Raw genomic sequence first — 141,155 nt, 5'->3', positions numbered from 1 at the left:
TTTAATTTTTTCTTTCCGTTTTTAACAAATAACAAACTCTATCACACACACACACACACCCACAAATAGAATATGAAATTCACTAATTCATTATAATCCAGTATTCTTGGATACTTATACTGATGTGTTATTTCATGAAAACAAAATCTTAAAGGTAAAGGATTTGCATTTTCTATATTTAGGACAATTCATGTATACAAACTTACCAATAGTTCTCTCCCATTTGTGTTTGAGTCCATGTTCACTAAAAATAGATCTGTTCATCTTTATCCTACCCGGCAATCCAACTCATTTCATGTGCCATTAACTACGACTATGTTTGCTAAATCTATATTGTCTTTTACTGTCCCCAAATTTTGGAATGCTCTCGATAATAGTATGAAACAAGTTCTAAGTTTAAATATATTCACATTCAAACTGAAGAAGTTGTTCATAAATCCCTATAGCAGAATGAGTTACATTTTAGTTAGCCTTAATTTTGAGCTTTCTTTTTTATTCGTCATACTCATTCTATTCTTTTATCTATTCCTTTCCAACATTTACCTCGGTGATCCATCGCACCATGTGCCTCGCGTGTGCTGGTATAGACCCTTCATCTCTTCTCCCTTCTCGCCTTTTTTCCTGTCCTCATGTCTCTTTCTATTTCTCCCGTCAAAATAATTTCCTGTTTTTCCTTCGCTGTTTTCTTTTTTTCTCTCTCTATCTTTCTCTTTACAAGAGAGGTTACTTGTGTTTGTTTGTCCGTCTGTTTGTTTGTTTGTTTGTTTGTATAGGTCTGTATGTGTTGTGCACCTTTTATATTATATCTAGCAACTTGCTTCTTTGATGTTATTTAGTCTTTTTGTCCACGAGGAGACTGCAAAATACAAGCTTTATTAGCTATTTAGCATGTCTCCTCCATTTCCTGAAACTTTAGTTTTAATTCACTTTTCATTTGCTTTTGTGATGCGTAGTATTGTTAACTACACGTATTTTTCTTTGTTACTGCATTGTATTGATATTGTGTTATTTTGTGTATTAAAATGTTTGCATTGTTGGAAATGAAATAAACGAAATGAAAGGAATGAATTAAATTATCAAAATGGCCAAATGATGGTATAGTTGTGATAAAGTTGTGATATATCGTTGTGACAAAGTTTGTTTCGTTTTTGTTATATTAGAATATAGGTCTTACTTTCTTATTTGTATGAATGGCATTAATGGTATTCTTTCTTTTTCACTAGAAATAATTTGATGTTATCATTGCTAAAAAAAAAGATTACATTTCGGGATGATGTGCAACACAACAAACCTATTTGTACTTTCTATACAAATACCATTGTCTTTTTCAAACACGCAAAACTATCCAGCGGATGATCTTTATGAATCCATTTCATTGTTATCTTATCTGTTTGCCCCATGTATTTTTTTCTTTAATAATCTTGCTTTTTTTCTTTGGTGTTTTCCCTCGAAATTCGGATGTCGGGTTGAACTTACTTTAGAACCAAGTAAATTTCTGTATGCGTTGATAAGAAACTTGTAAATCTAGCGTTTTAGTGTATTTTCTGTTTACTTTTCATTTTCACGTAGCTGTTAAGTGAGATTTGTGGGATGTTTCCTGTTCCCAGATTTGGCGGTTCAAACTGAAACACTTACAAAGAATGAAAGTACAAACGGATATGCAAATTTAGTCAATATTGTCATGTGTTGGTTCTTGCTGCTCCGTCTAATCATTAAAAAAAAAAGGAATCAAAGTCAAATGTACACAAAAAGAAGAGAAAATGTATGTATTCCACACTTTCAAAAATGAATGATTGATGAGGTCTTCCAGCTTTGCTTCATTCACATGTATTCTTTATTCTCAAAAGTGCAAACACAAATACTAATTAATGCTTTTTGTTATTGTGTTTAACATAAGATTATGCAAAATATTACATTTATATGCCACAAGATCTGTCGTGGTACCGACTAGCACTAAGGTTGCCTTTTAATGGATTGGATTATCTTATCAAGGTGGTATGGATCACCACTCGGTTGGCTTCGTAATGATAATTTTGTAATGCCCCATGAATTGAACATGAGGTTTGATAAACAGAAAGCATTTCTTGTTCTCTCTCTCTCTCTCTCTCTCTCTCTCTCTCTCTCAATGTCTGGGTTAGTCTCGTTCTTGAATTTTTTTTATCGATTTCTTTTTCTTTCGCCGACTGTACCCGTGTTAAGCCGAGTGATGATGACGCGACCTCGAGAACTGCTGCCCCCCCCCTCCATGTCGATGAAACGAGACTAGAAACTACACTATGCCTTCGTAGAATACATGAATGTATGTGTACACACAAACACACACACACACACACACACATATATATATATATATATATATATATTATACACACAGAGAGACAGAGAGAAAGAAAGAAAGAAAGAAAGAAAGAAAGAAAGAGAGGTAATACACAAAGACAAGAAACATAATAGTAAACTCACTTTTACTCAAAATCATTTTCACAAAGACAACTTGGCAAAATATTTCCCTTTTCCCCTGTTTTTATTTCTACAGAAAGACAGAAAACCATCAAACATACGAGAGACAGATAGTAAACAGATCATTGTTGATCATTACAGAGCAGTAGATTGCAGAGAAAGAAAGATGCAAGTTTGCACAATATAAATTGGTAATCGTACAAAAGAAAAACGATTTTAAAGTCTCGCACATAGAGTAGTTTATAGGTAAATGATAGTATTTATTGTGGAGAAGAAACAAGGTAAGAAGCAAGATATTACTTGATTGATGGTTGTTGTCTTTTGGTTCATTTTCCATCTAGAAGATGGCTGGATAGCTCATATTATTAAGCTATGCTTTGCTGGTCTTTCATGGGGTCCAGTTGGATATGAGTCGGGACCACTTCACCGGGTTAAACACCCTGCTCTTTGCGATGAATGAATAAAGCGGGATCTTTTACGTGCATAAGATGTGACTCTCTCACACACGGGATCTCCATTTTATGTCCTATCCGAAGGACAGAGTGTTTTGCCTTTTGCTAGAGGGGACGGCATGATTACACACAACATTGCTCAGTCCAAATTCGGGTTCGAACCCGGACCGTTTGAGTCTGAGGCAGACGCGCTACCAACTGAGCCAACTCACCGCCCTGACAAAAAGTTCTTTTTTGTTTTACATTTAATTTCAATGCTGTTTATGTAATATTTGTGTATTTTTGAAAACCAAACAAATATCCAGAATCGAATTGATTATGCTATGAATAGAGGTTATATCAGAAGAAACTAAAAATAGATAAAAGATAGGAAGTCTAATTCAAGTTATAAGACTTGAGTGACTGTATTCAATAAGCACAGCTCAATCGAACAGCTTGCACAACACAGCGACAACAATAGCATTGAAGCTCTTTAATAAATAGGGCTCACACGTGTAAATAATTCCCCATAGAGACGTGTGTTAAAATTCAAATGTCAAAAAATTCTGTAAAATAGCTGGGAGAAATGAGGTGTTTCATCTTCAGTAACCTGGATAAGTGAGATATACCCTTTCATCCATCAAATTTCCAGGGTGGGTTCTTCTGCTCTAATTCTGTCCAAGGGTCCGCAAAGCCAGACTAAGAGTTCTTGTCACTCAAAAAATCGCCTATTTTCCGTACACGTACCCAATGAAATATAGTCCCCTCAAATTCCATCAGAGAAGCTTTCATCTTCCAACCAAAATGCAGTTTGTAGAGGAATTTATACTCAATGTCTACAGCTATTCAGTTTTTTGCCACACTACATCACTGATTTTTAATTAATTCTTTTCTTCATTTATTTTGGTTATTTGGTACGAATTTGTGAAGGGGTCTGGGACAGTCCATTTTATTTACAGGTGCGAACCCTATAGACTGAATCATTTAACCATTTCGTGTTGATGATGTATGCCCTCAATCGGCGGGATAATGACTAGTTTTTGCTCAATTTTGTCCTCTTTATAATAAAAAGAGGGAAGGAAAAGTGATAACTATGAGGAGAGACAAAGAGTGGCCTTGTTTTTGATAATTAATTGCTTTAGTTTCCGGGATGAGCCTTTTTCAATAATTATATTAATAGTAACAGATATGATTGTGATAATATCAAAAACTAGAACAATAATAATAATAATAATTATAATAATGATAATAATGATGATGATAATAATAATAATAATGATAATAATAATAAAAATAATAATGGTAATCATAATAATAAACGATTGTAGTACATCGGTATCCATTACGAATATGCTCATGGCACAGAGAGAGGCATATAGAAAATCATAATGACGAGACAAAAAAAAATGAAGACGGAAAATCATGCAGAAATGCTTTTCTATATAACGTGGTTTTGAATTAATCTAACCGTTTACTAACAGAGGACAGATTATTATTTGTGTACACTTCTTTTCTATAGCATGCATTATCACTGCCACGAATCAATTTTTCATTTGAGCTAAAAGGTTCAAATCGGGATAAAACTATTGTATAGGACCATACGGGACTCGAATCAGGGATGTTCTGTTTAGAAGTACAACAAACACCTCATGCGCAATGTCACTTCTTCTAAAAGTTTTTTGTTGCATCAAGAACAATGCCACTCAACAGTTATGTACTTATGTGTCTAAATGCCACTAGAACCTGTAATTGTTTTCTTTTTTTGCTATATATCTGCAACAATACGATCCTCTTGATTTGTGGTAGTATTGTTGTCACTGTGTTATTCCCAAGTCCTAATTTCCATTAATCAGCATCATAGTCGGTTCATTCATCAGTTCCGGTTTGTTGAAAGTGAGCCCTCTTGTGTTGGTCATTGTCCATTCGTCAGAGAGCTGTCTTCTCCAGTTCGTCGTTCGACTGTGGCCACGGGTTTTCATAGCTGTTCGACTCTGCCACTCCTCCACTGGGAATACGACAAGAAAATGTGAGATAATAACAATATAAGATTTCATCCCGGGGCTCAACTGTTTCTAGGGAAAAATACCTATACCACGTGTTCATATACATTAAACATGTACACAGAAAGAAGAAGATGGAAAGGTACATCCAGAGTGATGTATGTTTTCTGATCTTATATGATGTGCAGAATTGGATATCTGCAAAATTATCGGATTATACAGTTAGGTTTGCTCGCTTCCGAATGCAACTATAACTGCTTGAATGCACCGTTTTCCTTCAACATTACTGTTAGCAGCAGACAGAGAGACATAGACTCTATCCTCACAAATACACACACACACACACACACACACACACACACACACACACCCACACACACACACACACACACGCGCGCGCACACACACACACACACATATGTATATATTTTCCTACATGTACAATAGCAGGGCATCTCATATAACAAAAAAAAATGTACATTCGGAGGACAGTTACAATTAAAGGGCATATAGCTGTCCCGTTATTGTTCTCCCTTTACTAGTATTTTACATAGGACTCAAAGCATGTACAAGGCTAAAAATAATTAATGTTGTCTACATGTTAATAGTGAAGAGCGCCATCTGTTGAAAATATATAGTTAGTTCTTCTGTACCCCAGTTGTATACGTTAAATTAGTGTCTTTTACACTAAGTATATCAGCCATTGTTGAAAATGGTACTTCTGCAGCACAGTACAATGCGTGGACAACCGTATATCTCAAATATATCATCTCTGATTACAATGTTTACAAAATTATACTATGCATATTTCAGCTAGGGATGAGTGGGATTATCTGACGTCCATGGATTCAATTTCTTCAGCTGTTTGTTATTGCAAATATGGTCATATTATGTAAGGTGTCCTTCTAAGTTACCATTTTATACGGTAACTTAGAATCCCAGTAAAAGTTAATAGAGTTCAGATAGATAAAACGGGAAATTTGTGGTATTAGATTTTAAATTGTTATATGAATATAACCTGACATTTATATCTTTATAATTATGGTCCGAATACTGATACACCTGATTTTTTGGTTGATCTTTTAAAGATTATATCAGAATTTGAAAACCCTCATACTATCCTTTGTGGTGATTGGAACTTAGTTCAGGATACAACCCTCGATACATATAACTATGTACATGTCAATAACCCCAGGGCCAAAAAACAATTAGACACAATGAAAAAAAAGTTTATGTGATCCATGGAGAATATGTAATCCAGATGAAAGGTGTTATACGTGGCGGCAACCAAATCCCTTTAAGCAAAGTAGATTAGACTTTTTCTATATCCATACTCCGAATTGCTCTCTTTAGTTTATAATACTGATATTTCTTCAGTTTACTTTACTGATCATGCTAAAGTTTCTCTAAGTTTAATCTTAATGAGTTTAAACGGGGACCACGAAATTGGAAATTGAATAATACTTTATTGAAAGATGAAACATATGTTCAAAAAATGAAACAAATTATAAAAGATACAATTTCATTTTACGCAAAGGGAACTGTCCAGTTTGATCACAATGGGAACGTAGTTGGTGAATGTCAGTTTACTGTTAATGATCAGTTATTTTTTGAAACTTTGATGATGGCAATACGTGGGGAAGCTATTTCTAACGCTTCTTATATCAAAAAGCAAAAAAAAAAAAATCAACAGAGAAAAGGAATTGGAGAAAAATATAGAAGATTTAGAAGAAAAATTATTATTGTGTAATGATAAAAGTGAAATATTAGATGAAATAAATATACAGAAAGAAGAATGTGAAATATTACGCCCAAAAGAAAATGAAAGAATCGTAATGAGAAGCAAGATTAGGTGGATGGAATTAGGAGAGAAGTCCTCGAAGTATTTCTTAAACTTGGAAAAAACAGAATAATGTTAATAGACAAATTCGTCAGCTCTCCTTTGAAAACAATATTATCAGGAATCAGTGTGATATACAGTAAGAAGTGTTTCAGTTTTATTCCTGTTTGTATGAAGCAAAAGAAACCATAGATGTAGATTTAGACTTATTATTGTCATCTTCTGGCATCCCAAAATTATCACAGCAAATGTCGTAATCATTGGAAGGTCCCTTAAATGCAGAAGAGGTATACTCTGTGTTAAAAATATGAAATGTAATAAATCTCCCGGATTAGACGGTTTTACCGTGGAGTTTTATCGTGTTTTTTTGGAAGGATTTTTATTTTGGTTAAATTCCTTAAAATTATGCTTATTTTTCAGGACAAATGTCGGCTGCACAAAAATTGGGAGTAATCACATTGATTCCAAAAGCAAAATCAACTCCGACAGTTTTTAAAGAATTGGCGTCTAATTTCTTTATTGAATGTAATATATAAACTGGCATCTGGTTGTATAGCAAACAGATTTAAGAAATTTGTATCATATTTGATACATGGAAATCAAACCGGATTTTTGGAAGGTCGATGCGTTGGTGAAAATATTCGTTTACTGTATGATATACTTTTATTTTTAAAGTTTTACATTTGTACTTGGAAATTGTTAAATGTCGGTTCCAAAATAATCAAAATTAGAACAGATTGGTTTATGATACACGCGATGTTGGGTTTCTTCCGCGTGATATTTCTTTGCTCTCTCTCTCTCTTTTTCTTCTCTTTCTCTCTCTCTCTCTCTCTCTCTCTTTCTTTGAAATGTTTCTTTTCGTTTGTTCTCATCGTATGTGTGGTGCAAGACAGTCTTGACAGTATTCATGGCATTATTTTTACTTGTCACTTGAAAATGATTTCCCAAGAGCCTGTTTCGCTCAGGGCATATAAGGTTTAAGTTTTTCAAAAGACAAGAGATGTAAACATAGATACACCGGTAAAATATCAAAATGTACGGTACGTTCTACTTTTGGTGGGAATTAAAGGAGTGAACCATATTATTTTATTGTTCAATAATATCATGGAACAATGAAAGTCTTCCTATGTACTGTCATGGCCTGTGCTAATCTAGTCGTTATAGTCTTCCGATGTTTCCCCTATGTGATGTGATCATGTAATTGGTAAAGTTATAAAGAACTCTGCATGTTGTTTTGAGCATTTGTCGTTTTTTCTGATGACGATGAAAATGAGAGAAAGACCAGGAGAAAGTTTGTTTGTTTGTATGTGTCTGTGATGTTTGTTTATTCTAAGAAATAATGAAATACTATTAAAGTCATAAATGGTTAGCACTTGGTGCTGACGTGGGTGTGTACACTTCAGGTATAAAAATGCCAATATGTCCGCTTTGTCGCAATGCCGATTCAAGTCGGCCTGAGCATTAATTAGAATGCAAGATCAGGCTTGGCATAAGGCCATCCAGATAAAAACAACCTTGTGTTTATTCACGCTAGGAGCCGATTCACTAGGCATGCACCTTTAGGGGAGAAAATGCAGTTTGCCTTTAAGAAAATCTAAGCGGAGTTTCAACACACATCCACCCTATTAAGACTATAATAATGATCAAATGAAACAAACTATTCCGATATCTACACATGAAACACATTCTTTAATCTTTTTCTGCACTCTGTTGAGGTACACCTCTGAAAGAAAGCAAAAAAAAAAAAATCCTCTAGATCATCTTTATTGATGTTCCACCTGTGACATCATCCTCCTATAAGACTTGAGCTGAACAATAGACACAGTCGTGTCCCTTTAATACCATCATTGTTATTATACCTGCACTTACGATACCTTCACAGGCTCTTTTTCTTTCTTTTTTTTTTTTTTTGCAAATGAGCAAGCTGTGTCAATGTTCCGTAAAATGTGCTCAATTTGTTTGTCCTATACACGCGCAAACACATACCCACACATTATAATGCGATATAATGATAATTGCATTTAAGATTTTGTTACTTATTTATAGAGTTATATTATGAATGGCCAAGTACCTGGTTATTCATCAGAATTAATATTAATGAAATCATATCCATATTCACATAATTTAAGAAGTACACAGGATAAGTTGCTTCTAAAGCAACCTAACTCAAAAATAAAAGTAACTTTGGGGGATTGTGCCTTCAGTTGTGCTTCTCCAAAAGTTTGGAATATAGATTACTTGAGAAAATGAGGAAGGCCCCATCACTTGCTGTCTTCAAATCTTTGTTAAAGACTAACTTTTTTTTTCAGAAGCCTTTGATTAATTTGTTACTTATTTTGTGTGTGTCTAATCAGTAACAATGTTAGGAACTAAAATTTATGTTATATCACAGCGCAGTTGAGTATATTTATATAGTAGCTGCGCCATACAAATTTCTCTAATTATTATCATTATTATTATAAATAGAAGATTTCCACGTAGGCATTATAAAACCATTCTCGAAGCAATTATTCATCAGAGAGAATATACTCGTTTATGGCTATGTTGATAAAGACAATAAAATTATCACTTGTATATTATATTATACTGTTCGGTATTTGTTTCATTTATTTGGACATCAGTTTAGACAGTAACCAACAAACTTTGTCACAATTCTTTTTGTTGGTCTTTGCTTCCACAGTGTATTTGATTTCTAAACACAATAATGTGCGTTGCTCTATCTATAAGCCCCCCTGTCGGCATTTTGAATGGTAAGAAGATAAGGAAATTGTCAAAGTACACCAAATATTACAGGGAGATCAGGGGGGCGTTTCATGAAGGAACTTGTCGGATAAAATGTCCGACAAGTCAACCATATCCGAGAAGTTCAGAGAAATCAGCCAATCAGAATTAAGAATTTCTCAAAACTTGTCCGATATAATTGACTTGTCAGATATTTTATCCGACAAGTTCCTTCATGAAATGCCCCCCCCCCCCCCCGCCCAGGAGGTTTTTACAAGTCACAGGGACTGATCGCCCTTTGTTAATGACTTGTTGATTTGATTATTTACAGCAGTATGTCCTGACAGCTGTTATCCGAGAAGCAAATGTAACAAAAGCAAAGAAATAAAAGCAACGAAAGACCGTTTGTCGAAATCTAACCTTCCAGCTGCCCCACTCCCTGGAATGTTCAAGGGGAGATCGGTAACATTCTTTGGCTTTGTAACACCATCCAGCCGCTGTGAAGCTTCGCACATTAACGACGCGTTCCGAAACTTTTGTCTTTCCCTAGTTTCAGATGATAATTCTACAGATAATACAATATCCATTACAAGGGACTGGTAGATGCTCTCTACGACACATGATAAGATGATTTCTCGATTGACCAAATTATTTACATCAATTTCTACGTGACCTTTCTCACCGGGTTCACCGGGTTGAGTGAAGAGGGTATCATTAAGCAGCAGGCTAAAGGAGAACCACGTGATGTTAGGCTTTGGTTGTGATGTCACCGGACACGTAACAGACACAATCAAACTGTTATTGATATAGGCACACACCTGCGATACCTGAATAAGTGGTGGACAAGGGAAAGATTCTTGGATAAGATCTGTCACAAGACGCCCTTCGTTAATCTCGGGAGCAGCGCAGACGCCATTTTGAAAAATCAAATGATCATCAATCCCGAGAAGCCAACGTTGGTTACAATCACAGACGAGTGGGTTATCGTCTGCGTTCAATGTAAGATAAAACAACGGCATATTCCCAACACTTGTTGGGACGATGTGCTGACTCAGATATCGTAGATTGTTACTTCTTAAGTCCAAATATTCAAGGCGCGAAAATATGCTAAAATGTGTATCATAATGTTTGACCCTTAATGAACCTATTTCGTTACCCGTCAGGATGAGTGTTTCAAGGGGATGGCTGTTGACTATTCTTGAACATCTGGAAACAAAAGAAATGCGATTGTAGGATAAGTCAAGTTTGCGAAGGTGTCGGTAAAAATACAAGATTCGATCGCAGGCAAAGTTCGTCAGCAAATTCCGGTTGAGGTTCAGATTGAAAACATTTGGAGCAAAGACCGGTGGAATATTCTTTAGTCTACTCAATGAGTACTCTAGATTTTCGAGGTTTGTTGCATGTAAAATTTTGTCCTCCTCTGGAAATGAAAAGTCTGAAGTTAATGTTATTTTTTTCAAGGTGACATATGTGAAAAGTCCGCCGCCTAATATTTGTTTAAGTATGCTGACCTCGACGATCACTTCTGTCAACGAAAGTTCGAACAAGTGAGGTATCTTACAGTGAGTCTCATTGAATTCTGTGACAGACCCTCCAGTAATTCTTAGAGACGATTTTGGCACCAATGCAGCGAAATCACTGCAGGTGAGCTCCATAGACGGCGGCAGTGAGAGTTCTACGATCTCTGCTCGTTTCAGAAAATGCAATTTTTTGGGTGAAAGATGTGCTGCTCTATTATAGATGAGGCAGACTTTGCTTAATGGCAACGTTTCTAGTACGTCTGGGTCAATATTATCGATATGCATGTCGCAAAGATTGAAATAAAGAAGATCTGGACAAAGTTGGGAAAGATTTCGGGGGATCTGCTGGAGCCTGCTGCCACTCAGATCAAGCGTTGTCAAAAGAGGAAGTCTAAACTCAAATTCTGAAATAAGGGTGTTCTGGAGGTTTAGTTCAGCAACCTGTACAGTAAATAAAAAGGCCGAGGAATCGATATAAATAAGGGGATTGTTGCTGAGATCTATAAGTCCTAGTCGAGGTGAGAAGGGGAATGCGTAAACTGCTGAAATGCGGTTGTAAGCTAGAACCAATACTTCAAGGCTATACACTATACCAAAGGTGTCCCAATCAACAAATGCCAATTTATTCCGACTAACATACAGTCTCAGGAGGAACCGTGTATCCGTAAACGGGAACCAATGCTGTAAATTATTATCGGAAAAATGAAGGGCCTCTACCCAAGGAGGAAAACTTACTTCTGCGTCGGTGGACATTATTTTGTTCTGCTGCAAGTCAATAGTACGCAGATTCGGAGTCTGAAAGTGCCCAGTTAGAATTGATATTCTATTTTCTGCTAGGTATATGTATTCTAGTTTGGGGAGATTTTCAAACATCGAAGCATGTACTGATGTAATTTCGTTTCCTACCAGATCGATGTTCGTGAGCATTTTCAGTCCAGCGACAAGAGGAACAACGCGGAGTTTGCTGTCCGCTACCCGAAGAACTGACAATGCCGACAACTTTGTGACATGCTGGAGGCTTTCCACCTGCGATGAGAACATGCAAAAAGCACTAAGAAAGGAGTGGTTGGCAAACGAAATAATTTTTTCTGCACTTTCTGTGACATCAATTATTCTAAGCGCGTTGATGTTTTCCAGAGTTGACACAATTTTAAAATCTTCGTTTTTGCCATTAACAGAAAGATGACCGAGCCTTCTAAGGCCAGACGGGATAGAAGAAATGCTTGGTAGATACAAAGATTGCAAGTTGGGAAATCCATCGGCAGAGTAGAGTTCAGTCAATCTATTTCCTACGAGAGATAAATATGTCATGTTACTTGAGAAGGCATCAGGGGAAACCCAGGAAATTTGATTATCTTGTAAACGCACTATACTCAGGGACGGAAGTGAAAACGTTCCAGACACTATGCGTTTAAGTCGGTTATCACCAAGATCGATCCTTTGCAATTGAAGAAGACCACCAAAGGACGATTTGTCCATCTTTTCAATCAAATTCGCAGTTAAAATGATGGAACGAAGACTTATTGGAGACTGATCTGCCGTAAAACGCTTGATCCGGTTAAATGAAAGGTCAAGTTGCTCAAGTCTGGGGACATCTTGTCGTAAGTGTTGTCCAACATCCGAAATAGCGTTTCCTGACAATTCGAGGAATCTTAGTGAGGTATTGTTGCTGAACAAAGGAATCGCTGTCAACAAGTTCCAGGAAAGCGTTGCAATTTGGAGCTCTCTCATATCAATGAACATGTTTGTTGGAACATTCCTCAGATGATTTCGGTTCAGCGCGAGCAACTTCGTTGTCGTGAGTCCTTCAAACAGCTCAGGAGAAAGTCTCTCCTGTATTTGATCAATATTGACAACTGTTCTTGAAGTCTTATCTTCAAGACAAGATGAACACTTCGGGACGTTGAATACACTCTCGCACGTAACACTTTGCCCACCGGAATAGCAAGTACATTTGTCACAGATGCTCCGCTGCGCAAGTACCACTGACTTAAGACCAGATAGCGCAAACAGAGTCAGAAGGAATGTGGCAGAATACGGCCAGCTCTGCATTTTCATTCCTGAAAAAGAAAATAGAAATAATTGTACGAAATGTTATTAATCGGTGAATGCAAAATAGTAGAATGATATTTAACATAGGTCAACAAAATTTCGAATATGCAGAGTTTCACTTTTTTCACTTTTGCTTGTAGTAGATTGCTAGGTTCTTATAAGATCAAGGGGATTCCATGGAGTCACAACTGGGTCATTCCCTATGAACCAATGCTTGATGCCTCAACTCTCAAAGGAAAGTTATATCTTCATGATGGTAATTACTTTTCGGTGTCCCTACTTACAAAAAAAAAAACAAAACAAAAAAAAAACAACCCAAAACAGTGTTATGATAATGGTAAAGGCGTTGGGGATGCGTGAATTCAAATTGTGCAAAGATTACTTGAATGAAAATCAGAATTACTCACTGATGTATTAATCTATAAGGATTGGGGAACATATCATTTTCATTTGTCGGAAGTCATCGAAAAAGTGATAAAGTCGACTTTCCAAACACTTTCTCACTACACAGGTCAAATTTACACTTTTGCGCATATTCTGGACTTGTTTGACTTTTGTTTTATACACTTTATCAATAGGTGAAATTTCATTTCATTCAATAAATGAATGATAACAGTGAAAATAAACCCGAAACTAGATTAGCGTAAAAAAGGAGTCTTCAGATTTCGCAGAAACACGGCAATGTCGTTCCCCGATCATGGAAGGCAAAATGCACCCGTGGAATTCTTTCGTGCGTCCATTGAATACCAACAGCTGTTTACAGGAAGTTAGAACTCCTAAAATTGCTTTACTAATTCTAGGAGGTTCGACAAGGAGTTTCATTTCATTTCATTTCATTTATTTCCACTTTCATAATTGGTTTACAAACTTTGCATTAAAACAAACAGACAGACAAACAAACAAACAAAAATACATGGTGTCAAATATGATAGTGGCGGAATCATGAGAAGCACAAAGTAGGCTTATTGAAAATGATCCCTTAAGAAATATTGTGATGTGAATATATGTAATCATTTATAATCTTTGGTTTGCAACCGAAGTTAAACAAACATGAATGCAAAATACGATAAGATTTACAACATTGAATCAATAAAAAACGGATACGTGTAGATATGAAAGTAGAGAAGAAAAGAAGAAAACTCCACATTTAACTATTCGTCAACTTGTAACTTAATTGCATCAAAAAGATGTTGTTTATACAGTCGTTTAAATTGTCTTATGGTCTTACTGATCCTGAAAACTATATTCAAATTATTCCATAAAATGGTAACTTTGTAAGACATTGATGACTGCGTACAAGATGTGCGATTTAATGGGGGATGAATACTCTGAGCATTTCTGGTATTATACTAGTAATCATGAATTGAACTATTGAGGGTAAAATAATCAGAGAATACATCAGGGAGAAAACTATTATTAAGTTTAAACATGAATATTGCAGACTCTAATGAAATTAAATCTTGAATGGGTAATATTTGAGTTTCTAAAAACAGAGGTAAACTGGGGGAATATGTTGAATTGGTTATTAAACGCACTCCCCATTTTTGTAATTTATATATTCGATCAATATTCTTATCAAAAGTGAATCCCCATACAATATTGCAGTAATTAATATGTGGTGAAATCAAAGCATGGTGTAACATTTTAAGGACATTTCTAGGAAGATACTGTAATTTATACAAAATCCCTATGTTTCTTGATATAATACTGGCTATGTAGTCAATATGATAATTCCAAGATAATCTTTCATCTATAATTACTCCTAAGAATTTTGTGCTTACAACTCTATCTATTTTCATATTCTTAAAATACAATTGCAAATTGTGGTCTGTTATAATACGCGTACCAAATGAAACATAATGAGTTCTCTCTATATTCAAAATCAACTTATTGGCTTCCATCCAATCACTAATATTACGCAATTGTCTATTAACAATATCACACAGTTTACAACAGTTCTAACTGCCTGTAACTTCGTTTCATGTCATTTCATATTTACGTTGCACCTAGTCTCTTTTTGACAGTCCGAAGTTGAAAAAGTGTATAGAGCTGTCTCAACAATTAATAATAATGTCCAACTACCACGGAAGCAGATTTCGAGAACCATGATCCTTTTAACCCCCACCCACACCCCTTCTCATTCCCCCAAATAATCGAAATTGTCCTTCGTGTGGCGTCATAATGATTTTCGGTATCCAATAAGAGACTTTCGCAAGGATGTAAAAAAGATTGTTTGTGTATCGCCTATTGCAACCTTTCATCACAGCTGAGTGAATTCCTCTCAAGACATGAATAAAAAATATCTAAAGCATAGTCAATTCATCAATTTTTTATTTCGAACCAAAAAATAAAAACGTCATGAAGGGAAATTGCATAAATGCACATACCTTGACAATGAAATCATGGATTGATTTCTGAAATTACGTGAAGACGTTGTTTCTTCAGGTTGCCTAAAAATAGAAAGACAAATTAAAGGTGAATTTGTTTTCAGCAGTTCTCCGTTTCCCAGTTCAAGACGCAGGAAAACCCACATTTGACATGTTTGGCAGCAAATAATAGTGCAAAATGATGCCGGATAAGAAGAAGAGTTTGTATAATATTCAGGTGTACTTGATACTTGATACTGTAATCCCTCTCGCAGCTCCAAGAAGCTATGCTGGGATGAACTACACATGTGTGTCATTGAGAGGTGCCACATTGAAGATCTCTATTTACGATAAAAGTGTGCGCTGTGCAAGTAAAATCTGAACGCATCCTTCTTCAAAGGATGAATGATCCAGAAGAAGGCTGCAAGGTTGTAATACAGGGGAGAGCAGCTTCTCTGAATGTTGTCGGGGTGCTGGCATGCACAACTTGACTAAGTAGGCGGTTCCAGATCCATGTATACATCTCGCCATCAAGGGTTTTGTTATGTCGTCCTAAGGACTAACCATGTTTTGCTAGTGAATGCAAATGAACCCCATCATATGATTAATGGAATGCAGATTTGACACATGCAAGCAAAAGGTCATAAGCATAACATCCTCCTGATCCTCATCAATGATGCATCTTGTCGCTTTACTCGAGGTCATTACGGATTCGTGCCATATCTTCAAAAACACTCCGTAAAACACTTCAGATTAATATTTCCATCTCGTCTATGATCTCTATGACAACATCTGTTTCCTCGTCGCTTCAAACAAAACAAACAAACACGCTGATGTTTTCCTTCAGCTTCAAAATAGGAATCTTCCGAGGTACTTATGGATGTAAGGGCTTCACGAAAATCCCAGCTAATGTTCCCTTTTAGGTAGAAGAATCACTTAGCCATGTGTGTCAGTTTATTATGATAAGTTTGGGACTGAGATCGAAGAGTTCCCTCCATTTCCATCAACTTTGACTCGGTATTTGTCACAAAGTTTAAACATTTATTGTATTTCAGTTCACAGTATTTTCATTGATTACATTGTTGTACTGATTTAGGATCATCAGGCGTTATGGTATTCATATTATAAAAATCATGTTTCATTGCCATAACATTTTTGTTTGAGATGAAATAAAAGAAATAAAATGATTGAGGAAGTAGAATCATTTGTCAATTGCAACCAGGGGCAATTGGAAAGTAAAACATACACAAAAGGCACAATAACTTTTAAGGATACGATTACTGAGGAAAAATTTAAAATGTTTCAACAAATGAAGTCTTACACCCTCACATTCACACGCACACACACACACACACACACACATATATATATATAAATATATATATATATACATATATATATATATATATATATATATATATATAGAGTTTCGTATGCGTCTGTCTGTTTGTGTACAAGATAACTCTAGAACGGATGAGGGGTAATTTGCAGGGTGTCCCCATTATGAGCTTTGAAAGAGACGATTAAATTGGGGGGGTTATAAGGTTAAAGGTTAAAGGACATAGGGTCAATGGTCATGAAATAAGCTTAATCTCCCAATAACTCAAGAACATATAGTCGTGTTCATAAAGAAGTATTGAACAAAGAAACAATAAGGCAGCTTTCATTGCTCTGAGGTCAACGATCAAAGCACAGGGGCATAAAGGATATAAGATAAGCTTATTTCCCAATAATTCAACAATTGCTGATAAGATTTTCACCGAATATATTGCATAGATGTCCCTACACCTCTATGTTTGTGCTGGAGATACTGTCTACGAAATGGCGATAGTTTACTGATTGCGATTTGGCGGAGGTCTGCTCTTTCGGAGTGGTCCTCTCGTTTTATTTAATTTTTTCTTTCCGTTTTTAACAAATAACAAACTCTATCACACACACACACCCACACACACACACACACACACATACAAACACACAAATAGAATATGAAATTCACTAATTCATTACAATCCAGGATACTTGGATACTTATACTGATGTGTTATTTCATGAAAACAAAATCTTAAAGGTAAAGGATTTGCATTTTCTACATTTAGGACAATTCATGTACAAACTTACCAATAGTTCTCTCCCATTTGTGTTTGAGTCCATGTTCACTAAAAATAGATCTGTTCATCTTTATCCTACCCGGCAATCCAACTCATTTCATTTGGCATTAACTAAGACTATGTTTGCTAAATCTATATTTTCTTTTACTGTCCCCAAATTTTGGAATGCTCTCGATAATAGTATGAAACCAGTTCTAAATTTAAACACATTCACATTCAAACTGAAGAAGTTGTTCATAAATCCCTATAGCAGAATGAGTTATATTTTAGTTAGCCTTAATTTTGAGCTTTCTTTTTTATTCGTCATACTCATTCTTTTCTTTTATCTATTCCTTTCCAACATTTACCTCGGTGATCCATCGCACCATGTGCCTCGCGTGTGCTGGTATAGATCCTTCATCTCTTCTCCCTTCTCGCCTTTTTTCCTGTCCTCATGTCTCTTTCTATTTCTCCCGTCAAAATAATTTCCTGTTTTTCCTTCGCTGTTTTCTTTTTTTTCTCTCTCTATCTTTCTCTTTACAAGAGAGGTTACTTGTGTTTGTTTGTCCGTCTGTTTGTTTGTTTGTTTGTTTGTATAGGTCTGTATGTGTTGTGCACCTTTTATATTATATCTAGCAACTTGCTTCTTTGATGTTATTTAGTCTTTTTGTCCACGAGGAGACTGCAAAATACAAGCTTTATTAGCTATTTAGCATGTCTCCTCCATTTTCTGAAACTTTAGTTTTAATTCACTTTTCATTTGCTTTTGTGATGCGTAGTATTGTTAACTACACGTATTTTTCTTTGTTACTGCATTGTATTGATATTGTGTTATTTTGTGTATTAAAATGTTTGCATTGTTGGAAATGAAATAAACGAAATGAAAGGAATGAATTAAATTATCAAAATGGCCAAATGATGGTATAGTTGTGATAAAGTTGTGATATATCGTTGTGACAAAGTTTGTTTCGTTTTTGTTATATTAGAATATAGGTCTTACTTTCTTATTTGTATGAATGGCATTAATGGTATTCTTTCTTTTTCACTAGAAATAATTTGATGTTTTCATTGCTAAAAAAAAAGATTACATTTCGGGATGATGTGCAACACAACAAACCTATTTGTACTTTCTATACAAATACCATTGTCTTTTTCAAACACACAAAACTATCCAGCGGATGATCTTTATGAATCCATTTCATTGTTATCTTATCTGTTTGCCCCATGTATTTTTTTCTTTAAAATTCTTGCTTTTTTTCTTTGGTGTTTTCCCTCGAAATTCGGATGTCGGGTTGAACTTACTTTAGAACCAAGTAAATTTCTGTATGCGTTGATAAGAAACTTGTAAATCTAGCGTTTTAGTGTATTTTCTGTTTACTTTTCATTTTCACGTAGCTGTTAAGTGAGATTTGTGGGATGTTTCCTGTTCCCAGATTTGGCGGTTCAAACTGAAACACTTACAAAGAATGAAAGTACAAACGGATATGCAAATTTAGTCAATATTGTCATGTGTTGGTTCTTGCTGCTCCGTCTAATCATTAAAAAAAAAAAAAAAAAGGAATCAAAGTCAAATGTACACAAAAAAGAAGAGAAAATGTATGTATTCCACACTTTCAAAAATGAATGATTGATGAGGTCTTCCAGCTTTGCTTCATTCACATGTATTCTTTATTCTCAAAAGTGCAAACACAAATACTAATTAATGCTTTTTGTTATTGTGTTTAACATAAGATTATGCAAAATATTACATTTATATGCCACAAGATCTGTCGTGGTACCGACTAGCACTAAGGTTGCCTTTTAATGGATTGGATTATCTTATCAAGGTGGTATGGATCACCACTCGGTTGGCTTCGTAATGATAATTTTGTAATGCCCCATGAATTGAACATGAGGTTTGACAAACAGAAAGCATTTCTTGTTCTCTCTCTCTCTCTCTCTCTCTCTCTCTCAATGTCTGGGTTAGTCTCGTTCTTGAATTTTTTTTATCGATTTCTTTTTCTTTCGCCGACTGTACCCGTGTTAAGCCGAGTGATGATGACGCGACCTCGAGAACTGCTGCCCCCCCTCCATGTCGATGAAACGAGACTAGAAACTACACTATGCCTTCGTAGAATACATGAATGTATGTGTACACACAAACACACACACACACACACACACACACACACACACATATATATATATATATATATATATATATATATATATATAATATTCACACAGAGAGACAGAGAGAAAGAAAGAAAGAAAGAAAGAAAGAGAGGTAATACACAAAGACAAGAAACATAATAGTAAACTCACTTTTACTCAAAATCATTTTCACAAAGACAACTTGGCAAAATATTTCCCTTTTCCCCGGTTTTTATTTCTACAGAAAGACAGAAAACCATCAAACATACGAGAGACAGATAGTAAATAGATCATTGTTGATCATTACAGAGCAGTAGATTGCAGAGAAAGAAAGATGCAAGTTTGCACAATATAAATTGGTAATCGTACAAAAGAAAAACGATTTTAAAGTCTCGCACATAGAGTAGTTTATAGGTAAATGATAGTATTTATTGTGGAGAAGAAACAAGATAAGAAGCAAGATATTACTTGATTGATGGTTGTTGTCTTTTGGTTCATTTTCCATCTAGAAGATGGCTGGATAGCTCATATTATTAAGCTATGCTTTGCTGGTCTTTCATGGGGTCCAGTTGGATGTGAGGCAGGACCACTTCACCGGGTTAAACACCCTGCTCTTTGCGATGAATGAATAAAGCGGGATCTTTTACGTGCATAAGATGTGACTCTCTCACACACGGGATCTCCATTTTATGTCCTATCCGAAGGACAGAGTGTTTTGCCTTTTGCTAGAGGGGACGGCATGATTACACACAACATTGCTCAGTCCAAACTCGGGTTCGAACCCGGACCGTTTGGGTCTGAGGCAGACGCGCTACCAACTGAGCCAACTCACCGCCCTGACAAAAAGTTCTTTTTTGTTTTACATTTAATTTCAATGCTGTTTATGTAATATTTTGTGTATTTTTGAAAACCAAACAAATATCCAGAATCGAATTGATTATGCTATGAATAGAGGTTATATCAGAAGAAACTAAAAATAGATAAAAGATAGGAAGTCTAATTCAAGTTATAAGACTTGAGTGACTGTATTCAATAAGCACAGCTCAATCGAACAGCTTGCACAACACAGCGACAACAATAGCATTGAAGCTCTTTAATAAATAGGGCTCACACGTGTAAATAATTCCCCATAGAGACGTGTGTTAAAATTCAAATGTCAAAAAATTCTGTAAAATAGCTGGGAGAAATGAGGTGTTTCATCTTCAGTAACCTGGATAAGTGAGATATACCCTTTCATCCATCAAATTTCCAGGGTGGGTTCTTCTGCTCTAATTCTGTCCAAGGGTCCGCAAAGCCAGACTAAGAGTTCTCGTCACTCAAAAAATCGCCTATTTTCCGTACACGTACCCAATGAAATATAGTCCCCTCAAATTCCATCAGAGAAGCTTTCATCTTCCAACCAAAATGCAGTTTGTAGAGGAATTTATACTCGATGTCTACAGCTATTCAGTTTTTTGCCACACTACATCACTGAATTTTAATTAATTCTTTTCTTCATTTATTTTGGTTATTTGGTACGAATTTGTGAAGGGGTCTGGGACAGTCCATTTTATTTACAGGTGCGAGCCCTATAGACTGAATCATTTAACCATTTCGTGTTGATGATGTATGCCCTCAATCGGCGGGATAATGACTAGTTTTTGCTCAATTTTGTCCTCTTTATAATAAAAAGAGGGAAGGAAAAGTGATAACTATGAGGAGAGACAAAGAGTGGCTTTGTTTTTGATAATTAATTGCTTTAGTTTCCGGGATGAGCCTTTTTCAATAATTATATTAATAGTAACAGATATGATTGTGATAATATCAAAAACTAGAACAATAATAATAATAATAATTATAATAATGATAATAATGATGATGATAATAATAATAATAATAATGATAATAATAATAAAAATAATAATGGTAATCATAATAATAAACGTTTGTAGTACATCGGTATCCATTACGAATATGCACATGGCACAGAGAGAGGCATATAGAAAATCATAATGACGAGACAAAAAAAAAAAATGAAGACGGAAAGTCATGCAGAAATGCTTTTCTATATAACGTGGTTTTGAATTAATCTAACCGTTTACTAACAGAGGACAGATTATTATTTGTGTACACTTCTTTTCTATAGCATGCATTATCACTGCCACGAATCAATTTTTCATTTGAGCTAAAAGGTTCAAATCGGGATAAAACTATTGTATAGGACCATACGGGACTCGAATCAGGGATGTTCTGTTTAGAAGTACAACAAACACCTCATGCGCAATGTCACTTCTTCTAAAAGTTTTTTGTTGCATCAAGAACAATGCCACTCAACAGTTATGTACTTATGTGTCTAAATGCCACTAGAACCTGTAATTGTTTTCTTTTTTTTTTTTGCTATGTATCTGCAACAATACGATCCTCTTGATTTGTGGTAGTATTGTTGTCACTGTGTTATTCCCAAGTCCTAATTTCCATTAATCAGCATCATAGTCGGTTCATTCATCAGTTCCGGTTTGTTGAAAGTGAGCCCTCTTGTGTTGGTCATTGTCCATTCGTCAGAGAGCTGTCTTTTCCAGTTCGTCGTTCGACTGTGGCCACGGGTTTTCATAGCTGTTCGACTCTGCCACTCCTCCACTGGGAATAAGGAAAGAAAATGTGAGATTATAACATTATAAGATTTCATCCCGGGACTCAACTGTTTCTAGGGAAAAATACCTACACCACGTGTTCATAATATATAATATATAATATATACATTAAACATGTACACAGAAAGAAGAAGATGGAAAGGTACATCCAGAGTGATGTCTGTTTTCTGATCTTATATGATGTGCAGAATTGGATATCTGCAAAATTATCGGATTATACAGTTAGGTTTGCTCGCTTCCGAAGGCAACTATAACTGCTTGAATGCACCGTTTTCCTTCAACATTACTGTTAGCAGCAGACAGAGAGACATAGACTCTATCCTCACAAATACACACAAACACACACACACACACACACCCACACACCCACCCACACACACACACACCCACACACACACACACCCACACACACACACGCACACACACACACACACACATATGTATATATTTTCCTACATGTACAATAGCAGGGCATCTCATATAACAAAACAAATGTACATTCGGAGGACAGTTACAATTAAAGGGCATATAGCTGTCTCGTTATTGTTCTCCCTTTACTAGTATTTTACATAGGACTTAAAGCATGTACAAGGCTAAGATGTTGTCTACATGTTAATAGTGAAGAGCGCCATCTGTTGAAAATATATAGTTAGTTCTTCTGTACCCCAGTTGTATACGTTAAATTAGTGTCTTTTACACTAAGTATATCAGCCATTGTTGAAAATGGTACTTCTGCAGCACAGTACAATGCGTGGACAACCGTATATCTCAAATATATCATCTCTGATTACAATGTTTACAAAATTATATAATGCATATTTTAGCTAGGGACGAGTATTAACTGACGTCCATGGATACAATTTCTTCAGTTGTTTATTATTGCAAATATGGTCATATGTAAGGTGTCCTTCTAAGTTACCATTTTATACGGTGTCCTCCAAGGGTTACCCAAAAAAGTTATATATATATATATATATATATATATATATATATATACATAATTATTATTATTATATATATATATATATATATATATATATATATATATATATACATACATACATATATATGATATAAACGCACATAATCATTCTCCTTGCTTTCCAAACAAACGTTGATGTGAACCTTACGTGCTAGGTATAGGGGCAACGATGTTGCCGTAGTCGTTCTCCCGTGTCGCAGGCGGCTGTGCGGCGGCCAGGATGGACATGTCCGGACGATGCGAGGACGGATAATCGCCGCTGCGAGCTTTTTCCGTGTCATACGCATCCCTAGAGAAAGAAGTACAAGGTGCACATTCAAAGTGAACACATGGGAGAATGTGGAGGGATAACAAGTTGTCGTTCAAGAACTTTTAAGAGATGGTACAGTATTGGTGGAGGTGAGAATTGGGCTTTAGACTTTTTGCGAGATATCAAGAAACCGTTTGTAAAACAGTACAGAGCGTACCTTTCAAAGATTAATTAAAAGTTTATTTGATGAAAATTGGTTTTGGAATGGCTGAGACATCAAAAAATAAGGTAAAACAAAGCGATCGTATTAAAGGCGGGTCCCACATCTTATTGGAATTGCTCTGTTTTGGGTATCTCAGCCATTTCAAAACCAATTTTCATCAAATAAACGTTCAATTCCTCTTGGAATTACATGTTCTTTCATATTTCGTAAGAGGTTTCTCGTAATCTCACCCCAAAATGTTAGAAACTCGAGATTAGGTCTCGACCAAAACTGTATGATCACTTTAAGTCATGTCTGTGCTTGAAGAAGAGCCACTCAGTAGAAGTACCTCCATGGAAGTACCATTGCTGATTGAAACTGTTCACGCCCAATATTTTTTTTCTCAGATTATGCAACTATATTCGACCTTTGACAAAGTATTGTCCACTCCATCTGAATCTACACGTCTAAAACTATTTGTTGGTTTTTATTGTTCGAATGCAGATCTTTCAATATACATTGTATATATATTTTTTTTGCGTTCAACATGAATAGAATGTGATGGTATAAGGCTGTAACTCTTTTCCTCCCTGATTTGCTAATTTACAGTACCTGCCTTCTGATGGGGCTACCCTGTTGAAATAAGACTCAATAAATAAATAAAAGAATTAAGAAAAAAGACTCCTATATCGTAGTTTCACGTCCAGTATTGGTTTCAATGATGATGTTAATTGTGTTAATTGAATATTGTAAATAATTGTTTATCATGACTGTATATCAGGCCGTCTGATTTTATCAAATATTTCAAAATGCACCAAACTGTTATTTTGCATTACCTCTTAGAATGTCCACATCAGCGACCAATTTTTGAAAAAGACTGATTTATCACAAATGTCTGTCACGCCGTTAGATATCATTCCATAGGCAAAAGAAAACAAACAAACAATAACCAAACTTTATGTAGAGCCTCTGTGAACTTCCACAACAGAGGGCATTTTTAAATTGTTGATCTGTCACAACTATACTTGATGCTGTCTGATTTTATGAAATAATTATACAAAGCATGCGCCAAAATTTTATTCTGAATTACTTCTTCGAGCCTCCACAACAGAAGACAATTATGAAGAGGAAGAGGAAGAAGATAGCAAACAACGCCAGAGCCACGATGAGGAGGATGAAGTACGGGTTGATGTCGATCTCTCTCCCCATGAACGTGCTAGTTTGTGGTAGTGGACCAAGGACAGCTGTTTTTGAAAAAAAAGTGGTAAATATCACAATTTCACAAAGCATGCAGGAAGAATGATGACAACATCACAAAAACATTGCAAGTTTCTCGTTTTACCATCACTAGATCTACGTTTGTTTGTTTTTTTCTTTTCCCAGTCCAACAAGGTTATAATTCTTGCAGTGATTTCCTTTCTTTTTCTGAGAATACTTATCATTTATGGGGCAGATGATTATGGCTGAAGAAGTGCAGAAAAGACATGCAAATAATGAACCACTTGACTGGCGTGTTAGATAGCCGTACTTCATTCGTCTTGAGATCCACAAGCAGATATAAGCACAGCAAATTTCCCATATGACTACGACTTCGTGGTTCTTTTTTGCATTCTGCAATCGTTTTGATCAAATACTTTACAAATCGAGCCTTGCAAGAAATTTGCGTCGATCGCGGAATGCTAAAACAAAGTTATTAGGAAAAAAAATGAATAAATGTGTAAGCTATACTATGATATCGCACCGTATATTAAAAAGGTGACTGGATTCTTCAGTATATAGAGGAAAAAGGTACATCTCGGCATCGGAAGAGATAATTTCGGGAACTATTGTGACATCTGCATCATGTGCATCGGTATATATGTCTTCCATATCCCCTTACACGACAGTAAAAATGGTAACATTATTGAGAATATTCGAAAATAATATTCATCCCTCCTTACTCGAATCTGAAGAACACACTGGTCCAGAGAAGCCCGAGAAGCAAGTACACAGGAATCTGTTGGCCAGGTTGGAACATATCCCACCGTTCAAACACGGGTTACTGGCGCACTCATCAATATCTGCAGAAATTAAGAATAATAATCAATGAACATTCATGATAACACATATGCATTAAACATGTGCATACTTTTACCTATGAGAGCAGATAAGAGCTCATTTCTGTAATCATTCTCTGCCATGTTTCTCAAAAGTTGCCTTCTACCACATTCAAAAATTGTTGCCATGTCAAATTATTAGAAATAAGAAGTGATCTTAAATTGTTTTTCATTACTGTATCAAGTGAACCGATACTTGAATGTAATTATACAATCCATCTAAAAAGTGCTCGCCCTAATTGCAAAAGAACAAAATTATGTTGCGTTTTATCGATGTCATCTCCCGAAATATTTTTCTTACACATATGCTGGTACACGAATAACATGTACAATCAAATTGCAAATCAAGTCTTCTTCCGTCATGGAAACAAATTGTAGAATTCATCAAACTTCCGGACTTATGACCGAGTTTTCACAATACATTGCTTTATTAATTCAGAGGTGGGAAAAGCATGATGGGATACCTACCAATCTGACAAAGCTCTCCCATGTAGCCGCTCGGGCAAACGCATTCGAAACTGTCTATTCCGTCCACGCACACACCGATCCCACTGCAGGTCTGACCGGCGCAATCATCGATATCTGGATCGATCAAACACGATCACGATCAAATATTACAATTAAGAGTCATGGATCAACAGAACTAAGCGACACTGTACTAAAGTGAATACGAATCAAAATTTAATTCTACCACAGTTTTATCAAACTATTGAAACAACCAATTTATACGATCTAAGAAAATTTGAAATATGAAGAAAATACGATTTTAACAGAGAAATGCTACAAACAAAATTTAGATTGGATTTCTTAAGAACAATCTAGCAATCACCAATTTAAGTTTTCATTGAAATGAATTACGCGATAAACGGATATGGTGACTCTTAAAGATTTACAAAATTGCAAAATACAAAGAAATCACAAAAAAGCAAACACAAACAAACAAAAAACAGAAAATGTCATTCGTTCTGTTATTTACGCCACATGGAAGTGTATTTGTACCTTGTTCACAGAAATCTCCTTCGTACCCGGATGGACAGGTACAGGTGTATGTCCCATTCCCGCTCAGGTCAAACGAGCACTCTGCTCCATTGTGGCACGGATTGGCTATAGTACACTTGTCTGTTACTGCAGATAAAAAAAATAAATAAAATAACATATAGGTGACATGTTTTTATAAGTAAGAATTAGATCTGTTCGTTCCGGAATTAAAGCAGCATTCATTAATGTGAGGTGCGACCTGCCATTCCGTTTGCTGGCACTGCAATGCAAGTACGTTGCTCAGTGCAAGTACAAACTGTATTTTGCGACTGATTGACAAATTGTCCTACATCAACGTACATAAGCACGGAATTGATCAATGTTTCAGCAGTAGTCGTGACAAAAAAAAAAAAATCACGGGCATACATACTCGAGCAGGATTCGAACCTACGACCTCCTGATAACTTGACATGCACCTGATCTCTCAACCATCGAGTTTCCGTCCGCAGCCAGTGCTGCTTCTATTTCTTATAGCATGCAGTGTGTACTGCATAATATTCACAATGCATTTTGCTTCCAACAATCTTAATACTAGTCAGGTTTGATTGACTAGCTTTAGGTTAGTAAAGCATGCTGTGAATAAATCCAGAAAAACATTACAAAGTATAAAGTAGCACTTTACTATCATCGTGATCGTCAAACAATTTTTGCAAACTTGGCGGACTAGTTTCATAAATAGTAATTGGAGAATTTGACCCGTGTGGGTTTTTCAAATGATTAAAAAAGGAAAGAAATCTGATGGTGTCCTCGAAATTTCAGTTTCAAACAAACAGACAAACAAACAAACAAACAAACAAACAAACAGACTTTGGGCTTGATTCATGGATTCAACTCCTTATCCTAACGTACAAACATTCAAACACAATCATGTTGACCACAGTATGTGAGTAAAATCTTGCAGTTTCAGTTAGGGCGATGGGACTGAACCCTCTAAAACAATGAGATACATTATGCCCTTGCTCCTTATAAATGTTATCATTACTGTCGTATTACGACTTATGTTATCAATGTCATTTTTATACTTTCTCCTCTTCTCTTCTTTATTGTCATCATTTGCTTTATTCTTTTCATAATCATCATAACCATCAATGCCACTGCGATATCATCATTATCACCATTATCATTATCATTTCTATTCAGATATTCAAATCACTGCATTTTTCTTGTTCCTTTTTATAATCATAATCATTTGGAGTTTGTATTGTAACATGTGGCAGAGAGAAGCAAAGTTGATTAGTAAGGGCAAATGGCCCTACAGGAAAGAACACAGTGTCCCACAGTGTTTTCACAGTGTTGTCACATAGTCGTCTATGTGAAAACGCTTGAACTTAACAATGTGGAGATGATTTCGCACTGTGGTTTGGTTTTCACAGTGTTCACATAGCGATGTTCTGTGTCACACTGTGAATTCATGATTCACCATGTGTTCACACCGCTTGAATTTAACAGTGTGAAGAGATTTCACAGCGTGTTCACACTGTGATTCTCACACTGTGGGGCAATGTGTTCTTTCCAGCAGGGAGTATCTGCATGAAATGCGTAATAATCAGATATTTTTTTGTGTGTTTTGATTTTGAATATTTGTGACTGAAAGCCGAATAAATAATGATAATAATGATAATAATTATAATAATAATAAAGAATTCGATCGAAATGGTGATTAATGTCGGAGTCACTCACACTCGATGTCGCATCTCGTTCCGATGTAGTTTTCGTCACATTCACAAGAGAAGGAGCCATCTACCGTAGTGCATGTCCCGGACAGACAGGGGTTCACCCTACACTGGTTGGCATCTATTGTTGAAATCAGAACAAGCAATGTATGCTGTCATGAATATGCATTTTGTTCGAAGTGGATGTGGCCTATTCGGCCCACGTTGGGGAAAAAACATGGATCGAGACCGAGTGATGCCGTTTGAGGAGAGGAAAGAATTAAGTTTTCGTTACTTTAAGTTTGATATCATTGGCGGTGGTGATTTGTTTTGTTGTCAGAATGTGTGACGTGTTGTGCCACCAGTATTTCTGTCCCTTCTGTAATAATACGAATGTAATCACATATTATATAGGATGTATATATATTGTAATATAACCGGATTTCTCCAGTTATTGTGTGGGTCCTTTTTTGGGTAAGTTCGCGGACACCTCACTCGGACTCACAACGATCACATCATATCGCATCATCACGTAGAGAAAGCATCAATAATTATTCACCGAGAAGACAATCGAAGTGCGTGCGAAGAAGAACTTTATTACCGTACTCGCCAATCCGGCTACCCGTCAGGACCAGTCGCCTGACACGATGCACCACTGTATCGCCGCACGAATGGCCGATACACACAGCGTTACAAGACTTTAGTGTACAATACACTACAAAACCACGGGGGGACTCCGCGGACACGTCCGCCCCCGACGAGCGTCAGCTCACCACTCCTCGCTCCTTCTACCCGAGCGAGAGTATAACCACGTGCGACCCGTGACCCCCATCGAAACTCATACGGTCATGGGGTCACCGCACGCCCCCTACGTCCTAACCAGACGTACCAGAGACAGCAACTTCAGTGCTCTAACCTCATTTCATTACACAGCCCCTCCCTAAGACTAGTCAGTCCCTTGACTAGGGCAACTCGGGCTTTACATAAATAATGAAATGACCGAAACCGGATACTACAATCCCGTATCCCACACAAACAGAAACATAAACAATAAACGCTAGAACAACATTTTTACATAAACTTCACAGATTAGCGTAAGCACATTTACCTATTCTTACACGCTAAAACAACCAAGTGTATGACGTACATACGCGAAACACTGTCTCGCAACTTTGCATTTACATGTATTTACATAACTTAATAAACACACACAAAAAAGATGTGAAAACCGCATCATTACTGAACAAGCGAGGTATTTATCACTAGGTCTATGCATCATTGTCTCCCGCCTAGCTTAAACAACGAACGCAGAAGTTACCTTCCAAAAGTATAGCTTTTCCGATAGTGTACATTGTATTTACACGTATTTAGACACACACACACACACAAATAAACAAAGCTCTCTTAATAGCAGTCCACATTTTAAAGACAAATAAAACACTGTAGCGTCATAAGTCGTTGCGCCTTCCGCTAGGGGTTCCCGTCCTGCACTCCAACCATAGCGTCTCCAGAGAATTCCTTGCGCCGTCCCACTTGGTGTAGCAGATACCCTTATCGTAAGTCTTCTCGCAGACCACATGACAGATATGACAATACGTCACTGCTGGTTCAACCTGTCGAAGTAGCACATGGCGTTGCAGGTATGGTGCACCTATTGCAGGGATCCCGCAGTTTCCTACATTATATACATTAAGTTGCGGCTGTACACGAGTCACTACAATCACCTGGCGCTCTACCCAGCATCCCTGATACGAATCGTCGCATCGCTGAGGAGAGTTTCGCTTCCTTGGTTGATTGCGCCGGAGATCAGTATGGAAAACGTCGGAGAAATGGATTCATCTTTGCCGGTGTGCAAATCGATAGGGTCAGACTCTGGTCGAACGTCTGCAGCTTCGTTGAGGAACTTCCGAGGTGAATGGTGCCACGAGGACATGACGATCCGGCTCCTGTAAAGGAGCATCAATACCTCCACCAACCTCGATCAAAGACTGTAACAACGGCTCACCAAAGCACTGTTTCATTCGAGCCAGGTGCATTCTTTTCTTTCCGATGTTTTCTCTTGTGTTCGGCAGGTCACGTCCGACAACCTTCCTACAACCAGGAACGGTCGTTGTCATGATGTGTAGCAACGCAGAATTGCGTTAAAATGCACCAGGAACAGAGTTTCGGTCTGATCGTGAAAACATGCATGTGCACGCATAGCAGGCATTCGATTTGAAGGCACTACTAACAACACTGCAGGCATAGCAGGCATTCAATGTGATGGCACTACTGGCACTGCAGGCGCTCTTTCTTCTCCACAAGTGGGGTCCTATTGTTTTTTTCTTCCGGCGCAGACTTCTGCCTCTCAAACAACAACTTCGACATCGTGACGTCGGAATTGACAGATGAACGTGCAGGCATAGCGGGCATTCAACCATAAGGCACCGCTGGCACTGCATGCGCTATAGGGTCCTCTTGACAGGCGCTATTCTCTCTTTATCTTCTCCAGGCTGCGTAAAGTCTAAAACAATACAGGCGCCTTCGCCGGCAAGCGCCTTTCCCCTGCAGGCGCCTTCGCTCGCAGGCGTCTTTCCCCTGCAGGCGCCTCCGCCTGCAGGCGTCCTTCACTGCAGGCGCCTTCCCCTGCAGGCGCCTTTCACCTGCAGGAGCCTTTCAACTTCAACTGCAGGCGCCTTTCACCTGCAAGCGTCTTTCACCTGCAGGACGAAATATACGCAAGATGAATTTACTGATCCAGACTCACCCTGCAGGTAACGAAAAATGTAGTAGGCATTCGTAACGAGGGCACTACTATAGCACTGCAGGATTAATCATCTCTCCTCTAATGCAAAATATGTCACAATAACATGAAAATGATCGTTATAGCAGTCTCCTGGTCCACGCAACCCATCCCACCGCTGCCACCAATGTAATATAACCGGATTTCTCCAGTTATTGTGTGGGTCCTTTTTTGGGTAAGTTCGCGGACACCTCACTCGGACTCACAACGATCACATCATATCGCATCATCACGTAGAGAAAGCATCAATAATTATTCACCGAGAAGACAATCGAAGTGCGTGCGAAGAAGAACTTTATTACCGTACTCGCCAATCCGGCTACCCGTCAGGACCAGTCGCCTGACACGATGCACCACTGTATCGCCGCACGAATGGCCGATACACACAGCGTTACAAGACTTTAGTGTACAATACACTACAAAACCACGGGGGGACTCCGCGGACACGTCCGCCCCCGACGAGCGTCAGCTCACCACTCCTCGCTCCTTCTACCCGAGCGAGAATATAACCACGTGCGACCCGTGACCCCCATCGAAACTCATACGGTCATGGGGTCACCGCACGCCCCCTACGTCCTAACCAGACGTACCAGAGACAGCAACTTCAGTGCTCTAACCTCATTTCATTACAATATATATGTATATATATGTATATATATATATATATATATATAAAGAATCAATGGCTAAAAAAGAATGAAATTTTATGTTCACATATACATTTTATATATCATATCATGATCATTTGCGAATTTTGACTTTGTGGTCACTAAAAATACGTATCACTTTCAATAAGCATGATTGGAATCAGTTTCTTTAGTCTGAGAAATATCAGATTGTTGCATGCTTGCGTTCAAGAAAGGTCCACAATCATCATGGTTATCGACATCAATCGAAGTCAAGCAAGTTTTGTGTGTGTGTGTGTGTGTGTGTGTGTGTGTGTGTGTAGGCATATGTTTGTTAAGCTTCACGTTACAAATCTTAAATGACATTACTTTCTTCTCTCTTTTTTTTTTTGAGGTTTGTTAAATTCCGACTTTTGGGAGGGTACTTCAGCAGCCAGGCAACAAATTATTCTGATTCATCTATCCATACATCAACGATCGCACTTGGTGAGCAAACCGTCAAACACGAATATTCGTGTAGAAATTATGTAATAATGTTCACTCTGTGCAAGTCAAAAATTTAACTGGTGATTCTAAACTTGTGTAAACAATGACAGAGTATGCTGTAGTCCTTTGAATATCACTTACCGACTTGGCAGTATGTTCCTTCATAACCAGCCCTGCAAGCACACTGGTAGGTGCCACTGTTGTAGGAGCAAGTTCCGTCATTCTCGCATAAATCTCTAACGCAGGACTCCGTTGGTGGTGCTATATGGTTCAAACAATATAAATGCGATATTGTAAAAATCATGCTTCATTGAATTCTTGCACCTTTTTGAGAAAGACTGTACCATACGGGAGTTAGTATTGTCCCTAACCTCTATGTTTTGTACAACACGGGTCGTAGTATTGTTCATGTGTACCTAACCTCTATGATATTAGCACTTTAATAGATGTAATACAAAATGTAATGGTTTCTGCGCCAAAGGAATTAAATGAGAGGAACTGAGCAGAAGTCCTGCACAATATTAAAGGCAGAAATGGGCTGCAATTCTTATTTTTATTTCTGGAATTTATATGTTGCCAATTTGGAACTCTCCGGTGTTCTGGTAAGCATAGCCAAAGGTTAAATGCCAATATACAACCTCTAATTGCATACCCATTAGTACGTGTGTCATTTATGACAGGTACTTATGATATTATAATGCAGCACTTCGTTATTACAGCTCCTGGGTACCAATGTATCTTTAGCGCATCTATTTTACTCAGTATGAAATATATTGGTATTTGGCAGCAAAATATACCATGTAATTCAGAAATTCCTACAGATACTAAAACCACTTTTATTCCATGTTATGTTTGATATCTATTATAGTAAGTGAAAGTCAATATGAATAATGATAATTAGGAGTACTATATTTTCAAGTGAAACCCTTTCGTTTACAGAAGGAATTCAGTTAATATTCAAAGCACGAATAAACAAATTTCTGGAAGTTGAAGAGACATAGAACTGGTTGAAACAATTCATATCTCGTTCATGTTTAGAGTTGAAGCTGTTTCCGTTCATCAGCATGGGTTGAAACTTACCAATGTCGCAGTTGATACCACTGTAGCATCTCCGACAGACGCAGACATACCCGTTGATCAGGTTAATGCAAGTGCCGTTATTCGCACACGGACTCGAGGCACATTCGTCGATATCTGTATAAAAACGGTACATGATTATTACGACTTGATATCTCATTCATTCGAAACGAAAAATTTTCTCTCGAAAGGTATCTGACGATTGTCATAATATTAAGAGATTCCTTCATTCCGCTCCATCCACATTAACTATTAGAATAGAAAAGATGCGATAAACATCTCACATGACAGATATATATTTGAGGGACTTATAAGACACTGCCTTACCCATTATAAAAGACCAAGGACGTTTCACTGCACAAAGACACAAAAATCATCCATTAACCTCTTTACTTACGAGATTTCGAATTCCTCATAAACATTGCACTGGATCCTGACTGACTGAATACATCATGTTCCAGGAGTCAAAACTTTCTTATGTTTACCTTTCATTTCATTCATTACGTCACCATTCACATCATGCCTTTATTGTGCGTAAGCAACGTGTAATGTATCCTTTTAAGATACTTGGTATGTGTAGAAGTTTACGGAGCTTACTTGCTTACTTACTTAATAATTTACTTTAATTTTATTTTTCGGCAACGATGATGTTATCCATCTGGATCTTATCCTCAGCTGCTCTTGATCCTTCAAGTAATTATAGCCTGGGCTAATCTCATTCAAATATATATCTTAAATTATGAAAAATCTATGGGGCGTATACGTGTACACACGGCAAGAAGAAATGAAAACTGGTCGAGACCGAGTAGTTACAATGCACACTTCTTCCAATGCTCTTCCAGCTTATTTTTAAATGCATTCACAAAGATACTTCCTCATATCCAGTCAATGATAATGATAGTGAGTTTACACATGGGACTGCATGTCTAATGAAGTAAGTTGAAAAAAGTACGCTACTAACTGAGACAGGAGCATGTATCAATGTAACGGCTTACCTTCTGTGCAGTTCTTTCCAGTGAAACCATCAGGACAGCTACAGGTATAATCTCGACCGTTGTTCATGCACTCGGCTCCATTTCCACATGGGTTCAAGCCGCACTTGTTGAATTCTGGGTATAAAAAAGTATTACGAGACAACAAGATCGTCCCATTAACATCCGTAGATGTTTATAGCCACAGAACAAATCATCTTGTCGTTATGGAACAACTATAAAAATGAACTTATGAACACTTACATTCATTTGATACAGGGAGCAATTTCGCTCTTACATTATAGGTATGCAGAGGCATCAGCCATCATGACAAATATGTTGTCACTTTGCTTTCTTTTTTAAAATCCCATCTTCAATACGTTTGATTAAGGAAATACATTGATGAACAAGATATAGAAAAAAGATCATGAAAATTGCACCAATATTCAAGGAATTATACTGTGCATAAGAGGATCTTAAACTAGAAAATTTGTAATTGCACGGAAAAGGCAAACGAACAAAATACAGGTGAAGAGGAAGAGGAACAATACCCATTTTATAAAGGAGTAAAAGTGAGAAGGAGGAGATAATCTGATAAAGAATTCGTTGAAAAAAATGAAATGAAGAAAAAAAAAAAAGAGGATGACGAGAAACAAGAGAAACAAGAAATTAGGCAGAAAAACACAATGGACAAACAACATACAGACGAAATGATGAATATTCGGGAGAAAGTCTAGATAAGCAAATTCTGGATCGGAAATTATCTACAAAAAGCAATTCGACCATATTTGATGGAATTTGTCCTGCGCAAACAACCATCACTGCTATCATTATCATTATTATCATGAAAGACTTTAAAGGTAACGAGAACGACCCCAAGCGAACCTGACGGGATTTCACAATGTGTTCCTTCCCAGCTCAATGGGCATGTGCACTCAAATCTGGTCACACCAACGTTCATACAGCTTCCTCCATTGATGCACGGGCGAGCGTCACACGGAGTCAAGACTGTGAAATAAGTGTACAGCACAACACAAATAAGAACATTACGTTACCCTAACGAAGACAAGGTGATTTGGTACATCGGGACGAGTTACGAACCAGGCACGTTGTCGACTCTAACTCGATTTTAAAACAGTTCAATATCATTTACTTTGTTATCACTGTTGATGCTATTAACATTATCATATTCATTATAATTATTATCATTACTATCATTATTGTTGTTGTTATTGTTATTATCATTATTATTATTACTGTCTTTACCATTGATACACCAAACAAATCATCACACAGTTACATATCGCAAAGAAACAGCACAGCTTTTGTCAAGGTAGCAATATCTAAATTCAGTAGGCCTATACGGTGAAGAAAATTACCTTGGTAATCCTGGTCGCGAATCTCGATGGAGAACCCACGCTCAGACTTTTCGTTGTCCGTCTGGAAAGAAAGCCAGATGGTGTTGGCCTGCAGCGTGGTGTCGGCCGGGAGTATCGGCCCAGATGCGGCGATTCTCTGGCTGCCAATATTTGGAGAAGATCCTACTCCAATCTGAACAGGAAGAGTAACGATAATAATGATAATGATACTACTACTACTACTACTACTGCTACTACTACTACTAATAATAATGATAATAACAATGATGATAATGATAATAATGATAATAATGATAATAATGATAATAATAACAATAAATTCTTATTTACCCAGGGTATAGCTTTTTTCAGTGATGCCACTGTTCTACCTTAGGACCCTGCTATTTGGGTGGTAGAAGGCTTCACGGTGCACCACGTATTCTTTCTGGAGTATGTGAGTGGCCCTGAAAAGGGCCTACCCAGTCCCGACGTTTCGGCAAGCATGTTCTCGCCGTTCTCAAGGGAATGGCCCTGCTATTATCAATACCCTGGCATTGCCAGGTACCTATCTATACACGTGGGTCGAGAGGAACATAGCATGTTCTCGCCGTTCTCAAGGGCACGGCCCTGCTATTATTATTACCCTAGCATTGCCAGGTACCCATTTATACACCTGGGTCGAGAGGCACATAGTGGGTAAGAACATCTTGTCCAAGGATGTGAGCACAAGGCGAGATTCGAACTCGGGTCCTCCGATCAGGAGTCGGGAGTCTTATCCACTATGCCACAGCGCCCCCACAGTTCATTACACTTTAATCCTATGACTACAAACGCTGCTTACACGTCATGTCACTGACATTGCGATCAGCGTAGTTGTCATTAATGTTGATAGTCATTGAGTAATATGTGCTCTCATAGTAATCCCTATTCATTCAAATAAACAACGGTTAACGTTCTTAAATATTAAAATTATAGGCGCATCAATTGCTTTCGGTCTATACAACTGATGTGCTAGAAATGCCTACTTTATGAGATTGGGTATCGTGTCATATACCGTGGGTGGCCTGGACATCACACAGTATCATTTTTGATTTGGGACATACTTCAACTGTTGCTACATGATTATATCACCAGGTCTGATGTTTTGGAAGCACGCGAGGTTCTAAAATAAGGTGATTTACCAATAACACAATCAAAAACAAGTTGAGTACACATTCAAGTTGAAAACGGCCTTTGGATGAACTTTGTTGCCGTAATTGATTCAATGAATGAAACGAAGCAAATCATATAAGATAGCTTAAACTTAACTTTGTCATTATCGTCAATTTTTTTTCTGTATTCATTAGATCAGCTACATGAAATGTCCTTTACTTGATCTGCCATTTACGGTGGTTAAAATCAATTAACAGTCCAGAAAAGTAAAATACCTACCCTCAAGGTGTCATATCTGTTTTCAGTGATGAAGTCCTTAAAGTCGATGGACACCTCCCGTCCGTTGATACCCGTGATAAACCACAGACAGTTGGCAGCGTCGATGTAATTAGATGGGTAATTGGGCGAGTTTATGATGATTTGCTCGCCAACTCCAAGAGTGTAATTCACACGGCAACCAATGGCTGGGAAGACAATGAGTAAAAAGTGTTAGATACTAAATTAGGTACCGCTATAGTACATGAAGGAAATGACACAACGCGAGTGAAAACAAAAAGAGAGAAAAAAAGAGAGAAAGGGAGCTGGGATAGAAAGTATGAGTCCTAATATGTGTTGAGTCATTACGCCAGTTGCATAATTCCAAGACACATGAGATCGTTTTGTCGCCTATATGCGTGTACAAATACAAATCTCCCGACAAATAAAAATCATATTCACCTTGTTTTCAGTTAATCTTTCGTAGAAACCTACGTGCAGTCGTTTATATTGCCCAAATTACCCTTATGGCGGACAATATCTCTCCCTGCTAATTTGAACACTGAATTATCAAAAATGAAAAACTACAAAAGAACATACCGTCAATTTAGAATAGAAGCGGAAAACATGTGTCGATGCATAGCATGTTGTAGAGTTGTGCAGAAATGTTGCAATGCGTGAGGTATACTCACCAATTTCACAGTTGACCCCGCTCCAGCCCTGTGGGCACGTACACGTGTAGGAGTTGACACCATCAACACAGAAGCCGTCGTTTAGGCACGGAGCACTTGCGCATTCGTTGATGTCTGTGAAATGATGGCAAATTACAACAGAAAACATTGACAAAGACGGCAGAAAGACCCAAACTAACAAAATCCCACAGTGGCTATATCATGATAGCACAATATTCTATTACCAGTATACTGCTTGGGTGTAACCTCTACTAAATTTCCCTCTTACATTGACGAAGAGGTTACTATTTCTTGGAACAATTCCTATGTACCTATTTAGCAGTTACGACTTTATAAAATGGAGGAGTGTTTTAGATGTTAAATCGCTGAAAGAACAAATGATTTTTCTTTATTGTTTCGATGCAGAAATTAATACGTTCCATGTTCCATGTTCCATGTACAGTAATTACTATATGCAACACACGCTTGGTGAAGGGAACTCACTCGTTTGGCAGTGCACCCCAGTAAAACCGTCTGGACATTCGCAATCGTAGCCATGTATACCTACACGATTCACACAGTTTCCACCGTTGAGGCATGGACTACTGGCACATTCGTCAATGTCTGTGGTGAAATTCAGAGGCAAGTGGTGAGATTTTCACTTATGAGCAAATAATTTCTACTCTTTATAAAAGAAACATAAATGAGACAATCATATTATGCAGTGGTTGTGACATCTGGTAACTTAACTTCTACTCCTACATAAACGGAAACTATCTGTGCAAATACGATTGTAACAGGGTTCAATACAAGCAGTGCCCCGACGCTACTTAAAAAAAAATTGACGTTAGGCAACCAAATTTCCAAAAAGTTTATGTTTTTGACGGCCCGTTTGAAAACTAAGATTGAAAAATAGATCTTATTTCCTTTTATCCATTCAATTCATTTCTTCTTTTTTCATATTTTTTTTTTCGGGTCACCAAAATTTACAATCAAAAGGTATCAGTGGCCCGAAGAGTTAACAGCAAAAGAGTTAGTGTCGAGTCCTGATTAGAATCACACTTTCATGAAACCTAAAATCAATAGTTTAAAAAGCCCATGGTTTTGCGAAAATCTGATGTAAATGCCTACATGCCCATCTCACGAAAGTTATTACTTTTTTGGACAAGTTTTAAGGCTTAGTTAACTGGTCAGTAATATGACGGGGCATATAACTACAGAACAACTGGCCCAATAACTACCGCTGAACTTACATTTTTCATTTTCCTTTTTTCAGTTTTGTAATTCATTAACCGCTAACAGAAAGGGTGTCGAACTTACTGATTTCACAGTTCGGTCCCGCGTACCCCTGGTTGCACACACACGTGTAGCTGCCGATTCTGTCGAGGCATATTCCACCGTTCTGACAGGGCCCCGTACTGCAGTCATTGATGTTGATGGCGCACGTACTCCCAGCAAAACCCGAGGGGCACGTACAGGTGTATCCGTTGATCATCTCGTTACACGTGCCACCATTAACACAGGGGTTGGATAGGCATTCCAAGATCTCTGTGTTTTCGTAGTGTAAGCATAAGTGATGAATAGTAAGTCCGATAAAGGGAGTACAGTGTATTGTTTTTGTACAAAACTTTGCTCGATCGTAACGCTTTGTAACCTTCGCACAGGTTGCATTATTTTATGACCTTTTACTGTCCTCTAAAATGCTACACCTAAATTCGCTTCAAAATAGTTGACTTTTACCAAAATACAGTAATGTCATGCTGTCAAAACTGTTCCTCTTGAAGTATGTTTTCAAGGCTGGTAGATAACTGATTTCATATGAAGCGTTTTTTAGTCTGGAAGTAAAAACGACAGTATTTACCCGTTTCACAGTTGGTGCCAGTGTAGCCGCCCCTGCAGGCACATCGGTAGGATATACCATTAGGTTCGTTGAAGCACAGACCACCATTGCGGCATGGTTGACTGTTGCATTCGTCGATATCTGAGTATTGTATTTTTTTCCAAGATAAGAGGTACAGGTTGAGTGACTGATTTAGCAGTGTTAGTGAATGTTAATGTATTAGTAAGAATCGCCTCAAATGTACTTATGACCCTCATAGCAGAACTAACGAGTAGCGCCTATTTATTCGCACTACGTGACAAGCGGGCAATTAGACCTAGTTTATTCAATTTCTGTTTAAAGCAAATATAATCACTGTCTCACTCTCATTGGTGTAAGATTATAATTTTTAGCAGCATTATCTGGATGATAATGATAAATACACTAAGAACTATCTTATCTAATCTGTTTATAAAAGCAAGATGTATAGCTGTATACCTATTATTGCTGTTATCACGTTAACTTCTTCATTGACATTATTCTTGTACAGTATACTAATTTTCATTGTCCCTGCTATTGTTATCATAACAATAATGCCAAGTGCCACATTAAGTTATAATCCACTCAGTCATCGTCTCCTTCATATGGCGTTTGTTGCCACAATCAGTGTTATAATGCCGTCATCGTCATGTAATCGTTGAATTTGAACTAACCCACACATCAATCAAAAGCTTATCAAGTTACATGATTCTTGCTAAGTGTTATTCAGTGTTCATTGTTTAGAGAAACATCCATGACAACAAAAAGAAAATCATGAACATACTTACTCGGGTGAAATTCAAACCCATGACTGCCCAATTGCTAGACAGACGTCATATCACTGTCATATCACTGTACCGAGCTCCTGCCCGATAGCAAGTGATGGTTCTTATTTTATAGCGGTGGATACTGGGTATCAATCTACATTAATGATTCATGCGGTGAGTTGTTTTTATAGCATCTGATTGACAAACTGCCCTACATCGAGATGAATAAACACAGAGCCCTAGTGTTTAAAGAAATAAACATAATAACAGAAGCATCAGCATACAGGTGTTACATACAGGTGTTACATGCATTCTTAGAGTCAGGGAAACATACGCAGGTAATGTCAACAGAATGTGCTCAAGTATTTTATTTTTCCCGCGGCAAACACACGTTCAATTGTTGTATGACACTTACCGATCTCGCAAAATATACCGGTGTAGCCGGTCGGGCAAGCGCATGTAAAGGCATTGATAAGATCAGTGCAGAGCCCACCGTTCTGACACGGGTCACTGGCGCACTCGTCGATGTCTGAAATAGAGAAGGCACGGGAACGACATTCAAACCTCATACAATGCTGAAGGGCAAACGCAAAATCTTCATCTCTCTGGACAAAGTTTAATCTGTTGATTGCATTTGTTAGTTGCAAGCACCAGCACTACTTAACATTAAGCGATCAAAAATCAAAACATTATGTGCGTGATTTCCCCAAAGTCCAATTCATCCTCATTATGTCACAAATAGGCTTTACCTCAACAACCATTAAATCGGTGACGATGGAACAACACACCTGCAAAAACTACAAGCTCCGCTTACATATTAAAAAGGATGTTAAGATAATATGGTTGTGTTGAATATCATGTTATCATGCAAAGCAAATAACAAACGGAATATTTAAAGATATAAAAGCATTTAAAAAACATCTAAAAAACACAAGAATGGGATCTTTTTGATTTTTCCACTAAAGAAATTACTCTCTACAAACAAAGTCTGATATCTTTTTTTCCCCCGCAGGACATTGTATCTTTGCTTTTTGATTCGTTTGTCTCTTTTTTGTTATTAAATTACAAGGCTTGGAAATACCATTCTTCACTCATCCACTATGAGCTAGTTTGGAATGAAATTATAAGCAGCGTGCGTCTAAGATAAGTAAATGTTATCTCTTACACAAAGCAGGCTGATTACAGTAAAACACACTTAACTCTCAGCTAGAATGCTGTGAAAGAGACATTTGTGTTACCTTAACAGTCAAACCTATAACGACATACATGAAACAATACGAATCGATGACATCGGAAGTGATACGTACCGGTATCGCAAATGGCGCCTGTCCAGCCGGGCTGGCAGTTACACAGGAAGCTGGCAACACCATCAAGACAGGTACCACCATTGAGGCACGAGTCCGGAGCGCAGTCGTCGATATCTGGAGAGGACACGGAAACTTCGTCAGCAAATGACGTCAAAATCAGCTTTATCTCGTTCTCTCCCTCTCTGTCTATCCGTCTGTCTGTCTGTCTGTCTCTCCCTCTCTCTACCTATCTATCTCTTTTCTCTCCATCTCTTTTCCTCTCTCTCTTCATCTTTACAAATATCAGTATGTTATATAGGATGTATTGTTATGTAAATATTTGATATACTTATCTACACACAATATGCATAAGCTCTAAGAGATGCTTATGTTATATAAGAAGAGGAACTGCGTACTATACAATTGAACTTCTATCTATTCTTTCTCTTTCTTTCTCGTTTGTTCCATCATTTCTTCTCTATATATGCACATACTTTTTTTTTGGGGGGGGGGGTAGGCAATGAATATAGAAACCTAGACAAAGTCAAACAAAATTATGCATGCACATACACAGACACACACACACACAACATGTACATGCATGTAATAGGTTGAAGTGATGCACGCCATGAGGTCAGGTGAGGAAAAATCAAACCATTGGTAGTCGTAGATCTGGACACAGATAAACTGTAAAACTAATTCACTGCGGCTATGTTATGTAGAATGCATGGAATTATGCATTAAAGTAGAAATTTGGCAGTATACAGGAGAGTGGGGTCTGAATTGGCCTTGCACACAACATGTGTCGAACACATACTTACTGATGTTACAGAACTCGCCGGTCCATCCGGCGTTGCAAACACATCTGAAGGCGTTCACCTCGTCCAGACACAGACCATTCACGCATGGGTTGCTACCACACTCGTTGACAGCTAATTTGCGAAAGGAATATGAGGAAAATGAAAGGCGAAAAGCACATTTCTTAACTTCAACGAACTTTATAGCGATAGTTATAGAAGCTTGAATTATCTATCATCAATACAATCCCCTCATAGTGGAAAATCATATTGAAAAGACATCAGTCAATGAAAACGAAGTAAAAACGCCACAAGAAGATACAGTATCTTATTTGTTGAAAAGACCGAAAACAAATCGATATATACAACGAAAATTTTGCGAAAGAATATTTCAGTCCCCTACATCTGAAAGGAATTGGGAAGAAATATTTAACCAAAATTTAGACTGGATCAATTGTATATACAATGATCCTTACAGATCTAGGAGATCGGTGTCAGTAAATTGCTTTTTTTTTTGCAACGGGACTCTCTAACACAGACCTCTCTACGTTTTGTTCAATCAATCAATCAATCAATCAATCAATCAATCAATCAATCAATCAATCAATCAATCAATCAATCAATCAAAACAGCAACGATGAGAACGAAACACATGTGATAGGGCGTAATCAATTCAGGTAAACGCGTTTGGTTCTTGGGATATAAATCTTATGAAGTTTAAGTTGCCAATATGCGAGTAAGGTATCATCTTGTGAAATGGGCAACTTTGAAGAGATATAAAATATACTCACGTGCGTCGCAGTGTAGACCGGTCCACCCGCTTGCACAGGTACACGTGTAACGGTTAATCATGTCAGTACACGTTCCTCCATTCAAGCACGGGTTGCTAAGACATTCGTCAACGGCTACGAAAGATTAGTGTCAAAGAAGAATGATTTGCATTTTTTTCGAGCTTCCGTGTTATATGAAACAAACAAAAAGAGACATTGTGAAAGAATAAATCTTATTTTTGTATCATCATCTCGAATGAATAAGAGTTGAAGTGGGTTTACACTCAGACTGAAGTTATAAAATATCAGTGTGAAGATATAAAAATCGGTTGCTTCCATATTATTCTGTCAATGGCTGTCTCTTTTATTCTTCACGAACACCGTCAATCCATATCTGCATTTCTCTTCTCATGTGGGAATGACCACTGAAAATGCCTCACCAAGAGATGAAACAGGCTGTTTTTAAAGTGCCTTCTTTTACACTGTGACCCCTTTGATAATGTGCATCATTCTAAAGTCTCTTAGAAACGTTGCATTGAGTTTAGATAATGCCAAACTATCATTTCTGGGATATCACAATGACGTCATCAAGGTAGACGATGAAGACATAGGCCCTACAAATAATTTTTCATTAGTTATCATAGCTATGCCAATTGTCATACATTTTCTCCCCTTTGAATCATACGATGTGGCAAAAAATCATAGTGCTTCATGAAGAGTTCGTTAAAAGATTCTTATTCGACAGCATAATTACGTACTTGCTCCTGGAAGAGATGGTCCTCTTGTAAAAAATATATACAAAAAAAAATTGCTGAAATACACACCAATTCAAATGTGTAAAATCTAATACTCACGTATTTCACAGTTAGTTCCCATCCAGGCTGAAGTACACTGACACACGTACGCATTTTGCAGATTGATACAATTCCCGGAGTTTAGACAGGGCAAATTCTCGCATTCATTAATATCTTTGTACAATATGGCGACAGAAGGGGAAAACACGAGAGACAAAGATGAGTTAGGAAAAATACAAAGTAGTATTCCATCATATACACATAGTTTTAATCGCTTCATTAAAGAAATAATTCAATACCCTCCTATCATATGCCTATAGAAGTCTGGCATGAAGCCTGACTTCAAATCGTAAGTTTCTGCATTAGGCAACCGTATTATGTTGATATGTATTTTAATGTGGCATTCATAAATCCATAGTTCCCAGTCCTGACACCTGTCTGAAACATGTTAATGCAACCCTGCGGTCACTGTACAATCTATATTTAGTTTTTTGTTGTTGTTGCTACAGAATATGGTTCCCTTACTAAGCAGCTAAAGTAAAATTTAACAAATTTGCTTTGGCAACTGTACGTTTCACTGGCAAACAAGGGAATTTGAGAGTAAAACACATCTCAATTATGAGTCAGCTTCAGTTGCTCTTTCAATCAACGATCGTCTAACGTAATACAGGCCTACTCTCGTTGTTTGTCATTACCAGGTCCATTCTAATATGTATGTATTTTCTGTTAGTCATGAAAAAGTCATGATAAAATACGAAAAAATAGTGACGAATGATGATGCCATTCCTCTCTATGTGAAAAATAATGGAGAGGGAGTAGACAACTTATTAACACACAAAGACCATTATTTAGGGAAGATAATAACCCAATTGAATATTAACAAATTGATTTGATCACAGTACATATCTCCCCCTCCCCCGAAAAAAAAGTTACATTTGGTATTCAGAAAGGCAAACGAATCAGAGACGATTTATGAAACGCAAGCATAGGTATGATGATTCAAATTTACAAATGATTGGGTTTCCCCTTTACCTATGTCACAGTTGGTGCCAGTCCATCCGGGAGCACACGTGCAGGAGTATGCATTCGCAAGGTTATTACAAAAAGCACCATTGCGACAAGGGTTGGATCCACATTCGTTGAAATCTGTCCAATTAACAATAATCACACAACTATATTATATATATTATATATTTCTTTTCTAACTCATTATATATGACGTGAAAGTATTCTTAACGCATATAAATGCATTCATTCACAAAATTTCTGAAATTTCTGGAATTGAAAGAAAAGCATAATATCGCTGCCGTACCTAATGGTCCATGAACAGCCAGTGGGACTATTAATGATTTCAAACGCAAAGCCATTTAAAAAGTATTAAAAAAACGTTCAAATCCCTAAATTTGAGAACTAAGCTTCATTATAAGTACAATTATTGCCACTTCATTGATTTGTAGATAGGTTGAGATCTAAGGATAGAGAAAGAAATCTGAATAAATCTTCTTTCACTGTCTATACCAACAGCCTGTTCCGGTAATCAGAAGACGCTTACCTTGGTCGCAGTTGTAGCCAGTCCAGCCCGAGGTACAAGCGCACGTGTATCTGTTAATTTCATTGGAACAACTTCCACCATTCTGACATGGGTCACTGGAACATTCATCGATATCTGCAAAGGAGATTACGCCGAAAGACAGACATAAATGGTATCAGCATACACTGTTCATGTCTTGTTAGGATGGTAGGATTGATATTAAAGGTATACGGTGCCTGTCGCTTCAGAATCGCAATACAGCTATTAATAAAGCAGACTGTACAGTCTACATCAATTTTGTAATATATCATGCAAACATAGCTAAACATAGCTAAACTTTTCATTTCATGTCATTCCTGTTTTTTTTTTTGCTCCTTAAACATATCACATTTCTTGTATCTGAATTCCGTAATCACATCGTAATCACGAACGACGCAGAACCCATAAATGTAAATGCAGACAATGATATCGGCAAGATATGCTTCACATTTCGTAGAAAATACAACTAAATATTTATTTATTCATTCTTTCATTTCTTCCCTTTCCAGCAGAAACATATAAATATTTTACAGATATGAATACAGAAATGATGTATGCAATGTAATGTGCAACAGATCAGAATAACATTTATGATCCTTCCTATTCTCAACCACAATATCACACTAATTACCATAGTCGGAGTGTGTTGATGCCGGAGATAACACAGAATTTAACAAAATATCATCGGCACCGCGATGGCACGTTTTGAAATACAGTGAGATGTCTGTGGTGTGGTGCTTGTAACAGTGTACTTAAACTTGGCAACATTTAAAGAGTTTTGTTTGCAAAAACCGATAAGTCCATTTTTGAAGATTTTGAAGTACGGTCTATTTCATAAAAGTACAAAATAACACCTTTTAAATGATATATTGGTCACTACATATAAAGGTACATTTTTTGAAATTATGGTCTATTGAAGCAGAAATTTTCTTATTATTCTCTTTATTTTTCTTGACCTTTAATCGCAAAATATCTCCATTTGGCAGAAACGGATTTATCAGTTTTTTGCGAACAAACTCTTCATTTGTTTCACTGATCCCATCTGTCCAGAAGTGTTGTTCTAAAGCACTGTATTATTATCATCATCATTTTTACGAATTTTATCAATCATCATCATTATTATTCATGGTTCATTGAAATCGCGACTTGCGTCAATGAAATTGCCGAATTGCTTGCAATGGCACATGAAAGACATGATGCATACATATAAATGTAACAAAAACTGTCTAATACTCGTACTGCAATTACAATCAGGAAGATTGAATATAGTTCCTTGTACATATGGACTGAAATGCTTATATATATATATATATATATATACACATATATACATGATTATATATATACAAATTCTAAAACTTCACTTTATATATAATATATATATATATATATATATATATATATATATATATATAATTCCAATACTTCACCATTCAGCTATTGGCATTGGAAGAAGGGATTTCATCTTACCGGTATCACACAGCTCTCCCGTCCATCCAGGCTCGCAGACACAAGTAATGTCGTTCACTCCATCGAGACAAAAGCCATTCACACACCTATCCCCGAAGCATTCATCAATGTCTGTAGGCACACGTCCAATGGAAAACGAAAACAATGAATGTCTCTTGCACAGAAAAAAAAAATAGACAGAACTAAAACTAGAACTGAATATAAGAATTGCTCCTTGCCATATGCTGCATCAAATCATTTAATGAGTTACCAATTTTTATTTAAACAGCCTCCTCATTGCAAACATTTAAGAATCGTGTACGCCAACATCAATCTCTTATTTGATATGAAGCCTTTGCACTAGCTATGAATTATTCAGATATCTATTTTCACCGCTCGTTTTATGTTTTTCTTATGTGTTTTATGCTCTTCCGAACCGATTGTTCTTTAGCTGTACTATATCTATGTTCGTTTTGTTCTTGTCTTTTTATTGTGTACATACGTATGTAATGTATATCAACGCAGGGCTCCCTTGTTAAGCAGGCCTTTGTGACACTGAATGGGACTACCCTGGTTTTAAAGAAGACTTCGTAAATAAATAATGAATAAAATAGAGAATTTCAACATAGATGGATGCTTTTCGTTTTGTTTAACAGTGATAGATTTATCTCGCTATTTGATTTTTATGGGAGAAAGGATGGAAAAGCGTGATCCGGTATTTATTTCAATTTCAAGGTAAAGTATGCCAGGATTCTTAATGAACAAGTCAAGGAAAATTAAATCAATTCAAGTGTTTACGGTTATACAAGAAAGGCTCGTGTTTACCTTTTTTTCATAATTTGAATGTATTTGAACGTACGGATTTGAATCGACACCTCAAGAAATTTCATGCAATATGATATAATGATTCACCCCGGCTCGTACTCCTTGTACAAGTTGTATTCAATACATCGACCATTCAATATCATAATCTTATAGCTGTAATGGAACACGAGAACACGCCACGTTCAGAAAAGGCTCTTTCAAAACCCATCTCATTGAACAACTCACAAAACTACTCCGAAATAAACTAAATAACTACCTTTCGATGCAAATCTAGATGTAAAGTATTCTACTGTATTTATTCATTGCATCTGAAGTATCTCATGCCCATTTTTACATCATCATTTTAACGTTTTAGAATGACGTTGAATAAAGGGTCTTCCGAAGAAAAAAAAAAGGAACTCACTTATTTCACAAATGTCACCGGTCCATCCAGGTTGACATCGGCAAGAGAAGCTATTGACGTTGTCCTCGCACGTGCCTCCGTTCCGACAAGGATTACTGGCACATTCATCTATGTCTGTGATGACGAGGTAAAATATGTGAAATCGGGCATAAGAAAATGATAGACAGCAATAATTTTATCCATCAAAAATGTCGACAATTGACTTGAATAAACACAGTTTTCTACATGATAGACATATCTGAAAACGATTTACTCAATATGACAAATCTTTCCTGACATGCAGTTTAATTCAATTTATCATTATCCCAACCATCCCTTTTGGAATAAGTTCAATTTTTCACTCAAACTGTATCTCACGTGGGTCAATTTCACAATTAAAATGTTGATTACAGCTAAGAAGAATACTTACTGATATCACAACGAACACCGTCCCAGCCTGGCAGACAAGTGCAGCTGAAGAAGTCAATCCCGTGATCGCAAGTGATACTGTTCACGCACGGGTTGCTAGCACACTCATTGATATCGATGTCGCAACGGTTTCCTCCGTAGCCCTGTACGCAGCGGCAGCTGAAGGCATTGTCGAGGTTGGTGCAAGAACCACCATTATTACAGGGGCTGCTGGCACATTCGTCAGTATCTAGTGAGTCAAAGAAAACAAAATAAGCCTCCTAACTAGTCACGATGCCACATTTTGTCAGAGAATCGTTCATCCAACGATAGGTGTAAATATACTATCGACGTCGGCCTGCTACTTCCTGCAATCATTATAGGGCCTACATGTAGATGTGCAAAGCTATAAGTCAAGATGATTCAATATTTCATTGAAGTAAGCAAAATAACTTAAAATGTTTGAGATAAACATTTCTACTAACGGAAAAACACGTGCAAGTAGACGTACTTTGTCTTAGTCCTAAGACACACAAGTCATGCGATATCTTCATTTTCATCATTGCGTCATCTTTCACACTTTGCTTCCAATATTTGACGTCCCGTGCTTTAACCACGCTCTATTGAAATGAAGTCAATTATTTATTTGCAAAATTTGTACCTATGTGCACTTGTGGTTTTTCAATGAATTTGATTAAATCCTTCTGACAGGCACACACACACACACACACACACATGATATGGTGCTCACATTGTTACGTACACGTAGTGCGTAATTTTCAGAAATGAAATAGCAGTTTATTGTAAGAATTGGAAGAAGAATGACATCACGTAGTCCTTACCAAGTTCACACCTTACGCCCTCTCGTCCAGACGGGCACGTGCATTCGTATCCATTCACCAAATCCGTGCAAGTTCCGCCACTGAAACAAGGGTTGCTTGCGCATTCATTGATATCTATAAAAATGAAAATGAAATGCAATGAAATGAAATGAAGTGAAATGAAAGGAAATGATGTGAAGTGAAGTGAAATGAAATGAAATTTATTCGCCAAACAAACATCGTTAACATAGTCAAAACAGTCGATAGTTAAAGTACATATTTGGCAGGAAAAAAAAAAGAACCGGCAATAGCTTGCAGGCTAGTTAAGGCCAGTCATTTCAATAATGTAGATTACATAACGTATTTGCAATATTCACAGAAACAATGTTTTGTGTACATATTTTCAGGTTTTCATAGAGGATTATTCATACATTGTTTCATATGAGATGCTTTCTTAATGATTTCCAAAAGCGTTCTTTACATCCTGTCTAAGCCCTCTCCAAAACCGCCCGCATATGACGAATGAAGAAAACTTCAAGCATGAAATCATTATCTAAAAAAAAAAGGATTCCAGTAGAATACGCCTGATGATGATTTCAAACATTCTCAACAAACCTTATAATGGTTAAAGAACACTTTGACCTTCCAAAATTTTCAACGTTAGGCTTTGGCCCATCGTTTATTTTCTACTCTTAAAGAGAATATGGGGCATTAATGGTTCGTCAGAAGAAATAAACGACAATACACACAGGACCTACTGTATATTTTGGTTGTAATCATAACTTTTGCAATTGGGCAAGCATTCCATTCTTCCGGTGATTACGAATCGCGTTCAGTATTTACAGAAATCATTAAGGAAGGACAGTAGATAACGTTTCCTTCAATCTTATTCTTTTCATGAGATGGAGGCTTGTTTTTCTTGTCACAAAGATGAAGAGACAATTGAAAGATATCATGACAAAGCAGATTGTTTCTTCAAAGGTATACATGAAGTTCAAGTCAAAATGCATCCTATTCTCAACAACTGTGCATCAAAGCAAGCTTATGTTTATTCACTCCCATGACTTCTTATTTTGAAATCGTTTTGCAGAACTAAGTTTTCCTGTGTTGACGTAGCTTCATTCAACTTACTAGTCAAGCAGTTGGTGCCGGCGTACCCGTCCGCGCATAAACAGGTGTAGAAGTTCACATTATCAACGCAGGTACCTCCATTACTACACGGTCCACTCTCACACTCATCAATTTCTGTGAAAAGCGAATAACAGTTTGATTCACAATTAAACATGAGATATACAAGCAAAACATATATTATTCATTTAATAAAGTGTAAGTGCACGAGATAGGGAAGGGCACTATTTTGAAACAGTTCCGTTTTGCAGTTAAATTGTTGGTATGTAGGTCTTTGACGTAGAGATTAATTGGCATTCAGGGTAGTAGGAAGCCAATCACTGCACAATGGGTTTCTGGCGATTTCGGTGGCAAAATCCAGGCACAGCTTTGCTCGCCTGTTTCTGAGGGTGTAAAAGGAGAATATTTCGAGTGCTTCGTCAAACGTGGTATATGTCGCCTATCCTACAAGACCGTTTTTAGTGTTAGGAGCTTCTACTAGGCATGGCGCTCCTACTAGGTAACCAACATTGTCTAGGGAATATTTTCCTGAAAAGAAAATTCAAGCAATCTGTTCCAGTTAAAATAAAGCGAAATACTGATAACAATCACTTGATTCTTATAAGTGAAAACGGATAGGCCGTATGATATCAATAGAGGAACCAATTTTATTCGAAAAAGAGACTGAAGAAATAAGGAGTCAAAAAGAGATTGAAAATAAGAATATTGTCTACGTGTTAATCTCAATTCATTGACATTCAATCACATTCGTCATACGTTTCAGAGAACCGCCCCTGCCATCCAGTTTTTCACCAGTTTTCTTGTTGATTGCTGTGATACCTGTCTACCCATTTGCATTGCTGCCTGTGTCAGCTACGTGTTTTTGTCCCCTCTTTCATTCCATACAGTACGTGCGAATGCATTTTATAAAGAAAAAAAATCTTCATGGACGTGATTTCCTGTTGATTTCCATGGGCATTCGGTAACAAAGGGAATAAAAACAAAGCAAACTCACCAGTTTCACAATTTACCCCAGTGAAACCATCGCGACAAGAACAGATGTAGAGATCTATGAAATCATCGCACGTCGCACCATTTAGACAAGGCGAACTGGAACATTCATCGATATCTGTGTAATAAGGAAGAATAAAGTGACTTTTTGATGTACAGTTGAACCTCTCTTATCCGGCCTCCCTTTATCCGGATCTCTCTATTATACGGACGCAATCTCGCCGTATTTTTTTTAAATAATTACGGGAGGAAAGGGGGATTCCCAACTCCTTGAGAACTCCTACACAAACACACATGAATTACATATACTTGATACATTTCTTAATTATTATTTAGGTAAATCATCCCAAGAATTTATAAAAGAAAATGATTTCATTCTTGCAAACACGAACCCCTATTTTGGGGTCTGTTACTGAGTGTAACAATGAAAAGGTTGCAGTATACACATTACTACATGTGGTACATTTGATTACTACAATGGGCTACATCAGTACATGTGTATGTATATGTACATGTACAAATAAAGCATTGAGTCTCCCGTATCCGGCCAAATCCCTTATCCGGATGAGCCCCGGTCCCGACTTGTCCGGATACGAGAGGTTCAACTGTATTCACGTGTCAAATACGAATGGCGTAGAAGATAAAGCTGCTCTACAGGTGTGTTGCAATACAGAAAAGAAAGTGCTTGTCAATTTATACTGAACGATCATGGTGTTCATTAAAACGAAGTAGAGTTACCACACAGCTTGCAACTTGGAACTAACTGTGCCAAGTATTCATATAACATAAAACAGATTTATTATCAAACATCAAAAAAAAAATTGTACACTAGTAGTGAAAATATGACAGCTGTTGATTGAGAGGACATACCAAATTCGCAATTGACTCCGGTATATCCATCACGGCAAGCACAGGTATAGGAGTTGATGTCTTGGGAGCAGGTACCGCCATTTCTGCAAGGCGCACTATCACACTCATCAATATCTGTCGCCAAGAAATAAATACAGCAAAACTCGTCTTAAACAATAAGACCAGCTTGAAAAAGAATGAACATAATGAGCTTTGGAAAGGGAAAAAAGAAAGGTCTTATTAATATCATGAAGTACAATCACCAATATTTCTGGTTTATTAGTAGTCTATTACTACTCACCCTGTACATACAGAAATATGCTTATATAGTTTGCAAATAAAGTACATTGTAAAATATAAGAAATATTTGGTAAGAAATGTACGTACAAGAGAAACAAAATGTGTCGAAGGATCGACCCCTGGACACTACACATCTTATGTTTGTTTTGGTTTTTTTATGTGCCGAAACATTCTCATCAATGGATACAAACTGCTTAAGATTACTCAAAGCAATTTTAAAAAGTTTTAAAATAACTCCACTAATACTGGACATAGTGTAGCTTAAATAATCTTATGATCAAGCATGTCAAATGCTTTACTCAGGTCTGAAAATAAGCCCCCCCCCCCGAAAAAAAAAAAAAAAAAAAAATCTCGCTGTCTATTGCACAGATCACCTCATGAGTAAAATTAATCAGTGCAGAAGATGTGGACCGCCTCGCTCTAAATCCAAACTGATTTTTGTTGGTAATATTGCACTTCGTCACAAATTCAACAAGCCTTGTATAGTGGAAATGCATTTTGCAAAGACTTTGGAGAAAAGAGATAAAAACCGATATTGGGCGATAATTTGTCCTTACATCGGGGGAACCACTTTTGAAAATTGGTACAACTTTAGCCATTTTCAGTTTATCTGGAAAAATACCAGATTCCATACACTGATTAGATATTATACGTAAGGGTTTAAATATCAAATGATTAGCTTATTTAACAATTTGCATATCAATACTGTCATATCATGCACTGAAATCACCCTTGGAACTGATTACAATATCAGTTATTTCTTTACAAGTAATTGGTTTAAAAATGCGGTTGACTCAACTTTTGTAACATACTGAAAATAATCATACTCACACGAATCATCAAAAGAAAATTCAATATCAAAGCCAATATAAGCAAAGATTTAGACAACAAAATACAAATTTCTTTCTCATTCATAACTGTTCAATCATTACACTCGATAGATTTAACGGTTAATTTCCTATTGCACTGTTTCCCTAGGGCATTATTTATCACATCCAATGATTTTTTTACTATGCCCACTTCTGGCAGCTAACTTTTTTCATGACAATCATTTCTTTTTGGCTAATTTTATCATGTGAATGTCCTAGCTTGTTGAAGACATTTCGCTTGGTCGAGAATGGCTTTGAATAGAAAACGGCACGTACCATCCGTGAAAGGGCTTTTGGATATGACGCCTGCTTGAATAGTATTGCACTGGATAAATTAATGATTATACCAGTATACATCACACAATGGTATTACCGATATTGCATGTCGTTCCAGTCCATCCAGGGGCACACGTACACACAAACTGGTTGATCTTATCATCACATGTCCCTCCATTCAGACAAGGCATTGAGAGACACTCATTTATCTCTGTGAAGAAAGCGGTAAAGCAGAATGTATACTAACGTGTCCATAATTATACTTCACTCATTACGTGGCAAAGTGAAACGCACAGGATGTCGAATGTAAACACCCAATGGCCAAACTAACGACATGTACAAAGTTATATATATATATATATATATATATATATATATATAAGTTATATATATATATTTGGGGTTTTTTCTTAACGGGAAGATCACAGTTATAAATTCAACCTGTAGTCTGTAAAATTTCTAACTCGTCCAGGAATAGTCATGAACCGTGTATTGGCGTACAACGCACAATACAAGGAGAAGCTAACTTCGTGAGTGTGGTTTATGATTAGTGTAACATATCTGATTCCAAACATTTTGATTTTAATGAATAATAATACTCTCATGAATGTATATTACATGCAGAACAAGTGTGTGCATGGCTCAATTACACCTAATGACGCTTCTCTTGTTACGTACTTTGACATCGTGATCTTGAACTATGACTAGGAGTAAGATTATCATGACTCTAGTATGAGAATGCAATAGATGATTGTTTCTGTTCACTGTATGACACTGTTCACTGATTGTTCACTGTAATCTGATATGGAGACAACAACAAAAACAACTATCGTCTCTAAAAATTACGATAACAACATCGCCACTAATGATTACATAGATGGCGTCAAACACAGCAATATCTTCTGAAACTTTACCGAATTGACAGTTGCTTCCGTTGTAGCCAGGGGCACAGTCACAACTGTAGCTGTTCACTTCGTTATTACATGTTGCTCCGTTCTGACAGGGACTGCTGGCGCACTCGTTGATGTCTGGCATTCATAAAGCAAATTTACATTCAGCAGACATGAAATCACATCTTGGACAAAATGTTCATACACACATAAGGCACTCCATAAATATCATGCATCTTTAAAGATTATTATCCAAAATGTATCAACTATACAGTTTGCAAATGTACACATATCATTAAAGTGATTTCTTATTTCTATATGCACGTAAAGTGAAAATTAATGTTCATTTCTTAAGACTCTAGAACCCTGCCTCATAAAGATTTCCTCCTTCCATGTCCAAATTGTGAATAGTGTAGCCATATAGGCTTTCACTTGACACACATAATGGTTTGTGACGCAGTTCGCATAATACTATTTTTTTTTTTCCCCGGCGTGATATTTCGCCGACGTGAAACATTCATATCCATCACTCTACAGACAAAAGTTCAGAGTTCAGTCAGTTTTAAAAGTCGAGAAAATAAGAGAGAAGAAAGTCCAACCTATTTCACAATGAGTTCCTGTGTATCCTGGAAGACAGTTGCACCTGTAACCATTGACTTGGTCGACACATGTGGCGCCGTTCATACACGGATCACTGACGCACTCTTGGATGTCTGTAGCAGAGGGCAAGGCGAGAGACATTAATTACTTCACTTATGAACTTGCACGATGGCAAGCTTCGCGCTGTTTTACGTACTTTATTCAACGATCATTATTTGTGTATTGCATTTTTCTTTCGATAGATTGCCCGATTTCCAAAAGTTTGCATGTACTACTCTATGATTTCGTTTTATCTGTTCTTGGTTTTGATTGATCACATCAAACATCTCAAGGCCAAAAGGATCTCAGGAGTGTGACATTCATTATTCATTTGCAAATATTCATAAGTACATAAACTACAATGCAACAATCCTAAAGATTGGACGAGAGTATTTCGTGTATTGCGACAGCGAACATGGTGATGTATAATTCCGAATAAGACCATTGATTAGAACTACTAAAGTAGATCTGACAGCAGTACTCAAATAAACAAACCTGTTTCACACTGGTCACCAAACCATCCAACTGCGCAGGTGCAGATGAAAAGATTTATTCCATGATCGCATGTACCTCCATTTATGCATGGATCACTCTCACATTCATTGATATCTGTTAAAGAAAGCAAATAAAGAAATACAGATGTATATGTGACCGTGCACCTCAAAACGAACATAAAGTCGCACACACTGATTTTGCGCGAGGACTGAAAATAAGTGAAATGGGTCAACCTAGCCGAACTTGACTTTTTCATATTTTCTGAAAGAGTGGGTCTTCTTTTACATTATGCTAAAATTTGGTATCATAAAACGGGCAGGAAAGTGTGTTTTTTTGAGTAGTTTATCTCGAACATTTTTGGTAGAATAGTGTGATTAGGTGTGTCTTTAGAATCCCTTTTTCATTTCTGAAAAACCTTGTCCACACTCTTCACTTTCAACTCTAATAACTTTTGAAAGGATAGTGCTACTGCTTTGAAAATTGGCATTAATTATGGACAGAATGTGTTAATGAGGCATATTTAATTTCACCTAAATCTGATAATCCCTTCATTGTTGTTACTCTGGTGGTTTACTTCCTGTTTTTTGTCCCATTCATCGCACAGCCAGCACAGTTTGGTAAAGATTAAGCGCTTGAATAGACACTGTACTTCAGAGCCTCTTTTCTCAGTTAACGCTTTTCCTGAGTTTGTGCTTTCTTTCCAATATTTAGATAGGTTAGGAGAGTCCATTTGATTTGAGTTATACATCACTTTAAAGCTTAAAGTCTGCTCTTTCAAAATATGGTCTTAACTAAAAATTCATGTCTGGCGACTTTTTGTTTATTTTGAGGTGCAGAGTCACATATGCACGCGCATCTGAATATGAGTTATTTATATTATATACAGGGAATGGAAGGAGAGAGAGAGATAGATAGAGAGAGAGGACAGTTTGGCATTTTCTGGTATAATTGAATAAATGTTCATAAAGCGAGTTCAGTGTGTACAGGATCTTCACACTCGACAGTACTGAATAAGAATGACTACTTCACAAAATGATTTTTCTTAAATCCACTCACGATTGTTGTGTATTGGGATTGGATTCTTGTGGAAGGTACGCTGCATGAAGAACAACGTCTTACACACAGTGGATATATTTCGAAGTATATTTTATTTGTGAGGTCTCTATGGTATATCCTCTCACTCAGAGTATCAAATCTATTTTTCTTTTTTTTTTTAAGTCTTACAATTCACATGATACAGCAGATATATACGACTGGTCAACATTGATTACAAGTGTATTATGAAGTGGTGAAGGAAACGAAGTCTGGACATCAAAGAAAGGTTTTCAATTCCGGAAACAAAAGGCAGGACTAGTTTTAGCAGGGAGGTAGCATATCCTTGTCTGTCTGTTTGACTGTTTGTTTGTTGGTTTTTTTTTTTGGGGGGGGGGGGCGGGTAGGCTAACATCAATTCAAAGTAATTAATCGGGGTAGGACAGGATGTTTTGGGTTGACTCAATCTGGTCATATATTGTGGTTTGATTGTACTTGGACCTACATTAAGATTGAGAGATGGGGCTGGATGATCACTAATACAGTGAGGGGTTAATAGGACCATTCTAGCATCTTGGTGGTATACTCGAAGGGACTCAGTAGAGACGGAGAGTATGGGGAGAGGTTAATGCTTGCCGGAGGTAAGGATACAGATCCGGTCATCAATAGTTGAATGGAAGGCGGTAGTAATAGATTTGAGTATCACTACAAAACAATATCCTCACCTCTCCCTCATTAAACAACAACAACAACAACAACAAAAACAAACACTGACAACCAACACTTTGAAGCCCAATTCCGATAAAAACACAGCACGCTGGAATGTTTAGGCGGAGTGGAACTGATCTATAATCACATGCAGTTACTTTTATGTCCTATCCAGGTGAATCTTGAATTTCGTGAAAGTGAAGTTCCTCTACTTGAAAAACAAAATACAGAAGGTTGTGTTTGCTTCTCTCGTTACTCTATTGAAGCATTGCGCATGCGCTCTGTGACAGGTCTTTATGCATTAACAAGTTAGTACTACGCTAACGCGTGTTGTTATTTTTCATTTTACTGTTTATTGGAATAACTGGCTATCAGTGTGCTGGCAACGTAAGTTTCCTCATGAAAATGACCATGGTGGTTCACAGTACGAAATCTGTAAAGCGTAATCACGTTATAAGTGAATGCCTTTTCAATTGTGTAAGCCCATAGTACGCTAATCAAGACTTCTAGTGTGTGTTCGGTGTGAGATAGATACACACGCAGATTGTTTTCATAGATGATTACATACCTTCTGATTCATAAACATTTTTTTTTTCATAATCAAGATTACACGCTTTAGAGTTCCAGTCCACCCCGGTGCGCAGCTGCAGGTAAATGCGTTGGTGGCATCCAGGCAGGTTCCTCCATTTTGACACGGCGAGCTGCTGCATTCATTGATGGCTGGAATACAGTTATGATCAGGAAAAAGAGACCAACAAATGAAAATCAACTAGAAACAAACACAAAGCCACATACTTAGTAATAGTTATGAAAAACACACACACACCTTAACTAGCATTTTTGTTAGCTGCAAAAAGTACATAATGACATAAAGTTCGCAGTAGTGCATAAATATGAGGAAAAGAAAATAGTGGTATGTTTGCTTTTGCCGTTGTGGTGTATTTTCGGCAATGCTTCCAATTTAGTCATCCCTGCTGTTCAATTCCATTTTTTTTTTTGCTGTGTTAACCCACTTACCTATTTCACAATCGTCCCCAGTCCATCCGTCGGCGCATGTGCACTCGTATGAGTTGACGTTATCAGTGCAAGTGCCACCATTCATACACGGTGCCGACTCGCATTCGTCGATTTCTGCGAAGGAAAAGTACAAGACCCCGAAACTGTCATTATTTGCCTCCATTCTACTCCTAATTGTACTTAAGATAGAGAGATACAATGTTGTTCTCATATAACTATATATTGTAACATGATTTACAATTATCATCAATTTTCTTTATTGAGATTGCTAGAGATTAATATAATAGGCTAAATGTACAGACCTTCCAGGTGAACACAACGCATTTGCGTCGAAACATTAAAGATTTTAATTGCTTTAAGTGAAAGAAACATCTAAAATTTCCAATTATCACACAGCAATGTGTGCTTCCTATTATCTAGATCTATATTGAGAGAGTCAACATTTTTATCCAAAGATGATTCGTATGAGATGATAAATACCTAGCTTTCTTACTCCAGCCTTAGATGCATAGCCGGCGCATGTGTACGTAGATCTTAGAATACCCCTCCCCTTAAAAGAATGACACTTTTATTCTTTGCCTCTTTAGTGAATAAAGAAAACTTTCTCGGAGGTCGAAAAGTATCACAAATTCGCTAAACGGGCAACAGACAATGAATAAGATAATGTCTCTCTTGGCCATCTTTAAACAATTTGAAATCACTGCACTGATGTGAATTTCACCATTGCTTTCGCCAATTTTGAACAAACCCTTTGTGTTGGATATAGGATCTGAAAATGAAAATTCGAAATAGATTAGAAGATATTCAGTGGAAGATGATTTAGAGCTCATCTTTTTTAACTAGCGGCCACGACGAATATTTGCCGCATACGGAGAAAAGCACGGTTCTTAATCTTATCTCTTAATCTTAGCGCTTATTCTTAACCTTAAAGGAGAGCTCCGGATGATTTTCAGATATTTATATTTGAACAACTAAAAATTTGTTTTACTGAGGACAGAGTTTCAGAATTTACGATAATTGCATTGAAGAATAATAATATTTTCGAAATGTATAACAAATTGCAATGAAAAACGATGATAACATGACAGGGTCACCATAAGAATGCATGAGACGGGGCTCAAGGAAGCAGAACAAAAGAAGAAGGCATGCATAGATTATGTACAGGTGAACTCGCAAGAAAGCAGTATTGTAATGTAATACACTGAGTAAATTTTTGAAATATGCGACCGTCCTATGTCATCATCCTTGTTCAATGTAATTTGTCTAAGATTTTTCAAAGTATTGTTTCTCTGCTCAAGAACCACAACAAATTCCACAAATATATTCATGGAGCTGTTGATTTATTTATTTTATGATGTGAAATTATGAAAATCGTCTGGAATGCCCCTTTAAATCTTAACCAAGACTTGAGAGAGTAATTATTATCCTGCGTGTTATACCGACCTATCTCGCATCGTTCTCCAGTGTACCCCGCCAGGCAATCGCACGTGTATCGATTCTGCTCGTTGTTGCAATCGGCCCCATTCTCACAAGGTGAAGAGCTGCATTCATCGATGTCTATCATGATATTATACAAGAAATGACAAAATGGTGTTAAAACATAAAACTTTAAAGGAATCGTATAGTTTTGTTTGAGACCTAACTTCAGGTTTCTATAACATTTTTGGTGAGGGGATAAGAAACCTTTAATGAAATATGAAAAAAAAAATGTAATTGCAAGAGGAATTCAAATTCTACTTGATGAAAATTAGTTTTGAAATCACTGAGATATCCAAAACAGAGTGATCCTATAGTAAAAGGTCGGACCAACCTTTTAGTACAATCGCTTTGTTTTACTTTGTTTTTGATGTCTCAGACATTCCAAAGCTGATTTTCATCAAATGTACTTTGAATTCGTCTTAGAATGGTATGGCCTGTACTAAAATGTATTTCATAAGTGGTTTATTGGTATCTCCCCCCAAAAAACCTATAAAGCCCAATTTTTATCTCCACCAGTACTATACCATCTGTTTCAAGTTGTTACGTATGGCTATTGCTAGAAGATGCAACACATTTCCCCTAGATACGAGTATGCCTTGTTCGAAATAGTGGTATTCACGCAGTTAACAGAAATCACTGCTCCAAACCAACTTGACACTTCAGAAGATTGTGTCGTTTACCGGGAAGTTGAAACATGTTCGTATATTCTACAAAGTATAGTTGATTTTGCTTACCGTGTGTCTTATCCGTCTACTGAAGTGTTTATGTCTATGGATATGAATTCGAACTAAATTACGACCTATTTATTTTTCACTGATGTTCTTTTAGGAGACAGACATTTTCTAGTAGCAAATTGTAATGCAAAATCTATCATAAGCAATGATAACAATATGTAACCCGCTACAACAAAAGAATCCTAAAGTCGCTGACGGGTGAGCCGAGAAAATCGGCTTTGAAGTCAGATCGCCAAAATCTGTCAAAACGTTCGGATTTCTGTTTGAACACAATTTTGTAGTCTAATGTATCTTCTATCATCTGCCGAAATTTCAAAGCTAAATGATTAAAGGAAAGGCCTGAAAATAGCATTTTTCTGGGCCATGCTAGGCTTACCCGTCAGCGACTTTAGGATTCTTTTGTTGTAGCGGGTCACATTATTATCCATTATCTGTCTTACAAATACATAGATCAAGCGGACATACCGGTTTGACAGTTCACTCCCGTCCATCCCGGTGCACATATACATTGGTAGCCATTGATGGCGTCCATACAAGTGCCTCCATTGAAGCAGGGATCGCTTGCACATTCGTCAATGTCTGCCAAACAAACAAAAAAAAAAACACAACAACAACAACAAGTTAATGGAAATATCAAAATTCAACTTAGCCAAGCACGGAACCGTCTTTGTCTGATGTCTACATCATATTTGTTGAAGGACCAATTTGACCCTGAACATGAGGCAGGGCTGGGACACACACACACACTCACACACACACAACAATGAAAGAAATCTCCGTTGTAATACTAATGATCTGTCATTGACAAAAAGAGGACTGTGCTAATTCCTAATAAAATCTTGAACGGATGCAGTCAGGGTTGCACGGTAGTCCAGTCGGTAGTGTATCAGCCTTTCAATCGAATGGCTCGGATTCGAATACCTGTGAGTCTGGACTGAGCAATACTGTGTGTTATCATACCGTTCCCTCGAGTAAGAGGCAAAACACCCTGTCCCTCAGATAGGACACAAAATATAGGTCCTGTGTGTTAGTGGCACATCCCACGAACGTGAGCATAAAGTCGACTTCTACTAAATAAAACCATTGCCCCATTATGAAATTTTCTATTATGTAATCTTTATCAAATTGGGTTAACAATATATGATTCATTCGTATTCGCCACTCTCACAATGTGCAAATATAAACACCCACATCTCTATTCGATGCTCTTCTTTCCCTCTATTTCCATTATAACGCTCCCCAAAAGAATTTCACCCTCAGTCATAAAGCTACCTACCCATACTGCAGTTGTACCCAGTAAATCCAGGCTGGCACGTGCAGAAGTACAGGTTAATTCCATCAACACAAGTTCCGTTGTTCATGCAAGGAGCGATTGAGCACTCATCGATATTCGTGCCGCAGTGAACACCAGTCCATCCCGCTAAACAACTGCAAGTGTATCCGTCGACCATATCATTGCAGACACCGTTGTTCAGACAAGGGAAACTTGCACATTCGTCGACATCTACCAAAAGTGTACGGTGTAAAATGATCAACTGTGTCATTCACATCGATGTAAAAGTCAGAATGACTTAGCATATAGTCTGGATAAAGGGTACCTTACGAAGAAGATATTCATGCCTTACGTGCTGTGAAACTGTGCGCCTTGATAAAATTTCACCGAAAAGAGAGTTGGCCGTTTCTTCAGTGAATTATTCACATTGAATGAGCCATATTTATATATATTGGATAATTCAGAATCTACAGATGATATTGTTTATGATATACGTGTAGCTAAAATATTAACTGGTGTTATCAAAGTATCACCTGATTGGTTTTGAATATTCAGCCAATGTATTGTAAGTGTTGACATATCTATCTGTGCTTTGAGTGCAAAAGGTACAATAAGTGACCATGCAGTTTCCCTCCGCCATTACCACAGGTTGTTATTCATTGACACGCATATAACGTTCGGATATAATGGTTACTCAGGACCTTAAATTTTCATATCTTATGACCGAGCTGCGATAGTATACCAGTAGCCTATATGTGAGAGGCTACCTTACGTATAGTGTTTATTATTTCATGGAGAGATTCGGCATACCTATTTGACATTGGTCTCCACTCCAACCAGAAGCGCACTCACACCGATATCTGTTGACATCATCTTCACACGTTCCTCCATTCAGGCAGGGATCGCTTTCACACTCGTTGATATCTGAAGAAGAAACAAGATTAAAACATTATGACGTGGAGGAACTAAACAGCGCTTTCAAAGAAGTGGCTTAAGTATTGATGGAGGTAGGACCTAAGTGTGCGCTGAAAAGGTTTCAAGAAGAATGAAACCCAAATATTAGTATAGTACACATGCATGTAATCCTCCATGACGTCACGAATAACATTGTTGTAGTCTTCTCATCCAGGGATAGCGGTATCGAGAACTTAAAAATACATAACTTTTGAACGGATTGATTGACTCAGCTGCCTTTGCTGATGTATTCTATACAACAGACATTGCCAGATTTACTCAAGTCAGATCGAGGTTCACTCCCCTATAAAACACATAATGGCGGTGTATGGGGATCGAGTTTATGCGTATAATATTTATGTAGGCCTAATATGTGTGCAAGCCCATAGTCGGAGTTATATACAATATAAATATATACAAAAAATGAAATGTAATAAGGCCTGTAAAGAGGAGATGAAAAAAAATTACATCAATGAATGTATTTATGTGATGATGATAATGATGATGATGGCATGCATGTTTATGAGAAATAGAAACAGATAAGGGAAGGAAATCATGTTTGGTTATAAATTTGTTTTGTTTTGTTTTTTTTTTTTTGGTGTTTTTTTTTCGAACATAGATGCAGTGCATGTACTTACTTGTTTCGCAATTGACGCCCGTGTAGCCGGGTTGACAAACACAATTGTATGCTGCCAGTAGGTTTTCACAGTCGCCTCCATTTTGACATGGGTTGGGATTGCACTCATCAATATCTGGGAGGAAAATGACGAAACATTATTTATTGGTTAAAGATCAATATAAATGTGAATCTTTGAATCTTGACGGAAATTCAATACGCTGTTAAAACATAAACGTTTAATACGTGTTTCATATTCAAATGATTCAATTTTTTTTCTATAGCAGAAGAGATTTATGAGACGCATTGACTTTTGAATGTTGATATTTGATGATGTTCGATGACTGAAAGGACAAAAGCTGTATAAATGCGTTTTAACCCGTTCCACACTGAATTCTGAAATCCCCATAGTTAATACACAGACCACCAGGTTCCCGTACGGAACAGGTTAATATTTGATAATGTTTGATAACTGAAAGGACCAAAGCTGTATAAATGCGTTTTAACCCGTTCCATACTGAATTCTGAAATCCCCATAGACTTAGTACAGAGGCAACCACGTTCCCGTATGGCACGGGTTAAAGAGATCCAGGAATGCTCAGAAATCAAGACAATTTTGCTCCTATATCAGTCTTAAAGAGCACTAAGCACTATTAGGAACACTGTTAACGGTCGACATTATTTTCCTATCAGAAAAGAGGACTGATTTTCAAATCTATAAGTTTCATCGCCGTCCTATCACGTTATATGTCATGGGGCGTATTTCTTTGTAGAGGCTGTACCACAATTTACAGCAACGACTTGAAAACAGGATCACGGATACCTTCGTTACATAAGACGCCGGTGTATCCGGGGGCACAGGTGCAAGTGAATCCGTTTACCATCTCATTACAGGTTCCACCATTCTGACAAGGCGAACTTCCACACTCGTCAATTTCTGCAGTAAATCATAAACAAAAATAATTATTATCTCACCAGTTTCATTTTTAAGTCTTCTGAAACTTAGGAAACTTGACGTCATCACTTTTTTTTGCAGAATAATCTTCAAATTATTCTTGAAAATATCACATAATATGACATATAGCATTCAGTCATACACTCATCGGCATGCATTCAATCAAAAGAAACATTTAAATTCAAGGATTAAAAGCTTAAGAAATCTTCTGATGTTTACTCATCATCATATTGTTCTTGTTGTAATTCGAGAGGTAACGAACACACAACCAAACTGCTGAAAACACTCCTAATAAGTCATTATAATGATAAGTAATATATTTCCTCTTCATATTGAGAACGAGTTTTACGATCACGCTAAAAACTAATTTAATTTTTTTCAAACATCAACTCAATCAACTCGTAATGTTTAGATTTCTTCCATCGCTGTGAACCGAAATATACAATTCTCCCTCTGCAGGCCCCTGTAGGAGTATCAGCCAATCACGCACGCCATTTTATTGGTTTTCTTTACGTTTCCCCAATAAGATGATAAAACATTTGTGCAAACCTGTTTCGCAGTCAGTTCCTGTATAACCGGGTTCACAATTGCAGGTATAGCCATTAACCAGGTCTACACAGTCGCCATTTTGGCACGGGTTAGGATCGCATTCGTCTGTGTCTGTAACATAGAAATATCAATAGTTAGCATAGGCATTAATCATTTGAGACGTATCTTTCCATGAAAAAAAAATCGATAGCATGTAGTTATATTTTGCTTATATCTTTCTCAAATAATATATTGATTGAATTGATTCACTGAAATGGTTTATTGATATCGACATCGTCGCTGCCAAAGGCTTGTGATATTTTAAATCAAACGCATAGGAACAGGATACATCAAAATAGCTCCAAAACAATTAAAACACACACACACACAAACAGATAGGTAAGTACATATTCGAGCTGAACCTACGTAGAATATATTGTGACTTGCTCTGTGAAATATACGTATATATTTATTTCAAAAAAAAATCATACTGGGAGAGGGAATCCGAGAAAAATATAGCACATGATATATATTTTACACATAAAAGCGGAAAAAAAAAGAGAGAAAACATTGGTCATGTTGTTTAAGAATTTCGTCGAGCGGGTGATGTAAATATGTTTCATCGCAAGGAGAGTGTTTATTGTATAAAATATGTCTCCTTTTGTTGCACGCCAATTTCTGGAACCAGCGATTTGTGGTGAGAAGTGTGTCTTATCATAGCGTTTTTATACAATACTTTTAGACATGGGCAATATTAATGGCGAAGAGATTAGGATTATGCAAACACATGCAAGGATACATCCTTTTCAAGTTTGGAGGCAAAATATGATTCAAATATTCCACACTCTTGGTATCTGTTTTATGACGGATTAAAATACTTAGTGGGATGACAAAACGGGATATACATTTTGTTGTTTCTTTTTGAAATGGCAATGGTTTGATGTTTCGGTCGAATGTCTGCTCACAGCGCATTATCACGGAATGGAATAATCTCTCGGATTATGTGGCAAACAGCACATCACTCAACTCTTTTAAATCTAACTTGGAGAAAGCATGGAAGACAAAAAAGGACAAATATGATAATGAGCATGAATTTTCATGCTCATGTTCTCATTAAACCGAACAGTGCAGAAAACATAAGTCTGTTATTTATCGCATCCAGACGATGGAGTAGCATAGGGGCAAATAAGTTCAGTATAACTTTAACTTAAAGGGATGGTACAGTATTGGTGGAGATGAGAATTGGGCTTTTAACTTTTTGCGAGATACCAAGAAAACACTTATGATGTAGTACAGAACATACCATTTTAAGAGGAATTCAAAGTTTGTTTGATGAAAATCGGGTATGGAATTACTGAAACATCCTAAAAAACGAAGTAAAACAAAGCGATCGTCATAAAGTGTGGGTCCCACACTCTATTAGAATCGGTCGTTTTGGATATCTCAGCCATTTCAAAACCAATTTTCATCAAATAAACGTTGAATTCCTCATAGAATTACATGCTGTTTCATATTTCATAAGAGGTTTCTCATTATCTCACTTAGGAATGTTATAAGCCTGAATCCTCACCTCAACCAGTACTGTACAGTCCCTTTAATGCCCACAATCAGGGCCCAATTTCATAAAGCTGTTCGTAAAGTTACGAGCAATTTACGACCGACTGGTGATCAATTCCGGTGTGCTATACTTATCAGAATTTCTATAATTCAGCACAAGAACTGTTCACCAGTTGCTCGTAAGTCGTTCGTAACTTTACGAACAGCTTTATGAAACACCCCAGGTATGTTAACCAGGTATGCATGTTCAGATTATTGTGAAGTTTTGCTTTCACTTTTAATCAGTATCGACATTCAATACGAATTCGTAGTTTTTTTTTTCTCATTTTTTTTTGCCCTCCATGGACTACATGTATCGTATTATCTCCATGTCAATAATCTCTTATCCCTTTTTTTTACTTAACATTTCTCTCGTAAATATTTACACAAACAAATGTTGGAGTGACTGCCACTTTAAACCGAACTTGTTGAGAGTACCCGATACAGAATAAATCATATCTTCCATCTGCATAATATTCAATATTTTTTCTTCATAGAGTTAAACCTATGTACTTTGTTCTTTAACTTTTCTTCAAATAGTTGTTGCTTAATGAAAATCACAACACCATTTAGAGCATCGTTTCTCTTTTCTTCACAACCAAAAATAATATTTTCCAGACTAGATACTATCTGTGGTCTAGAACCTTCATTTATCTTTTTTTTCAGTTTCAGTTTCAAATTGACTTACTAGTTTCACATTCATAAACGAAATGTACAACATCTTCCAACTCTTCTTTACAAAACGAGCATTCATTTATCACTACTGACTAGGTAGTGTTGGTAGATCTTAACACCATTAATTGAAGCACTTGGACATCAATACATTCTTCACTCTATGAATGGAAGTGAATGTACATCAAGACAATGTGCTAGCGAATGTGTTATGTGTGGTGAGCACAATGGTACCTTCACACGGAAGCTGTTGACATGAAATCAGGGCAGAGGGAGAGGTCGGTGACAGAGTGAAGTCGGGCGTAGCCCCGGGACCTTTGCTCAGTCGGAGACAGATGTATGGCAAAGTGTCGCACTGCCGGAAATTCAGGTTGAGGATGGTGTTGATACCTTCAACCAACCGAGGCTGGCCCGCTGTCAACGGCTGGCTATTCGACGCCGACGGGATTGATGTGACCTGGTCGCCGGTTGTCATCCCTTGACCGTCCATTTGGTCATTGAGAAAGAGATTGACCTGGTCGGCGAAGCGTGTGATATAACAACATCAATGGTTAGAGGAGCGTGTGATATAATGAGACCAGCGGTCGCCCGGAAAGTAAGGGGGTGTAATGTTTTTACAGGATGCACTACGTACGACTCCTTATAGAGGATCAGGATGCCCGGAAGGGTATTTCTACCCATCCCATCAGACAGTACGTCCCCGGAGAACCTAAGGGACACTGTAAACACCGAGACAATTTTTACACGCTGGGAGAAATATTAGCCATATTTACTAAGTTCTAACTTTTACTGTAATACATGTAGTAGTATTTGACAGAGTGTCTAGCTATTCATTGTAAGGCTCGTTGCTGTAAGCTTACTTGTATCTCTAACCATGTCATGAATCACCAACGAAAGCATGCGTATATTCATGTGCAATTTAACGACTATAAAAGCAACGAAAGAAAAACAAGTACAAGTGCAATAACAATATTAAACACCCGAAACAAAACATGGTCACAACTAAGGCCCACTACATCCCTGTCACTCTCCCCTAAGTAAACCCTCCCACGACCTCTGCATGAAGAGGGGAACTACGCACATAAGTCCTTGACAACCGAAAATAATCATAAAACTGCCACACTGTCAGTGAGCTCACCTGCCACAGATTTGAACCAGATGCACTAGCGCCACCAGCGTTGGAGTTGATCGTCAGGGCAAATGTCAAGTTATTATTAGGGGAGCCGGCTTGAACGGGCCCTCCATTTGTGACGCTGAACGAAATTCCATTCACTTCGACACCTATACAGCGTTTTGAATCAGATAAATCAATGTGTCAACAAATTGCCGTTGTTATTCTCAGAAATGACATGACGAACAAGGAGCTTGAAACACAGGGTGAAAACGTTAACTATCTATTGATTTCCTCTTTACTAGTGTTGATAGACGAGGAAAAGTGGAACCTTAAAACATTAAAAGAATTCAAAATACAGCGATTAGCGTTGCTTTGGGAGGCCTGTAGTTGCTAATCGAATATTGACTGTTTTTTGTCAATCAACGTTTATGCAATGAATAATATGATGCGTGTTCTAGAATGACCAAAATATGTCTAAAAGTGCCAAAAGCAGGGAATATAAATAAGATAATATAGTAACAATAATTGTTTCCTTAACGAATCTGCTGGTGTTTTTAAGTGACAACAAGAACTTTCACATCATATTCATGTTAATCCTTTACCAACCCATTAGTATAAGCATTTTAAGGAGGCTTGGAACCACACCATATTAGATTATACATACCAGTGCATGAAGCAGGAGTGCAGGCGGTCAAAACGTCACTGTTGGGTTGTGGGTCGAAAGTGAAGTCGGGATTCGATGACAGGTTCTTGGAGAGTTCAACGCAGATTCCAGCGAGATCAGAACAAAGAAGGCTTTCCAGATTAAGGTCGACTTCCACAAATGGGATATTAGAAGTTTCACCGGCAGTAATACCAGTCGAAGCTTGGGTAGGGGTTAGCGACGCTGTCACTCGATTAAAAACTGAGCCGCCTGTAACGTTGCTGTCGCTGGTGTATGCCACTAATGTCCAGAGGTTGGATCCAGCTAAGTTTCCGCCGCCAGCACTCGAATCCATTTCAAAGTTGAATGTCACTGTGTGCGAAGGCGATCTTTCAACCAGAGGAGTGCCGTCAAAAACATCTAGCCTTGTTGCTGTCACCTCAACACCTGCAATGAGAGATAAAGCATAGTGAAAGCTCTCAACAAATTGTTTGAAATGTAGTGCTGTTCATTTACAATCATATCTTAATAGATTGACAGTGACGGCATAATGGACTTTCCTAACAACGACTTACCTCTGCACCTCAATGGCTGACAGTCCCTTCGAGCAGCAACGCTACCAGTTAGAAGATAGTCTGGGATAGCTGCTGGATTTTTCGTGACTTCCACACACACGTATTGGATCTGGCTGCAGGTGACAGTCGAATCGAGATCCCACCGGACTCCCAGGTTGTTAAACATGGAGTCAACACCCGCTAAGAGAGGTGTGTTAATGTGAGAAGCCGTAAGAGCCACAACTCTCTCGAGGGCCCGGGCACCATTGCCATTGGCATTGTCACTGCCGTAGACAGTAAATGTCCACAAGTCTGACCCGCTGACGCTCCCCCCAAGAGAATCTGATGACAGGGTGACATCCAAAGTGACCGGCTGGTTGTTGACCCCTTCCCGGATATCACCAGACGCGACGGTGGCGGCAGTGTTCGTTATTTCGACACCTGCAAATGCGATTTCGAAAGACCAACATCAGATTTCGGTGGATGCTGAAAGGACTGGACATTCTTCCACCCATTCTCTGTCATAATGGTAGAAGATGCTGGCCATTCATTATATTACTTCGATGATTTTATCCCTTTAGATTTAGACACTATTTGTCAAGAGGGTATAAAGAATGTGTATACATGTAATACCATGTTTTCTAACCTGAGAGCAAGAGCAAATACCTATGATTAGCTAAATGAAAAAAAAAAAGAGAAGGACACTTTCATTGACTTGTAATAGTGTGTTCTATTATGACTTTTTAACGACTTTCAAAATATCTAATCAGTCGAACCTAAGAGCTTAGTACATCATTGTCTGGTAGTGCACATAGTATGATTTTCTATTGAGCGCAAGTATACTGAGAGAGCACCAACTGGTGTGATGCATTCAGTTAGCATCTCACCTCTACATGTTACTTCAAAACAGTCAACTAGATTTTCCGGAGCGCTGTCCAACAGGAACGAAGGCATCGGATCCCTTCCTTGAGAAACGCGTACACAGATGTAGCGAAACTCAGAGCAGGTTGGTCCAGAAGTCAGATTCAAGGTGTAGACGATTTGTGTTATCTGAGTGGGATTCCCAGACACGATATCAACTCCAGCCTGATCAGAGGTGAGTGAGAGAACTGTTTCAGCCAGAGGTTGGCTGCCATTCGCGTAGTTACTTGTGAATGCGGTGACCTGCCACAGATCGTCACCGCTGACACTTCCTCCATTTGCATCTGATTCGAGAGTGATTTCGAGATTGACATCTTGCTCCCTGCCTTCCAACACCTCTCCGGGAGTGGTCTGGAGAGTCGTGCTGGTAATTTCGACACCTGGTTTGTGATAAAAGCAAATATTACATAATGAATCATTCTTTATATATATATGTAACTATATATATATATATATATATATATATATATATGTATATATATATATATATATATATATGACCATGCATCACAAAACGAACAAAAAGTCGCACCCCTTGATTTTACGTAAGGGCTTAAAAAAGGTGAAATTGGTCAACCGAGTCAATCTTGAGTTGTTCATATTTTCTGAAAGAGCTATTCTTCTTCTATATTATTCTGTAATTTGGGTTCATGACATGAATGGAAAAGTGTGTTTCCAGCAGAATTTCTACAACCCTTTTTTGGAGGAGAGTAGAATGATCAGGTATGTTTTAAAGGCCCGTTTTCATTTATTTAAATCCTTTTCACACTTTTCACTTTCAAGTCTAATAGCTTTTGAAAGGATAATGCTACTGCTTTGAAAGTTGGCATTAATCAAGGACAGAATGTGTTCAAAGAACATGATTGATTTCAGTTTAATCTGATAATCTCTTCATTGTTGTTGCTCCGATAGTTTCCATCCTGTGTTTTGTCCCTTTCATCGCACAGCTAGCACAGTCTGGCAAAGATTAACCGCTTGAATAGACGCTGTACTTGAGAGCCTCTTTTCTCAGTTCACACTTTTCCAGAATGTGTACCTTCTTTCCAGTATTTAGATAGGTGAGGGGAGTCCATTTGAATTAAGTTTATACATCATTTTAAAGCTTAGAGTCTGCTCTTTTAGAATCTGCTCTTAACTAAAAATCCATGTCTGGCGACTTTTTGTTTGTTTTGTGGTGTAGGGTCACACATGTGATATATATTATATATATATATATATATATATATATATATTGTAACATTGTCAGATTCGGGTACGTCACAGGTTGCTAACACAATCAACACTCCTTCTGTTGGTTAATGGTATTTTTCCTCGATTGACTTAAATGATGTACGTAAACTCACCTCTGCACACTATTGGCTGACAAGCGGTCAGGGCGTCAGCATCGCCTTCCAATAGAAAGTCTACACTGGAGCTCGGGTGCTTGGTCACTTGGACACAGAAGTAATCGAACTCGGCGCACCGTGGACCATCTGATAAGTCCCATTCGAAGTCGATTTGGGCAAGGACCGCATCTGCGCCAGCATCGATAGCCGTGCTGCCCTGGATCGCATCTAACGTGACATTTACGGGATCCACGCGAGCACCTGCCCCGTTAGGATCCAGACTGCCGAAGGCTGTCACAAGCCACAGGTTATCTCCGCTCACACTTCCTCCAGGAAGACTAGACAGCGTTATATCAAATACGACGGTCTGGCTTTCTCCTTCTTGGATATCTCCTGAATTAACTGCCACCACGGTGTCACCGATTATCACGCCTATGAAACAAGTAGAAATGGAGATGAAATAAATGTTCAGTGAAGAGTCCGTATCTTACATGGCAAACCAATTTATCAACTTTGGGGGTCAATGGCATTCGTAACGACAATCGTTACCACGAAGAATAATTTCATCCTGTCTACCCATTGAAGTACTTGTTTTAAATCCATATTCCCCACAACGATTCTCATGGACGTCATTTATGTAATTTGCCATGAGTTTGTTGATTATTATTGTGCGTGTGTGTGTGTGTGTGTGTGCGTGTGTAGTTTGAGGGACGCAAATATTTTAGACAGTACAATAACTTTGACTGTTGTTACATGTTAGATGTCGATTGTACGCATTAACGGCAAGTGAAAATGACGTAATGAGATAACGTGACAGAACGAGGAAATAAGGGAAATATTTCTTTCTTAAGAAAGAAAATCTCAGCATCGATTCCTGCTACATCGTCAACAAAAGTATGTGATACTACGCATACTTATTTTCCTCATTTTTAGCAAATTTCTTGGTATGCTGGTCTTGGGCACGCATTTATTCAAAGAACACGTTTTAGCTCTAAACTTATACTAGCACTCGATAGTTTGATGTTAATATTCATATTTTGTCGAGGATTTTGTTTTTCATTCACTTGCCTAGTTTTATTGCTTGATCATACCAAATCTCTTCTAGTCCCATTAGTCTTGATATTCAATGAGCGCCATTATTTATAAACAGCAGGGGTTCAATAGTACAAGTACAATACTACTCAGCGAAGTAATATAAAATACTTATCTTGTCTGGAAATATCGAGGCAATGACCGAGGCAAAGACGATGGATTTACAAAACTTATCTTTAATAGGGAATCTCTGAGATGAACAGGATCATGCCCTGGCTTAGATCTCACGAGGGTAGCCAGAAGGTTTCATTTGCAGATCATAGAAAGGTGCTCATGGCAAAATATATTTTGATCATATTACGGACTTGGAAGCAAAATAAGAGGAGAGGAGTTCCGTATGAAGGCCTTTAAAGGAAAATACCCTAAATATGCAATGATACCAATCTGCAAAAGTCAGCACTGTGATAACTTACCTGTGCATGACACAGCTTCACATGTCAAAAGGACGGAATCATCAGGAATGGCGGTAAGATCAAAGTTGGGATTAGCACCATCACCCTTCAGAAGCTCAACGCAGAAGTAGCTGAAGGCAGAACATGGAGGTCCATTTTGCAGATCGAGCACAGGCATAAGACCTGATATAACCGTTTGTTGACCAGCAGTGAGTGCTGCATTGGCCTGGACTGAGCTCAGCATAATTGGTCGCAAACCAATGCGGTTGGTGCCGCTCGAATCGTCACTGAGGAAAAACGTGACATTCCAAAGGTCGGTTCCGCTTACACTTCCACCATCACCGTCACTGTCGATTTCCAGATCGAATTCGATAGTTTGAGATGTCCCTTCCAAAACTGTAACGGGCACGGAGATGTCCAACGAGGTGCCCGTTACCTCTGGACCTGTAACATATCAAGGGGGGGGGGGGGCGGAAAAGTATACATAAGCACTACAAAATACAATGTCCTGGAACATGACCGTTTTATTAGCCCTCTCAAAATCACCATGATTACAAGCATTGTGTACTACCTTTACACTACTACTGCTACTACTGCTACTACTACTACTAATAATATGTGATGGACGCATCAGAGATCTAATGTAGAGATTCATTTTGAAATGGATTTATTTTCCCTTCGTTAAGTGATCTCCGACACGTTTTATCTCTTCCTTGGCCATCTACCATGGCACACCTCTTTCACAGTATGGTAAACCCCACTTTCCTTCGATTTCTCCTAATTAGTTTTCCCCGGTAACGGTTTTTTTTTTTTTTTTGCATCCATCCTCGTGAGGAATTTACATGTAAGTCATGGATAGTTATTCACCCTCTGTTGAGATCTTTTGTTGAGCCTCTTGAATATTCAGACCCTCTCTTGATTTATTTGCATATCATGATTAATACTTACTGAATGTCAATTGCTTGGACAAGAACTGCACAATCAAATTGCTGGAAGAACAATTTGCCAGCAGATTTCATCCAAGCAAGACCTGTGTCAGCTGTGTCACAAATACTGAGTTGGAAACTGCCTCTAGTGATAAATGTGGGCGACCACGGAGCCCTATAGGCCGACTAGTATAATTATAATGCCGTACCTAATATCTCTGTCTATTTAGCTGTGGATTTCTTCAGTTTTCTTCCATCTCTGTCTATTATTAGTGTTTGCATGTTTCTATCTTTAGTATTTTCATTTGGCTATTTCGTGCCCAATATCTCAAACAATACAATCAGTTTAGTTCAGCACAATGTAAGTGTGACTTTAAACGACAAAAGGTAGCAACCACTGAATAAGATGCTCTCTATATAGACTCAACTTGACGGTGTATATTATCAGGCGTCATGATTAAACTCTGCTGAGATGAAGTTGTCTGTACTGACGTCATCTTTCTATAACATACATGACTTAACAAGACAGCGAGAATTCTGAGCAACCATATGTTTTGATAATATTTTGGTGGATTTTTTTTATTTTTCCCTTCATGTGTGTGTATGTGTGTGTATGTGTGTGTGTGTGTGTGTGTTTATAACCTCAATATCTTTGAAATGCGCACCCTCGATGTGCGTTCTTCTTTCCTGACATGATGTGTTTGTGACAATTAATACCAAAACCTCTTCAAGTTCAGATACTGACTGTTGAGGACGTGAGAGATTGAAAGCTAATAGGATTTTATTCCTACCTCGGCAAGTGACTGGTGCGCATGTTCTGAGCACGCTCGAGTCTGGAAAGCTTGTTAACAGGAAATCGGGGTTAGCCATGCTGCCCTTTGCCACCTCGACGCACATGAAGCTGACTTGTGAACACAACGGACCGTTTGTCAAGTCCCAGTCCAGCACGATACCGGCGATCGTTGCAGTGTCAACGCCTGCCACAATGGGAACAGAAGCTTGCTCCTGTGTGATAAGGATTGGCTGCTGCAGATAGCGTACACCGCTGTCATCTGAAGCGTCCGAGAGCCATGCGGTGATTTCCCACAGGTTTTCGCCTGCAACGCTTCCTCCCGATGGGTTGGAAATCAAAGACACGTCAAAACTCATCGGAATCGGTGAGACTCCCTCACGAAGATACCCATCTTGGATGACGAGATTGGTATCTGTAATTTCCACACCTGGACAGAAAGACGAAGAGAAAGGAGACGAACCATAAGGAACACTTGTGATAGCAAAATGAATAATAGATTGGTAAATGAAGAAATAAAGAGATGAATAACATATTATATATTATATATAATATGTAATATATTATATACTATTTATATGTGTGTGTGTGTGTGTGCGCGCACGCACGCACAATTATAATTACGTTTTTGCCTTCACTGATGTTGCACATCTGAAAATCTTTTTTAATGCATGGCACGTTGATGTGCTGTATGAGCATGGTGCCTCACTGGATTCCTCGAATATACTTGATAATGATTACAAAATAATCTGATGTGAGTCTTCTTATTCATCCAGTCGATGTACAAGATTGTGGGCCCTTTCATCAACGGGAGCGTCATTCGCCCGAAGAATTTACTTGATAACTGGCGAAGCGTCGCAACAAGTGAGTTTATTTCCAGTTTCTTTATTCAAATATTAATCGATATTATAGAATTAGGAGAATGGAAATAAAAAGTACGTTTACTTTTACCAAATTATAACTCGACTTTTAAAAAAATAGATGTCACTTATTACGTCAATATTTTACATGAGTTGGTAAAAGACTAAACGAACTTTCTTTTAATTAGAGTAAACATGATGATAAGATTGTTGATCGAGAGGATTATCACCGAGTGGGTATTTGACGAATTGAAGTAGACAGTAGAGAACATTTCTACGACTGTTTCTAGATTTTAAAGAAGAGTGGCATCAACCGAAAAGTGTTTTACATGGATAGTGAAAAATATACAATTGTGGTTGTTGTTTTGTTGTTATTGTTGCTGCTGGGTGGTTTTTTTTTTTCATACCTCCACAGGGTGCAGGTGTGCAACCTGTCAGAACGTCGTCGTTGGGGACGCCCGCCAAAGTGAAGGCGGGGTTGGAATTGATATTTCTCTCAACCTCGATACACATGTATCGGAATTGAGCACAGGTCACATCTCCGCTTAAAGTGAAATTGATAAGGATATTTTGAAGAGTAGTCACTGTCCCGGCTATCACACCAGCATCAGACGCAACTTGTGGGAGATCCACGGGAGTTTCCAGGTACCTTAGCCCTGTTCCATTACTGGTATCGCTGCCAAATGCTGTCACATACCAGAGGTCTGTCCCGGACAAATCACCACCTAAGCTGTTCGTTGACAGGGCCACAGTGACGCTGATGGCAGATGTCAGTCCTTCCAACAACTCTCCGCCGCTGATTGCTGGGGTGACCATCGTAATTTCAACACCTGGAAAGTATTCAATATTCAGTACGAGGTATTATATTCTCTAGAAGACATTATCCTGGCAGATACTTAATTTTGAAATATCATACATCTTACCTTGATATCATGTATTATCTAATTTTGTTATATTTGATGTATATTTCATGGAGAAATATGAACATGAATTGAAAATGAAATGGAAATTAAATTTGAAATACTTCGTCGAGCCTGACTAAATTGCTGGAGTTTTCAAACGTGGTATTGCTTTATACAAAACCAATAAAATGTCACGAAGGTTTTTCAAATGTGTTTTTGACAATCATTGTATTTTTTTATTTTGTTCGTTTAATATTTGTCTGAAAAAACCGTATCATCTAAATCTGTTATCTGAATTTTGTTTCAAGAATAAATTCCTGTAAGACTGGTTCCGGCTTTCTGTGTTTTCGACTAATGAGGAATTTTGCCAGGCACGAAGACCTTTCAAAATGTTTTTAAACAAGAGGTCAGCATTTTGATACTGTTTGATAATCACGAATTGAATGTTCTAAACAAAAACAACACGTTTGAGGATTTATTGATACCCAAGATATTCATGGCTGTTGCTTTTGTCAAATGTCAAAATTCGATTTTGAGTTACGGATCTTGTCTTGTGATTTCTTGTTGCTTTTGCAATGCGACGTCTCAAATTGGCCTGTTGCTTAGCCAAGTTACATTCGTCGTTGTAGAATGGTTTCTGTGTGTATGCTGTGTTTGTCTTCCTGTTACTCTGCCCTGGAACACTAGGGCAAGACTTACTTCTGCAAGTGACTTGTTGACAGGCTAGGAGATCGTTGTTACTGGCAGCACCGCTGAGCAAGAAGTCTGGATTGGCTTCAGGCCCTTTAGAAACTCGCACACAGAGGTAGTCAAACTCAGAGCAAGGGGGGCCATTCGTGATATCAAGGGGTATGCTGATCCCGGCAATCGTGCTTGGTGTTCCAGCGATAACCGCTGTACTCCCCTGCACACTGGTCAAAGTGGCGTTAGGAAGGTTGAAAACGTTGTCTACCCCATCAGAGTCTGAGCTGAGGAATGCAGCTACATGCCATAACTCGGACCCACTGACACTGCCGCCGTCAGGGTTCGTGTTCAGAGTGACATCGAAAGCTACAGGCTCTGAAGAACCTTCTCTGACATCCCCAGAGGTCATCACTAGCTCTGTACCGGTTACTTCAACTCCTGCAACACAGAAAGGCGCATATCATGAGAGCGGTTTACTTGGTAAGTCTCACTTCACATTACTGTATGCGGTATTGTGTTAGATGGATGCACTTCGCGCATCGCCATACCTTAGTTTTCAAGGATTTGATTTCGCTTTTTGCACACTTTCTTAGACAATAAATCAAGCCAAAAGTAATATAACGTACGTAGGCCTACATACCTCTGCAGACAACCTGCTGACATCTTATAAGCGAAGAGCTTGTCGTTCCGGTTAGTAAGAAATCGATCGATGGGTTTGCACCCCTGGAAACCTCAATACAGAAGTAGTTAAACTGGGAGCACGTTAGTCCGTCTCGAAGATTGATATCCAAGGCAAGGTTTGAAATGGTTGCAGGAGAACCGGCTGATACACTGGTACTTCCTTGGGACGGACTTAGAGTGACGTTGGAGCTGGCGAGTCGGCCGCCACTTCCGTCAGCAGTCTGGCTTAGAAATGAAGTGACCTGCCACAAGCCGGAACCACTGACACTTCCGCCAGAATCCACAGATATAAGATCGACATCAAAGGTCACAGTTTGTGATTCGCCTTCTCTAAGGTCTCCAGAGCTCACCTGGACATTTGTTGAACTGATCTCGACACCTGGAAGTAATAAAATAGAGCTTTGTTCTTCCCAGGTCACGCATAGACATTTTTAAAAGAACTTCTTTATACATAAAGAGCATTGGAGCAATGCAATTCCCTACCACTTGCGCTAGAGTCAGTATTAACTGTAAAATTGTTTCAACCATCACTCTGAAAATCGTGCATGCAATATCTATTTAAAGGCGATTTCATTGATTAACTTGTACTGACCAGTCACATTCCGTTGATACTTTTATTGGTAAGATTAAATATAGTCTTCAATTATTATTTGTAATACTGGGTCTAGTAAATACATGTCTTCAATTTTTTTTGTCACTGACTTATGCTGTTATTTTGTGTTATTTCTTAAAGTAGAAACAAATATTGAAAGAAAGATATTATTCAGAGATCTACTGCTACAACAAATATTGTACCTCATATTTGAAACTCTCTTTTAGACCGCGATAAGTAGGGCTATCCACCAATGTTTTTGGTGCCATTGGATATTCTTTATTGATTTGGCTTGATTTCATATTGAAATAAAAAAATCGATAACAATGTTATCTCGCCAGAATATCTTAGTATATCATGACCAAACTACACTTTCAACCTTGTGCGTGAGTGTGTGTTTGCGTCTTTGCTTAAACAGTTGAAGTTGGCGTTGGAAAGCATGACGACTTGTCATTGTCCATTTCTTAAAGAGTGCATATTATATATATAATATATTTACCTCTGCAAGATATTGGAGTACAGGTGGTGAGCACGTCATCGGAAGGATCTCCGAAGAGTTCAAAATCTGGAGAAGCACTTGCGCCCTTCTGCACCTCAACACAAAAATGGCTGAGCTGTGAGCACGTAGGTCCGTCTGCAAGCTGCCAAGTGACTGCCAATGCTGGAATGGTGGCCATGTTTCCGGCTGCGAGGGTCGTTGCAGCTTGCAGAGCAGTAAGCATGACATTAGTTTCTTCGAGACGCTCACCGGCGCCAAGAGAGTCCGAGCTGACAAAGGCTATAATCCTCCACAGGCCACTGCCAATGGCAGTACTACCATCTGCGTTAGAGGTGAGGCGCACGAGAAATTCGACGTCTTGGGGCGATACCTTCGCGGAGTGCATCAGAATCCACTTCTACCTCAACGTTGGTGATTTCAACAGCTATAAATCAAGACACGTAGATAAAGATGTGGAAAGTAACTACGAGTAGTGCAGAAAAACTTCAACCCCTTTGAAGCACTCGTTAATATAAATGTACACGATACAACATAATCAAAAGGTTCAGGTGATATTTTTTACAGGTTCAGGTCATTCTGTTCGGTATTTATGCTCGTCTACGGCTATACAATCTATGAAAATACAGTATAAAAGATACAGTTTTGCACATGAACTCCTCTCACCTCTACAAATCACTGGCACGCATGTCACAAACACATCGGGAGGGCCGGACAAACTGAAATCGGGTGAGGCCGAACTGCCTTTCGACACTTCCACGCAGATATATCTGTTCATCGGTGTATCTGCACAGATGGCACCAACAGTGTCCATGTCCAATTCAAAAGACAATCCCTGAATAGTGGACTGAACTCCTGCGGCGATACCAACACTTCCTTGAACATTGCTGAGGGTGACGTTAGTTTCCCCTATTCTGCCGCCTGAACCATTCATAAACCTGTTTCCAAAGGCCGTGACCCTCCATAGATTGCTGCCCTCTACGTTTCCCCCCTCTGCGTCTGAATCTAGAGCCACATCAAATGTAACCGTCTGCGTTGTCATTCCCGTCGTCAGATCTCCAGATTGAATGTTGACATCAATGTTTGTTATCTCCACACCTGCCATGAGAAACGTACAACATCATAAAGATATGATGTCTTTCTTAAGGATGTAATGTCTTTCTTTATGCACTCATGAATTGAAATTAAACATTTGAGACTTATTCCTTCATTTTGTAAATATAGCCTCTGAAACAAATTGGAGGAAAATAGGGAAAATCAGTACAGAATTAATTGGACGGTGTATGGTTTTTTATAGTGACTGGCACTTTTCTGGCATTTTGATCGTAATTCATCCGTCTTTGTTTTCCCCCAAATGATTTATAAATATCACATTCAGCAAAGAATACGTTCAAATGCGTTCTGTATGAATTGCAATCGTGTGAGAGTACTTCTGAAAAACTTGAAATTGTCATGATTGTGGGAGTGAAGTCTGAAGTCTGTGAACAATCTAATAAGTTAGAAATGCCAAAAAGTCTAGAAAAGTTTGTTTCAGGCAGGATAAAAGAAACTAAAATCAGATTAAACTCGTATCTCTCACTTCCTTGAAGTTGACATAATTTTGAAAGAAACATATTCTTACCGATGTATTTACTTCGCAAACAGAGTGAACTCTCCCTTTCCTAAGAGCAAGGATATGTATAGCTCAGGGATGATTGTTGTTTGGTAACGCTGTACATCACAACCTTTTGACTTTAAATGACCAATAACTTTGGGAAAAATACACATTTCTGATTTTTCTTATTATTAAAAGGAAATAAATACGAAGCCGTTTAAAACGTGAACAGCTTACCTCTGCAAGTGATCGTGGTGCATCCAAGGAGGGAACCAGTAATCTCATAGTCCGGTGACGGACTTTCACCCTTGCTCAGACGGGCACAGAAATACTGAAGCTCAGAACAAGTGATGCCAGCACCGACATTGATTGTACCGGACTGTAGTACGGACAGAACAGTAGGCGAAGGGGGTTGCCATAGAGCTGTTTCCTGTTCCCCTGAAAGGGTCACTAGAAGCTCTTGACCAGTGACTTGAGTTCCTTCCATATTTGGGCTGAGAAACACATACACACGCCAGAGGCCTGATGTTCCATCACCACCCACCGAGTACGTTGCCAGGGATGATGGCGTTATGGTGAGGTTAAAGGTCACAGACTGGATTTCCGTGCCGCCATACACAAGTTCGTTGGCGCCAAATGATGGAACAGTGGACAAGACGATAACCACACCTGCGGACAGAAGCCAGCGTGATTGGCCATGGAGAAAAAAAAAGATAATTAGAGATGAAGAGATGTCGCTTCTTTATGGATTATAACTTTTGTTCCTCGCCAGTAATACCTACAGCATGTATACTAAAAAATTAATATGCATCGGGCTATAATGATCTTTAAAGCAAATAAAGCGTTGTATCATATCCTATATGCAGGAGCAATTAATTTCCTATACTCTTTACTCATATATATATATATATATATATACACATACACACACATATTCATATATACTTACACATACACACACATAGTATATATAAATTTATATTATTATATATATATATATATCGCTATTGTTAATGGGTTGTTATCAACGAGAGAGTCAACGTGGAGTTTGAGGAAAAGAAAATAATAAAGTGTTAAATGTATTAAAGGGTTATGAGCAAGGAGAAGGTTATAAGAAAGAAAAAAGATGTGTTTAAGAATAGGAGGGCAAGGTAGATAGATAGAGAGAGAGAGAGAGACAGAGAGGAAAAGATAATGATTTAGTAAGAGGGAAAGAGGAGGAAAAAAAAACAGACGAATGAGACAAAATTGACTTATTAAGGTAGAAATGTATGCTCCATAATCAAATATTGCATATTTTAATTTCTTTGTGTGTCAAAAATGTATTCTTTCGTCAATCCGTTCGTGATTATGTAACTATTGTTGAGTGTGTCTTTTATTATGCACGATGTATTTACATGTTTTTCTGTACTGCCCTTTGTCTTTGCCTTGTGTTTTCTGTTAATCCAGGAAGCAACCTAGGCCCTTCATGTCACATTGTTTATTTTTATACTATTCAAAGAATGTTGAACAGCAAATATATGTATATATATATATATATATATATATATATATATATTACATATATGGCTATGTTACTATCATCAATTTTTAATAATCATACTTGCCTACTTCACAGTTGAATCCGGTAAAACTTGGAGTGCAAGTACAGTTGTAGTAATCTTCAAAGTCATTACATGTTCCACCATTTTGGCATGGGTCACTTCGGCATTCGTCTGTGTCTGTAGATAGAGAAGATTAAGAGTTGTAGTCGTATTACAACAGCTCTTCCCAAATAGAGAATCAGACACGTCTCTGAATAAGCTTCCCTCCTTATCTTGATTGGTACAAACAATACAATTTCCGGAATACTTCAACGAAACTAGTGGTATCTTTTTTTAAGCCAACATGACCCATTGTTGGTTACTGCTTTCATTACAGAAAGAAAGTGAAATATAACACGCTGAAATAGTGTTTTGTTTGTTCATTTGCCGTTGTATTTTGTGCACGTGTGGCTCTTTATCATAACGACATAATTTGTCGATGCGAGCGCTGGGATATAGGGATCATTAACTCTTTGGCTCAGTATATGAACCCATTTTAGAGTATGGTGTATTTTGAGAAAAATGTAACAAAACTAAAAACTTCTTTGATCATATCTTATCTCTCTCACTCATTCTTTCATTTGATTTTGTATTTTGGAAATTTTAAAGATATATTTGATTTAGTTCGGACCTTCCGAACCTTTTACGACATCTTTATAAGTGGTTCTTATGCGGGTAGTTTCACTTCATCATCACATCACTATTTTCAATTAATTTGAACGTTGGTTTATGATACTGTAGTCATATCATCAATAATACCGTCAAGTCGTCAAATCTATATATTTCTATGGCAATTGATGAAAAAAACAAACTAATGGAATAAGCAGCAGTAAAGGAGACTTCAAAGCAGTGAAAATAAGGAGGACCCAACACATATTATGATTATGTTCGCCCTTTTCTACAAGATTACGAAATCCCACAGATTTTGTATACAATTATCTAAAGCAAATTTTTCACGCAAGATATTGGTCGCTGTTCGTATATGACACTGTTGATGTTGCTACCTGTTTTCGTAAACACATAGAACAATACATTCCATTATATACAGAAAAATATTTCTAATTTATACCGAATACGACATTAACACAACTATCGATATTCCTTACGATCATGCCAGAAAACAAACAAGCAACAAACGAACAAACTTACCAACACCACAATTGGGTCCCTCGTATCCCTGTAAACACACACAAGTGTAATCCCTGAGCAGGTCTACGCAAGTCGCTCCATTCTGACAAGGCTGTGATGCGCAGTCATCTCCATCTGTGAGGGATAATGTGTATTATATCACCTGATGTCTCTAACTTTTCATCCAAATTTTGTCATTCTGTACTACTTGCAATCAAAGAATACTACAAAGTACGCGGGTTGCACGTTTCTGATGGCCAGTTTACGATGTGAGTGTCAGAAAAGGCTCTTCAGTGGGTTTACACCATGTTGCTTTTACACAAGAGAAATAAGGTAGGATCCTGTGTATGTGTGTGTGTGTGTGTGTGTGTGCGTGTGTGTGTGTGTGTGTGCGTGTGTGTTTGTCCCCCTCTCCAACATCGGATATCCATTTTATGTCTACTCGTTTGTTTTAGTTTTGGTTGAGATGGGACTTCTTTTTTGTAAGATTATTACATGGGAATCTAACAAAACAAAAAACAGCATATATTTCTTACAGAAATTCAAAGCATTTTGATCAACATCGATTTTGAAATGGCTGAGATATCCAAAACAATTATTGGTCTCAATAACAGGCGAGAATAACCTTAGATTAAGGAGCACAACCAAAACTCTACAATCCCTTTAAAACGCGACAATGTTTAGGTGCTTACACGAATTTATAGTCGGATCTGAAACCTTCTTAATGTGAACCAAGAGTGCTCCAGACAAAACTAGCTTTGTATATCGATACCAGTCAATTCCAAAGAAGAAATTCGCACATTAAAGTCTATACGTGACATGAACGATACATGTAAATACAAGATTGAAAAAAAAAAAATCATTGATTCTGATAGATTTGTCCATTTCACCACAGATATAGATAATTTGCTGACTATCATGGTTACAAACGTTTCACTGTATCTTTTCTATCATGGATTTTACATGAAATTCCGATTTCTGCCCATGTAATTATAATGTATAATTATCTGCGATTTGTAATGACCACACACTTACATATCCATTTACTGCCCTGTGTTGTTTGATATTCAGTATGAGTTGAAATTGATGATTCCATAAGTAATCTACACAACGACTACAGAAACCAGAGGGACATTACAATAATGAATGAATGAATATCTTTCAATGCTCCTTCATTTTTCGGAGGCAAACCTTGTCAGTGAGGTTCTAGGACAATTACCCCATACCCTTTGCCTAACCCTACCCTTATAAAAACCCTGCACCTAGTCCTAACCCTAACCAAAATTCTACCCCTAAACTTAACCCTAACCCTAATCTCCACTCTACCATTAAGCCGGGGGCGTTTTTTTTTAAAGACGGCACAGATTGGGGCATGGCGCGTGTTAAACCTGTGGGAAAAACGTTGCGTTAGGGTTTTTTGGTTAGGGTTAGGGTTGGGGTTAGGGTTAGGGTTAGGGTTGGGGTTAGGGTTAGGGTTAGGGTTAGGGTTAGGGTTAGGGTTAGGGTTAGGGTTAGGGTTTGATGGTTAGGGTTAGGATTAGGATTAGGGTTAGGTTTAGGGATAGGGTCCCCAATAGATTTTTAGGGTCCTCAATCTGCGCCGTCTTAAAAAAACACGCAGCCGAGTGGGGGGGGGGGGGGAGGGGGTAATTGTCATGATACTGTCAGCGCAATACACCGGAGAAGTTAACATCGAATGCCTAAATGAATGAGACGTGAATGATTATATAAGTGATGGGAAGAACAATTAGTTGTATGGATAAATGAATTACTACATCATACCTGCACTGATCGCTACCGAGTAATTACTGTCTATGTTCCTATCAGTAAAGGTCCAAATCCATATGCTAGGTCCAGTGAGCGTTAAAGTGAAGGTGCCGTTGTCACTGTCAAGTTCCTGCGTCGGATCAACAGGGTCAAACGGAACGTCACCCGTGCCAATGACGATGAAGTCCTTTTCTCTTTCTATGTTGTTATTGAAGATCGTTACGTTGATGACTGTCGCACCGTGGATACGTATCAGGGTGAAACAAGATTCTCTTCTTGGCAACTGTCCAGTACTGTATGTCGCTGTGTAGGCGTAAACGTTGTTCGTGAAGCTACACTGCTCGTCAATCACTGAAAATATAAAAATCAGAAAAAAACACACCTTAATATAGAATGAGTAGCATCAAAACTCCGTTGTGGTTGTTGAACTTGAATTTTAGAAATCTGATGACAAGTCAGACACCAAGCAATCTCTCCAATGTAGTGTTTGTAGTCAAATTCAGTTAACGTTGGAGGACAGGTAACAATGAGGGCAGCAAACAAGTGGTGTAAATAATGTTTGCTCATTCATTCAATTCAATTATTTCTTCTTTTTTTCTCAAATTTCCATTGAATCATGCAACCTAGTCAAAGAAAGAAGCCCTGTGAACAGAAAATAACGATTATTCAGTACTACATAACGCGCATTTTTCTTTTCTTTTTTTTTGAAATAGATAAGCAATGTACAACTTAGCTAGATATAACTTTGTTCATAAAGCAAGAAAAAAAAGAGAGGCGGTGGGTGTTGTATGTACAAGGTGTTACCAAAAAAAAAAAAAAAATCCCACAGTTGATTCTTGATAGCTCGAAAACTATGCATCATAATTAGGACACTGTCATTGGTATGAGTACTAGCTGAATAGTGTACAATTAAGTTAGAGGTGATTTGAAAAATAGAGCAGGAATCAGTTTCGTTAAATGCTTGATTTGTTTTAAAGTTAGGTTCCAGATTTTGGCCGAAATGAACCCTCTGCACGAAATTGAATTTTATACGAGAACCAATGATGTGTATATGAGTGTGTGCTTGCAATGACCCTGAACAATAGACATGAATATCACGAATACCACCTTTACACGCAGAGCTCTGCTGAGGCTTTTGGACTACTCCAAGGCATATGAATGCTTTATTAATAAATTCATGATGGATCCCCCTAGGCACTGCTGAAAAAAAAATGAAAAAATTGAAAAAAAAAGAAAAAAATAACCACATGTTTTCATGTGCTTGCGTATACTACATTTCAGGATAAACAAAGACTAGTTGTGTTGGTGGAATTTCTCATGAATATGTAATAGAGCATTGCAATCCTGGTCACTGTTCAGGATCTGCAGTTTGATTCGGAGAATGTTGATACCCTCTTTGTTTGGATTTAACAGGCGTCCAGAATGAATTTCATTATCGGCGTGATTTATAAAGCCCCAAACACCCAGACAGATGAGTTCACCGACATATTGCGCTTGTGTTTTAGTAAAACAGCACGTAAGAATAAGCTATGCTACTCAATGGAAATTTTAATTTTGATCTCCTTAAAAGGTCATAGGCCTATCACGGTTGAACTAATGGATTTTATAACGCAGGCCTATTTAATTCATTCTGTTTCAGACCAATCATAACCAACTCCTCTCGTGTAACATATTTCCTGTACATGTATTGGCAACATCCTTACGAATGTAACTGACAATTATTATTATTATATGTATATATATTTTTTTCTGGTGTAAACACCGATATTTTCCAATATATCATTTTCCAATTTTTCAGTTCACTAACTATGGGTTTTAATAGAAACTGTGTTAAAACATTACGTGTTTCCAGACAACTTTGTATTTCATCCCTTATTGAGGAGCTTGTCAGTTGATTTTACGGCTGTAACAAACCAGTCAGATGTTAATACTGCATAATTATGATATTAGATATTTTTACCAGCGTCTGTAAGAAACATACTAAATCAGGATATAAAAATTAAGATAAAAACTGGTAGTGAAACATTGGATCACAACTGGTATTCTGCGTTCCATGAATGCGAGGCAGAGATTGTATAGGAAGTATTTAAAGACAAATCAGTTGTATGACCTCAGACGTTACGTGCGCTTACGTAACAACGTAACCGACGTAATGAGTTTTTCAAGAAAACTGTATCATGGGAATTCCTTGAAACAATTTAAATAAAGACGTAGAATGTTCCGAAAGAATTACTCGGTAAAAACGGGAGTAGGGGGAGGGGAAGGGGTGGGAAGGACAGATACCATTGACCATGACCCCGTCCCAGGTCCAGCAGCTTCCCCCCCCCCCCCCCCCCCTCCTGAATAGCATAGTAGACTTGCTAAGGGGGTAAACGCTGCATTTTTTAGTACAAATGTCCTACTTGGCACAGATGTCCCCTAGGGCAAATGAAAAATTTTCATCTAAAGAGACAATCTGTATCTATGCAAATAAGCCTTAATTTGCATAATTTATGCAGAAATACATATAAAAATTATTTAAAGAATATATGTGCATCCAGCAGAAGTATAATTTGGTAGAAATATTCTATAGAGTAGGTGTAAACATTCATGCAAAAATTTGATTTCATACCTATGTAAATAAACATAAAATTTATTGTGCAAAAATCTGCACTTTTGAAAGAATTTCTAAGGCACTGGATCTTGTAGTACAAAGTTTGAACCTGGGATGGATGTTCCTTGGGTCAAAACCAAATGATTCATCTAAAGATACAAACTGTCTCTATGCAAACAACCTGTTATTTGCATAATAAATTATGCATATCAAAATCTACACATAGATAATTAGAACAAACAAAAAGCAATTATGTGACAATGTCTTAAATCGCTTTGAACTTAATATCCAAAAAGCTAATAGAATAGACAATATTCTCACAACAACACTTTTCAGTTGCTTAAGTTGTTTCCATATTATTTAATCAACTAAGGTATTTTATGCATGAATTATGTTGATAAGTATACAAGACGTGAAATTTCGAAACATATTGATCTTTGAAATGATTTTTATTATCAATTTTCCCTCATTGCATATATGCTTTGCAGGGTGGGAAAATAGTAATCGATAGTGACACTCTTTAAATATGATTATGCAAATATAAAAGTAGGGCCTGCATAGGAACAGATGCAAATCGGAACAATATTGCTTACAAAAGGATTGTTTTTCCCTTGCAAACAGTACACAACTGAAGTCATGGTTAGAAATCATTACAAAAAACACTACAATATAAAAAGTGTGAATTCTGATTTTCATTGTGTTTTGTAGGCACCCAAGCGAATGAGGGGCTTTTTATATCAAACTGATCATAAACTTGTGTAAATTATGTGGATTATGTGGATTAAGGGTATCTGCACACATTACGAACTTACAAGCTTGAGTTAGAAACAAAGTCTGTTTCTGAAAAAAAAAATACACGTTCCCTCAGCATACTATGAGCTGCTATGGCATGGAAACTATGCTAGGAAATTTATTCACAATAACATTTTGATAAGGCAATAATTTATGCAAAAATTGTCATGTGAACAATAATCTTAGTCTCTGACTCAATTTCAACAATAAATCAAAGCAGAAATAATATGTTCATAGCCATAAAAGAGTATATTAGGTGGCGTTTACAATTACTAGGATGTGATTTGTCAACAGATCGTCACATGCTACTGTTTACGAGGATCGTAAATATCATAATATTATTCTCCCTGGTTGTGATTTTTTTCCCTTGGGATAATGTAACTCCCTGGCGGTCCAAAGAATGTTGTATTCCACCACATACCAGCTAGTACCTGTGTAGATGATTATGACCTACATTATCTTGAAGCTTTTTCCAAAAAAAAACATAATTATGTTAACTGGTTTTGTGTAAAGATGTCAGAGGTTAAAATGGGGAAAATACACAGGTAAAAATGTAAAAGGTAAAAATGTCAGAGGTTATACATGAGGTTGTGTACATCTAAATTAACCTTCATGAGACCCATACATTAAATGCAATGACGGTGATGACTATACCATGTCACTGAATTCCATGTCCTTTCCTGCTCATCAAGAGGAAACAAAACACTTGAGAGGGGAAGGCTTAACAATTTTTTTCGATAATCAACAAGCGTGTCACTGTCAGGAAGGAACATGCACAAATAATTATGTACTAAGTTTCATGATACCTTGATTCACATTCAAGATATGGAAGAAAATGTGAAATATAGCACTTCCATCAGAGCTTTGACCTTTTGGCAGGAAATTTCCCAGAGAATCTCCATTAGGTAATACATGTATATATTAAGTTTCAAGAAAAATCCTACAAGCATTGCAAAAATATGTGGGAAATAGTGAAATTTTGGGGGCTCAGTTGACCTTGATCTTTGACCCTTGACCTTTGACAAATTACCCCTAAATTCCCTAGAAAATCCTTGCCAGTACCAAGTTCCATGAAGACACCTTGAACCATTTGCGAAAAGCAGAGATAAAAGTGAAATTTTTACATTTTCACCTGGCCTTTGACCTTTGACCTCATGACCTGAAACTCTCTGAAGATTATTATTTTGGTATGTATATATACAGTACATGTATGCAGTCACTAAGTTTCAAGAAAATACCTTCAGGCATTGCATAGATATGGGGGAAATAATGAAATTTTAGCATTGACCTTGAACTGTTTGACCTTTGACCTCTTGCCGATTTTCCTTTAAAAATGCTTATTAATTGCCCCATCATACGTCATCCTTGGACCAAGTTTGGTGAAATTTGCTTAATCCAGTCTTGAGTTATCGCGTAAACTGAAACAAGTCGACCTTGACCATTGACTTCTGGTACATTCGGGTATTGATATGCACAATATGCTAATTAGGTGGTATTTGCATAGAGAAATAGTGTTTTGATACTACAAACGAGAAATAATGTTTTGATATTACAAACCATTTCCTTTTGACTAAAGGATATGCATAATACTTTGGTAGTTTTTATCATAAAATGCAGTTCTTATACTGTAAGAAAAACTTTAAAAATAATGTTTTTACTTTACTTTCTTCTGTAATTATGTAAATTAGCTGGTAATGATGGTTCAATAATTCAAATTCTTTTCTCATTTTGTTTCATAGAGGGTTTCTAAAGGGTTATATCTATCTAGGAAGAGATTTAAGGGGGGTTTCATTGTTTACAAATCAATTTGAATAACTCGCATAATTATGCTAATTTTATGCATATTTACATAGGTATGAAATCAATTTTTGCAGGGATTGTTTCCACATACTCTATAGAATACTTCTACCAAATTGGGTATTTCTGCTGGATACGCATATATTTTTAACAATTTTTATATGTATTTTTGCATAAATTATGCAAATTAAGGCTTATTTGCATAGATACAGATTGTCTCTTTAGATGGAAAAATTCCAATTGTACCAAGGAACATGTGTTTAAAATAGGACATTTGTACTATAAAATGCAGCGATCACTCCTTTTTTCGCCCTTAGCAAGCTGTCATGATATGACATATTTTGTATTTGTCACGTAATAATTTGTCTCATTGTACTAATGTTTATTATGTAGCTCATGTAAGAAATTGATGTTATGGCAATGGTTACAAAAGAAGTGCAGCTTTAAAGACAAAAGCTTGCATCAAAATAACCATATAAGGAGATGTTGCGATGCACAATCAAAGTAAAAGAGAGTGATTTGGAATTAAATGTTTTGGGGATGAGTAAACCCTACATGACGTCAAAATACGAGGAAAGGGTATCCCTGGTAGTATGCCTCATACTATCTGGTATGTGGACGTCATTCACGACGTCAAACACAAGTTTCTAGCTAGGTCAAGACAGGACCACTTCAAAGAATTTTGGTTTCCGTGGACAGGAAGTGATGACGTCAAGCAGGGGCTTGACCAATGCAAAATGAGATGCTCAGGAAAGTTTTGACAGACAGAAAACGCCAACCAATAAGAAAAGGGGGCAGGACTTCTATGAAAACTTTCTAGGAAGTCACTTGACTTCATTTAATTAATTTTACATGGAGACCTATGGTCCAACAAATGTATAAATATGCAGTGTTTGGGCACAAAATTCAGATGCCACATTATTTGCGGAACACTCAGGACCAGGCTACGGTACTTCGAGATTGCGAAGTTAGAGTAGCAGAGTGTTATTTGGAATCAGTGGGATTCAGGGATTGTTGCATTTCGGCTTGGACAGCCTGACCGTCCAGCAGAGAATCTAGGAGGATTCGAGTTTAAACACCAACAACTGTTGGTGTTTAGGGTTCCAGGGAGAGAGCCACCGTTTAGGGTTCCAGGGAGAGAGCCACCGTTTAGGGTTCCAGCGAGGACCAAGTTTAGGGCTGCAGAGAGAGCCACAGTTTGCGGTTCCAGAGAGGACCAGAAGTAAGGGGAGACGACCCGCTACTTCAGGCAGGGCATCGTCGACAACCTAGAGCAACCAAGCACGGGAGCTTCTAGAATAAACCACCGAGCAGAGCAACCAAGCTCAAGATCAAGTGGAATTGGATATCTGTATTCAAGTTTGTACTATGTTATTGTTGTAAACGACAATTTGAGACCAGTATAATAAATCGCATTGCTTGTTACATTGTAAGCACACTGTGTGATTGGCTTCTTATTTCGAGGCACGGTAGTTGCCCAAGTCGAAAGAGTTGATTGAATGAATGGTCTGCTAACAATCTGCTGCATTTTGAGAGAGTCAACCATTGACTATAGAGAAAAGATCCCAGTCGCAGGGAGGACTTTCGTTCCCCACATTCAGAGGAAAGTCCCCTGTGACACAAGCCTACTAGCACGCTAATGGGGTCTTTCGCTGGAGTTTGAAGAAAATTTTGAACTTCTCAGGATATATTGGATCTGACCATAAATAATCTGAGTATTTTTTCATGAGCTGGTGCAGTACTCTGTGAAGTGCATTCGTGTTGATATGGCATTGGTTCAACGTCTAGGCAGTCAAGTTTCCCATCTGCATTCTAAATGCCGTTCTTATTTTTGTCAGGAATCCGTAAGCATCCTGTTGTTCATAATAGTTTAGTAAATAGATGCTTGTTACTCATAAAACACTTCTTCTTATACATGGAAATATGCTTTCAGAATTTGGAACTTGTTAAATTCTCTTTAGGCAGACAATAAGGGGAGATAAAGTCGAGTCTGAGGATTTTTTTCTGTGTACTGGCGTACGGGTCACTTGAATATACACTTATTTTGCCCTTTCTTTTTTCATCTTTACTATGATTATCTTCTTGTTCGATATACATGTAATCCTTTACTTTGGATTAATTTTGGTTTAGAGGTTTTTTTTTAATAAAAAGGGGAACATGAACTGATACAAAACAAGATTAGGTTGGTTTATGTCGAGACTAAGAAAATACATGGTGTATACCTAAGTCCTACCTAAACTAAAGAGCGGAGTATTATGTTCTGATGGGATAACGATTTATATAGCAAAGTATATATGGTAGAGTTTATAGGGCAAAGTATAGGATGGTGTGTAGAGTACACTTAATCCACATAGTCATATCAAGATGGTACAGGAGAGAAAAATGTCTGATTACAATGTGCACATTACAAAATAATGACATGTTAAAAGCAGTGTGTCTAGTGTGAAGAATGTAAATACAAATCAAGATATCGATCATCATAAGAAAAAGAAAATCCCCCAAAACGTATACAGGGGTTATTTTCATTGTCAACTGTGAATCTTTTTTAGAACCTATCATACCTAATTAGGTTACATTAACAAAAATACACCAGTGGAATGATGCCTGACACAATTTTCTTAATGCTAGAGTCACACACGGCCAGGTCACAAAACGAATTTGATCCGAGTGAAAACGAGCCGGATTAGTCCCAGAATGGAGGATAATTTATGATACAATCACTATCGACCCCTATCGACCCGTGTCAACCCGCTTCGACCCGTACCGTAAACCTTGTCATCATCCGTTTCATTAATGCAATGTGGTATACGGCAAGGGTCCATACGGTTTTGCGCAGGGTTGGAGCAGGTCGATGCGAGTTAGTGCGGTTCCAACCGGGTCAATTCGGATATCAATATGGAATTGAAATCCGTGAGAAAATTTTGAATATGACCAAAATGTTTTTCACCGCCGTATCGTAGCCCCTGGAATCCATCAGGAATTGACACGGGTTACAATGTGAGTCAATGCGGGTTCTACGGCTCGAACCTGGTCGATACGGTTTACGAAATCCGGCCGTGTGTGACTCTAGCATAAAGGATGAAATTCAATATGCATTTAAAAAAATCCTCCACCTGCTATTACACCTGTTCGTTAAATCAAGAGTAAGTATCATCATGACACAGACTTGCCAGCAATATTGATTTTCATCGTTTCATCGAGAACTTTTTATGCAACCGTACTCATTATCTTTACACTTTGCATGCAAAGTGCTTAATGACCGAGGATTATTTTACACAAAACAAACAAAAGCAAACAAACAAACAAACACAAAATCAACCATCAGATGAATCATGTGCTTAGGAAATTAACATAGCCAAAACACATCGCAAATGAGGCACAAAAATCTTACCAAGATTATTTGGGATTCCCTGGTTGTCATTATCGCAGTTCGTTCCGTATGTGTCTCCCTGACACTGACAGGTATAGTATCCGTAGGGTCCATCTAAGCACAGAGCACTGCCTGCACAGGGCGATGAGTCGCATTCTGAAATGAAAAACCAACGGGAAAAATATAACACTACATCCTAGAGAATCAGTATGTTATATATTTTGATTCCGTGATGTAAAAGGGTAAAAGCCACGATACCATAGGATTTTACGTTATTTGTTGCACTACGATGATGTACAGAGATTGCATGACCTTGTTCATCACGTTTTTATTTCCGCTTTGACCAATTATAACAGTTGCAACGTTTAGTGACACAAATGATCACAGTTGTAGAATTGGTGATAGCCCTAGAAACAATTCATTGTATTGAATCAGATTTAACACCAGTACGATAAAATAACATGGTAAACAGGTGGTAAAAAATAATAGTAAGAATGAAAATAATGATGATAATAACAAATATTATAATAATGACACTATTACTACTACTAATACTAATACTAATAATAACTGGAGTTTCATTGGTAGACCGGACGGCGGTTCGTGTGAAGGGAGTGATTCTAAAAAGTACTGAGAGAAAAAAAAATTAAACGTGCTAAAACTTACCATTTTGTGCAGACACAGCGCAGAAGCTTAGCGCCACACAAAACAAGGACAAAAGCGCCAACTTCATGGCGAATTTCTCCCTTTTCTCTGACCGAAGGAATGGCCTCAAAAACTGTTGGAAACGAATACACCGAGCAACTTGACTTCAACTGATTTGATCCTTTGGCCTAAACGTTACCTACTGTTAATGTGTTGAACCGCGCCGTCTCTACTGAAGACTGTTGTTTCTAATTCTCTGGCGTTCTTCATCACAGAATACACCCCAAGCCCGTGTTACACCTAGACCCGAAGTTTATCTTTTTTTCTTTTCCAATATTGATCCACCCAACAACGATCAGCCAATCACAGGCTCGCCATTGTGACGTGTAATTCGTAATGGAGATCCATTGTTAGCAGCAGATATCTTTTATTTGATCTGCATTCTTGTAGGCCTCTCCCTAACCTTGTCCTTTATCAACTATGACCTCAATTACAAGGGAGATGCGGATCATTGAATTAATTCAGAATATCTGGCAGCTTTGAAACCTAATGTGCATAACAATGACGATGTATATTATTTGTTCGTATCTGAGTGTACCGAGCCTTTCTGAGCAGGTCTATTGACGGAATATTTTTTTTCTGTGTCATAATTATTTTGAAACCAAATACCACTCATGGATGTCTTTATATAATGAAGACATATTTTCACAACTCTTATGAGGGGAGGACGAGGCAGCTCGAAAGCAAAACATGTATGTAACGTCCTAGATGAGGTTAATTAATTACGACAGAGGGGCGAGGGAGATGGTGGAATGATCATTGTATTGATAAAATAAGAACGGCTACTTAACGTTGAATCGAACATGGCTAGTATCCCGTGTTTGTTTCCTAATCTGCTGGTGTTCGGATTTTAACATATCTTTACTTGGGGTCATCCCACTAGACCGACACCCACGATTCATACAGTCCACGAGTTCGACATCGGAAACAGATCCATGACCATACAGCTCACGAGTCATACAGCCCATGACTTCGACATAAGGCAAATAGAGCCCATGAGTACGACACTAGGTAAAAACAGCTCAGGAGTTCGACAGACACAACACGTCGTGGGCCTTGTTAGCTTAGTGTGGAACTCATGTATGACTCGTGAGCTGTATGACTCGTAGGCTGTATGACTCGTGGGTGTCGGTCTCGTGACGTGCACACCTTTGCTTGTGGGGGCGATGAAACACACTGAGAAACGCCCGGGCCTCTTGTAAAGTGTCTGACAGGGTTTGATACTTGTTTGATGGTCTAGCAATTACAATGGCAGGTCATAACGTTGATCTTGTATGTTATATAATTATATATGTACATGTATATACATATATATATATATATATATATATATATAACGAAGAATAAACCGGTAATGCAATATTTCGCCAATATAGAGTTTATTGAGAGTGTATATGAGTTTATATAGAGTTTATTGGCGAAATATTGCATTACCGGTTTATTCTTCGTTAAATTGGAGCCAATACGTGAATTCGCAACATGTTTGGACATATATATATATATATATATATATATATATATATACAACATACAAGATCAACGATCGGAAGACATGTCATCATCATCATCATCATCATCATCATCATCATCATCACCATCAACCGATGACAGTTTTCTGTATAATCGGCGTTACATTATCATATCATTATCATTCTTTGTCACTATTCTCATCGTTACTGAACCTGCCACGTAACTATAATCCTGCTGTTATGCCGCAGGCAAAACTTCCGTACAAGATGATTTTATTTTCAAAGAGAAACATTACATTGTCAGAGATTCTTTCGATTGGCAAGCAATCAGATATCTGCCAATATGAGAGAAAGTAAGCGTAAATACAGAGAGACTATGTGGACGCCAATAGGAATCACTTGGGACATGACGGATTTTAGATGATGGTGGACTATACGCCTCAAAGACAGCTCTGACGCGTCGTGTATATTACATTCCACACGTTGACTTTATCATACCACAAATCCCAGTATGTTTCATATCTAGATTGATAAATGTTGACCATTAAAAAGTCATAAAAAATATTATGATATCAGTGTGTTTCCTTTGGGATGCGATGGGGTCGGTTTTGTAAACACATCGGCAACTATGTTTACGAGCTGCTGCTCCTGTTTGCTCATTTGAGCTCATAGGCCTACCTGCTCTTTCCTTGTGAAAAAGTGGCAAAGGAGGTTACACTTTTCATGTCTTTCTGCGCCAGGAGAGCTACTGTGTGACAAACGCGGCGTCTTCAAATTGTTCAAGACTCTATTATCAGTATAATTATTGTTGTTTTTATTGTTATTATCATTATTGTTTATAACTATTATTATCATTGTTATAATTATAATTATTATTATTATCATTATTATTATTATTATTATCATTTTCAATATGTATTTACTGTTATCATTATTGTTATCATCACCATCATCGTCTTTATTATTACTATCATTATTATCATCATCACAATTATCATTATCACAATTACCTATATTAGATATTGATGTCTGTTTGTTAAGAGATACATTAAAACAGAAAGTCATGAAAATTGTTCCAATCGAGACACAAGAAGATCAAGGACAAAGTTAATAATCATGTAATCTCTTGACAATCAAACTGTCAAAATATCACTGACTTTTGGGGCAAAAAGGTTGCTAATAGCCACGATAGATCACAAATATTGATATAGCACTCCTCGTCAAATTCGGGGGTCAAAGTTTGATCCTTAATACAGCTGGATCACAATCAATATCGGAAAATAAAGTGATACTCTCACGTCAGTCTTATGCACTGTCTAATAGGGCCATAAACCATGTTCACTGACCAACTCTCTCAAGTCTCGGATCTTGTCTACACAGCTTTCATGGAATGGAACACCCATGGCGTTACAAGCTGACGAAAGACCTTGCAGCTGTAACGCCTATATAAAGACTAGTGATTCCAAAATGAGCTTCAATTGGAATTAAAGTGATGATCACATGTTAAAAAGAACACAAGATTTGTAAACGCAAAACCCAGCCATTCCCGTTTCAGCATAATTGTATAACAAATTAATCATTTTCACAGTGTCTTTTGGTTAGGTAACACCAGAATATGCGTAACACCAGGATATGCCAGAAAATTGATAAAAAACACTTCAGTCTCCCCACAATAACTTTGAACTTGGACTATCCGTGACAACGCAAGCTTGTTGCCGTGTGTGCATCAAATAGAAGGTGGGGCTGAGGAAATCAGGGCAGCTAGAATGTGAAAGGCATTGTTCCTTTTGTTTACCCACGCACTCGCAATTTTTCATTGAACCACAGCCAAGAGGATTTTATCTTTGTAAAGCTCCATAGTTCTTTTGTCACGGCAGTACAATCATATCAGCGTCATTTCAGCCGCACTTCATGCTTGGTTTAACAGCTATGGTAGATTTTGTGCCTCCGTATTCCACAATAGGCCTACACAGTTTTTTCGCCTACAAAATATGCGCACAAACAACCCGTGTGGGCATACAGTGTTTTTTTTTAACTATTAAATGCCACATAGTTTTCTCTTTAAGACTCACAGAAAAATTTCGAATAGCCACAAAAGCAAGATATCTGTTTTCAAATAATTTTACCCCTTTTAATAGCAAAATGAGTTTATTGCAAACAGAGTTTGCAACTCACACAGGTGGTTCTAGCACTTTTACCGCCTTAGGAGCTTACTATTTTCTCTACAATATTTTTATCTTTCCCAAGGCGTCAAAGAGAAGTAACATGCTAGTATTCATTTGTATTTTTCCCTCCTTACCTTAGAACATTTTTGAATTTGAATGCTGCTTTATACCTTGACCGAAAACTGGTGATGTTCTTCTCACGATATAGTCACGAATTATCTGTGCCTGAAACTATAACATAAATCATGCCCATGGTTCCTTTTACACTTCATGAATTAATTCTCATCAAGTATGATAACTACGACGAACGTAGGGAGAGTTAGGGGATGAAACACGTGAGGCATCATGACGAAATCCTTATCCTGACAGTAAGAGTTTGAACATGCCATATAATGGTCATTTGTCACCGTGAGGTAAAAACACTAACGGTCATCTCATGCAGTGAAGAAGACAACAAAAATGATTTTGTCTATAACTTAGCTGATGTGTCTTTGGCGAAGTTTGTTTTAATATGACAAAAGCATCTTCATTGTTTGAGGACAAACAAGCCCCACCGTTTCACTAGACATTTGTCTCCAGTATACCATGAACCACACCCCGTTTTTTTTTTTTTTTTTTTGGTGCAAATGTTGTGGTTATTAGTAAATGCATCCTATTTTGTGTTTGGTTAATTGGAAACATTGTTGGATAATGCCTTTGATTAACTTCCTCGGTATTGCAGTTTCAGGTTTATCGACGAAGAAGTCTGTATTCGTCATTTCTTATTACAAAAGCTCGCACTCTGGGAGTTCAAAGATAATGTGTTATCTAAAATACTCCCACGGAGCCTACTTTTTTTCTTTCTTATTATGAAAACGAATGACCTTAATAGACACCATTCATATGCAGCCAAACGCAAAGAACGTGGCAACTACTGCTATTCATCCATGGAGGCATGGAATTTGCGTGGGTCTTAGCCTTATTCATGTCACGTTCATGGCATGAATTTAGAGATATCTGACTGAAAGCAAAAAAAAAAAAATTCGAGAATAATTAGTCTCCCTGTTATTTGCCGTAGTCATAATATGCTTAATATCAGTAATCCATTTTCTTTTTCTAAAGCTAGCAAATAGTCCTTTGCACAACTTTGCACTTCATTCTTTCTTTTTAACTAACTAGCCATTTCTTCTTCTCTTTTTTCATGGCAGGTGAATTGCATGGGAGGGGAGGATCAAATGCATGGAAATGTATACACACATATTATTCAAATCTTGCACTAGATGTTGCAGAAATTTGACAGAGTGAATGAGTGGGACAGAATCTTTTTTTTTTCGGAAAACCATGCAGGGAAAGAATACATCCCACTTCAAAATGGGTGCAAACTCAATCCCTCTCTCTTTTATTTTCATAAAAGAATTTAAAAAAAAGGGAAAAATGGGAAAAATACAGTTACGCCCGGACGAGGAATATATGAGATTTCAGTAATTATTGTGACAATGAGATGGCAGTAGTGGTTACATAATCAAGATGGTTGACAATGTACAAATCACTTGGTAACGTTTACATCAGTTGAAATGTGCATTGTCAGTTGTGTTCTTCTTAAAATGGTAACGAACTGAATCGCATTATCATTTCCTTACAACATGCACACGGACTCCTTATGAGGGTCATCCCACGAGATGGACACCCACGAGACCTACACTGCGCAGCCCACGAATTCGACAAAAAATAGGTCCATGGGCCATACAGCCCACGAGTCATACAGACCACAAGTTCGATACTGGGCAAGTAAGGCCCGTGAGTTCGACACTAGGTAAAAACAGGTCACGAGTTCGACATTACAACATGGGCCTAAATGTTTCGATGTCGTGGGTCTTGTTTGCTCAGTATCGAACTTGCGAGCTGCACGACTCGTAGGCTGTATGATTCGTAAGCTGTATGATTCATGAGTGTCAAACTTGTGCTATGACGTGCACCCGCTGTGACTACAGCTTGCAGCCCTGCCAAAGACATGGTTGGGAAATTTCAGTAAACACGCGATTTTCCATTGATGGGTTTGCTGGCATGTTTCTCGGGCAGATTGTTTTTACTTCAATGTTAACTCTTGAATCAAAACAAGAAAAGAGTTCTTCGGCAGAAGAGGGGATTGGAATGATAACTATTATCCGACGTGTAAACGTATAAATTCCTAACCCTCCCTCAAGTTCATCGAAGACTCATCGCCTTCCCATTCCTTCGCATTCATTTGGAAAGCCACGAGAACTTACAAGTCGAGTACTAATGCTCCTTTTAAATTATAAATGCAAATTATTAGGAACTGCGTCAAATGTTACAGATTTAGAATGAAAGTCCTCCTCAGGCTCAAATGGACTAGAATAGGATTTTTTTTTATCAGTAGTAGACTGAAAATGAGAAAGGTACAAAAAATTAAGTTACACACATTTTCATAAAAAGTGATGTCGTGAAATTATTAGACCCATAAGTAACAATGTAAATATGAATTCATTTCTACGGTAGGAAATAAGAATGTTAATCTTTCGTCTAAATCACTGTAGTAATGCGATAATCGATTATGGCTAATTTTATTTGGGAAAGTTAATGACGTACCGGGAAAATTCAATTTCATATTAACAAATATTCGGAATAACTAATCTTGGGAATAGCGGACTGTAACGACGAAAGCATTGACTCTCTATCTTTGCGTATAAGGTAATTGTCACTAATATCAAATCACAATTTTAGGTACGGCATCGAAACTTTCACAACCGTTTTATATCATATTTAAAAAATATAAAAAGAACACATAATACAAGAACAATTAGATAATGTATTCGTTGGGGTCAACAAAAATAATATGGGTCGGAAGTGCAGCTCTATATGAAATTAAACTTAGAAATGAAATAATGAATACTAGTAGCTGGTGATTAGTGAAAATCTTGTCCTTTAACTCTCAGCAAAGTTCGGGGAGATTTAAGAATCCAATGTTTCTTTGACAATTCACATTCTTCAGTACTCAAATTTTTCTCTCACTCTCGTTCTCTAATTTCTCTCAGATCATTCATTATGGGTGCACGTTGCGAGACCGACACCCACGAGTCATACAGCCCACAGTCATACAGCTCACGCATCATACAGCCCATGAGTTATACAGCTCACGAGTCATACAGCCCATTAGTCCGACACTAAGCTAACAAAGTCCACGAGACCAACGCAGTTAGCACCGTGTTGTATCTGTCGAACTCGTGGGCTGTTTTTACCTAGTGTCGAAATTATGGGCTGTATGACTCATTGACCTCTTTTCAATATCGAACTCGTGGGCTGTATGACTCGTGGGTGTCGGTCTAGTGGGATGACCCAGGTATATGATCCGGTAAAATTTTACAGGAAAATGAAACTCAAACATATTATGTAAATTGAGTGAATACAACAGTATTAGCACAAGACATCAGGGAAAGATTGGTGGGAATCGGGCAGTTTAAAAGTAATGCATTTTAAAGCTTCCTTGTAGCCACTGTTGTCTAAGTAGACTACTACATTTGGAAAACAGTACAAAAAAAATGAAAGATATTCGACATGATTTTTTTTGGTGCTAAATTGAAAGTGCAGATTCCTTTGACTTATTCTTGACCTAATGTGAAGCAATTCTATCATTTCCCCTGATATCTGAAAGAGGCAATTAAAGTAGGCCTATATCACTTTCTTTGCGCTAGAAAAATGAAAGTATGGATTTCGAATATCTTCCTTATGTCGTTGACCGAACGTGACGTAACAAATTGTTGCTGTCTTCTTACCAAGCGATGAGAGCATAAAAACCTTAAGAATTCATACCTTTTGAAAGAATCGTCTGATTTTTCGAAACTTTTCACTCATGTGTTCTACTAATATTGCTGCATTCACTCAGTCATTTTTTTGGGTTTCGTATCCCTTTTAAATGTTAATGTAGCCTCTTTCCTCACATTTCTGTACATCATCAGTATAACACTTTGCCAGGTATACTTCTTCCATATCTCTTCTTTTGTTCCGATATCCTGGATGTAAAGAACACCATGTTCCACAATGGGAAACACAGTGCAACACAGTGTAAAACCTCTTCACATCGGCAACGTGAACACATTGTGAATCACCGTTTCCAATGTGAAATGTAACATTATTATGTGAGCACTCTGTGACAAACCCCGCCAAAGTGTGAAATCATTTGTACTCTGTTAATTTCGAGCGTTTTATTATCCTCGGTCTCGGTCAATGTTTTTTTTTTTTCTTCAAAGACGGACAGACAGACAGACAGACAGACAGGAAATTCTTTGTATTCCGTCGAGTGACAGCCGTGTTATATTTAGTTTGGCTGCAATTTTGTAACTTCGCTCACCTGTTAAATGAATAGAATAAAACAAAGAACAACAATACCAATGTTCCATTGTGATGTTATTTTCAAAACGCTTAAGAGGTTGACAAATAATTTATTGAACATGAAAAGTTGATAAAGTTATTTAAGAACGGACTCCTTATAAAACATTGTAAGTGCTATATACTAAACAAATGTTATAAGAGATCATGAAGAAAGGGAAAGATTTCCTATTTCATTTGGTCCATTTTTTGTGAAATGCAATAATTTTTCTGGTGTCACTAATGCTACGCTCTACTAAAGGTGGAAAGGACTCACTCCATTTTTTTTTCAACTAAGATCATTTGTCTCCTATTCTGGATAATGATATAGACCTCAATGTTTAACTTAATACCTTACATACATAATTTCATTCAGTTCATTTGATTACATCCCTGTGTTTCCTATTCAGTTTCACTTTATTTAACAGTCATACGCTGATATTGCAGTATAAAAGAAAAAAAAAGAAGAGAGAAAGAAACACGGAGGGAACGTACGAAGCGCTATAAAGCTTTAAGGAATAATTCCAGGTCTCCATGAAAATACCGTTTCTTCGTATGAAAATTAAGATCGGGAATTATCAAGAAAAACCTTGTATAATACATTCATATTGCTTATTACTCCTATTCACTTGACTCTAAGTTCTGTACTGTAAACAAGCATGATGTAAAGTATATAATTCCCTAAATGGTTTTGTATCACATAGGCCTAACGATCTTGTAAGTCCTAATTAAATTATTCTGAAAAGTGGGAAGTGGGCAAACAGTCGGGTCTCAAAAAAAAAAAGAAAGACGAACGAAGTTAGGTATTCCAAAGCCGGTTAAGCCCTGGTCACAACTCGCCGTGCGTGCTTTTAGTCCGTACGTTCTTGGCGGAGGCCACGGCATTCACGTTTTTTTCTAAAAACGTGGGGAGGAAGTGGCTAGCGCAGGGAGGAAGTATACGTCAACGCACGACACTCGCACGGTTGCGCAGGATGTAAGTAAGTGGCCCGCACGCCACTCCTGGCCATGTGGGTTACGTGCATCGTACGTTGTGCACGTGGTAAGTGGGTTGTACGTGCTTACAACTTACAATCTGCGTGCGATTGCCACATTCTCTTGCGGAGGCTGTAATTACACGTGCTGCTCACGTGCGGTATCCCTGCTTTGTCGCATGTTGTAAGTGCGTGCAAGTGCGATGAGTTTTTCCCCGTCAGATGCTAGGGGTAGGCCTAATTATAGGACCACCTTCCGAGGTTCTTCAGATGTATAATCATACGTCTTCTCCATACGTGTAAATGGTAGTTTAACCTTCTGTGTGTCATATTCATTTCATGTCTATAGGTTTTTATATTTTGTTGAAAGAAAATGCGATTGAAATAAATGAACTAAATGAAATATGTGAAATATGTGCGTATTTGACTCACTGACAGAGAAAGGGTTAATAGGCTATATCAGGTATATGACATAGGTAACATCACGTATAAAATGGCATTATATACCTGATGTAGGCTAATAGGCTACTGTCAATATCAGGTATACAATGGCATTGTATAACATTATTTTGGTTGAAACATCCTAACACATTGGCGCTGGAGGTGAGATGCATATGATTTGCTGTTATGAAGTCTGCCATCTTTATACCCAGTTTCAGAGGTGATGGCATTTCAGCCATGGAGGCATTTTGAGCTAGATTTATCAGCATATTACTAGAACAATGAATGTAGGCCTATGGTTTTGCAGTATCTGGGTCTGAAGGTGTTACGTATGCCATTAAGGCCCTATATAAGGTAAAACTGTCATAGAAATTTCTTCCTTGCTTAATTTCAAAATATACACACTTTATCACTGTTCTACATACACAATGATGGTCAATACCTTTTAACCACGCTTGTGCAGGTCTTGAATGTAACAATTTTTCAAAACTCCAAAAACCTGGTCACTTCATGTACTGACCACTCAGGGCTCAAGATTTCTATATGCTTTGCTTCTTCAAGCAGTTTTTGACTGTGTCTTTAATGTGCCGCAAAAAATGATACAAGTGTATATATATATATATATACATATATATATATATATATATATATGCATTTTTTTAATAACCATGGTCATTACTCATCGCCTACCATCCAGAAGGGTCCTATAACATGACATTTTGGTTTGTGACACAATTCGAAAGAGTTTTGAAAGCCCTTTCTAGTGATATATAACAATCATTTTTCTGTGTATGCGATTTTTTCGATCCCATAATCCGACAGGGCATTTCTGCCCGGTAGGTGAAACAGTACAGTATGAATATAATCATAATTGCCAACATCAGGACATCTTGGAGACGAAATGATGATACTCGTCTGTCGGCTCGGCTCGTGTAGGCCTACATTGCAGAAATTACTGCGCACAACTTGCGTTTTAAGTGCGGAGCAGGTGCTTATTCGGCAAGTTCGGTACGGTCTGCGTGCTCTATTAAACAGTTGAACTCAGGGAAGTGTCGAATAAGCACGGGCTGCGCACTTATTACGTGCTCAACACGTACGTGGTACGTGCACCGTCCGTCAAGCAAGTGACGGTGGGCATAAAAGACGCACGGAGTCAGTGCGTTGTACGCACGTTCGTTGTAGAGGGCACGTACGTTGCCCGCACTTAAGCCTAGCTCACACCTTTGCGTTTCGAGCTTGCGTTCAGCTGCGTATTGCCCGAACGCAGTCTAACGCAGCCCAACGCAGTACTACGCAATGAAACAAGCTAATACGAGGTCAATACGCATACCAACGCAGAGGCTTTGCGTTCTAGCTCGCTAGTTTGATTTTTTTCAAACATCCGCAACTGAACGCAAGATCAAAATCCATACGAGTTAAGACGAGGGACAACCTGCTAATGCGAGCAAGGACGAGCAAGGGCGAGCGACAACGAGCTGCTTAACGCAGGCCAACGCAGCTTTACTTTGAACTGCATTTCACTGCGTATGGTTACGATACCTGCTCGCTTCACCTCGACTTACCTCGCTTTAGTTCGCGTTACCTCGCTTTCCCTCGCATCACCTCACTCTACTCCTAGTACTCTGCTCGCATGAGCAAGGACCGTTGCGGATGTAACTCGCTTCATTGCGAATCTAGCTCGTCCGTCGCTCACTCCCCCTCGTTCATCCTCGCCTTACCTCGTTCCTCCTCGATCCTGTTCGATGCTGCTCGCTTTAGCTCGCTATGACTGCGTATACATCTGTTCATACAAAATCTAGTTAGATTTAATTAAAATTCACTTAGTTGACTAAGAAACACAATATGCTTATCAAATCATGAAGCTTTTGGAATGATTGTGTGCTTTCAGCAACATCAGATTCAAACATATCAGTTTTTAAAAACACCTCAAACTGAGTTTCCCGCTGTTATTGTAGGTTTTGTGGAAAATCTTTTTTTTTTTCTCAGAATTGTATTACAACACAATGTATATTGCTGAAAAGTAATTTTTTAACATAGTAATATGCTCTGTTCAGTCCTCCGACAACTGCAGGTAATGAACAAAGTTGTAATTCCTGTTATAGTGACCGTAGACAAGCCATTTTGAAATAACCTGTAGTGAAAATAATGTCCTGAACCAAAGGGTGACCCTATAAGGAAAAGTTGACTTCAGACCATGAAAACAGCATTCAGAATCGATTTCATTGACCCAGAAAACCTATAATACAGATTTTGACAATTATTGTGAAATGTTTACCTTTTTAAACAATGGAAGTGACTTTTGAATTTCAGATGGCGGCCATATTGGATTTTGCCAATATGACCTCAGGGCGCCCTTCTTGGCGCCCATCAAAAATTGAAATAGTATGGTATTGACAACACATGTACCAAATTTAGTGCTCTTTGAAGAATTTGAACCAAAAAGTCCTTGTGCTCCCCCCCCCCCCCACCCCCGTAACTGTAAAATGTCAAAAATTATATATCAGTGAAGCTCTCTACGAGCTTATACGCAGCAGGGCGATCTGATACGCAGCGGATCGAGCTGGAACGATCATGCAATTAACTGCGACCAGCAGCCCCATACGCATAGCGACCAGCAGTCCCATACGCATAGCGTAATCGGGCTTCGCATTGTAGCATTCAGGATCATGACAGATTTAGTATCGCAGGGTAATTGTCAACTTAAAATCCCAAAATTCTTCAATTTGAAGACTTACCAATTAAGTTGAAGTATTGAAAACAGGCTTCGGGCAACGTTTGGTTCTGCCTATAGTCCCTTTCTGTTCGAATTGATGACTGAATGTGACTCGGTCGACAGGACCTTGGGAGAGCTACATACACTGAATACTACAGCCAGTGCATGCGAACACATCACATGCGCACAAATTTCAAATCCATGAACGGATAAGATGTTTGTGTGCGCATGCGCTGGCCATGGCATTCAGTGTATGTAGCTCTCCCTCGGTCCTCTCGACCGAGTCACATTCAGTCATCAATTCGAACAAAAAGGACTATTGGCAGAAACAAACGTTGTTCGAAGCCTGTTTTCAATACTTCAACTTAATTGGTAAGTCTTCAAATCGAAGAAAATTTTGGATTTGAAGTTGACATTTACCCTGCGATACTAATTCTGTCATGATCCTGAATGCTACAATGCGAAGCCCCATTACGATGGGGCTGCTGGTTGCAGTTAGCTATGCGTACAATGGGCTGCACGCTGCTGGTCGCAGTAAGTGGTTTCGTACAATAGTTATCGACGCGGTACGGCGACGGCTCTGGTACGAAACCATTATTGCATGATTACTATAAAGACATGAGAGCACTTTAGGGCGAGTAATTCTCACAGACAACGTACTTTAACCTGAAACACAAACCAAGACAAGGAAATTCAGGGAAGCTTTTGAGGTACCAAAACGTTTTATTATCTTTAAGGCCCTACCCACACGTATATCATTATATCAGGGGCCTATTTCATGAATATTTAGGGTAAGTTTAAACCTACGCTCTTTCCATTTGCGACTGATTGCAAGTTGTGATTGGCTTTTTATTTTGTTTTGTTTTTTGCGCAAAATAATATTTAATTGAAATTTTACGCGTCTTTTACCGTCTGCAACGAACATTTTGGCGCGCATATACCTTTTTTTATGTAGTCATCTTGCATGAAATAGAATGACGGACCGGTCTGCAGAAATTTAGATACATGTAGTTGAAAAAAAAAAAAATCTGTTGCCATATCCTGCCTACAGAAAACCAGGGCAGGTATACATCCAATTTTCCAATAGGTGCAATCTTCAAGAATCCCCTTTTGTTATCAAAATGACAAAAACAAAAAACACAAACATCAACATAGAAATAAGAGAGATACATCTCCAGAAACGTCCGACTGATTAACAAGATATAAAACTCGTCACTTGAAAACGAGGTAGGTGATACGCTGGGTGTCATCAGATATCGGTCACCCGTAATTGACCCATCTTAAAAGAAATAAAAAGAGCACATTTAGAAAAGTATACATAAGTAAGCCTTAAAGTAATCACACGTTTTATGTATTATTATTTTTCACGTCCGTCGTGGGTACGTACACCGTAGATGACACTTTACCTACATCCTATGTCTACTTGTATCTCTGCATGACCATCAATGCAATTTATGTACAGTATCTGTAGAATTGTTTTTTTAGGCAATAAAAACATTTTCCACTCAGCTATGTATCCAACATTTTTTTTTTCGAGTGCAATGTTCACTGAAAAAAAAGTATGGTCTGAAAGAAAAGGTAGTGTGAAATAAAAATCAAATGACATTTCGTAACGAAATGATCATTTCGTCCACGAAGTAACTGATTTTGTAACGAAACATTCCACGAGACACTCTTGGCGGTCCATGGTCTTTGTCCATGACAAGTTTGTACAACCTTCATGAATTCGGGGCTCAATGTTTCTCAGAAACAAAACTCAGTTATCTGTGTTAATGATTCCTTTGACATGTTTCAAAAATAACATTGGTGAGCAGCGGTGTGATATGAACTTACACGTGCCATTGAATTAAACACGTTGGGCTTACACTTTTATCGCCAAAATGCAGGAAACGTCATTCGTGGAGATGTCGCTGGAGGCCAGACGGCCACAGGTGTGAGGACTTCCACGCTCTACACTTACACGTGGTCCAGACGCGCGCTGGCAGCAAAGCACGAACGTAGAGTCTTCTTGGCTGAACAGGAAGCACATCGATGGATAGACCCGGCACACATCACCGCGACAACGTTAACCATACCATGACATGAGTGCTATGATTGTCTATAGATTATTTCTTTTTATCCCGGGTTTTTTTTTCGATACGCTTTTCAAATTAACGCCAAGTATTGTTCATGTATATACAGTAACTTGTATCTACATTGATATAGGAGATTTTATAGTGCAGTTCAATCCACAACTGCATATTGACACCAATGCGTTATGTTTAAGATATTCTGCAAAGGGACTTAAAATGACTGTTAAATGTTACCTTGGAATAGAAGAAAGGCACATTGAAATTGTACTTTTGGCATGAAAAACTAGATAAATGCAATTGAAAACCTTAGCCTTGTTGTCAATTAATAGCTCCCCCCCCCGCAAAAAAAAAAAAAAATATATATATATATAAAAATATATCAATACATGTATTGATGAGTTAAAATTAAGGAAGCATGTTCATACCTTTTGTATTACAATGCACAGTCAACCGTGCTTGATAATGAGTGGACCTCGCATTAAACTTGAATATTGCTTGAAGTCGAAGGTGTTTTTTTTTTTCAAATACTTTTCTCTTCACAGTCAATTTAGCCCAAGTCGACCTTGCACGAGACAAAAACTCGGCCATGATAAATCTCCAGAAATTGTCAATTTTCTCTTTACCTTTTTTTTTAAAATAATTTTCTCGTAGTCAAAATTTGAAGGACTGACGATGGGAAATATGCAAGAAAAAGATAGTATTTAGCCATCTTCCATACTTTGTGCCTAAAACTCTTTGCAAGGTTTTGTACTTGAATATCAATCTTTCAGACGAAATAATTTGCAATTGCTTCAATGGGTTAAAAAAAAAACATTTAGTAATATTTTGCAGTCAAAGAAGTACAATTTTTGACTGATTTTTGTTCGCGTTTCCTGGTCCCTACACAATACATAATTGCTGCCAAGATAGTGAAAGGGACAGGGTACTGCTGATTGCTTTGTTTGTTGCGAATGAGGAATGATGCATACTTTCATAGAATTGAAGTCGTTTGCCGAAGCAATTTGTTAACACATGCAACAAAGTGCATAACTTCTTAGCAGGACGGAGCATGGGTACAAATTCTTGTTTCTTCTTCCCTAACACCTCCCTGTTATATCACTGTACAGATTTAGTTTGGGCAGTGTGTCTGTGGTGCTGGTGCAATGGTCTTGTTCTTGCATGACGTCGACTTGTGTCATGATGTGGAGACTTTAGTGTTAACTGCACATTTTATTTTACATGTTAAAACGATAGTCGTAACGTCTATCGCCTCTTGGCATCTCACAATTTTCTCAGAATTGATTCATATTTTAAAGACTTTCTGGAGGAAAAAGCGAATAGATCAAGCTTGCCTGAAAAAAAAATTCCATCTGTTTAACCCAAACAAGTGACAAGGTTTCTTTTAATTCCATGGCGAAAATATGGATGAGAATATGCCCGTCTTAAAGCGAGAAATTTGCTTAATACTGTACTGTACTAGGTGTTACAAAAAGCATTTTCCACTTTTGATCGTTAATAGTTCAAAGACTAATATCAGATAACACTGTCATTGACATGGGAAATTATAGCTAAATACTATAATCTGAGCGCTAAGAAAATAAATCTTGAATTTGATGAGCCTAAATTATACATTCGTTTTTAAATTTTAGATTTCGAGTATAAGTACTTAGGAACAGTTGTTGACAACAAACTCTGCTGGAGACAAAATTGTTTGTCTAGTGAAAAAAGATCAAATCAGACGATGTTTTTTCTCCGAAAACTTAAGAAGATGCAAGTTGACAGGACCATCTTAACCCTGTTCTATCAATCTGTCATTGAAAGTGTGGTCACCTTTAGCATCATTTGTATTTTTGGCAATCTGACGAAAGAACAAAGGAGCAAAATTGATCGAACACGGAAAGTGGCGCAGAGGGTGATAGGCACAGAGCTCCGCAGTCTACGCAGTCGTTTTATGCCAAACGTGTACTATCCAAACTGAAGAAAATAATGACAGACACCTCACATCCACTCAATGGCTGTTTTGTGTTCAACCGTTCTGGAATAAGGTTGTGTCCACTTCAAACTCGTCGAGCACGTTTTAGGCAATCTTTTATCCCAAACTCAATACATATGTTCAATGCATCAGTTAGACGATAATATTTTGATGGTTTGGGGAATATTTGAGTGTGAAGTTGATATCAAGGTAGTATTTATGTGAGGTCACTGAATGACTTTATGTTTTTATGAGTGGATGAGGTTTTGTTGATTGAAGGTATAATATTGTTTGTCAATGGAAATAATTATTGGAATGATCTTTAAATGATCACATTGATTTTTGGTGGATGTAATTTTGGGTCAGTTGTGTTATAGAATATTCTGTTATTTGGGAGTTTTGTAGTAGGGCTTGAAGTGTAAAGCTTATTGTTATGAGATCTGGCTGTGGATAGATTCATTACAGCTGCTGTTCATTTTATTTTTGTATATTTGACAGTGCCCGACATTATTGGCCTGATTGAAATGTTCACCGGCATGTTGGTAGTTTGGTTTGTAACCAGGTTTGTTTGTAACTCACATTTTGAAACAGGTTTATTATAGCTGCAGTTCATTCTTTCTTTATATATTTGGCAGTGTTTGATATCATACAGTGCTTATATAGCGCTTTAAGGAGAGGGATATCATTGATTTTTGATAATAGTGTCTTGATGAAATGTTTGTTGGTAGGTGCTTATGTTGGTTTTGTTTGTAACTCATATTTTGAAACAGTGTATAGCTGCTGTTCATATTTTGTATATTTGGCAGTGTCTGAAAATATTGCTCTGATTAAAATGTTTACCGGTATGATGTTGGTAGTTTTTGTTTGTAGCTCATAGATTCTTTTTTTTCCCCTTGTTTCATCTGCATATGTGCTCCAGGGAACAGGATTGTGGGCCAGGGACAAATTTCACATTCCTCTCTCCTCCTCTCTCTCTCTCTCTCTTTCCCTATCTCCTTCCTTGGTGTGGGTTATGGAGCAAAGGGTTTTGGGTATATATTGTAAGTATAAATGTTGAAATAGTATTATAATATGTTTGAAGGGATTTGATGTATTTGTTTAACCTTATAATAGGGAATATTAGAGGGTTTATTTAGTTATGTTATGTTTGATATTTCTGGTTGTTATGCTAACTGAGACTCATGTTATTTATTTGGGTGTGTGTGTGTGTGTGTGTGTTTGTGTGTTATTTTGAATTTTCTGATATAAGTTTTGTTTGTAGTATTATGTTAATATTTTGTAAATTTAAAATTGGGGGCTGAGAAGGGTTGAAGTAGTTTGATTTATATAGGGTTATAAAGAATTGATATATTGCATATGTATTGTGTAATAGATTTGTAGGGTGCTGTTTTCATTGTGCTTATCATAGACGTAATTATGTAATTGTGATGTAAACTATGTCTACTGTTACGATCATTTCGTTGCAATGTAATGCCAGTGGAAGCCAAATTTCTATGTCTGACATAGACTAATAAAGAAATGAACGAATGAATAAAGAAATGAATGAATTACCTCCAGCAAAATTGGACACGTTTGAGCTATTGCTCATGTCAATGTCAGTGTTATCTGATATTTTTTAAACTGTAAAGGATCAAAAGTAGGAAATGCTTTTTGTAACACCTAGCATCTCCAAAAAAAAAAAGGGGGGGGGGGCTTTGAGCCATCTTGCCCACATTGGTGCCTGAAGTTAACTTCTCGGCAATGCGGAGCATGGGCACAAAGGAGAAATTCTTCTCCTCTAACATCTCCCTGGTATGTCAGTGTAGATGTAGTTTGGGCAGTTTTCCTATGGTGCTGGTGTAATGGTCTTTTCTGGAATGTACAAATGCGTCGACTTGTGTGATGATGCGGCGACTTGATCGTTCAAACGTAACATCTATCGTCTTTTGGCATCTCACAATTTCTTCCGAATTTATACTCATACACATTTTAAAAGAGTAAATTGATCAAGCTTGCCTGAATAATTAAAACCCGTTTAACCCTAACAAGGATTCTTTTAATTTTTTGGTAGGAATATGGCTGGGAGTATGCTCCGTCTTACGCGAGAAATTTGCTTGTTACTGTATTGTACTAGGTGTTGCAAAAAAAAATCCCATTTTTTATCCTTACTATTTTTTGAAAACTATACCGATAACACTGTCATTGAGGGAATTGAAGGTGACTTGAGTCTAAAGTCATGAATCAGTTAAATTAAATCCATAAAAACTTTTAGATTGAGCTCCATATTTTGGTCAAATTTGAACCCTCATTTCAAAATCCTCTTTACTAAATTGAACTGGCCATTGCTCAGAACTGTTGTCTTGGTGTTAACCACACATTCCTACACACAGCAATGTATTGTACAGACGGTTGAAAATACAGCAAAATCTTAGCCCTAAAAAGTAAATGTCGAACTTGATGACAGTGAATATTGCTTTCCTTTTTCTAAATTACCTTAAAAAAACTGTACTCCATTCAGATATTTCTTATATCAATGTCAGTGTTATCTCATATAGTTTTTGAATTATGAAGGATCAAAAGTGGGAATTTCTTTTATATATAACACCTAGTGAGTTGATTTTTTTTTCTTGTTCCTCCTTCAGCAAGTATAAATTTTCTTGTGAGATCAATACTCGGTATCCATTAAGTGTACTTATTTGATATATGGATTTTAATCAAATACCAGATCATGATAGTAAATCATGCTAGTGACTATTATAGAGAAGGAGAGTTTGAAGAAGGATTGTCTATTTTCACTCGTATTTCTGAAATTATGAACACTGTTACAAGTGACTTTGAGACTCAGTTTAGTTTATTGCATATAAACCCGAGAAGTCTTAATAAAATATTTTGCGTCTACAGATTCATAACTCACATCCTTAAGTAATGATTGTATAGGGATCGCTGCTCTCCTGCTTTTAGATTATTCTGCTGCGTTTGACACTATTAATCATGTAATTCTCCTTAACAGATTAGAGACTAACTTTGGTCTAACAGGAACAGTTTTGAGATGGACATGATGGATTGCATCTTACTTTAATACACGACTGCCACCAGATAGTTATTGTTAACGGCGCACTTTCTCAGTCGTTCCCTCACAGAAATGGTGTCCCCCATGGGTCTGTGGTTGGTTCTTTATTATTTCTTCTATAACCAGCCCCTCTGTCCTCGGTAATCAGCTCTCATGAAGATATTCTACAGGTTATGTATGCCGACGAGACTCAAACTTACATAATCATACAACCAAATACTCAAGTCGAAGCACTCTGCAAACTTAGTAGATGTGTTGAGGATATTAAGAAATGGTCTCGTGATAATTATTTGAAATTGAATTGTGTCAAATCAGAATTTGTATATGCTCATTCTCAGTTCAGGCGGGATGGTTCTCTCACAGAATTTTCTCTCGAAGATAGTACTATACCCACCTCTCAGTCCGTCAGAGATCTCGGAGTTATTGTAGATAAGCACCTGAATTTCCAACAACACATTAAGAACTCATGTCGTTCTGGTGCTTGGGGTATCTGTAAAATTGGTAAAATCCGTAAGTTATTGGATCAGTCTTCCACTGAACGTCTTATTCACGCATTTGTTTCTTCCCATCTTGACTACTGCAACTCCCTTCTTGTTGGTCTCCCTGCTTCGAGTATGTCACCACTTCAAAGAATTATATTTGTATTTTATTTCAATATCCTATTTCTTTTTTTTTCAGGATCGATGCGCTTAGAAACATCAGTATTAAGCGCTACATAAATGTTATTCATTATCATTATCATTATCATTATCGAAAAAACCTGGTCAAATACAAACTCTCCATCTGTATCACATACTGCATTATCATTTCTTGTGTAAGAATCAATCACTTGGAAAGGGGATGATGTTGGTCTTTTTGTTCACTCCAAGTTAAATTTCAAACAAGGAACTGCATGGTGTGCAAACTGAAAGCAGCGAATCTTTATTCATTGAAATTGCTAAAAAAAAAAAAGAAGTGAATCGCTTGATCTATGGATTACCTGGTGACCCAAGTGATCTTTTTTATATTTAATGGAACTTTGTCTCGATTATATCTCACCATGCTCACGAGAAAATAAACATAATTTGTTTTGCTAGGAGATTATGATGAATACATGTATATAGAAAACACATTATGAATATCACAATATATCAATTCACAGAAATATGTAAATATGTTTCACTCATTCACCCTTTATTCGTATGTAACCAAGCCGGCACGTATTTCAAATACACCACAAAGTTCCTTGTTAACATCTCAAATACAGTGTACGATAACATAATATCAAATGGTCAGAGCAAAATACTTTTCATAACGTATATTGCACTTCCATATGTGATCATTTACCAGTATTCACTATTATTGGAAAGATACTCATCACATAACCCAAAGCAGGATGTCAATGAAAAATTTACAAGAGATCCCCTCTGACAATCAGCTTTTAGTAAACTGAAAACTCACCACATGTGTTTGATAAGAAGAATGTCAGTATATAGGCATATGCTGCATTTTTAGATCGATTAATTTACTTATATCAGAAAAATATACCGTTCACTCCCACAAAGTGATTTAAAGAGATAGACAAACCTTGGCTTACTAAAGGTAAATGAGATCTATATACACACTCGAAATGAATTACACAAGTCTACTTTGAAAGATTAATCAGAAGGACGGTATTTTAAGTACAGATATTCTACAAATAATCATCAATTACATTGGTTTCTCGAAACTTTCATTATTCACAGAAAAAGAATCGCATAAAATTGACAATTTTCTGTGGAATACTGTAAATAATTTGTTAGACAAAAATTCAACAAATAATGTGTACAATGTCAGTATTAATGATGGGTTGCTAAATGTTTCAGTTGAAAATGTGTGCCTGAAGTCCCCAATTTTCATTCTCATTGTGTATTTGCTTGTATTCGTATATATTTGTACTATTGGACAAAAAAATAAATCTTAAATGTATACTCGATTATTTTGTATACATATAACAGGGCTCGACACTAACGGTGGCCTGGTGGCCCGGTGGCCCGGTGGCCCGGTGGCCCGGTGGCCCGGTGGCCCGGGTCCACCAAAAACGCGCGTCGGGCCACCAAAATTTCACAAATGAAGATTTTGGTGGCCCAATCGGGCCACCAAAAAGTCGGATAATTGCCTTTACATTTGTAGATGGACAGCGGTAACAATCGGCTCCGTAAGATGCTGAAATAAATGTCAGATGTTTGCTTTTTATTTTGGAAATGAATAACGGTAATATTCGACTCCGTATGATACTGAAATAAGTGTCGGATGTTTGATTTTGCGTTCGGAAATGAATAAGGATAACATTCAGCTCCAGAAGATGATGAAATAAATGTGGAATGTTAGCTTTGACGTTCGGAAATGAATACTAATAACATTCAACTCCGTACGATGAGAAAATAAATGCCGGAAGTTTGCTTTTTATTTTGGAAATAAATAACGGTAATATTCGGCTCCGTATGATACTAAAAGAAGTGTCGGATGTTTGGTTTTGCGTTCGGAAATGAATAAGGATAACATTCGGCTCCAGAAGATGCTGAAATAAATGTGGAATATTAACTTTGACGTTCGGGAATGAATACTAATAATATTCAACTCCGTACGATGAGAAAATAAATGCCAGATGTTTGTTTTTACGTTGGAAAGTAACTAACAACATTCAGCTCCAGGAGATGCTAAAGTGAGTGTCGAATGATCCCTTTGACGTTCGGAAATGAATAAACATGATATTCAACTCCATATAGATAGTAAAATAAATACCGGATGTTCACGTTCAGGTGAATGATAAGAATAATATCTCATGTTTGCTTTTATGTTCGAATGTATATAGCAACAACATTCAGCTCCGGAAGATGCTAAAATAGATGTCGGATATTAAGTTTGCTCTGACGTTCGGAAATGAACAACAATAATATTCAACTCCATATAGATAGTACAATAAATACCTGATGTTCACGTTCAGGTTTGAAGTAAATAGCAATAACAGATCAGCTGCGGAAGATGCTAAAATAAATGTCGAATGATCCCTTGCCCTTTGACGTTCGGAAATGAATAACAATGATATTCAACCCCGAATGATGATTAAATAAATGTACTTTTACTTTCGAAAGTAAATAGCAATAACATTCGGCTAAGGAATATGCTAAAATAAATGTCAGATGATTGCTTTTACGTTCGGAAGTGAATAGCAGTAATATTCTGCTCCATACGATGCTAAAATGAATGTCGGATATTTGCTATTACATTTCGAAATGAATAACAGTAACTTTCAGCTGCGTTTAATGGTAAAATATTTAATGTCTGATGTCTGCCTTGATGTTCAAAAATGAAAAACAGCAAAATTCGGCTCCGTACAATGCTAAATTGTCAGATAATTCTGATTTCAATTTCGGAAGTGGACAGCAGTAACATTCGGCTCCGTACGATAATAAAACAAATGCTGGATGTTTGCTTTTTTTATTTTAAAATGAATAACGGTAATATTCTGCTCCGTACGATGCTAAAATGAATAACAGATTATTGCTTTTACATTTGGAAATGATTAACGGTATCAATCGGCTGAGTTAGATGCTAAAATAAATTGGGGATGTTTGCTTTCACGTTCAGAAATGAATAAGGATAACATTCAGCTCCGTAAGATGCTAAAATGAATGTCAGTTCTTTGCTTTTACATTTTTGAAAAAAAATATTAATAGTAACATTCGGCTCCGTACGGTGTTGAAATACTAGTAAATGTTGGATAATTGCTTTTACAATCAGAAATGAATAACGGTAACTTCCAGCTCTTTATAATGCCAAAACAGATGTCGGATGTTCACAAATGTCTGCAAATGCTCCAACTCTATCGTTTCAAACGTAAGTTTTGACCACCTAAATAGGCATCAACTTTTATAATAATCTATAAGCCTATTTGCTAAATCTTAGAACTCAGAATAACGGCAAGATGATTGAATTTCCTCTTCATTAATTTTAGACATGGGTACATGTATCACTTCAGTAATACTTAATATTTCATTTTCTATGTTCAGTAGGACCGATTTAGTATTTCTTATGTATTTCTTGATTTTTTTTTCGGGCCACCAAATTTTACTTTCGGGCCACCAAAAAATAAAAATTAATGATTTTGGTGGCCCGATCGGGCCACCAAAAATAAAAGTTAGTGTCGAGCCCTGCATATATCACGAAGTGGAAATGTTTGTTACATTTATACAAATATCAAATCAAAGTAGTATCCGATTAAGGGGTACCTGATTTTGCGGAGAATACGGAGGAACGAGGCACATTGTCAGATTTTGCTTGTTCGTTTCATTGGATGGCCAGGTTACTGTGAATAGATGGAAGTTTGAATACATTTCCATTGCACGTTACATGTATAGATGAATAATGTGTAAGTAATCCAAATAATGTGCTTCAATAAAAGCAAAAAAAAAAAAGCAATGTACTGAAATGTGCAAGTTCGACTAAAATAAATAAGGTAATAAATTCGACTCTACATAAGGTCAACACGGACCATCGTCAACAGCCTTTTGCAAGCTTCTGTTGGTTAGAGACAAATGGTTACCCACGTGACGCAAAGTCCATCATTAATGCGGATAAATGGAAATAGCAAAGTAAAGTAGCAAATGCAAATATTCATGTCATTGAAAGTGTCTGTGCAAGATGCGCGATTTCACGCAAAACATCAAACACAAAACAATAATAAACGATGAACCTGCGTTTAACTTGTATTGAGCATTGCGATGAAAAATTTTCTAAATATATTTTTTGGAGGTTTCCTTTGGGGTTTTCGGCTTACCAGTTATAACATTCATTTGCTCCCACTGTGGGGATGTTTCATTGCGGCAAGTTTGAAACAAATACATGCAAGTGTAGGATATAGGGATTACTTTTTTCCTACGTTATTTCTACGTCAAAATAATATAGCTCGTTTACGCTGGGGTAAAGATAATTGTCTCGTGAAGACCTCGTAGGTAAGCTAGTGAGTCGTATAGCTCGTGAGTGTCTGGCTCGTGGGATAACCACGCACAGCCTCCTTGGAGCACACTCGCACAACTGATGAAAGGTTGTCATTACTGTAGACAGTCTTGGCAGTCAAAAGATTGATGTTTGTGATCCAAGCAAAAATTAAAAATAACAGGTGTGGTTCTTGTTTAAATAAGTAGTTGCCAAAGTCGACATCTTTTAATTTCTCCTGAAAGATGTTGACCGAAGGTAAGTTGGTGGTGTCGTAGAACAGGGAGTTCCATAAAAGAATGGCGTCCTGGAAAACTGTCCCCCTCAACCATGTCAGCATGATGTGCCCCTCAGGGATGATGCAGTGTCTTCTTGCTTCTCTTCCGCCATGACTTGAATGCTGGAGTCACTAAAAAAGAAACCCACGTGATATATCTGAGTGAATTCGTTATCTACAAACCATAAAACTGATAACCTGATTAACATCATGACGCTGAATAAGTTACATACTAACAAATAATGAACCTACATAAACGACAGTCCTAACAAAAATAACATTGCACTAGATTCATGTCTAGTAATAAGTGCTTAACTGGTTTTTGATGTTGCTTAGTCGAACAATGACAGAAAAACTATTTACACATATTCAAAAGCTGCGTCACCTCGGCAATCCCTCGCATTTACCCCAAGTTGAATTATCCTTCGGGTTTATGTCAGGTTTAAGTGTGTATGTGTGTGTCACACAAACACACGTGGCTATATAGCTTCTGCCCATTTGAGCATTTAGAATCAAGGGTTTCTGGGACACTGTATTAGAGCTTTCTGTAGATCAGTCGGTAGAGCACCGGGCTGGCAATCTGGAGTTCTCTGGTTCGAATCCCGATGGAATCCCAATTCTTTGCTCATTTATCCACTTATAAAAACTGTTTCACACTGATTGCTAAATGTGCATTAAATATGGGAAATTTCTTATTTTTATCAGTTTTGAAATATACTGATCAAATTCGTAATAGGGGAGCCATTCACATTCGAAAACAACAAGGGAAAACCTTCTACCGAGACCTGGGACAATACTCACTTTCCTCAATATACGATCCCATTCTCTCAGATCGGCGTGCGCCAGCTACGTCGGCTCGTGGGAAGTCCTTCTCACAACGCTTGATCTGAAGAAGCCTGCAGAGCCAGCGTGCGAAAGTCAAGCAAAGGTAATTTCCACTGATTGTGATAAAACGAACGCTCATCCACCCTACAGAAGTCATAGCAACCAAATCTTAATATACGAATATCACATTTTGTATCAAGTGACTAGCAAGCTGTAAAAGTTTGAAACCAAACTGTGTGAATATTCCTGTTTGCAACTTCGTCTAGAGCATGAGGTCGCTTCACTACTGAATAAGGGAACATTCAAAGTATAGTGCCAAGGTGACATTTCTTATTTATTTCAAGTGCTAGGAATAATCATTGAACATACCAAATGAGAGCAGTGGAATATGCGTGTGTCTGTATCATAGTTCTCTAATGAGTAAGTACTTGTAATGTCTTTTAAATTTGTGAATGACAATTTTCCGCCATGACTATCTTGATCTTGATCTTTTCACTTGCAGCATACCCCCGTTCTCTATTGACACGATTTGCGTTCACCCAGTTCCATGACTTATCTCTCTTCCACTTGATAAGAAGGTCATACATTAGATTACATCATAAAAGATATCTAAAAGCGTACAAAACAGTTCTTTACAAAGACCTCTTTTGGTTTATAAACATTACAGATATTTTAAGAAAGAAAAATTCTAATGACCTCTATCAATATCAAAGCAAATCAATAGACTTATTTCTCCTCTCTGAGACCATGCAACCAAGAAGGCAGTTACAATGATATCCAAATGTAAACAATCTTGTAACTGTGTTTTCAGACAAATATTCATGTACTGCTAAATTAAATATCTTCAGCAAATTATACCTGTGTTCTGCTGAAAGTGAGTATCTATTGGATCTTGCATGAAGTTCATCAGTAGTCTGACTTTGAGCAGGAAGTAAGTTCCGCAGATGTCAACTCTGCACGAAGTTCAGCGGTGTGGTTTTGGACAGGGTGAAGATCACTAGTCTAACTCTGAGGATGGTGAAATTCAATAGTAGTCCCGACTCTAGGGGTAGGTTGAAGTTATGTTAGTATAGTTCCGGGCTGGGTTAAATTAAGTAGTGGTCCGACTCTGTGTTGGGTGAAGTTCAACGGTGGTCTGACTCTTGGCTGGGTGAAGTTAAGTACTCTGGATCTGAGCTGGGTTAAGTTCAACAGTATCATCCGATTCTGGCCTTGGTGAAATTCATCGGGCTAGCCCAAATATCCAACCTTAAACAACTTTGTCATAGTATTGTTTACACAAATATACTGCAAAATTGAATATTTTCAGCTTATTATACCTGTTTTCTGCTAAAAGTGGGCATCAGTTCAATCTTCCATGAAGTTCATCAGTCGTCTGGCCCTGGTCAGGGTGAAGTTCAGTAGTGGTTGGACTCCGTGCCGGGTGAAGTTACAGTCAGTAGTAGTCCGATTCAAGAGCTGGGTTTCAATGAAGTTCCGTAGTCGTGTTCCGGGCTGGGTGAAGTTAAGTACTCTGACTCTGAGCTGGGGAAAGTTCAACAGTATAATCCGATTCTTGCGTTGGTGAAATTCATTGACCTAGCCGTAATATCAAACCGTAAACAACTTTATGATAGTATTTTTACATAAATATACTGCAAAGTTAAATATTGTCAGGTAATTATACCAGAGCTTTGCTGAAAGTGAGTATCAATTGGATCTTGCATGAAGTTCATCAATGGTCTGACTCTGGGCTGGGTGAAATTAAGTATTATAAATCTAAGCTGGGTAAAGTTTAACAGTATAATCCGATTATAGCCTCGGTGAAATTTATCGGCCTAGCCCAAATATCCAACCGTAAACAACTTAGTAACAGTTTTTTGGGTTTTTTTTTACACAAACATACTGCAAAGTTAAATATTTTCAGCTGATTATATACCTGTGTTCTGCTGAAAGTGGGCATCAGTTGGATCTTGCATGAAGTTCATCAGTCGTCTGACTCTGGGTATGAAGTTGTTCAGCAGAAGTTTGTCTCTGCACGAAGTTCAGCGGTCTGGCTCTGGACAGGGTGAAGTTCAGACACGGTGAAGTTCAGTAGTAGTCGGCCTGAGTGCCGGGTGAAGTAAAGTAGTAGTTCCGACTATAGGACTGGGTTGAAGTTCTGTAGTGTTGTTCCAGGCTGGGTGAAGTTCAGCAGAGCAGTGGTCTGACTCTGGGCTGTATGGGTGAACTTCAAGAGTCTAGTTGTTGGCTGGATGAGGTTCTGCAGTCTGACACTAGTATTGTAACTGGTGTTCCATACCTAACACAGTATCAATATTATGAATATGAGATAAAAAGCGTGTAAAGCATCTATATGAAATTTGAAATCTATTGACCTAAGTTTGACCTGTGAATGATTTACAAGAGACCTAGTTTTCTTCTTCTTTTCGTAGAAATGATGACCTTAAAGTCACATGTTGTTTTAGATATCTTTTCCACATGCATCGAACCTCGAGTAGCCGCAATTAGATCATTAGGTCTGTCAGTGGAAACTCTGGTCGGATGGTCTACCTACTTGTCGCGTTGATCTGTATTCTATATTCAGATAGAGACAGAGTGGAATTGTCAAAATGTACTAGTGTCAGAATTAAGTGGCAGTGCAACCAGATTTAGATTCTAACATGTAACTTATAACTTGGTCGTAATCGAGGTTACGACTTAAATTGAAGTGGTTGCCTTATTAGACCAGGTCTATAAAGTTAATGCTACCCTGGTACAGATAAGGCCTATGTCTTCTAGGGATAACGATATACAGTGCAAGTTTTATCTACAAACGAGAAATATATTTAGACTCCATTAATTCATATCGAGATAGAGACGCAACACTTTGGAAAGTTTCATCTCAATAGAAAAGTATCAAAATAATGAACTATTAAGGCTTAGACAGCAAGACAAAACGGCAAGTACGTGTGAGGTAGATATTGAACATCTCTCCATTCCGTTTGCGCCAAAAAAGAAAAAGAAATCACTAATTTCCATTTTTTTTTTCTCACAGGAAAAATATATTCAACAGATCTGTTCTTGCCTTACGACAGGTAACACGTTCTTGCATTTTCTATGGTGTAAATAAGTCAGAGCCAAAATATTTGAGAGAAATTAAAAAAGCAAAATCTGGTGAAAAAAATAAAAATCGAGAGCTGCTTTACACCTAGTCACACAGAATTGCCGATTTGTTTTCAACTCTAACTTTATAAGATCATAACTCTGTTGTGTCTGATTTCTCTCCAATTTGTTTTTACTAACGTATTTTTTTTCTGTTTTCTGTATATAGCAACATTTAATCAGGATGGAATCTCTCTTTAATATCAAACATGGGTCAATGGCCTGGGTCTGGGGTGCAACCACAGTCTGACTCTGATCATCGACTAGTGTCATGTCATCATGATTGCTAGAACTGTTACATGTTTTATCAGTGATAATATGCCTTGACTAAAGGAGTGTTGCTAGATACGCAATCATTCTAATGCACCCCTACGGCAATAGTGATCAAGTCCTTTGCCAGCATCGTAGTTTCAAACATTCTTTAGTCGAACACTCTAGATCTATAGAAACTACCGGTAGGCCTACTTGACAAGTTTGGTTGTAAACTTGATATTTGCATAATTTAGGAGATAACAACACATATAGTTCTGTTGAACTAGACTAAAAGATATTAACTATCGATTTGACAGAATCATGGAGCAGCTATAAGATCCTAAAATAAACAGAAGAACCACTCAAAATACAATCAGTGAGCACAATAAAATGGCGATATGAACGCTGTCAAATGATTCGCTGAGATTAAGCACATGACAAGTTTTTCATTTTGCCTAACATGCCCAGCAAGCATATATGAATTCGGGCAAAAGAGAAATGAACGATAGTTCATAGACCTTTTTTTCTTTAATTGATGCGCAGGTTTAAGTTCGTGACGTTTAAGGAGATGCAGGTTACTTTCGGGTATTCTCAATGTCCTCCCACATGTACTCGGCTGCGCCTCATGCATGTTTGATACACTTATACCGTCGAGTGCGATCTCTACGAGCGCACTCTTACCTGCGCATTTAACACTTTGTATAATCATAGGCCTACGGCTTGAATTCATTTACAAAGTAAAATATAAGAAAAATCTTACGGAGTTTTCGATTTTCTTCTTCGATCCCTTGCGCGAGGAGTTGAAACGTCGATTCGTCGAATTCATACCATGACGTGACGACTTTAACAGGCAACGTACGCGTGGGGGCGGTGCTAGATGTGCTGGAATAAGCGCACACTGCATAGTGCACATAGTAATCAAGGAGGTTTAGGAGATGGAGTTCCAAATGGCTGTAATTCTTCAAACAGATGTCACTTTTTTTATTGATGTATAAAAGAATTCCACAGGTGCATTTGTGCCTTTGATGACGAGGTTTGATGCCGCCGTCTCGCTGAGCAATCCGAAGATTCATTTTGAACGTTAAGTTAATGTTGGCTATATTTTGCTTGTTTATCCATACATGAAACAAATCTCACTTAATGATAAAGCACATTAAACAAAATGTCAATCTCTTCAAGAAATGTGTGTAAAAGTGTAAATCAGAGCTGTATCATGTGAAAGTGTTTAAAACTGTAACCTCCTGGAAAGCCGGTTTTATCACTTTTCCACTTAATTCCGACAAATAAAACTGATATGGAATAATCTTCGAGTATAATTCTTTATTAATAGATATATCAGGGTGTTTTTTTTTTCATTTAATATTTCATCATTTTTGCGCAATTTTTAATCGTGCATCCCCGTGTCTTTACCAATCACCTATAGGGATAGCGAAAAGTACTTTACCATCACAAAGACATATCTTCCTTATAAAGTGGCTGGTGATTATGCAATGAGACATAAGTCTACCTATCTGCGCGGCAGATCCAGTTGCCTCATGCTTCAAATACTTTCGAGTGGCGGCATCGAACATGACTTCAAAGGAAATACGACAGTTGTGACTCCATTCTCTTGAACCTCATTGGTATGATCAAGGAGGTTCGAGAAATGGAGTCACAACAGTCTTATTCGCTTTGATCCCATGCTCGAAGCCGCCACTCAAAAATATTTGAAGTATGTGTCAAACTGGGTCTGCCGCTCAGATGCGAAGACAATTGAGTCGTGGCTCATTGCATAATCACCAGCCACTTTCCAAGGAAGATATATCTTTGTGATGGTAAGTACTTTTCGCTATCCCTACTTACAAACGATGGGCGGTAGACAATGGTAAAGGCACGGGGGTACGCGAATAGAAATTGCTCAAATATTGCTGAAATAGATATCAAAATCACTCAACTGTACGTGTCTGTACGCTAATCTGACATATTAATTCATAAAGATCTATACTTGAAGATGATACCATATTAGTTTCATTTAGCGGAAATAAGGAGAAAAGTGATAAAACCGGCTTTCCCTGAAGGTAAAATTTCAAACACTTTCACACAATACAGCTCAGACTTACACTTTTGCACATATTTTCGAACGGAATTGACTTTTGTTTTATATCCTTTATCATTAGGTGAAAATATAAACGAGCAGCATATACCCGATATTATGATAGCGTTAAAAATTAATCTTCAGATTGCTCAGAAAGATGGCGGCTTCAAGTATCGAACATCAAAGGCACAAATGCACCTGTGGAATTCTTTTGTCCATCTATAGAAAACTGACAGCTGATTGAATATTGTAGTCGGTTGTAACTCCATCTCTCGAACCTCCTTGTTATAATTATCACCATGCGTGCATCTTGCTACGTATTGAACGTGTGCGCACTCGCAGTGCTGTAATCGTATACGTATGCACGCGCTTTGACGAACTGACGATTCCTATTTATAAGATTATTATAGGGAGACGGCGGTTCGAAATAATCCAGATATTCAAATTCGGGATATTGTAGATCAGCGATTTCTATATTTTTCGTAAAAACAACAACAAAAAACATGTTTATATCGATCAAGTATGGTTTTGCTATAGTTATTAGATAATACCAATAACAATATTTTGGTGATAAAATCTCAAAATTGATCACCCGAGCCCCCGACAAAAAGGATTTAATCGTATCTTCTTCATTAATTTGCTTTGTCATTTCTCACTCTGGTTAATTTGAACATGTTCAAAATCTCTTTGCGACCAAAAAAAAAAAAAAAAACTGTCTGCGAATTCGATCGCAATTGTTTACGAATTTGATTACACTACGAGCCGTCAAATTCTCTAGGATTCGCTACACTCGCAAACATTCGCAGCTCAGTGAAATATCCCCTATAAAGATAAGGTCCACATCAGTTTTACCCTCCGTACCCTTTTTCAAAGGTCCTGAATCCGAATCTGGATGATGAATTATTCTTGCATCCTTGGAGGTTTTGAGATATTGAGATAGCCGCCAAAATCTGAAATTCCTATATTTCCTTATAAAAGGTAAGATTGAAAAAAAAAACACCTGATTTTCACCTATTTCGAGGGTGCTGAACAGTGCTGAATGTGAATCTGGATGAAGCAAGATGTGCATAGTTAAGGCTGTTGAGATATTTAAGGTGGCCACCAAAATGTGAAAATCTCGCATAATTCCTCTATAAATGGTGAAAATTGGAAAACAGTTTGATAGGCTTACCCTACTTAGCGGGCGATGAATCCGTATCTGGGTGATGCAACTCTTGCATCCCCGCGGCTTTTTTGAGATATGCAAATTGCAGCCAAAAAATTGAAAATCCAATGTAAGTCATTGTAAGCATTTCCTTGTGAATTGTAAGTGAATTGAAAATAGTGATGGGTTTACCCCATTTCGAGGATACTAAATCCCAATTTCGTTGACTATAACTCTTGCATCCTTGAGGGATTTGAGATATTCAAGATTTTTGGTGATCATTTTGACAACCATTCTGAATATCTTAAAACCTTGGATTCAGTGTACCCTCAAAATGGCATGTCAGATTTCATTCCTCCACTGAAGTAGAACACACACATATATATATATATATATATATATATATATATATATATAGGAAACTCTATGATCATACTTGCCTATTTCACAGTTGAATCCGGTATAACTTGTAGTACAGGTACAGTTGTAGTAATTTTGGAAGTCATTACATGTTCCACCATTCTGACAAGGATCGTTCCTGCACTCGTCCGTGTCTGTTTATTAGGAATATAATAAGTATTGCACTATTTTTGCAAATGATTTTCACAAAAGCGGAATGTTCTTAGCAAACCAACAATCCGTCACTCAGTTTTTTGCTCATGATGATTGTTATCAACAATGTAATTACTTGCATGTTTCAACGGCACTGGTGATGATTTTTTTTTCCCCAAAAAAATCTACTGTAATGGGTAAGCACATTCAATGGTGGAAGTGAATGCCGCATGCTAACACGAAAGAAATAGTTACATGCCCACACATTTATAAATTGTGCCAACTTGTATTTCAACGACAAACTTTTTCGATGTGAACACTCGGACAAAGGGCTTGGTAGTTCTGCGGCGCAATATGAACCCGTTTTAGCTTCAGAAAAATAACACAAAAACATAAACTCCTATTCGAGGACCATGCCCCCTCCCCCTTTGTCCTCCTCTTGTATTCTTATTTGTTCGAGAAAACATGAACTATTCCCTGAACTGCCGATGTTTTCACTTTTGCGTATTGTCAGGTGTAGGTAGAAATAGCATCCAATAAGGTTAATGGCATCATCTTTGGACGGGTTCATCACCTCATAAAGCTATTTAAACCTTTGTTTCCTTGAAGTGCATATTAGTAAAGAATATCCAATATGTTTGGCATATTAACGGTTAATAGTGCAAAAGGATAGGTTGCCATTTGTACTTATAGATTTTGATTAGCATATAGAATCCAAAATAATGCACTTAACCCACATAATACAACACACTTAATGAGGAACAACGTCGGTGGCAAATAGTCAGCTACTTTAATATACAACTAGTGACTTTTATACCACATTCCCATGGATGGCGCATAATGAAAACAGAATGAAGGTGAATGTGAAAGTCAATTTCGGAACACTGTCATACTTAAAACCCGTCGGGACCCTGTCTCGTGCATAATGACGAACATTCTGACGAGTTCCAAGGAAATAAACAAACAAGCAAACAAAGGAACGAACTTACCGACACTACAATTGGTTCCCTCGTATCCGGGTAAACAGATACAAGTGTAATTACTGAGCAAGTCAATACAAATCCCTCCATTCTGACAGGGCTGAAAAGCGCAGTCGTCATCCAAATCTGTGAAAGTGAATGTTGGACACAAGCCATGTCTTCTTTTTTTCTTTTATATGAACACTCTATCCTGGACAAAACTTCCACAAGGCAAACATTGGTAAATGTACAGTAAAGGAATATATACATATACATATATGTATATATATATATATATATATATATATATATATATAAACGGTGACCCGTTTGAGTCACTGCAATCTGTAAATCTGACATTTTGGTGTCCCACCCCCCCCCCCCAAAAAAAGTATATATTCTGTCACCACTCTACTTACATCTAACACTAACCTAGCATACCGCTTCTCATTCTAAAGAAAATTCGTAAAAGATTTCTTTATTTGGGGACTTTGTCTCCAGCACCCCCCTCCCCCCCCCCCTTAACACAGACACACACTCTCTCTCTCTCTTTCTCTCTCTCTCTCTTTCTCTCTCTCTCTCTGGTATTGTGTCCCAGAGGGCCCCAAACGGGGAATTGCGCCCATTTGTTTTACACTCTATGATTAATAATCATCTGTTATGTCCGACCATACCTTTACAAAAGGGTTGAAACCAGGCTGAAATATGACAATTGGGGCCCAATCCGACATCCCCCCCCCCCTCAAAAAAAAAAATCAACTTGACACTACAGTAATCAAGGTACTTTAACACTCGTGTCACTCTTATCACTTTTGGTTGTCCAAACGATTTCCTTAACCCTCCGCGTGCCACCTTATATTGCCTTCCCTTAAGCTTGTGTGGGAAATTTGTGCAAATTAGAAATTAGACTCGCTGGTACAGAAAGGGTTAATGTGAGAGTGATGACGACTCACGGACTACTTTCACACCAATGTACGCTGCAGCACAATTCCTTTAATATTACCCACTGTTACAAGAGACTCTAAAGCGAGATGAATGTTACTATCATGTGACTGAAGGCTGTTAGTCTGCCTAGAAATCATTTGTTTGCGTTTGTTACATACTTGTTACAAGCTGCATCATTTCCGGATCACTCGCATTTATCCCCAAACTGAATTATCCTTCGGGTTCATGCCGGGTTTAAGTTTGCGCATGTTGTCACACACAAACACATTGCTATAGCTTCTGACCACCCGAGCATTGACAATTTAGGGTTTCTGGAATAAACACTGAACTATGGCTTTCTATAGCTCAGTCGGTAGAGCACCGGGCTAGCATCCGGTGGTCTCGGGTTCGAATCCCGATGGAATCCCATTTTCTCTGCTCATTTTTCCACACTTAAAAATCATTTCGATACAAATCTAGGTCTGACATATCTTTTATATTGTATTAATTCATGACATCTTATCTCGTCAATTTTATAAAACCATCTAACTTCTTTAGATGATTTTTAATAATACTGTTTAAACAAAAAGAACCCACCTATTTGACATAGCACACCGGTCCAGCGAGAAGGGCATACGCAAGAGAAGCTATTGAAGTTGTCATCACACGTGCCTCCATTTTGACAAGGGTTACTGGCACATTCATCTATCTCTGCAATAACGAAGTAAATAAAGGGACATTGGATATAAGTAAATAATCGACAGCAATAATTTCACTCGTCAATAAAACTGACGATATACTGGAGTATAAACGTAATTTTCTATTTGGTAAAGCATTATCTACGAACGGCTTATTGGATACAATTTAATCAAGCCTTTCCTGATGTGCACTAAACTTCAATTAATCATTATCTCTATTATCCCAATTGGAATTAATCCAGTTCCACACTGAAAATCTATTTCACATGGGCAAATTGAACTAAACAGAACGGTTGATGACAGCTGAGGAGAGAACTTACCGCTATCACAAAGAGGACCCTCCCAACCGGCAAGACAACTGCAGCTGAAGAAGTTGATGCCGTGCACGCAAGCGACACTGTTCACGCACGGGTTGCTAGCACACTCATTTATATCGATGTCGCAACGGTTTCCTCCCAAGCCCTGTATGCAACTGCAGCTAAAGGCGTTGTCAAGGTTGGCACAAGTGCCACCATTATTACAGGGGTTACTGGCACATTCATCAGTATCTATTACGTCAAAGAAGAAAACAATAAGTCCCCTTGCCAGTCAGGATGCCATCTTGGCAGAGAAAAGAAGGTAATGCACGGATAGTACCGACCTTGGCCTTCTTTATACATTAGATGGGAAAAAAGTATAAGTCAAGAAATGCAATTCACTGCATGCGGTAAAAAATCCAATTCCTTCAATAAGCCAGTTCGTAATTAGCTCATGCACACATTGGTACAAATGACCTTTCTTTTTTCTCAGTTGGTTAGGCTACGTTCACATAGAAGTATTCGCTATTCGCTATTCGCTATTCGAGCACCGAATACACCATCACCCGCACCGTCAACTCACCATCCCATGTAGTGAGGATTTCTTCCTCCTACATCGCAACAAATCTTATTAACAATTTCTAAACTGCATCAGAATGTCTGTCTACATGCTTATTTTTGCTAACGGGCAAATCCAGACCAAACTTGTCATTATTTCATAAACGAGAGACGGTATACGCTGCAAGAAAATCGAACAAGCTCGATTCCCACTTTGCTATACTATTCGCAGGTATTCGGTACTTTCGAATAGTGCCCTCTTATGTGAACCGCTGTGAGGAAATCCTATCGTTCGATTCAAGCTATTCGCGTGCCCTCGAAAAACGAGCCCGAATACCCGAATAGTATACTTCTATGTGAACGCAGCCTAAGGCACTTCACTCGTTTTCAAAGCGGCATTAATGCATACGCTTGCCCGACGTAACAATTTATGGAATTCATGTTCAAACAAAGAATGAACTTGAGTTGAGATCAGGTGATCTAAATATTCCATCAGTTGACTTAGCAGCATTTATTTCATTGTTTTGTATTGAATGCAGTAACAGCCTATTTCCTTTTATATTGCGAAATACCGTACCTGCTGTCAGGTGGATGTGCTGGCAAGCACTATTTAGGTAAGATCACATGAATAATCATCGCATCACAATACAGAATGTATGCTTATCTCACTAAATTTACAAACCAAAATGTTCGTTGGTACAAACATGGACCTACAACACATGGACATTTATCGCTCGTTAATTAATTCGTACATCTGTTTCTGTCAAAAGCGTCACAAAAACATTTTGAACATGCTCTCCTGCTTTGATCCAGTGTTGTCCACCGACAGCCAGCCTGGATTAAAACAAAACGGCGCTTTGAGAAATCTAAAAACTACATGCGCAGAAGCTAATAACTCTCTTAAATCACGAAAAATGCATGTGCAGTTGTAGTGTATATTGCGAAATCATCGCTAAAGCAATTTCATTTGCGAAATGCAAGTACTTTACAAGAAAAAGCAACTAATTAAGCAGATTGACTGTAATTTGTAATCTATTTTTCCCCATTTGTCGCACGTTGTTTCAGAGTAAACATGGGCAGTGACATTAGACGACATGCTTGTCTTGCCATTCAGGGATGTTACATGCATGGCCGCAAGTGGCCGCTTCAGTAATTACCAATTTTGTGACGCAAAATTTGTCCTTGTTTCAGGTTTGGTGCTCCCCATCATTGGTGTTTATTCAAAGGCAGTTGAGTCTGAAAAGGCACCTCTGCCAAATATGACTGAAATGTGGGAAATCGGATTCTTTTGTCAGTGATGATGCGCGATTACACAATCGTCATTGTCCAAACGTCTGAATGTACTCATTAAGATGCATATAATCAGGTCGCGGTGGTGAACAGTGTTCATGGTCCATTTGTGAAGTAGGTCCATGGTACAAATGACCTTTTTCTGCTCATGCGCAAAGTGGAATTACGAACTGGTCTATAGACTAACATAAGAACAGCTTGGTAGGGTTACCAATTAATCACTTCATGTTGGAGCAATGACATTCGCTGTTCCAAAGTGGGCGGGGCGCATGCAAACCCTCAAGGTTAGCAATAAACACTGGACAAGGAACTGAAGTCCTGTTTTATTCTTTGGTTTGTGGGAGAAACCGACTTGATACAATACAATGTTTACTTTCACTCTTATTCCAACAATAAAAGTGGGTCTTAAATTCCACGAGGCAGTAATCAAGCTCTACAAAATATGCAAATTTGAGATATTGAATCATTTATGGACGGAATTACAAACTATACAAAGTCCCAAGACGATGCGCTTCATGAAGGTGAAATCTATCACCGTTTGCGTCCAATATTTGCCGTGTCATGTCTTTAACCACGCTTTATTCATTAGTTTTTACTAATAGTACTGTCAGGATCAAACTTGGGTTTGTGTTTGACTGTGTTTAGATTACTACTTACTGTTTTAGATCTACCTATCTAAAACTACAGCGGACTTCTAAAGCACTGCCTGAAACTAATAAGACTGTTCAACTCACCACCATTGTTTGCACAAATCTCTACCAAAAAATTAAAAGCAGTTGAGATCCATAACCTGTCGGCTCCTCAAAACACAACCTGACTCTAAATGAAGACTGGCCATCTCCCGCAGTGTTACAAATAACAACCGGGAACAAACTCACCTACAGCCTGTATAGGTCTTGGTATGCCAGCCAGGTATCCATGACATTCACCTTTGACTATACGATAAGCCATAACATAAGATCGCCTGTCTCCCTCTCTGGGTGGATCTAACACAAGGTTACTTATTTTCTTCCTTGCAAAGACAACTGTACATAAAACACGTTAGCCTTGAAATTTCACCCCAATTAAGGTACACATATTTTTATTTATTTCTTAAAATCCTTTTGAATCATTATGGCCCTTTTATATGTACACGAAGTGTACACGTGTTCTTATAGAATGAAGCAGCGCTTTATTGGAAGAAGAAAATATGACATCGTGCAGTCCTTACCAAGCTCACATCTTACGCCCTCTCGTCCAGGCCGACAGGTGCAGTCGTATCCATTCACCAAATCTGTGCAAGTTGCACCACTGAAACAAGGGCTGCTTGCGCATTCATTGATATCTATCAAAAAAAAAAAAGTTATTAAAAATATATGTATTCAGATATGATTGAAGAAGAATCCTTCAAACATGTATACATGTATCATCAGCTTTCCAAAAAAAAAAAAAACAAAAAAAAACCTCTATATACTAAAGCAAAAGAACATTCGAACCTTCTTTAATCTCTCACCTCGGACTTGACTCAGTGTTGATTTTCTATTTCCAAAGAGAATGAGGCAAGTTACTGATTTGTTAGAAGAAACAAAAGACAATGCACGCAGCATTGTATGAATCGTCTTGGTTCTTCTCATAACTTCCACAGTTGGACATTCAATTCTGCAAGTGAACAGAAGTCACTTTCAATGTTTGCAGAAAGTATATAGAAATATTAAAGAGCTTCCTAAAATCTTATTCTTCTTATGAATGAAAGGCTTTTTTGACAACAACAAAAAAAAGCTAAAAGACTAGTCAAAGAGTGCTTATAGCAGCAGACAGTTTCTCCAAATCACCGAGACCTTCCTTCCCATTGATGACGGACTGATTTTGCTACAACACGCATTTCCCATAGACACTTGCCCGAGTATACCCGGGACTCGTCCCCAACGGGTTAAACCTCTGGCTGAAGAACTGAGTGTGCTATTCCCCAATATATTCAGTCTTACCAGAGGAGTGGAGATCTGGCTATACATACCCAATGTTCATGAAAGGGAGAACTACCGACCACTTGACACCAGTCGAAAGGGGAGTACGGGGTTTGAGATGCAATAACCGATCATCTAGACAACCATAGTCCATAGTACGGGAAAGCCAGCTCGGTTTAAGGAATGGAAAATTTACGACTACCAACTTGGTAGAATACGTGGAAATTACGACCAAATCGGTAGACAATTGTACAACGGGTAATGTTGTATACCTTGACCTATCGAAGGCCTTTAATACCGTTCCGCACAAGAGACTATAGCAAAAAAATAATAAATAAATAAAAAGGTATTGGAATATATGGTAGCATATACAGCGTATCCCAGAAAAAACACAGATTCATTGTATTTTTTCGATCATTAATCACAAATTTGCTTTATGAGATATACATGAATGGAAAGATACGCTTCTCACTTTCATTTGATATACAACCCAATGTTAACAATCCACGCATGACTTAGTAAGAACAACAGAAACTTGTGCTACTAGATTTTCATTTGCACTCACAAATTGCAACTTTCAGCGAGTTTTTGGGCTTCATATTCGGAAATCGTTTCAAAAATGAAAATCATAGCCTTATTATCCATCATATTTCCTTTCATATGACGGCTCATGCATTAAAAAAAAATGGTTCTTGTTCGCTAGAGAAAACTTAATTTGAAAATATGCTTTAATTTTCCGTGATAGGGGATAATTAAAAAAAAGGAGATATTAATTTTTTTCCCACTTCGCACAAAATGGCCGTCATGCTCCGATGAATTTACACAAACGTATGTGTGTGTGTGTGGGGGGGGGGGGGTAATGGGAACATGAGAAGCGGTTCGATTGTGAATAGGGTCGAAAAAACAGGCGATCATGAGCTTGCCTGACCATGCAGCTGACCACAGAGCAAAGAGTGTTCATTGTAATGGAGTTATCTCGTTCTGGGAGCCTGCAACAAGTTGCGGCAGCCTTCCACGCCCAATTTCCAAATCGTGATGTTCCTGCGAAATTAACACTTTGGAGAAACAGTAGAAAGTATCAGCATGAAGGGACTAGCCTCAATCTCAACAAGGTTCCATCTGGTCGAAAAAGCACTGTCAGATCAGATTAAAATGTGGCAGCAGTAAGCGGTAAGACCCAAGTTTCCATGAGGAGGAATGGGCATAATTGTTCGGCAAGATAACACGATATGGTATCCCTTCAGGATGTTGTTTCGGCATCAGCTACGGCCTAGAGACCGTGTGCGTCGTCTACAGTATCCCAGATGGTTTCTCGATCACGGCGAACGATTTCTGGAAAACATCGTGATGTCCTCCTTTTTCATGGATGACCGTGTCTGCAGTCACAACGTCCACCAGTACGCGACTCATCATGATCCACTTGCACTCATTTATCAGGGGAAAAAGCAAGACGAAAAAAAAGTTTCTGTGTGGAGCGGTCTCTGCGGCAACGGGGCTCTGATAGGTCCTTGTTTTTCCAACGGCAATCTACACACAGAAGCCTACCTGCACCTCATCGACAGTTCCTCGCCTTGAAAGGGAGTTTGAACGAGATGGATAAGGCCCGCGCCTTTTGTCGCTTACGGTGGATCCCGGATGGGGCTTTCGCCCACCATCAACTGATCATGAGGGAGAGATTGCATCAGCTCATCTAAGTCTACAGAGTCTACATGAATCATCCCATCGAATGGTCTTACGCGGAGTCTATGACCTAACCCCTTGTGACTTCTTTCTCTGGAGCTTCCTAAAGGGAAAAGTTTTCTTCACTCTTCCTTTTGACCTTGAGGATCTCAGAGCCAGAATTGTCGAAGCGGTGGACGCTCTCTGACAGGACAGAGGAATGATTTGTCCCACAGTGAGAACCACGAGTTCGAGTGCGCAAACATGCATTGTAAGAATCGAGGGTCATGTTGCATGAACTTAAACCATCATTGACAAGTTTAATCAATGCATTTTTGCATCACAATTTTAAAATTTAAAAAAAGTAATAATCAAACTGAAATCAATTCAAATGATTTCAATTATTTTAGTCCTAACATAATTTATGCTTGACCTTCGAATGGTTTAAAGAATTTTTAGTGCGATTTTGCGATTGGCTCGATTTTATTGAACGTGTTATGTTTGGATTACTTGTACAAAATGTTGGTTGAAGTGAGTGGATGAAGCAAGGCAGTTGAATGGTTGAAGGGGGGTGACCCACATAAAAAAAATTGCATACAAACAAATAAACAAACAAAAACAAACAAATAAATAAAAACAAACAAACACCAAATCACACATAAAGCATAAAAGGACTTTCTGCCCTGCACTTGTACCTTTGAATTATATTTAAATGAGTCTCCTGAGACTTCCTTAACCCTGCCACACCACATTATCTATAGAGAAGATTTAGTATTCTTTTTTTTTTTCATCACCGTGATAGCGAGGAGTGGTCTTTAAGGTAACTCAAGGTAGAGGTACTCGATTTGACATGTTTTTCTGATTCGTTGCGTCGCTATAAGCTGACATATTGGACTTGTAAAAGAAGTTCATCAATAAGTGGGGTTTTTTTAGATATATGCGATAATTCTAAGTATCATCAACATCTTTGTGATAGCCTTTCAAGATCCTACTGCTCACTTTTAAGGTCATTCATGGTCTGGTCCCAGGATACCTAGCTGTTTTCTCTAATCGAGCGACGGCAGCCTCGCCCTGGCCTTCGTTCATCTGGCCTACTCTCCAGATGCCCATTACACATCTCAAGGGATACGGAGACAAAGCATTTTCCTTTATCGTTCCTCGCCTATAGAACTCTCTCCCATCTTTTCGTGAAATTGGCAAACTGGATCACTTGAAAGCCTCAATTCAGACTCACAATTTTCACCATGCATTCACTTGCTAGCTCTCTTGGAGGAGTCTGCATCTTTGAATGTTTCTACAACAGATATGTGGCTCTATAGAAATGCTGTGGATCATCATCTTTCTAGGATCGTCAATAATGCATCATTGACCTTAGCAACGTTTAGTGTAACATTGTCAGTAATGGGATTTTCCATGGCGAGAATGAGTCGCTCACCACGCTACATGGTAAAGTGATGCCTTTTCACCGTCTACTTTTGACATCAGTGCACGTTTTGCAGCACGAAAACAACAGCATGAACAAGACTCTTTTAGATCGAGCTGTAAATAGCAAGATGAATGTTACTCTCATGGAAATGATCACAAAGTCTGCCCCCAAAATCAGAATGTACAACCTTTCGATACTCCACACAGGAAACCAGTGAAGCCAGAAGGACATAGGCATGAGAAGCTATTGACCTGGTCGTGACACGCGCCTCCATTGAGACAAGGGTCACTGGCACATTCATCAATATCTGCGATGTCGAGGTAAATGAAGTGATATCGGACATAAGAAAATGATCAACAATAACGATTCTACTCATCAAAGATGGTGGCGATTGACCGGAATGAAATAAAGCTTTCTTTATCATAAATTAAGAATCGTTCTCTGGATATAATCAAGTCTTTCCTGATGCGCAGTAAAATTCAATCATGTTATTCATTTTTCGTGTCTTCTTTGAAAAGCAGGGAGGTCCCATTCAGAGCCACAAAGGCCCGCTTTATACAAGGGAGCCCTGTGTCAGATACAACAGTTACAAAGTATGATTAATCATTATAATATATATCCCTGTTTGAATTAATCCATTTCCAATCTATCTCACACGGATGGATTGAACTGACGATTGATCACAGGTAAGGAGACAACTTACCGATATCACAAAGAGTACCCTCCCAACCGGCCAGACAACTGCAGCTGAAGAAGTCAATGCCGTGCTCGCATGCGTCACTGTTCACGCACGGGTTGCTAGCACACTCGTTGATATCGATGTCGCAACGGTTTCCTCCCAAGCCCTGTATGCAGCTGCAGCTGAAGGCATTGTCGAGGTTGGTGCAAGAACCACCATTATTACAGGGGTTGCTGGCGCATTCGTCCGTATCTAGAAACCAAAGATGACTAAATTATACTCAGGGACGAATACAAGGAATTTCGTAAAGGGGAAGGGGCAAAGCGAGGGAGCGCAGCGAGTCCACAATGGGGAGATTTCTTTTCTTACATTATTTTCTGTTGCCCCTGGTGCCCCCCCCCCCCCCCTCCGCCACGGCTTACTAGTCGCGATGCCACATTTGGCAAGGAAGGTAAGCATTCAAGGTTAGTAATTAATTCTGGAAATGGAACTGAAGTCATGTCTTATTCATTTGGTTTCTAGGAAATGTTGGGATGGGTGAATAAATACAATGTTTAACTCTCCTGTTATGTGAACAATGAAATTGCATCTTTGATTGCACTAGGCAGTGTACAACTGCTACAAAATATCAAATATCATTCATAATCATTTATGAATGGAATAACACAAGTCTCGTGACACTGCATGTCACCACGATAACATTAAATCATACTTTGCTTGCAATATTCTTGTGTCATGCTTATGTCGCGCTTTTTTCATTAGTTTTTACAAACACAATTTGTATCCCGGTGCATTTCCATCCTCATCCTTAGTTGACTTGCATTATACGCGTTAGGCATATATTAACAAAGATATAATGGCATTTTTTTTCATCTACTTCTCATTTTCATATGTACTTTGTCAAATTACATTCTGCAAGTATTACAAATATCCTGTACATATGCAACGATTATAATTTCTTTGGTTATTTGTTGGAAGTGAAAATAAATGTGAATCTTGATTTGCTTTTATTAATCAAATGATATTGTTTTGGCAGGGACACACATTATCATGGCTCTTACGCATGTACACGCACTGCGTAATCAAAGGACTGAAGTGGCTTTTTATTGGCGGAAGATATACTGTATACGCGTGAGATCATGCAGTCCTTACCAAGCTCACATCTTACGCCCTCTCGTCCAGGCCGACAGGTGCATTCGTATCCATTCACAAAATCCGTGCAAGTTCCGCCACTGAAGCAAGGGTTGCTTGTGCATTCATCGATGTCTATAAAAGAAAAAATGACGAAAGAAGACAGCATCAAACATGATATGACTACTTTTCGATATGTATATATCGCTGTTGGTGAGACAGAATGTCACCATGTATCCCCGAAAATGTTCTGGAGAGCAAAATCCATGGCAGCCAAAGCACTATGTAACAAATATAGTGTCTCTTCTTTTCCTTTGACATGCCCCAATAGCTTCATTCTGGGGCTAAGACAGCTAAGGATTTGGACATCACGTGACTGTTTATCTGACAGTTAGTCCAAATTTGAGATACAAGGTCTTGTCACCCTAGCGATGATATGACAAACAAATACTAGTATAGTTCCTATGACGGCTCAAGACTAGGCAATGATTAAAGAACATTTAAACCTTTCTAAATCTCTCACCTCAGAATTGGCTTTATGTTTATCAATTTTTCTATTCCCAAAAAGAATATTACAGGTTAATGAAAATAATCAGTGGAAATATGAGCAAAAGAAAATAGGATTCCATCGTGATTTGAACCCGAGACATCTGGAGCTAGCCCGGTGCTCTACAGACTGAGCTATAGAAAGCCCTAGTTCAGTGTTCGTCCCAGAAACCCTAAATTCTCAATACTCAATGGTCAGAAGGCATAGCAGTGTGTTTGTGTGTGACACACACGTACACACTTTAACCTGTCATGAACCCGAAGGATAATTGACCATATGGATAAATGCGAGGGACCACGGAAGTGAGTATGTAACAAACACGAACAGAAGAAAACTGACCAGAAATAAATATAATTTATTAGTGGAAAATAGATTTTATTCATTTCTGGTCAGTTTTCTTCTGTTTAGGTAAGTGAATGGAATGTTAGAAAAAGAAAAAGACATTACACACATAATAAGTCTTTGTTGTAATAATATCTTCCCGTCCACAAAAGAGCATTCAATTCTTCAGGTGATCCGAATTCACTCTCAGTGTTTAGAGGAAATATAAAACAAATAACGTTATAGAACTTCTTTGAATAAAATTCTTTTCATGAACGGAATGATCTTTTTTGTCACTACGTAAAATCTATCTGTCAAAGAGTGCCCGTATAGAAGCACTTACCTTCATTAGATGTACTCACTAGTTAAACAGTTAGCCCCATCGTACCCGTCTGCACAGAAACAGGTGTAGGAGTTCACATTATCAATGCAGGTACCTCCATTATGACACGGTCCACTCTCACACTCATCAATTTCTGTGCAAATTGAATAAAATTTCGCGTCGCAATTAAACATTGGCTGTACAAAATGATAAAATGGTTCATATTTTCAATAATTTTCTTGCTGTGAGAGTATTTATTTCAAGGATGTTCTGCATAATTATTATTGAGAAAAGGAGAAGAGCTATTAGCAGAAAAGAATTCCATTAAATTATTAACGAAAGTAAAGGAATAAAAATATGTCAATAATGATTTTACGAGGACATTTCTCTCATGCTTATTTAACTGGCCATAGGGATACCGTACCTATATTTGCATAGCCGCCAATGCTACTTTCCACTTAGTTTCTGTCCTTTTGTCATTCCTTTGGGCTATTGTTCACTAACGCTTTCTATAAAGAAAAAAAGTGTGTACCTGGTTGTTTTGTCCTTGCGCTTTTCTCACATAAAGTCGACTTCTATCACATAAAACTGTTGCCCTAATAGCGGACGTGCCATTTTCTACTATACAATGACCATAACATCCGGTGAACAGTATTTGATCTATACATGCTGGTCACTCTCAGACAATTTTTTCATGAACAAATCCTTGTTTTTTCTATCATAATTCTCCAATAAAAAGAGGTTTTCATCTTCATTCATAAAGCTACCTACCCACATCGCAGTTGTACCCAGTCCACCCGGGCTCACACGTGCAGAAGTACAGGTTAATGCCATGATCACACTGTCCGTTCACGCAAGGAGCGCTCAAGCACTCATCGATATCTATGCCGCAGTAAACACCAAACGTTCCAGGTAAACAATTACAGGTGTATCCGTCGACCATGTCAGTGCAGACACCGTTGTTCAGGCAAGGGAAACTTGCACATTCGTCGATATCTACCGAAGATAGACAATGTCATCAACTGCGTTATCTACAGTGCAACTAAAATTCAAAATGAATTTGCATAATTATTTGGATAAAGGGCACCTAACGGATAATGAATGATAATATGTTCATTGTTGTCAGTGTGTTGACACTGCT

At 37.8% G+C, this 141,155-nt stretch overlaps 1 protein-coding gene across 1 annotated transcript; it reads right to left on the bottom strand.

The window, feature by feature from the left end:
* Positions 1-22,143: 22,143 nt before the first annotated feature.
* On the bottom strand, positions 22,144-97,734 carry LOC139743542 (uncharacterized). Its single transcript, XM_071654021.1, has 65 exons — positions 97,678-97,734; positions 94,824-94,935; positions 94,179-94,313; positions 85,621-85,956; positions 83,860-83,973; positions 82,735-82,848; positions 81,365-81,796; positions 80,200-80,631; positions 79,537-79,893; positions 78,405-78,824; positions 77,780-78,202; positions 76,586-77,008; positions 75,320-75,748; positions 73,624-74,046; positions 72,137-72,550; positions 70,760-71,173; positions 69,894-70,313; positions 69,340-69,765; positions 68,700-68,842; positions 67,796-68,075; positions 65,315-65,425; positions 64,634-64,747; positions 63,833-63,946; positions 63,051-63,164; positions 62,244-62,471; positions 61,433-61,546; positions 60,198-60,311; positions 58,755-58,868; positions 58,350-58,457; positions 56,413-56,424; positions 55,998-56,111; positions 55,463-55,576; positions 54,888-55,001; positions 54,071-54,184; positions 52,550-52,663; positions 51,684-51,797; positions 50,693-50,806; positions 49,583-49,696; positions 48,763-48,990; positions 48,354-48,467; positions 47,147-47,257; positions 45,659-45,772; positions 45,139-45,252; positions 44,167-44,280; positions 43,334-43,447; positions 42,567-42,677; positions 41,767-41,880; positions 40,875-40,988; positions 39,696-39,815; positions 39,155-39,382; positions 38,339-38,458; positions 37,856-37,969; positions 37,188-37,372; positions 35,778-35,949; positions 35,284-35,406; positions 34,423-34,536; positions 33,431-33,544; positions 32,492-32,611; positions 28,485-28,598; positions 26,766-26,891; positions 26,235-26,348; positions 25,611-25,730; positions 24,761-24,914; positions 23,367-23,507; positions 22,144-22,222 (listed from the first exon to the last, which is right to left on the bottom strand). The coding sequence occupies exons 1-65, from the start codon at positions 97,732-97,734 to the stop codon at positions 22,144-22,146; spliced, it is 11,865 nt and encodes a 3,954-aa protein (XP_071510122.1).
* Between the last annotated feature and the right edge of the window lie 43,421 nt (positions 97,735-141,155).

Source organism: Diadema antillarum, unplaced genomic scaffold (genome assembly GCF_040938485.1).
Source record: "Diadema antillarum isolate AM-2024a unplaced genomic scaffold, OU_Dant_1.0 seq00001096_RagTag, whole genome shotgun sequence".
Lineage (NCBI taxonomy): Eukaryota > Metazoa > Echinodermata > Echinoidea > Diadematoida > Diadematidae > Diadema > Diadema antillarum.
This window is presented reverse-complemented; position numbering and strand designations above follow the sequence as displayed.

Bases quoted from the DNA above. Each gene is read 5' to 3' on its own strand.
- LOC139743542 (XM_071654021.1), bottom strand. From the start codon at position 97,734: ATGGGTGTTCCATTCCATGAAAGCTGTGTAGACAAGATCCGAGACTTG. The intron at 43,448-44,166 runs GTGAGTATTAGA...AATCTTTCGTAG, and splicing joins GGGAACTAACTGTGAAATAC to CCGTTGACGAATGTCTTAGC. The intron at 38,459-39,154 runs GTAAGTTCGACA...ATTTCACCACAG, and splicing joins GGGACCGAACTGTGAAATCA to ACATTGACGAATGTGCCAGT.